Raw genomic sequence first — 144,179 nt, 5'->3', positions numbered from 1 at the left:
GCTTAGTTCTATAAATAGCCCCTGATCCGCGTGTAATGGACCGTTTCCCTACCAGTCCCTTCAGTGGCTGGAGCGATGGGCTTTTTCATCATCATTTTAATTTAGCCCGGCAAGCAGAACTGATAAAGTAACGCACCGTTAGGCTCGTTCCATGTTGCTAGACTACCGGGGTTACAGGGGGACATCGCAGCTTCCCTCAATTTAGGCGTCAGATCAAACACACTGAAAATGAAATATCCCACCATTTTGGATTTGAGAGCGGCGAAAGAGAGCACAGCAGTGCCTTTGTGAAGGGAAATCAAAGCAAGCAAGGATGCTGTTGTGGTTTTGTTTTTATTTTGCTCGTTTTTAGCTTGCCTTTTCTGGCTGCTTTTTTTTCCTGTTTGACACGGAAAACATACCACGGCTAGTAACGGTGGTTCGGAATCATCGAGTTCGATCACGACTCGTATGAGCCCTCACACTGGGATCTAACACCTTCACGGAACAGAAAGGGAAGGCTGCCTTTGGTAAATATACAGAGTGAAGTATTGAGGATGCCAAAGATCCTAATTACGCGTGCTAAACCAGCTAACGTTCGACTATTAGAGCTGATTATCGCCTCGTCCTTACCTTCCACAAGACATTATTCTGGACCCTAAGCATTGTGCCGCTACAAAGCTGTAGAAAACTCAGATTTGTTCTTTCTGTGTACCACACGGAAATCGATTCATTTTGAACGCGAACTTGAAATAAGGGTTCAGCTCAAAGAGAGCGCAGGTCTTGAACAATGGGTCTGTCCTTCCACCCGTTTCCTATATTGTATTTGACATTCTCAGTAATTACGCACCCGAGATTTATGTGTCATTTCTTCTCAAACCACTGACCGATTTAAGGACGAGCTCCGTTCCTTTCTGTTTGAAAGCCACCGCCTGAAAAGAGCCCTGCGGCTGCCACACCCCCAGCCCCGTCTCCGCACGCATCCGCTTCGAAAAGATAACGCGTTTTGAAGAGGTCTCGGAGCATCACGGCGTGCAAAGCACGGGCAGATTGCCCCCCGCGCCCGGAGTTGCGGGCTGCACCTCTCGCTCCCACCCCGGCCGTTAACACCGCCGCTGGCACTGATTCTGCTACCGCCTGCTGCCGTCGGTGGAAGGACTCGACGTGGCAGAACTGCCCCGGATAAGGCGAACGGCTGAGTTCTCGGCAGCCCGCCGCGGCTCCCCCGCAGGCAGGTGGGCTTTCAGCAGCAGTGGTGGAGGCCCAGCCCGTAGCCGCAGCCCGTAGGATCGCCGCCGAGCCCCTCGCACGCTGCCTCCTGCCCAGCCTCGTTGTGAAACCACGCAGGATCTGTGGGCACTCCGGGGACCGAGGGGCTCCCTCGCCGGATCGGTCCCTGCCTTCAAAAGCTCGGTCCTTTTTGGTGTTCATCCATGCAAATACCTCCCAGCGGGGCACCTGCGGCATGCAGCTGGGGAGCGCTGCGCTCCCTCTCGCTGCGGGAGAGGTATTCCTGCCGAACGGCGTGCGCTGCTGCCTGCTGGGTCTCTCCTACTCCGGTCTCTTTTTTGGTTTGTTCGTTTCTTTCCACGCGGGGTACGGATGGCACGTCTTTCGGCACCCCCGCCCTCCGAGCGGCCCCTGCGGAGCTGCCCCCGCCGCCCGCCCCGAGCCCGACGGGGCCTGCCGAGCACGTCGCTCCTGCTGCTGCTCTCCCGCCGAGCGTCGCCGCCAGGAGCCCTGCGGAAAGAAGAGCGGCCAAACGAAGCACAACGAAGCCGCGGGACCTGGGGTGCAGGCGGTCACTCCGGAATTCAGTCCGGATCCGTCGCACCTAATTCGGTGTCAGCTGCGCGGCCCGATGAGCAGGCGAACAGCACTTGCTGGTGCAGGAGCCCGTGATCCGCTGCACGGGTCGTTGAAAGCAGTAACAAAACTGCATACAAATAAAGCTCCTCGGTCCCGCACTCCTAATTTCTGCAAGAAGAGAGATTCACTTAAATAGCTTGTCTCACAGAGCTCACGTCCCTCAAAGCATCGTAGAAGGAAACTGATGAGCGGAGCATGAAGAGGCAAAACGGCAGAAGCGCGCTGGACACAGCCACGAGAGGGGGCTGCGCTCCGGGGCTTCCTTCTCGGGGGCTGCCCCGAGCCTGTCGGGCCGGCCCAGCGGCTCGGGTCGCTTCCTTGTCCCGCCACCGCGCTGGGGGGGCCCGGCCGGGCCGCGGGAGCCGTCGGAGCTGCGAGGAGCCCGGGGCGTGCGGCCGGCGAGGAGCGGCGTCGGGGGGCGCGGACGGGCGAAGTGACAGCGCTGGCTTTCCCCGCTCCAACGTCTTCCTCTCTGGCGGCTGACCCCAGTCGCGAAGAGACCTGCTTTCAGTCGCTACTCGTTCAAAGCGAAACAGAGCAAGGAAACCTCCGGGGAGCGCGGTGCCCCCTCCGAGCGGTGCGGTGCCACCGCCTGCCCCGAACCCGGGAGCGCTCGGCGCAGCCGGGGAGGTCCCAAAGCCGCTGTCTTCGCTGCTGAGGGAAAGGCCGGCACGGTGCGTGTTTTAACGGGCTTGGATTCCGCGGGACAGATCCCGAGAAGCCGGTGGCACAGCTCCGTCCGGTTGCAGCCGGCTGGCCCCGCGTGGCTCCCGGGCCGGTGGCTCCGTCCCTGCTGTCACGCCGGCCGGTGGCGGCGGCCCCGGGCGCCCGAGCTGCGTGTCCGGAGAGAGCAGGGACCCCGGGGAGGATTGGGGTCGGTGTCGAAGCGCTTTCTCGGGCGGAAGATCCACGTCTCCTGGACACGTGCCGGTGCGGACATCATTCCCACTGGCACCGGGGAGGGGGCTTGGTGAGTGCTACCCGTGTCCCTAAGCCCTGGCGGGGGATGCTCCAGGACGGCTGCTCGCTCTCGTGTCTTTTGTGCGTGAGAGCACCGCGAGGAGAAGCAAAAGTGGCCCTGATTTTAATCATACATCATTGCCCCTGTCTGCTGGGTCCATAAACTTCGCCTGCAGGCTGAAATAGCATTGACTCATCCTGAACTCTCTTCCAGTGGCTGGTTACTGAAGTGGAATCTGTCTGATCGACTTAATAAGAATGTACCACTGCACTAAATGACAAAAATTTGTTTTTTGCATGGCTGGGTTTTTGCAGTTGATGGCGTTTTCAGCTCTCCCTCCTGGAGGCAAATAAACCCCATAAATACTCTTATTCCTGACCTCATTAGTTAGATCCAGAGCAAACACGGCTTCAAACTGGTGTCTAGAGAGCTGCTTTAGGTATTTCTAAACATGTTGGGAAGTGAGAAAACTCTGACCTGTGCACCTTGCAATAACAATGTAGGGTTCCTGCAAAGGACCAACAGTCTGGAAGACAAGGGCCGGATCGTGAGCTCCCTGAAGGAAAGGCAGTCCTCCAAGAGCCTGCTGGCGTGTGAGAACAGCGAGAAGGAGTCCAGGTTCCGGCGCACCGAGACAGACTTCTCCAATTTGTATGCTAGAGGTAAACGCTCTTTGCAGCTTCTGCGTGCTCCAGCCCTGTCACGTCCCCTAGCAGTCTGCCCTCGCCTCCCCTGCGAGTGCAGCCACCTTCAGACCGTGCTTTTGCTTGGCTGCTTTTGAAGGAAGCTGTGACCGTGTTTGCTAAGGGCCGCACTGGCGATGTTTAAAAGTTTCCTGAAATGCACGTTTATGTACCTTGGGCTGATCTGCAGCTCAGCTCCAGCTGTTCCTCCGGGGTCACTCCAGAGCCAGCTCCCAGGAGGAGAGCAATTTCGTATTTTATTTCCTCCTCAACAGATCAGCAATGAAACGGTCTGTGATTGCTAGCTACGGGGAGGGTGGGGAAGAGAAATCAATCTCTTTTTATTATTATTATTATTTATTTATTTGTTTGTTTTCGGGGGAGGAAGCGGGCCAGGTGAAGGGCGGCTGCGGGGCTTTTGGCTCCCGGGGCTGAGCGCCCCGCCGTTCCCGCAGGTGACCCGGGCTCGCCCTTCCCCACCGGGAGAGGGGCCCCGGGGCAGCGGCCGGTTTCGCTGTGCCCCGTCCCTCCCTGGCCAGGCTGAGCCGGGGCCGCAGCGTCCAGGTCCCGGGAGGGCTGCGGGCGGCCGGGGCTGCTTCATCTCCGCCTCTCGCTCCCAAAGCAGGCGCTGACGGCTGGTTTGCCCCGCAGATTTGCTGCCCGCCAAGAACGGCGAGGAGCAGACCATGCAGTTCCTGCTGGAGGTCGTGGACATCCTCCTCAACTACGTGAGGAAGACGTTTGACAGATCCACCAAAGTGCTGGACTTTCATCACCCGCACCAGCTCCTGGAGGGCATGGAGGGCTTCAACCTGGAGCTCTCGGACAACCCCGAGTCCCTGGAGCAGATCCTGGTGGACTGCCGGGACACGCTCAAGTACGGGGTGAGGACAGGTGGGTTCTCGCACTGCTCCGGAGAGCCTCTCGTGAGGAGAGCGGGCCCCGGGGGCTCAGCGCGAGCCGTGCGCCGCCCGCCCCTGGCGGCAGGGCTCGGTGCTGTTTGCAGAGCCCAGAAACAAGTTTTTAAGACGTAATCTCTTTCACTTGATGAAATGCGAGCTGTCTGTATCTCCGGGGAGCAATATCATTAGGTAAATGAGGGCATAAATGACACCGAATTTGCAGTTTTTCTTCTTTATGTTCGCCAGACGTTTAATGAAAAGAGACTGAAATCCTAGGAATCATCAATAAAGGACCCTGTGGATTTCAGCCCATTACACCGGGGCCCCGCCTATTCAGGCCCTTCCCAATCAGCCGGCGGTGGCCGCCTACAGCCTCTTCCCTTATCGCGGAGCTGTAGCCCGCTCCTCAGAGCCAGGGCCGCTTCGTGTCGGGCTCAGCGAGGGGCTTCGCCGGCGACAGCCCCTCACCGCCGTGTGGGGCCGCCATGGCGGGAAGGCTGCCAGAGGGAGGCCGTTGCGGGGTGTGCGGGGGGTCCGATATATTCGACGGCGCCTGGCCGCGTTTGGATTCCGTGCCCCTAGCGAAGGGGCGAGTATTTGGCTGCCGAGGCCGGCCGGGCAAAGCTCGCCTTAACGGCAGCGGGGCCGCAGCCCGGCCCGCTCCGTGAGGGCGGCGAAATGGCGGCTGAGCTGAGGAGCCGTCAGGGCCCCAGCCGCAGCGAGGCCGTGGGCGATGTCTGGGCCTCCTCGCCCCCCGAGCCGAGGGACGCTGCTGGGTTGGAATGGAAGCTTTAGGGACAGCCCTGGGGTTGTGCTGAGCCGCTCTCAATTGTCTTTCAGGTCATCCGCGCTTTTTCAATCAGCTCTCCACAGGACTGGACATCATTGGCTTGGCTGGGGAGTGGTTGACATCGACTGCTAACACAAACATGTAAGCAGTGTCTTGCCAGCTTCTGTGCCTCGTGCTGTGGTTAAAGGGGTTGTCATCTGTCACGGTAGACGTGCATCGTTATAGATGTGTAGTTATCAGCTTTAAATGCTGACTGCTGTATCTTCAATAAAAGTGTCACCCATGACAGTAATACAGACCAAATAGTTACATGAAGCTGAACAGTTTCATATTTCTGATAAATACAATGCAAATATCCCAGAGCGTGTGGTGAGTAAAATAAGCTGATTCTAATATAATATTAACATTCTGATTCTAATAGAGAGGTTTTATCTTCTCTTGGACTAGTCTTTATCTTTTCCATACTTTTTTTTAAAAGATTTGTCTTTAAACTGAGTAATTCTGCATTTAATAACAGTAGAATACAACATAAGCACAACTCTTGCATTTTCTCCTGTTGACTTCAGAGGTAAGACTTGGGCCGCCACCTTTTCCTGTGCATGTGCTGGTAAAGAAGTTGCTTCTGGGTGACTTCAAAAGGGTTAAAAATGTAACACTGGAAATTAGTTTGATAGTAATGAAGGAATTACCCACTCTAAGATTTGTTAAAGTCGTGTATAAATAAAGTGCTAAAAAGTAAAAATTTACTTCTACAACCTATCAGTGAGAAAACTTCCTATTTTATTTTTTTTACATCAAAAGGAATGAAACCTTCAAAAAAGTAAGTGCAAGGTGTTGCTCTGATTTTTTTTCAACAGTGTCATTTGTGAAGAAAACTTTCTGATGGTTTTTATTTCTGCATTGATTTGTATATATTCCAAAATGTGCTGGGACTCTAAATATTTGGCAGGTAACTGCCTTCTGTTTTAGCCCTGTATTGGATGTGTTTTAACTGTAAAGCTACCTCTAGTCTGGGTAGTTTGTTGCTAATTGGCAGAACACAGGAAATGTATCTGCAGAACTGAAAATGAACAGTTTTCCCTGGTCCATCCATGAATAAATGGTTCATTAAGTATAGCTGATCACTAGCAGCTCTGTGTAGATTAGGAGCTGTGCCTGTTTTGTGACATTAGCAGTAAAGAAAATTGCATAAGGTGCTCCAGCCAAAACCAACCCGCTCTTTACAATTATCATCTTTCCAATTAGTTTTGTTTGCTAAAAATTGCTGTAAGAGATTCAGATCTAAGAGCTGACTAGAGGAAAAAAAAAACACAACAAACAAACAGTAGCAACATACATTTTAATTGTAAAACTGCTAGTACAGGGTTTTTTTTTTTTCATTCCTAGGACCATAAATAAAAGCTAAAACAATTCTGATGACATTTCTAAAATAAAACCTTGATTAAATGTTTTTGTCACATAGGAACAACATACTTTAAAGTGTCACTTTTTTGCAGACCTCATTTTCTTTGACTGACTTAGTTATCCCAGCTTAGCTATCTTTCGTAATCAATGAAATTGCACAAGGATAACAAGGCAAATCAGAATTCAGCTCTGTGGCAGACTTTGATAATCTTATGAAATGTTACCATCATTATTAAAAACATCATGCTTAGTTCTGTAAGAGTAACTCTTTTATGAGGTTCCTTTTGTCTTATTTTGGTTTTAAAAGTATGTTTTTAAATAGCTAGTTCTGTAAAGCTAGTTTCTGATCCATTTGTACTTTAAACATGAAGCTATCTTGAAAACACTTTTCTGCAAGTGTTAAAATTGAATCTGTTTGTTTGATGTTTATCAAATGGAAAATGGTTTGCTGAAAAGAGAGCAACATACCAAGGTCAACATGATTTGCTTTAAAGTAACACAGTAATTGCAAGTATAGTTGAAGCAAGATGTTTGTAAAATACAATTTAAAGAACTGACAAGGTTATTAACAATAGCCATACTGATTCTTCAAGCTCTGGGGAACATATCACTTGTTCTGAGTGGTGTTCCAGCATGGAAGAGCAGGTTCTGACCTTTATCTGGAAACCGTTCTAACCTATTTCAGTTACACAACCGTGTAACGTGACAGTAACACTGGATTGTGGTAGGGTATGTCTTCAATTTGCCGTTTTTCATTTCCCCCTATAAACACTACTTAAATTTTTAGTGTACAGTTAGAAGAATACATATTTTCTTTCTCAAATGGATTTTGAAAAAACATCTGTATTTTCTAAAAAAAGTTATATTCTCGTTAGGAAGCGTTCCTTAAATGTCACTGTGAAGATGTCATATTAAATTAAACATAATAAGCTTCCCACATTGACTCGGAAATAATGTATCAACATGCTATTCATAGCTCAGTCACTGAACATAAGGCTTTCTGGGTGGAATTTCAGGAGCTGCTATTACTCACTCAGCTCTAGGGATCTGTAGTATGGGGAGCTCGCTCACCACACGGCAGCCACCTGAGGTTAGAGAGCAATAATGCTGTCTGGAAGTTCGCTTTATGCCACCTGTTAGTCGAGATGAGAGAACTATGTTGATAGTATTGGATTTATGCGTTTGTGCATAAATATGCATATTTATGAAAAAGTAACATATAAAATAATCTAAAATGCTTTATATTTGTGCTCAGAATGCTTTTTTTAAATATTGGGAAATGAGAACAGGGAGAGAATGGTTTGTCCTAATAAAAATGCTTCTGCCTTTAGGTGAGGGCAGAATTAAGCCAGCGCTACGCACTACCAAGCTAAAACCATTATTTTATTCTGTTAGAGAAGACCTGAGACTCATGACTGTTTTAGTTAATTCATAGAAATGTCTGTACAGGTTGTAACTGTATGAAAAAAATCTAGTCAGTATTTTTTTTTTTCAGGAGAATGGTTCTAAAGTAGGACAGTTCCTTATGAGCCAAACACATTTTCTGCATTTTAGCAAAATTTTCAAAATCATTGAAGTTTAAAACAAGTTGGACTGACCTTGAGCAAGTTATTATTTTCAAAATCTTAGCCACCTTCTCGTATAACTGCTGTGGTCTTGTCATTTATAATCATCCACAGTTGGTTTTTGACTTCTTTGTAAGCCTTTGGAGACTCAGAAAATAATTACATAATAAAATAAATAAATTCTATTTTACTTGCTTCTCAGTATAATTTAAATCTCCCGTGTGATCATTTAGTATTTTGAATACAAAAAAAAAAAAGCTTAATATTTTATACTTTCTGTACAAGCCATTGAGTCTTCCAGGAAGTATTTAGGGATCAGTGTGCAAGATCTCAAAATAAAAATAAAAATGCATTTAAACTGCTGGAAGAAAATCACATTGACTTAAGTATGTCCTGTATTAGGCTACACTAGTTTATACACTGCTGAGCTCTTTTTGGCTTCAGTTGGACATTCAGCCTAAATAAAGGTTGGAATATGTCTTAGACTTGCAGTATGTAAAAAAAAAAACACAAACCAAAATGAGCTGTCATGCTTTTGCTACTGAGGAGATTGCAGACACCAACTAGTTTGTTAATTTTGTGTTTCTGTAATTATTGGCAGCACCCAAATTCCAGATCCGCGTTCAGCTATTTCTGACAGTTCTGATGATGATCAAAGCAAAATAAGCAGTATTTTTGCTTCTCAAAATAGCAATGATAATAATTAGAAAAAAAATATGAAAGTTAGTATTTTAAACTCAGCAGTGTATATATAAATAAAAGACAAGCTTTCAGGCATAGCATGTCTCCTCAAGGTTTGCCATACTTATTATCAGTGTCATTTGAGTATTAAAGAAACAACGTACATATTCGTAAAATTGTACAAGTGGAAGGCATAAATGATCAGTCAGATCCAGTGTTAGGGTGTCGTATTCTTAAAGATTCTGTTAAAAATCACAGATTAATTGTTTAGTTCCTTTCTGCTTCTGCCTGCACCTGCCCCCCCCAACTCTTCTTTTTTTTGGTATACACAGCAAGCAGTTTATTTACAGCAGTAGCAATTTATCCAAAAAAGGGTTGTATGGCTGTCACTTTCCATCCACAGAGCTGTCTGTGACATCATGGCATACCAGACTATGCCGTGTGTTTTGCCCTCATTAAATGGGTACAACAGTTGACTGCTGTCTTGTTTTTTTTGTAATTGTTAATTAGAAAATCATCATTTTTAATTACTCTTGACAGTTATTGATCACATGGTATTGTAGAAATAAGTTGTCCTTGGAGATCATCAACGGAATAAATCCACATAATTAATTGTATTTAGACTTTAAAGCCCTAGCTCAATACTTCTAATTATGGCTGTGGTTAGCTCAGTGAAGTTCACAGTTTTCATAAGGAATTGGCACTTTGGGAGACAAATGTGTGACAGCACAGCAGTCCCCGGCACACTGATGATAAACATTAGGTCTCATGTTGGTTATAATAGAAAAGTTATTGATACTGCAGGTCTTTATTGACCAATATTTCACATATTGTCTTCCTGAGGATTTTTGCTTGTGTAAAGTTTGCTATATCAGATGCTTCAGATTCCTAAATTTTTTTTCTATGAATTGAGTATTTTCACGTTTCTAGTTTTCAATTTAGACTGGGAATTGATTGTGTGTTTTGGAATCTATATTTAATTTTGTTTATTTTGTTTGCTTTATCCATGTAGGTTTACATATGAAATTGCCCCTGTTTTTGTTCTCATGGAACAAATAACTCTTCGAAAGATGAGAGAGATTATTGGATGGTCGAATAAAGATGGTGACGGAATATTCTCACCTGGTGGGTTTTTCTCTTTTGTTTTTGTTGATTTGACTAAAGCTTCAAATGTTCAAATAAACAGAAGCCGTGTCTGAATGTCCACATTCTGCTTGAAATATCTTCAAGACAAAATGACACGTCAGTTTTAGAAGTATGAATTTCCCACCTGAAGTACATGCTTTGTTCAAACATCCCACGAAAAAAGGTTGAAAAAAATGATTTTTTATCTTTGGGTATGTCTGTCTATGATGGCTGACATTTTTAAAGCTTAATTATGAGCTCTGGCACATAATTAGGCATTTAGACACCCCTTCTCATGTCATTTCTGGAGGTGCTGACCTGCAGAACCACAACTTCTTCTGACCAGTTGTTCTTGAGAGTCTTAAGAAAAGGGACTGTATGTTACTTTCTGGGGCATAATTTTCCCAGAAATCCAACTGGATTCTCAAAAGTATCATTCTGAAGACCAAGCCAAAGCATCTTCCCATGAAGGCAGTATAAAAGCCATTAACAGTGTCAGAAAAGACTGGGAAACCATGTGGAAGCAGGGGCACCCAGCAGAACTCCAGATTTCTGGGTTTGTTGTTCAAGGGAAGCCATCCTGTTTCAGAGGATGAAGGGCAAATTCCAGCTCCTTTTAGAATAGCCTACGTAAAATCCAGGAATGCACTCTTGCTTGGTCTCTAGTCCCACCTGCAAGAAAAATACAGATTTTGCCCAGTGTTCTAGTTGATTAAGAAATAGTATAGGAAGAAATTTCCCAAAACTTTATGGGTAAGGTTCTTCTTACTAAATCTTATCTGCATTGTTCAACTGAGCTAGTTGTCCTGTGCTCGTTTTAGAAGAAAAGAAAGGGAAATTGATATTTTCTTTCAATTCACATTCTTCAAAAATAAGTATCGAAATATTCTAGCTGAGTCACAGTCTGCAAAGTGACTCTTTCCTTTAACTGACTAGAAAGGAAGCTTAGGATAACTACCTGAGCTGTAGAAACCTACCTGTTAGCATCTAGTTCTATATCTTCAATGAGACAGGATAAATCTATCCAGTATGTGACATTTCTTCAGACACAAAGAATTCAATAACTTCCTGTTTTTCATGCTAACAAGAAGCTGTCATGCAAAAGCAATGAAATGAAAACTGACCTTTTTAGGAATGTGTTTCAAAATATTAGCAATTGAAAGAGATGATAGATTATCAGTATGGCTTTATAGAGCATCTGTCCCTATGCTGTTTAGACAGATGACTACATATTTTGGAGATTTGGTTTTTCATAGTTCACTGTCACTTTCACTGATAATACAAGTGAGTCTTGTATGTCTTTGGTCTAATACGATTTTTTTTCTCATTATCACTGTTTTAGTCTTCATTCATTTATTTGTTCATTCACAGGAGGAGCTATTTCCAACATGTACAGCATAATGGCTGCACGCTACAAATATTTCCCTGAAGTCAAAACCAAAGGCATGGCCGCAGTCCCTAAACTGGTTCTCTTTACCTCAGAACATGTGAGCTCAATACTCTGTTAACTTACTGATGTATATTGTGAAGACATTTCATTATTAAATAACTACTCCATTAAATGTGCGTGGTTTCCTTCAGAGTCACTACTCAATAAAGAAAGCTGGAGCTGCACTTGGATTTGGAACAGACAACGTGATCTTGATAAAATGCAATGAAAGGTAGGATGGATGCTAATGTTTTGATATATTAAATGTGTTCATCTGTTAAATTCCTTTTATTGTACTTAAGGACTGGTTCAATACAGTGTGTCAAGTTGCTAATAGCCTGTTGAGAAAATCCTATTAAATTATTTCAACTGTAGCTAGTATTTCTCTATGCACTCTTTAATTTTCTTTGTCTTTCTGTTTCTACAATAATTACAGAGGCAAAATAATACCAGCTGATTTGGAAGCAAAAATTTTGGAAGCGAAACAAAAGGTTTGCGTTTTAAAAAAAATAGTGCTTAAATATTTAGCTTAGTAAAATGTGTTACCTCTTCCTTTGAAGGCTGAGGATTAACATTAAACAAACATATTATAATAATATAAATGTTATAATAACATTTTTCATCTGTTTAATTATACACTTCTATATTGCTTAGGGAATTATCTTGCCATGGTTTCCATTTACTATTAAAAGTCTCTCGCTCTCTCGATCACACTTTTGACCCACATCTGTATTTTATGAATTTTTAAAATAATTTTCTGTGTGGAAATAATATGGAAAAATACTAAAACACGAAACTGAAACTACTTTTATCCAAACTTTAAAGTTTAGTTAAAAACATCAAAAATTCTGTTAGACGTTAGTCCTAAAAATTCCCTTAGATTCCATGTGTGAAGCTGCAGGGTCAGTGACTATACCTAGTAAGTTTAATTTTTTGAAGCATTTATTATTATTTCTTGAATCAGCACAACGAAAAATCCATTAATTTTATATAAAAACACCAAAGTTAGAGGTATCAAGATTTTTCTTGATTTTTTATTTTCTTTATACTTGGAATTGCAGTTCACATTTATTTAACCTAACTCAAAATTGTCTCATTTTGATCTTATAGTTCTACATTTAATACTTCTGTTTCAGATGGCTTTGTTCTGCTCTATTCTGTTTGTCAGTAGATAAAGATTAAAGGAATAACTTCAAGCTTTCAAATCACAATTTACACATTTAATTATTTTTCCTTTATATTTCTATAAAAGTCTCAGCTGTAGTTGACTATTGCTAGTGTGCTACTTTAAATCTCCTCACCAGAAAGAATTAGAGAAAATAATATTCTCTACCTTCTGAGTAGTTAATTTTGTGGACTTGAAGTGCAATAAAAACAGACAGTTTGTTCCTACTTTGCAGTCAGTTTTTCAGTTTCTGTTGGTGCTTGTGTGTGCTTTTCATGTGGGAAGAAAAACATTTTCAGACAGGAAAGTGGGGTAGCAACATTTCTAAAATGGTTTTCATGTTTTTTGTTTGTTTTTGTTTATCTGAAAGAGGCTGGATTTTATCGTTAATACTGTTATTTTTATTGTAGGGATACATTCCTCTCTTTGTAAATGCAACCGCAGGCACAACAGTATACGGAGCCTTTGATCCAATACAGGAGATTGCAGATATATGTGAAAAATATAACCTCTGGCTCCATGTAGATGTAAGTACCTTACTCACATGCTGTTATTAAGGCAATAGAGGATTTTAGTTTACACATTTTGTCTTGAATTAAAATATTTATTATTATATCCTGAGTAAATTAAAATATGTTAGGCTTTTCAAAACAACAACTCTTCTCTTTTTATTCCTATCTCTTCCAGGCTGCTTGGGGAGGTGGACTCTTAATGTCCCGAAAGCATCGTCATAAATTGAATGGAATAGAAAGGTACTTCATGCTCCTTATTAGTAATCTTGTTATTTAAGTAATTTTGTAAGGTACATGACACTTCACAGATTCATGAAAAGACTCAGACTCAGGAGTCCCATATATACTCTTTGGCATAGATGTTTCCACATCCAGTGATGATAAGACTGTAGTTTGTAGAGGATGCTGTATTCGTAGTACCATGGGCATGTTTATCTCTAGACTTTCCCTGAAACTACTCTATCATAAAAGGCTGCCCATCTGAATAAAAATCAGAACAGTAACGAAGAACCAGAAACATAAGGTCTTTCCCATCACTGCAGGTATCAACTTCCAGGGAATCAAAAAAGGATTCGAAACAAACTCTACCCATGTACTCTCAAATTAGCACAAAATTTCTTCCTTGAGCCAGCTGTGCTGCATGTGGGCACTGTATAAAGGTATAAAATAAGAGCACTGAACAAAGTTCTTCATTAGATAGACTTTCCCAGTGGTGGTCATTTCATACTGTAGGTAAGATTAAGTACAGGATAAAAAACGATGTATGGAAAGACTGGTAGGAAAAGCACATGGACCCTTCTGGCACAAAGTGGGATGTTGTAGTAAGAGAACTCCAAAACAGCAGAACAGTATAAGCCTCTGCCCAGTGCAATTTGCCAGTCACTCATGTTATGGCAACATGTCTAATATGAAGTTAGTATTATAAAACAATTTCCTTAAGCTACACTGGTTTAGTCGAAGTAGTTTGGCACACCTCTTCTGATGTGAGGTAAACCCAAAGGTGCTAACTCAGGCAGTCAGCTTAGTTAATTAGCAAATATTGAAAACAGCAGGCCACGAAGCATGATATTATTTCTTTTCTATCAGCTTGTACTATCTTCAAACGTGGGGTGGGGCTCACATGTACCATGTAATTGACTGTCACAGGCCCCAGCTGGGGTCTGTTGCTCACACTCAGGCAGACTTGGACTGCCCAGAGACATGGACATAGGAGGACTGGCATGCTGCAACGGGTACATAGCTTGGATTGTTTGCAGGAGGATAGCCTCTGGCTGTTTGGCTGTGCAGAATAGAGAATGATGTTTTCATGTTAAAATAAACCAAATGCTTCTTTTGAATGCTACTTGAAATTGCCTTTCTTTGGAACCCTGAAAATTAAATGAATGTGCAAATCTGAAACCATAGCACTCTCAGAAGGAAACAAGCTGTTATATAAAGTTCCCGTTTCTTGACTACTCCATCTGAACTGTTATTGAAGTTTTTAAAAAGATACTTGACTCCTAGGTCCGATCTCTAAAGAGACACCAGCTGAGCTATTAACCCACTGGTCTGCACTGCCTAAGAAGACTTAGAGGGAGGGTGAGCTCCCCAGGTGCAGCCCAGGCTGCCCTGTTCTTTTGGCCAAGGTGTGCTACTATCTAACCTAGCGCAGATGAAAATTGGAATTGTATCTGGGGTATTTGTGGAATCAGTTGTCCTCAGACTTGGGTGAAGGAGTTGTGTTGAAGAGGAAATGTGGAACAGAGGAACTGTGGTTTCGTCTGTGTCCTCTGTGAGACAGGGATGGGAGAGGAGGAAATCTCTTTGAACTTTCTTTAAACCAGATTGTGTTAACATCTGTATAGTCTGTGAAATGTCATTATATGGTTTCCTCTTCTGGAACATGCAGTGAATCAAGAGGACATTTGGTAATTAATAACTTGGGGTGTAGAGGTCAGTGGACATACAATGGTGATACATTTATTTTAGCATCATCGTTAAACTGTCTAGGACGATATATTAAAATACAGAGCATCTTATCTGTTTGACAAGTAAATTAGGTTATCTTATGCATCCACTTGTGCTTACACATAAGGAGTTTTAACCTTTACGTGCAGAATGATAGGATTGTAAAGTTTTATAGCCTTTTAACAGTCCATAGACTTGACAAGGTAGTATAGAAAAGGCCTCTTATGGCTCTACCTGGAGCAGCAGATAAGCATTAGAAGTATATTTTGCTTTGCTTTAAACCTTTCCAGCAGCTGTTCGGCAAAGAACTGTATTTTCCCAGTGCTTCATATTATTTCCTTAATTCTTTGCTTCATCCCCTTGTTAGTACCTTGAATCAAAAATAACCTGTCAGACCATTTCTGGTAGGTTTGTTAGTGCTATTTCTAGAATTGGACATGTCTGGGGATGAAGTTATTATTTCAGCTAATCAGCATAGTCTGACATTAATTATCTGGTATTAATAATAATAGAAACTAAGCAGAAGTTTGATATTAAAGAGTTAATGTGCATAAAATTCCTTTCCTGGATGATACAGCTGGGAAAGGAGACATCTGAGATAGTAATGATCTCCTTAATGAAATAAGCTGGTCAAAATCTCCATACATTTCCAGCTAAAAGCAGAAAACTAAAGTGACTACTCAAGGTTGAGTTTCTGTTTTCCAGACCTAGCTGAATGTATTTTTTATTTGTTTGTTTGTTTTGTTTGTAGAGCCAATTCAGTCACTTGGAATCCACACAAGATGATGGGAGTATTGTTGCAATGTTCCGCCATTCTGGTCCGGGAGAAGGTCTGCTTTATATTTAGTGATTATGCAGTTTAAAAAAAAACTGTAACTATCAAACCCTAATTCTCAAAAGAATAGGGCAAAATCCATTTAATTTCAAAACTTCTTTTGGAAGGGATAATCATGTGGATTTATATTGTGTTTAGGAAATTTTTGTTTGTTTTTCTTTTTGTCAAAGCTGTTGACAATATGGGTCAGATACTCAGCTGTTGGATCTTTGCATATTTTAAGAACAACACTACAGCCATGCTGGTCCATTTCATCTGAGCATCTGCCCCTTTGTTCCCATGATATACTGAACATACAGCCTTGGTTTTAGTAATTGGTCACTGTCTAAACTGCTTACTTGAAAAGCAAGTGTTTTACCTTCCACGGTAATTTAAAAGTTTCTCAATTTTGTCAAAAGCAAGCCATCCTGCTTTATTTATTTTTAAAAACACATAATCCATATGTGTAAATACATACTATGTATTTTTAGGGCTTCCTTCTAGATTCTCTGTTGCCATCAATGCAAGACTTGTCTTATTTCTCTTGTTATAAGTATTTTCTTTAGGTAATAAAAAAAAAAGTCATGCCATCTGTGGATAGGACTACTTTTTTATATATTTTTTTGCTATTTTCTAACATGTCGTTTGCTACTAGAAGATGTTTGTTGAGGAAGTGGTGCCAGTCTGTAGAGCAGAGATGTAGGTATTGTAGGGTTCAGTCCTAGATCAGCCATTTGTTTTCCAGGTGACCCATCTCTAAACTGAACACTTCCCATGAAGTGTTATACTTGCCTTTATAAAGCACTTTGAGATCTATTGGAGGGAAGCACTAGCCATTATTTAGTGGCATGCATGCTTATCATGCAAATTGTTGCAGGATTTTGGCAAAATTATTCTCTGTGGAGGAATTTTGATGCGTGTTTTTGTGTTCATCAGCTACAACTGTGGTCTTTGACATTCTTAAAAAGACCACTAATATGTTCTAAAGAAGATGCAGACCGCTTTAGAAATGTTGCATATATAAACTCTGTAACATACAGGAATTTTCTCCTTTGTGTTTCCTTCAGAGATCCTTACTTGTAGCCCGTAGATCTCTATTGGTCTGTAGATCATCGTTTTAAAGGCTGTAATGCACTCCTTCTCATTGTTTGCTTATTTTAAAATATTTCTAAGCAAAAAACATCCAGTTTAGATCATCTGTGTTTATAGTTATCACTAATGCTAAGTATCATTAAGCTGGAAAATATATGAAGTTGGAGCCTTTGATTTTTTTTCTAAATTTTCTGTAGCTATATGCAACACTGAGAAACCACAACTTTATTCTAGTGTATAATTTAATACATCTAATGTTTTAAGTCTTAAAAACACAGCTTTACAATGTGAAGTGGACCAAATTAGTATTGGAAATTAAGAATCCAAATGCATGTGAGGACGTTTTTTCAGTTGTGGATGTCTGGGTGTGTAAAACCATATGACTCCTCAGGAACTGCTAAGGGAACCACCCTAGGTTATAAAATTGCATCTGTGGCTCAGGTTTACAAAAGAAGGTCAGTATTTCATTATTTGGTCCTTTAAAGAACAATTCTTCTGTACATATTCGATATACAGTCTGTGTATTATTAATGCATACAGATTCAAACTTACGCCATATGTTTCATATATGTACATGCTTTTCATTACAGGGTATACTTCAAGGCTGCAATCAGATGTGTGCAGGATATCTCTTCCAGCAAGACAAACAGTATGATGTATCCTATGACACAGGAGATAAGGCAATACAGTGTGGTCGACATGTGGACATTTTCAAATTCTGGTTGATGTGGAAGGCAAAGGTAAATAATAAAATCAGAGTTCAAATATCAGAAATTATTTATTTAATTTATAAGATTCATGTAATGGAAGGCTTTTTTAACACTTCCATAATCACAATTTCTAAACACACAGGTATCTGAGAATTGAGTAAAAAAAGAACCATTCAACTTGTAGGACAACATTAGCCATCAATAAATTTGGCTGGAAATAATAAGAAAGTTTTAAGTCACTTGATCAGTGTAGTTCAGAAATAGTCCTGTAGCATAATAATGATAATTTTGATTTTCTTTTACTTCTTCATTCATATAAAGAAGTATAAGAAAAAAAGTGTTGTTTTTTTTCCTATTTTATTTATTATCAATGCTCATCTACTTTTTCTGGGATTATGATATTTCAAAAAATCAGATACTACAGAAGACCAGTAGGTAGACAATGACTTTAAGCAAACAGGCTTTTGTCTTCTGACTTTTTAAAATGCAAAGTTCTAGCAAACAGTTTAGATGAATAAATTACTTCCCAGATCTTACCCTTTCAGTTGAGTTTATGTTCCATGTTCATGGTCTTTCAACAAGAACTGGGATGCCAAGACACAGTATTTTTATATTTGAAAACTGAAAAAAATACTCTATTTAAAATATCAGAAGTCTTTGTTTTTATCATCATAAATTTTCGTAAAAACAAAACAAAAGGAAATAGTGATTACAATTAGGACATATTTAGCCGCTTCTGTAGTGATTGATTAACTTTACTTTTAAATTACAAGAGATAATTCTGCTAAATGATTCATCTGAAGCCATTTAAGATTGAAGCCTGTCTGCAAAGTTGATTACATCAGGGGATGAAATATTACTATATGATTAATACTTACTTTGTTTTTAAAACAGGGTACGGTAGGATTTGAAAATCAGATCAACAAATGCCTGGAACTGGCAGAATATCTCTATACTAAAATCAAAAATAGAGAAGAATTTGAAATGGTTTTTGAAGGAGAGGTAAGTTTTCTTTCATTTAGCCTATGTGTAGGAGCCAAATGTCCATATGGAATTCTGAAAACAGTCTTCACACCTCTCATAGTTCAACCCAGTTACGCAGAACTGCGCTTATCTTCCAAAGAATTACATGACTATTGACATCTTGGAAGATTTTTTGGCCAATTACATGTGGGTTTATATCATAGATGTCAGCTTTATCTCCTCTCTCTCTCCTCTCCAGAGGTCTTTTGAGTTTAGGGCATGAAGGCTACCTTAAACCAATCTGTTCGTTCTGAGATTCCAGGTGCTGCCATGTATATAACTGCAAATCTGGTTTTGCTGTGTTCTGTGTAAACTCCTGGTATTGTATAAACTCCTGGTTCATAGAATAGCATATCCATTATCTCTTCATTTACTACGAAAAGGAAAATGGGGTTGACCTTGTAGGGAATTTGAAAAGCAGTTCCCCTTAAAACTGCATGAAGGTAGAAGACATAGACACTTAGCACTGTAAAATGTTGCAAATGGGATGATGTATAGGGAATCTAAGATAGTAGATGCAAAAAGCAGTACTGTATTTATTTTTTGGCATCCAAGTCTATGCTATAATATGCTAGCCCATAGAGTGTCTGATTGATCTGTATTATTTTGTTTATTGATGTATGTGTTTGGTCATTCTTTTTGCAGCCAGAGCATACAAACGTATGTTTTTGGTATATTCCACCAAGTCTCAGGGGCATGCCAGACTGCGATGAGAGACGAGAAAAGTTACACCGGGTGAGACTTACGTTTAATGCAAAAATATACTCTGCTATTTCAACCCAAAGTATTCTGTTAATTCAAAATAATACATTCATGTCTTGACACGTGTTCCAGATTCTGGGACATCAGTTTTCTAATTGCTTGTTACGACCTTGATATTTATTCACCTTTGTCTCCTATTGGGGCTGAAGTCACATTTTCCCTATAGAACAACTCAGTTATTCATTGTTTTCTGTTACTTCTGTGGTCCATAAAGCATATAACAGTTTTTAAAAAGTAGCTAGGCACAAAAAAGGTCCCCATCCAGTTTGAACCTGTTTGAACACCGTATCAGCAAGAGAAATGAAAGGGTAGTTATTTGAAACGGACAGGTAAAGGACATGGAAACCTGTAAGTCTTTTCTCAAGTTTTTATTTTGTTTTTAAATGTGCTTGATTAGTAATGGGTGATTTTGTAATATTTAACTAATTACTGCATTTCAGTGAAAATGAATACCTTCTGAAAGACTATGGGATTTTTTTTTTTAAGAAATGACAGAGGGAAATGAAGGCATGGAAGAGGCACCACCAGAAGAATTTCTCTGTTACTTAGGACTTGAGGGAAGTGAAAGACATTGATTTTGTAATAGCATTTTCATCAGATAGAAGTGGAATGAAATAAATTAAGCAGACAAAAGAATGATTTTATAGTTGTAAAAATGAATTGCATTTTTTTTATGTGTGGAAAGGAAGAAGAATGGGCCAAATTGGGAGGTTTTGTAGATACTGTTTTGTCTGCAACACGCTGGGAAAGAGGACGGGAGAGAACAAAAATTCCTGGATCAACCCAGTGATATGTTAGATAAAGAAATTGCCAAAAGTGAGAGAAAAACGGAAGATAGATAAGATTGGGAATAAGGATGAAATGTTTGACTTGACCATGTTAAATGTTAAAGAACGTTATAAAGCATCCTACAAAATAGTTGAGAACCAGAAATCTGACCTTGGCTGGCAGACAGTAGGGCAGGAGACAGAACTGAACAGCAAAACTGCCCTACTCAATCCCAAATATTAAGACTGTTGGAACAGTATTCCTTATAAATTAAAGCGAGGAAGTCAGACTGAGGTAAATGTGCAGTACTGCAAGAATACTGGAAGGTTTCCATGGCTTATGCTAGCAGAAAATATTCTTTATGACAGAGATCTTGTTGAAAAATTTCCACCATCCCCCTTATTGCCCTGCTAGCAAATTGGCCCTGAGAACAAATATATTTTCATGGGAAGTATCCAGGACCCTCAAAAAGCTGGTTCCGGAGTATTTTGGGGGGGGTGGAAGGGGGTTGCGGAATAAAATTCCTTGTGACAAAATCATCCATACCTCTTTTTTTCCAAACACTGTAGCAGAACTGTGCACTTCCGGTACCTGTCATTCAAATATTCATTGTTCAGGCTATAAGAATAGAAATTAATTAATCAGCATATAGAAATGATATGTACGTTAGATATATAAAAATATTACAGACTGAATACACTAGGATGCTAGTGTCTATCTCGTAATCAAAAAAGATTTCTTAAAAGGTGGACATTATTGTTGTCGGTTTTCCTTTAAGTATCCAATCCTAAACACACATGTAGTTTCTCAAGCTTTTGCTCTTGTATTGCTTTTTTGATCTGCCCACTTAGTTCTTTTTTGTTTTTCCCAAATTAAGAAAGGTTGTGGTATACAAAGAAAAGATATAAAAAATTTTCAATCTCTCTCTCATTTTAATTTCTAAAGGTGGCACCGAAAATCAAAGCACTGATGATGGAGTCGGGTACTACCATGGTTGGATATCAGCCACAGGGTGATAAAGTCAACTTCTTCCGAATGGTCATCTCAAACCCAGCAGCAACGAAGTCTGACATAGACTTCCTCATTGAGGAAATAGAGAGACTGGGGCAGGAGCTGTAGTGCAATGGTCGAGTTATTTATTTCTCTAATTCACTGTTTTCCAGTACTGGCTATTTTTTTAACCCAGTTCTGCAGAACATGTTTTAAGGAAAATTCCGTTTCTGTAAGCTCCAATCTCCTAAGACATCGTTAAACAGCAGCAACAAGGTATAGGCTACTAAAACATACGTGTATTGGTAGATCATTTTACTGAGGGAAAATGTATTATCTTGAAGTTGAAGTACTGTTGACTCTCACATTGGTCTTGTTTATTGTAGTCAGCAGGAAATTAGTAAGTACTAAAATAGAAAATTAAGAACTCTGCACAGTACATATGTACAGTATAAATATATATATAATTATATATATACATATATATACATATATATATATATATAAAGTGGTTATAAACTTAGACCTAAGCCACAGCATGTTTTCCACTTTAAGAGAATTAAGTTTTCCTTCAACAACTAATGACGTGGATAATGTGCTACAGATTTTTTGCCAGGTAAAAATAGACATATAGAAACATTTCTAAAATGTAGATTCTTAGGAGCTAAAGAAAACATATAACAGTATTAAATCTTATTGTTGGTGCTTCTCTTACATACAAAACAGCAATCTCTAACAGCACCTTTGAGTAAAATAGTTGTATTTCCCCTTTAGTGTCACATCAGGGGATAATAGTAGCAGAGTCATTGTAACAGGTATATTATTGCTGTATTTTTAGAGGTTAATTTGTGTAGATTGTGTATATTATTGTTAATTGACTTTGTGTAAAAGGATTTAAATGTAATAGTTTTACAGCAAGATAACTGTTGAATTGTAGGTATATGAAATATTTGCTTATTTATATGCAGAGATTTACCATGCTGAAGAGTTGTCTTGTATTTTCTTCCATTTGTAATGTATCCTATTTATATATTATTGAAGTTCTAAATAATGTTTATGGTATTTTAGTGTATTCGTGAGCCAAAGAAAAAATACAAAAATATTAGTTGACACTTTCATTTAAATCCTAGTGCCCTTAAAATAATAATTTACAGATAATTTTACTGATTAGAAAGAATTCTAACATTGTATATAGGTTGTCAAATAATGAAATCCCCTTAATCTATTAGAATTTTCATTTTTATTTATTGTAATGTCAGAATGTCTGTTCAGTGTTCTGAATGCTTTTCTAGTGAATATGGGTTGCTAACCAAGGCCCCTGGTCTTGAGCTGTATTTCAGGACTGATCTGTATGACCATTCTAACTAAATTCTTTGGGAAGATTCCTGAAGGTCTATAGCATATATATGAGAGTCTTAACCATCACCGTTCTTTTAGTGAAATTAAATTCACTATGTGGTTGGAGCACATAAAATAAATAGAAACAAAATTCATCTTAGAATTTTTAAATACAGCTGGCTTGTTGCAACAATTTAAAAGTATAGACACCAGAGTCGCCTGCAGCTTGTTCAGTTTTAATCATTAGATAATCAATACTGCAAAGTGGAAAACTCCATACTGGAAGCAGAATAGTGGAACAAAATGAAAATTCAATAGTTCTCTGTCTACAGAATTACTGTCATGGTGATAAATGGAATATGCTGATTTCAAACCTCTTCATACATGACTCTATGTCTATTACCCATGCAAGTCAATAATTAGTTGTGTTTTCTTTTTCTTTTTTTTCTTCTCCAAATCAGTAATAAAATCTAATTACTTTAGAAATATTCAGTGAAATGCAGTCACACTATGCCATATTCACAGTTTCTGTGACCCTCTTCAGTTCTGTGGAAGGACAGACAGCTACAGACAGCAGATACTTCCATCCTGCAGGGTCCCACAGGTTGTCTTCTGAGGATGCTGTCTCATATCTTCGGCTGGGTCAGAACAGGTAGAAAGAAGAATCTGTGAAATAGTAAATGTCACGTCATATAGCACAGCCTTTCCAACTTTTTGTAGGACTATTGTTCATCCCTTTTCCATAACATTCTGCAAAACCTTTTCTTGATATCATCCAAGTTAAATCTAAAATGATTATAAATTTGTCACTGTCTTCTAAGTTTATGGTTATGACCTTCAAAAGATTATATACATCATTATGTTTAAGCCTTGAAACCCCTACTAATCCCAGCAGTACAGTATTTCTTTAGTAGGTTCTTTTCATCAAGATAGTGCAGTTGGTATCTTGCTTTTTTAATCTTAAACCATAACCTTCCTTAATTATAAGCCTGATATCTTACCATGCCTTCACTAGTTAACATTTTTTGATGTAAACTGCTATGCTGTAAGACTTGAGGCCTGCCCCACAGAAGCAGTGTGAATATTGACTTCAGTACCAAGTTCCACAATAAGCTATATAAGCTATTCATCAAAACCTGAGGGCCTCTCACTTAAGCTGTTTTTTAGGATTATAGAATGAAGTTTGTTTTGAAGGGAGAGCATTGTCACATTTCAGTTCAAAGGCTTCTGCCTGAGATCTGGTCTCTGTCACAATTTTACTTTATTCAAAGTCCAGCTACAGAAGGATGAGTCCTTAGTTCTTCTGGTTTATGAGAAACAGTATGAACTAGGATAATCAATGCAAATGTATTTAACTACTGACCTTACTTCACTAGGATATTTTGTGTCTTCCACACCAGCAGCACCATAGTCATTGTGATTTCTTCTACCAGTTCCTAGGTGAGAATTTCTAACTTCCTGCACCTCCTTTGTCAGGTTATTTCATCAACAGTATTACAAAACTGGAAGATCACAATTTACCCTTAATCCTCTAACCTTAACATTTTAACCTCATGGATCTTGTATCCAGATCATCATCTTGATATGGTAGTAACAATCTATGGTATTTGAAATTTTATATCCCCTAAAAGCATATAAACTACGTAAAAAGAATTATCTGATATAACTGACTGCAAAACTGCAGGAAATACTGTAATATGGTTTACTGGCATTCATATGGCAAGGCTTGGACAGTCTGTTGATCTAGTCAGAAATAGATCTAGATCTCCTCAGCATGTGTATCGTGTTTTGCTCACTAGAATTTCAGCTTCCTTATTTAGTGGAGTATCTTGCTTTTTGGAGGTAAGAAGCATCAGAGGTTTTAGCTGTTGCCATTGATGGTTTTTATACAGAGAGAAATAATAGAGCTCCTCCTGCTTGCCTGAGAAATGAGAAAGTTATCACAGAGGTACTTTCTCTAAAGATTGGAGGTTTAAATCCATCTTCCTACACTCTGAATTTTATCTTGCCTTTCTGCAGTGTTGTCTTGACACAGGTGATACCTACAGGTTGTTTTGTTTTTAGTTTAGTTTTGTGGTTGGTTTTTTTTGTTTGTTTGTTTATTTGTTTGTTTTTGGTGTGTGTGAAGCTTTTAATTCTAATATCAGCTCCAGAGTGCTTGTACCGGCTTCCATATGCACAGGGCTCATATTAGTTTCTGACCTGGTTAGCTGGTTTTAACAGAGCAATTATGGTCATCAGTAAGAAAACTCATCTGTGTTTTCTTATCAGGTAATTTTCATCTTGGTAATATGTTACAGCTTCTCAAACAAAAGCTTTCCTGGAATATTCCTGTTTTTTAATCCATACGCTATTAACCATGAGAGATCAGGAAGTATGGATATACAGAAGTGTTGACTAATTCAAAGCATTACAATTCCAGGTGAGTAACTTTGCTTTTCTGAGGTTTAAAATATAGCAATTTTGTGTTTAAAATCACACTGACAATCACTGTAATTTGGCCGGGTGAGTTCAGATCAAATAAATAATAGGCAAGGTTTTAGCTGAACATGTAGCTGCAGAGCTTATTAACTGAAGCAATTTTTATAGAAAAGACTGATCATTAGATGAAAATCAACAGCAGCTGTTGATTTTGAATGAGAAGAATTCTGGTTGTATTACTAAAGGTACTTTTCTGGAGAAGATAGATTATACCATTCATTGCAGACAGAAAGAATCAGGGGCCTTGAGAGTAGCCCAGGATTTTAAAATAATTGAACGATGATTCATAATCTGTTTTTTGAATGGTGACAAATATGAAGAGATTTTTTAAACAGAATCTCTGTTTTGTGGTTAAAGAAATGTCGAAGTTATAAAGAAGATATGCAATGCAGTTTTAATTTTTCAATAAAAGTTGATCTTAAAACTGTCTTATTTGTCTCATATAATTTTTGTGAGCTCTTTTGTTTCCTTAAGAATATGAGACAAAAGCCATACAATATCCTTCACATCAAAAAAAAAAGGCAAATTCTAAGGCCACTGTTTAGTTTTAATTGTGAATTGAATGTCATCTTATACCAACACAGACCGAGGAAGATCTCCAAGCTCTGAACATTGATCTTTGAAGAGGGTGGTTGAGATATTAGTAATGTGTAAAAATGCTTTAAAAAAAAAAATCTGTCTATATGGTGTTTTGTGTGGTTTCTGAAATTCTCATCCAACTTACTCATACAGAGGATCCAGGAAAGTGAAAAAAGAAGTTCGGAATGGGTTAAAAAAATGAGATCAAACTGTTCTGGTAAAAATGATGCTATTTAATCTGTGAATATATTTATAAAATTTATATTCTTGTAATGCAGGTCTTACTTTCAGGAAGACTTGAATACGCAGTTAATTTTGCTTTACCATGCCACTGTTTGATCTCGGTGTTTATTTACTAAGCATATTTAAATCTGCACACAGTCAGAACTATGATGTTTTTATGCACTTTTCTGTACAAGGACTTTTCTGTACAAAATAACAACAACAACAAAAAAGAATGGGACTAGGATTAAAAGTGTTTTGAAAGGTATTATGTTTCAGCAGTTAAGTGCTTGTCTGACAAGAAAGATACAGGGATGCCCCCACAAGAGGAGACCCCACAGCGCCCCATGGCGACAACCCTGTGATATCAGTGCTATGGGATACTGAGTGACTGATTGCAAGTGTTGAAATTTTGCATAGCAAAAAATCTGTGATTATTCTTATCACAGTTAGTCAGGCAGTGCAATTAGAACTGTCTTTCTTTGGATGAGGGTTCAGCCACTTTTGTAGTAAGCATTACAATGTGCAGTCTTTTACAGTAGAAATGTTTCCTTGAAATACAAGGATTGGCAACTTTACATTTGTGAGTCAAGTAAATATGTTGTGTAAGAATAATTTTGGAAAGGTGTACAAGGGAAGCCTAATCTTACTATCACAGAACTCCACAGAAGAACTGTTGCTGATTGCATGAATCAGTCTTACCCATTCCTGGAACTGAAAGACCATTTCAACAGAATGGGACCCTATGTTTGAGGTAGAAAATATACTGAAATTCTTATATTCTCTTAAATAAAAAAACGGGGATGGGGGATATGCATAATGCAATTGACATCAAACAAATCCAGTGTGTTTTATAGAGTCATATGTTTTAAAATACACCAGAAACTGAGTTTGAGCAGAAAGTAGTTGAAAGGTAAAGTCTGTAAGAATGCATAACTTCAGGGAAATATTGTTTTGTTTAATTTTTCCTAGTCAGACTTAAATGAAGCATAGTAATTACAAGCTACAAGTCTTTTCCTGTGTAAATATAGTATGAACTAATGATTTTGTGGCAAAAAGTGAATTACATAATATATGTGTATCAATTTATATATGCATGATACATACATGATATATGTATCATGTATAACATGAAAAAGGTAATTTAAAAAAAATGGTTTCTAGACCATATTTTGGGGTAACCTGCCATTCTACTGTGGGAGTCAAAATATTTTAATTCTTTGTATACTAAATATATTGGAAAATAAGAATAAATTTTGAATTCATAGAAGCATAAAAAGATTTTTTTTCATGATATAGACAAACTGTGATTAATTACTGCCATGTGCATTTGTGCACTATCCATAGAAATGTCATTGATTTTTAATAACATGTAACACAGGTTTGATTTAGATTACTTTAGGGTAAGATGAGCATCATGCAGGTGGGATGAGATTTATTAAGAACTGTTTTTTTCCAAGTTAAAAAATTTTATGCAGCAAAAAAAAAGGGCATGAGAAAGTTGCTGCAAAGAAAGTATGCTGCAAAGAAATTTTTTAAGTCCAGTCTCTAAGCGTAGCATGTAGATAAAATAATGTAATGCACTAAAATAAAATAATGGAAGATGAATTTATCTTTTGTGAGTATTAAGGAGATTTCTGCTTATGCAAAGATTGTTTAATCAATAAAATGTTAGGATACGAATGAGATTTGGTAGTTAGTACAGCTCACTGATGTCAATAGAATCATATCTCCCTAAATTTCTTCTTTAGTGTTTTATAATTTGCAGATTGCGACAGTTATGCTTAGGGTGATAACAGATGAATCTGGAGTACTTCATCACGAACTGGAACTAAGCTAGTGAAGAGGAAATGAGAAGATGAAGTATCAACAGAAAGCAAAGTCTAAAAGGATGGCTGCTCAACATGGAAGGATTGGGGTTTCACTGGACCATTTGGGAGAATTGGACTTCTAAACAAAGCAGAATTAAATTTATGATTAGAATAAAAGATAAGCTGAAATTTTTAAGTAGACCGGTGAAGAAAGATAAACTTTCTGGTTCTCTGTTTTAATAGATTTATCTACCAAGGAAAAGTGGAACGTCATTTAGTAACGTTGATAATAGAAAAATTAGAAGATAAGATATTGCATAACTTGATTTGTTTCTGCTGTTTATTAGGTAATCTGTTCAGCATCTGAATATAATTCTTTTAGGTTGGATAAGTATACTTTATATGTGTATTTGTGAGTGTATTTATATTCCTTGATATAGGACACGTGCATGTACATAGTATGTATCAGGAAAAAAAAAAAAGTATTGCATGATGTTGACCATTTTGTGGAACATCTGCAAAGATTCTTTAAGTATAACATTAAACTAGTATATCATGAAGGAGGTAGTAAATTTTTTTCCCTTACCTTTGAAAATGTGTGTGTGTATGTTTATGTGTATATGAATGATTAAATCTCTGTCATTAATTTCTTAAATTATATGCTTTTTAACAGGATACTGTTCCTAGTTAATCTGAGAATGGTTTGTTTGATCCAGGAATTACTGTGTGAAAAATTTTGGCTTTTTTCTATATAGAAAGCAGTTGTCCCACGGCAATGTGAGCGAAAATATGTAACAGTATTACAGGTGATAGGAAGTGGAGAAAAACTAAGTTGAATGTTTCAAGAAAGCCTAGAAATGGACAGTAAAAGCAAAATCAACAAATGTAAGTGCAATTACTTTAACTTAGACCTACAGGCCTTTTATCTGTGACCACAACATAAACTGATTTCAAATCCTATCCACTGAAAGTGTGATAAAAGCAATTGTTTGGATAATCCTGGCATATAAAGGAAACATACTGTCCTTTAAAATAAGGAAAGCTTGAATATTATCTTTGAGCTGGACAAGTACAAGGTATATTAAAAGCAACATGAGATAGGCAGAAGACAATTCTCACTCAGGGTCATGTTGGTCAGTTCTTATTAAGTATTCTAAAGATTGCACATATAAATTATGATCGCTGTTCAATATATTGCTTTATTAATTAGTACTTTTCCTGGTCCCCAGCAAAAAAGGCCATTAATCTCAGTTAAGCTTCTTGCTTTACATTTGGGAAATCTGCCTGCAGGGTAAGACTGACATTTGTGGGAATAGGGCCAGACTGACCACTAGATTGTATAAAATGAACTCTTTCTTTCCATTACTTTGACTTTTTCATGATTCCCTGTTGCAATGTCTGGCCATGAGCATTCTTTAAAGAAAAGGACCTAAGTGACTGTGTCTGTTTCAGCTAATGCACTTTTCTGCTACACACATAGTGCTGCCAGTTCACTAGAAAAGAGTCAGGTTTAGTTTCCCTGTTCTAAATGCCCTGTATCAGTGAATTGACTTTTTTGTTGCTGTTATTACTTAGACGTCGTGAAACATTCTGTAGGTTAATTACCAACTCTGCTGTGTTACAGTATAATGCAATGCATATTCTCTTGTCTTCCAAAGGACATCAGGTCTTCTTTTTTTGCAAGATATAACGAGAAGTCAGATTGCTAATTTGTGACCTGGCTCCCTAGCAGTGAGAATTGTAATTGCCATCAGACAGCTCCCTCTGCTTTCCTAAGTGAGTACACACAGACTCTGATTGCAGCATTAGAGCTAGTGTTGCAGTTGAAAGAAAACACAACATTTCTTCCTTTTGAATGTATCAACATCACTTATAAGAGAGCAATCAGGCCAGTTATTTCTACAAGTCTCCTTCCCCAAAAATCTAATTTTTATTTATTTATTCCCAGAAATTCTGTGTCTGTAATGTAAATAATTACACTTTGCTATTGTTGAAAAACTTCGGAACATACACTGATTTCCTATATATAATAGTTCTATAATTGTACAAATACTGGTATACTGGAAGAAGTCCAGGGTGTCTGAGGAATTTGGTGGCTTCCTTTCACCCTGTAGTTCCATCCAGAGCTATTTCCAGTAAGCTGACAAAGTCATCAAAAGAAGAAACTGAGATCACTGGGTTGTGCCATAGAGACCTGGGTAGTTAAGAAAATGTAGATGACTCGAACTTACAACAGGAATGCCTCTTGCCGTCTCATCTTTTAACAAAAACAATTAATTAAAAAAGCTTCAGTGAACAAATAGCTTCTGCCTGGGACCTTCTCCTCACATTAGGGTTTATAAAGTACGCTACTAATTCATCTATTTAAGCGAGCATAATTCATGTACAAGTATACATCTGTAGGCTTGCAACATCAGGTAAAGGTAAATATCCATCCACTTTTCACAGCATTGCACGTTGCAGATCCTTCCACTGAATGGAAGAAGAGATCCTTACAAGTGCATGTATTTGTGTGCACGCACGTGTATGCACACCTGTGAGTGAGTGCAAGAAAGGTTTCTCTGTCAGGCTACCAAACCAGACTCGTATCTATGTTTGAATGGAAGAGTAGATGGGGTGGTTCTCCTGTTGTGAGAAAGCAAAACCAGCTCAGACACCCTGACCTTGGTGGGTGTCTCAGGTACAAATAAAAGGGGAAAGAGAGATAACGTGATCTGTGGTGATATACCAAAGAGTCATATAGTCCCAAGCTGAGGACAACAGTCACACAGGGCTTTATTTTGCTATATTTTTCAACATAGTAAAATTGCCCAGTAGACAAACGCAAGCATACAGCGCGTTTGAGACTGAATAATTTGCAAAGTAGTAAAGCATTAGAAGAAGCCAATAAATTACTTGATAACAGAATCTACACTCTAAGTGATGCTCACTACTTATAGTTTGAAATAAATACCGGTTTAAAGTATGTAGTTTTGTTAGAGTACATTGAGTGTACGTGAATAATTACCTGTCACTAATTATTTATGTACGTAATTTTATATGCACAGGATTTTTCTAGCAGTAATATTTTCCATTACATCCATAGGTACTAGAAACACTTTTTAAATTTTTACCATCCACATCGCTCAGCAAAGGGGAACAGAGGAATTGTTTAGAAAGGTAAAGCTTTCTTTTACCCATGTTAATTTATGTTCAACTATTTTAAATCATGTTCATCTGCTGATAGTGTGTATGCCTATCAAATTATGTGTTTGTTTCCTAGCCTAAATAATGCAAGTTTTGTAACTGAAATCATTTGAAATGGCAAAAGGCAATGCAAAACAGTGGAAAACACATGAATAACTGTTGTAATGACTTACAGAAGCAAGTGATGTGAGCTAACAGATTACTAGCTTCTCTCTTCTTGCTTTGTATCCAATGTGCTCTCTGAAATGCAGATTCAACAATCTGGGCAGCTGTTGGTCAGTTAAAATAAACAGTACCAAGGATTCAGAAAAATTGGGGCCCATTTCCTATCACTCTATAACCAAGCTTTTATGCCTGTTTGTGAATGGGATGCGAGATGTGGTAGGTTCTCTTCCACCAAAACCAACTCACACTTCCACTCTCTGTCTCTCACACACACGTTTATAATTCAATTACTGTTTGAAAAGACTTTATAGCAAGATATGTTGAACCTTCTCATGGAGGACTGTGTGTATATATACATGTATGTCTCTATATCTGACTTTTAGCTAATAACTGGATTAGATATTCAATAAAAAGTAAACTACAAAATAGATCTAAAATACGCATATATAAAATATATAAACTGTTAGAAAGTACTTAGCAGTCATTTGATTTTGCTTTCTTTAGTAATATGCTACAAATTACTTTTTAACTACCTTATAAACTGAAGGTATTTATCATGCAATTCATATTTATCCGTGCTTTACAAGCCACAATGTAATTGTAACTAGTACTATGAGGTCTGTTTAATTTGTAGGTCTCTGGACTCAGTAATGTCTTAGAAGATACAGCAGTTGAATTGCTTTTAGCTGGTTCAGTAATCGTTGCAGTTGTTTTGCATTTGACTGTAATTGCTGGGATTTAGTGGGGTTGCTTTATAAAACAAACAGGAAACCATCAACAAATGACAATGTTAACAGTTTATGCAGTTAGGTTGTAATCTGTTGATGGCTGTCTAACAGATTAAGACCTGACAGCATAAGTAAGAAGATAATATAGAATTTAAACAAAAAAACCAGTAAATTCACCCTCGTGTAATTCTGTTGTATTTTAGTGAAATTAAATGAAGAAAAACTAGGGCCAAATTTAATGGACTAGGACCAGGTGTACTGCTATGGTTCCATGAGGAATGTGGTCACAGTAGGAGAAATAGACTGGTATGAGGGAGAATGAGCTGAGGGTGACCACAGGAGATGCTCTGCATCCTGCATCCCTATAGCTTCAGGTTCATATTTCATGGCTAAACGTCCAAGAGCTTTAACCTGCCAATCTTTGCTGCTGTGATACAGCTGCACAGAATGGTAGGAGAATGGACATTTTAAAGTCTGAGCAAAAGACAGTAGCCAATTTTATTAGAGAGGGTGCAAGGAGTCAAAACAAGATAAACAAGAAATGAACTAGGAATCTCCCACAAATCTTACAATGCATTTTTAACAGACAAAATTTGCTTATACAAAATGGAGATTTGCAATGGAAGTAGTACCTCTGCCTTTGTTATTTTAATATGAAAAAATACTTTTCTGTAAAGTTTGCATACAACCCCCACTAAGCAGATTTTGTGTTTCCCACTGGGCTCTCAGTAGTCATTAAAGAGAAGCAATAACTGGAGGGAAGGGCAGAAGGTGGAAAATAGCACACAGGCGGCTGGGTGAGGACAGAGCTCACATCAAGACCTGAATCTGAGAATTGCTCCCAGGCAGGCTGTGACTGCCAGCCTGTGACTTCTTCAGCTCCTGCTGGATCAGGGCCTTAGCCTGCAATTTCAGACTCTTGCATTACTCCTTGTTCCTTTTCTAAACAGTTCTGTGGCTTCCCTTGAAACCAGTGGGTAAACTGCCATGTCCCCTTTTGTTTCCTGGCCACAGTAATTTCCTCCACACTTCTGTTTGCTAAACTGATGTTGACTGCATTTTTCCCCTTCATGCTGACTTAAGTAGGAAAAATCCCAAATGATTATGTCTTTCATTTTCTTCAAGTTGCTTTGCTGTGTCCTTCTTGGAAGTTTCTCAGCCCAGACCCCTGTTCCAGCAGTGCCTGAGCTTAGGGTAACATCCTAGCTTGTGATGGGATCTAAAAGCCGTGTGGAAAATCCCTTAGGGCACTGGCCCTGAGACCAAATCAAGGCAAGACACTCAAAGAAATACACTAGGTAGGTGATGTCTGTGTTCCTGAAAACAGCTGTAAGGTCTTCCAGAAACATCTTTGAAAGTCCTGGTTAATGCTTTGTTCATCAGTTACAACACGACAAAATGCTACCCCTACAAGTAGGAAGGAAGAAGCCCTCTAATGGTTAAGATGCAATCATTATTGAATTATCCTCACAATGTGTTGTACTTAAAAGCTAGTCACTGCATTCAGAGAAGTACGCTGGTCCCTGCAGGACTCAAACACCTTAGCTCTAATGGTGATCTACCTCGAACAGCAAGAGAAGAGCCAGTGACTGAAGGAACAAAGGGGGTGGCACTAGTCTTCCAGCTGGTACATTACACTAAGTCACCAATTCAGTTGATTACGTTGAAACCTGCAAATCTCATCTCAAAGTAAACAAAACACATTCCATCACATTCTTCTGGGACCCAGCTGGACTCACCAGCTCCCATCTCCCATACTTTGTGTTTGCTGAGAAAAGCATTTGAGCAGGTGGTATTAGCAAGGACCGTTGAATCCTTCTTGTCAGCAGCATGGAAAAGCATTATTTTTCTGTGTCATTTGGCTTTCACTGTGGTGAATTCAGATGACAAACTGCTCATTTGATGCTTAAGCTCAACACGTGTGTGACAGCCTCTGCTGCTGCCTTTAGGACACTGCAGGACGTAGAGTGAGCTCTGTCTGTCTGCAGTGAAATGGAAAACCCACATGAAATAAATGCCTGTGCAGGGATATTGCATCTTATCATGAGTTATACTTTAATTTAGTTTAACATACTTAGATAGCAGTGGAAGTAAGTTCTGACATATTAACTCTTTCTAAAACTCATTGGTTTTGCTAATTCCTTCAGGAAGTCCTGTAGCATTTCCTCTTTGGAAACAGTGCCAAGAGTGCTCAGGTAGCCTAGCCAGTGAAGGAAGAATTCACCTCAACTTCAGCCTTTCGCCACTTTCATTAGTACATGTGAGAGAGCGCAAAGTCAACCTTCTGAGGAAAAAGGCAGGATAGTGCATTGGGATGACACTGCTTTATGGCTAGGCTCATAGGATCTGATTATATCCCAATACTTCTCTTTTTTCCTAACCATTTTTTTTATTGTTATTGTTTCCTCCAGTGGCAATTCTTAAAAAGAAGGATCCTCTGGCTGGCTTTAATAACTTTACCTGAAGCATATGCTATCAAGTAGCATTTTTACTAGGATTTTAAGGTAATGATCTGAGAAATGTTAGCATAGAAGATTGCCACTCCCAGGGCACATATTGTATTATGTTACCAGTTTGTCTGATAGCATTCAAACTTCCAAATCTAATTTCCAAATAAATAAAGTAAGTTCACGAGGTCCCAGCAGAGGCATCCTGCTGTCTCAGTGATGTGATAAATAACAGTGAAAACTTAGTAGATCCTACTCTTGCTTAATGCCTCCCCCTCCCCACCCCCCACCCCCCCAAAAAAAAAAAAAAGACTTTCATGTGGAAGATAAAAGAATCCTTTCCCTTAAGGCCTGAAAGAAAAAAAGTTATCAGCTGCTGTGGCAGAAGAAAATAAATCACAAAAGACTTCTCAGGGCAAGAAAAGATAAAGGAGAAGAAGAAGTTAAGATTTTTATTTTTATTTTTCTGAAGGGAGCTTAACGATAGCTTAAGAAATACATGGTTGTGGAAGCTTTCATAGAACATGTCAGGCATGAAAATAACTCAAAACATAACGAAGACTAAAAAGATCCTTTCCTGAGGCTAAGGCAGATTGCTTTCTCTGAGCTAGCAATGTATTGTTTCAAGCATGGCTGGAAAGAGGCTAATGGTGTTTAGTTTGTAGCTGTCCAAAAGATGGAGGAATGTGGCCTTCTGTGACTAATGAAAGCTCGTAGGAGGGTTGTCAGAGAGCTGGAGCTCCATAAGCAGGGAAGAGGAGTATTGTGAACAGCACGTGTAGCCTATGTAGTCAAATCATCCCAGTGTCACTGTCGTAGTGTGCTATTTGTCCTGCATAACCCAAATTCTCTGTGATAACATTTGTTTTATTCCTTCTTTCTGTAAAGAGGGACCTTCTAGGTCCTACATATTTCTTCTCTCGTACTATTTGCCTGTCCCAGGCACAACAAAGTGGCAGAAGCCCAGCAGTAGCAATCTGTGGGATATGAGAGCATTTATATAAGTTGCTGTTGTGGATGATACCAGTTTCTAAAGGACACTTTTCTGTATTCAGGCAAACAGATGAAAACGTCAGGGTTTCCCAGAGAGGCAACTTTCCCGTAATTGTGCCTCGATACATATGCCATTCGTGTTTCTTATGGCTTTTAGAGCTGCTCTTGTGATCTGAGAGCCAAGTCTGTGAAGACCAAATCTATAAAATGAAATACTGGGGATGAAACCATCACAGGGTTGTCTTTTGTTCCTGATACTGAATAATTATATTTGACACTCCTGGTCAAGTCTGTCAAGCCAAGTGCAATTTCTTTTCTTAATGTTTAGCATGTTTGCAATAACTCTTTAAGGCCTATAGAAAAGGTCTGGACTTTCTGCCAAGAAGGGCCTTGTGTTCAACCTTTGTGGCAGGTACAATAAATGGAGCAACATTCAAGATGGGACAGTAAAAGATTTAATACAAGGTCCATTTTTAATTTGAGACCTCTTTAGCATAAGCCTTTCTCCTGTACTGCTTTCTTCGAGTAGAGTCTTCATCAATAGATGTTCCTAACATCTCTCAGCAGAACCTAGCAATTAGATAATACAGTCAAGATGTACGTTTGTGTTTCTGTTCTGCTGCTGTTTTGTCTCAATGCATAAACCTTGAGCTGGGAAACTCAGAAGTAGGGGTTTTGTTTGTTTGTTTTTGTGCATACCTAAGCTTGTCATTTCTGTTTCATTCTCAACTCTCAATAAGGGTTGTTAGAAGCAAAGTGTGGCAGACTTCTTCATTTAAAATAAAAGAATTTAGAGCCTTTTATAGAACCATAACTGGAATAGTACATACCACTGTAGAAAGTACTGGACAACCAAGACGTACTCTAGAAGGGATTCTAGTGAGCAAAAACACTTCTTTTGTTTGGTTTATTATGTTTAACAAAACAGGATTTAACATGTTCTTGGTAAACAAAAAGGATTGCAGCAGCAAATCTTTGACTATCACCCAAGTCTCTTATTGTAAGCTATTTCTAAAACTCCTAATTTTTGGCTAACCACTTGGGTTGAAAATGACTGACAAATAGCACATGTAAGTATCATGTAATGAAGTGGTTTAAAATTACTTAATTTATCCTCCATTATAATCCCTCCTTACACAACATCTCTAGCTACAGTACCTCTAAAGCCAGCTGCTATCTGCAGCTGAATAGTAGCAGGCCTATTAAGCCTCTTAAATACTTGCATTCTAATTCCTAAATTGGGTGGCCAGAACCTTAGTCTGAGCAATTTGCTTCTATAATTAAGATTCTATCAATGTTTCTATTATAAACCCTCTTTTCAGCCCAATATAATTTAAAGAGACTTCTTTTCTGTTTTAACAGTGAAGCAAACCCATTGTCCATGATTTCATGTACACTGTGTTATTTCCTAGGTAATAATCAAGCGAATCTTTGAGACATTCTGACATTTTCCATTAACTCTGTGCCCTCTCTTTACAATTCACCAATGCATCTTTTATTGTGAGTATACATATTTCAAGATTATTCTTCTCTATTATGCCTGTTCTTAATCATACACTCCTTAAAAATGCTTACTGTTGTCCTTTGGGACAGAAATCGGGATCTGATTTGGTTATATGAAATGGGAAAACAAACCAGAGTAAGGATTACAAGTTTAGAGGAATAACTTCTGGAGGCAGAGGACTGAGGGCATTCATTTCACTGAGCCCATTCCAAGACTGAAGCACACATTTTCAAATATTTGTGGAAGCAGAAGATGTCAATTTGGGGATTTCATCTACTGCCTTCTAGTCTTAAGTGAAACCACTGTGTCCACAGGAAACAAGTAGAGGTTGTCAGACTATAAAAAGCTATTCTGTCAGAAACTGACTACTATAATACATTAATTGTCAAACCCATGCCCCTTCCAAATTTGTCTGAAAACTACTTGTCATTGTCCAACTCAAAGAAAACAACTAGGGCTTCAGTAGCTTTGGGAAAAAAAGCAGAGTTAACCCATATTACAGCCAATCACTTCTACTAGCAAAGTAATTAAAGTTTTAGTTAATTTCCTGTGGTTTATTAATAGCACCTCCACAAATTAGTTCTGCTGAGTTTCTGATTTCTGAAATGAAAGTCTCAATTCTGGACTCAATTCAGTTGAGGAAGAAGGCTGTAGATTACCTTTACAATCCCTCTCCCTCTGATCTGTTGATGGCATCTGCAGTCCTCAGTGCAAATTACAGCAGCCAGAGGAGCTGTTCCTGATAATAACCAGAGCATGACAACACTGACTACATGTCTAATATGTCCTCATGCCAGGAGCTCTGGGGGAAAAGCAGAGAGCAATTCTGCCAGCTATCTGCCACCCTACAGTGTGCTGTCAGATCCTGCTGACACTGTGGCTCTTTCCTGCCACTGACATAAGGAAGCTGCTGCATGTCACAGCATTTGCAAGTTTGAGTTTTCAGCTAAGTTTTTTTAGGTCCAGCTCTTTCTCTGGGGGGGACAAGTCTTTCCTAATTATCTCACACAAGCTGCTTCTCCTCCCTTGTGCAATGATGTAATTCAGCAATAATACGATGAAAATTGTTGGATTTTTTGTAGTGGTAAAAAATGTCAAGAGGTCAAGACTTGGCTTTCTGAGTTCAGAGAGGTCTTCTTGTGCCTTGCTGAGCACAAGGGAGAGCAAGCCCTGCAGCATCGTCCCTGGGAAGACTGCATCTGAGAGCAACCTGTCCAGCTAGCGCCTTCCTTGTTTGCATTTCATTCTCTTTTCAGCTGCATAGCAACTAACGACCATAAAAACAGCTCTAAAAAGCCCCACATTACTCCTGCATTTAATTAACTTTTAGAGCATCAGACCATAGTATTTAATCACAGCCTGCCTAGTTGTAAGGGGTTATTTGGTCTGAGGCTCACTAACACTTGGCTTCCATTCAAAGGGATTCAATGCTACTTCTCTTTACATTTCACACATGGTCTGCTCTTTTCACAGCTGTCTCCAGTAGCAGGTCAAGCACAGGTTCTTCAGCCTCACAACTCTCACATTTGCACAAATGCTGACCATCCCTAGCTTACTTTTTTATTAGCTAACCTCAGTCCCAAAACTCCTACAGCTCCTGAACTAAAGCAGTGAGTATGTGTATGTGGGTACTAGTGCAGCCTAATGGATGGGTTTAAGGCTTCTCTGTGTCAGCAGGCTTTTAGCAGCCATTTGCGCAGCCTAGAGCTACTTTTCCATAGAGCTGAAGGGTCTGTGCTTTATGCCCTCTAGTAATGTGAAATTCTAAGCCAGGTGGATGCCTTCCAAGTGGCCATGGTTTGTTCCCTGCACTCTTGCAAAGGAGATCAAATCTCCTTGAGCACTGCTAACAGATGAGTTGTTTTTAGACATACATCAGACTGTTTATGGCTCCTTCCAACCCCAGTCCTGCTACGCTGTGACCGGACTCAACAAGCAGATATGCTGACCTGCAGCTCCTTGCGCTGGGCAATATGTTTACGGCAGGAATGAATGAGGTTGATTAAGGGATAAAAGATGTTATGACCAAGAACTTTCTTGTGTCCCATCCTTTTCTCAGTCACTGGACACTGCAGCTCTGTTTCTGCCTAAAACTGTCTCCTCTTAGTGTTTGATTACTGGGACAATCCCTTTTATTACCTTATCCACTGGAGATGCAGGCCTCCCCATAACTCTGGCAATATTCACTTAATTTAGTTTTAAAGGCACACAGTAATTAAAATGATTTACCGATTCTTAATAACGCTTCAAAAGCTATTGTTCTGGTGTATTTGTGTATGTTTCACTTTGAGGACATTTCTGCAATAAATCATCGTTTACTGCTTGTCTTAGCCCCTGGATGCTTTGGGTCAAACCTGTTGGTTAGTGCTTTTTTATTTCAGTAGCTCTCTTCCTGCTGCACATGCACTGGTTTCTCCATCCATCTTTATTCCTGTTTGCCCAGCACCAACAATACAGAAGGGATTAAGGAGGGAAAGTAAGCTGCTTTTCTTCAGCCACTGTATTTCCTGCTCTGCAGAGGGATGCTGGCCTGTGCTGAAAGCATTTGAAATACATCCTCTCCAAAGGTCAGCGTGGCTGTTTCATCTGTTGGGAACTGGATTTTAGCCAAGAGCCTTAGCTGACAGTTTCAAGAAGGCCACTTCAACATCCGTCTCATGCAGACAATTGTATGCAGTCTCCAGACTAATAATTCATCATTTGCACATATGTGTTTCTTCTCCTTCATTATTTTACTAGCATATTAGAAGGGCCGTGATTTATTTGTTAATTCATTATTACTCTTATCAAATGATGACATGTTGTTATCCAGGAAGATGCACTTGCTATCTCACAACTAATTATGCCAATTAAGTTTTCATGATTCCACCACAAAGCACAGCTCATTAACTTTAATTACTTTTGAAATGCAGCTGCTGAGTTACATACAGAAAGGAACAGGTAGGTTATATTGTTAGTTAATTTCTGCAGATGAAGTTTGTTGTCATTAGGTCTTAAGTGATACTTTTGGCCAATTTTGTTCCATATTTCCCATGTAAGTTTTGTGTCTTTTCACTTAAGAGGGTTTTAAATGTTCTTTTTCTTCACAGACTAGCCTTTCACTATAGAATGCTGGACCAAGACCAAAGATACTTCATCAGATAAATCTGATGTTTCAGTTCAGCCTTTAATGGGAGTCAGTGGACATTGACAAAGAACATCCTTCTTCACCAGAGCGGAACCAGCCCAAAAGGAGTGACAGCATTTTGATGGAAACCTGAGATGCTGTGGTAAGGCTAATAATGTTCCTACAAAAAAGCATCTCAGGGCTTGCAGTAATGCATGTGGCTTACATCTCCAGAGAGGTGCCAGGTTAGTATTTCTCTGAAGGGGTGCACCACGTGCAGGCATGAGACGTTTACAGATCTCCTGGGGAAGAAGGAAACAGAATTTATTTGTGTCTGTGAGAATAAGACAAACTGACAACAAAAGCAGCAGCACCGACCAGCTCTCAGAGGACATAGTGTCCAAGCAGACTCACAGTCACAAAATCTCTGTTGTTTCCCCACTAGCCCTGAGGTTTTACCCATGACGCTGTGCCTGTTGTAACTGTGTAGTTTCTGAACTGATACAGCTCAGTGTATTTTTACACAGTTTGGTGCATCTGTGCTCAGTACCCCAGGAGAACTGGTCTAGACGGGACCGGCTGAAGCAAACCAAAAAGCTGATGTGCCATTTGCCTAGCTGCGAAGGGGTGGAGGTGTTGAGAACCACTGATGTTTAAAACCAGCACATGAAATATCAGCAAAATCAAAGTCTAAAATAACGTGATAAGCCCACAGGTTGAACACCCTGAATGATCAGTGTCAGAGCCAGCAGTTTGGGGCCTGGCTGGATCCAGAGCTCCTTTCAGGTTGCTCTGTGAAGATCACCTCATTACTCAGGCATGTCTGAGTTCCTCTGTGTGGTGAGGGCGTGACACGGTGAAATGTGTCCCCAGCCAGTCAGTGCTAGAGCCTGGCTGTGTCACTGATCCATCCTGGGCCAGAAGTGACAGAAGGATGCCATAATAAAAGCTGAGACAAAAGGGAATCAAAGCCTGGGCCTTTAGTGCGGAGAGATGCAGAAATCTACCATGTAACAAATAAAGTAACTGCAGAGATGGCAGGAGAGCCGAGGGAGAGAAAACGGGGAGCTAGGATGCCAGCGGGCATGGCCAGCCTCTGCTGAGTGTGAGGCAGCAGCTGTCAACTGTCTGGCCACAGAGACAGCAAAGGAGGGGCTGGCATGGCAGAGGCAGCCAACCGGGAGGGCAGCACCTGTCCAGCATCTGCCTCGCGGCCATGGAACACCTACAAGCAGTCCACAAAACTGATGGCACCTGCCTAGCAACATAAGGAGCTGCTCTCCCAGAAGAGCACAGAAGAATGACCATGGGTGGCAGTTTGACACCAGCTGTGGATCCTGTAGAAGGCTTTGGATAAAGGGAAGTGAACCAAAACTGCTGTGCCTGGATGTCTTGTGATGCTGTCCCTCATAAACTGCTAATAGCAAAGAAAGAAAAGAATATGGCTGGGAATTTCTTTCAGAATTGAAATGGCGTATGTATGGAAGCAGAAAATGTACTTCAGCTGGTAAAATTCTTGGCCTTGTTTGGGTGACTCTTCCTTTATCAACTCATGTAGGTGTTACAATGTGCTGCAGTAAGTTTCTTGTACCCTATGAAGACCACAGGATTTCTTGTCAGATAGAGTTTAGTTACGTGTTACTTGCTTTGCCTTTTTACTTTGTACTGCTGCCTTTGGTGATCCTAGAGGTGAATTCTTGTAATGAAGTGATTACATCAGGATCTTCAGGATACCCAGGATCTTCAGCGCCGTGTTCCGGCTCACCACACGCTGCTCTTTCGTGCATTACCGAACACGAGCGGCGGCCGCAGCGCTCCCTGAGCACCGCCCCGGGCTCTGAGGGCGGCGCAGGGCGCTGCCCCCCCCGCGCCGCCAGGGGGCGCCAGTGCCGGGCGGGCGGCGCGTGGCCCCTCGTGGCCACCGTCCGGCCCCGCCCCCTCGTCCTGCTGCTCCCGCTCCCGGCGGCGGCAGCAGGGGGCGCTGTGGCGCTGCCCCCCCCGTCCCGGCCTGCCCCGCGCCGCCGCGCCCCGCCCCTGCCGAGGCGGGCGGGAGGAGCGGGTGCCACGTCCGTGGGGGCCTGCCCTGCCCTGCCTGCCCTGCCCTGCCTGCCTGCACTGCCCTGCCTGCCTGCCGGCCCGCCCGCCGCCATGGGCGCCTCGCAGAGCGTCGACATCCCCGGCGGCGGCACCGAGGGCTACCACGTCCTGAGGGTGAGGGCCGCGGCGCGCGGTGGGAGGGGAGGGGAGGGGGCGGCCCCGCGGCCGTTAGGGCCCCGCGGCCTCTCCCCTGCCCGGGGGCTCCCGGCGGCACCGCGGGGCAGCAGCGGCCGGGGCCGGGGCCGGGGCCGGGGCTGGGCTCCCGCGGCCCGGGGGGCTCCCGGCGGGGCGGCGCTGCGGCCTGCGGGCGGCGCGCGAGGAGCGGCCGGCTCCGGGAGCGCCTCTGCGGGCCCTGGGGGGGCCTGGAGGCCAACGGCCGGTGCGAGGGCACCCTCACGGCACCCTCCGGGCGGGCGCTGCTGTGGAGGAGCTCGTTTGCGCCTGGTTTTACCGCGTCAGCTCCCCGACTCGGGCTGGCCCCGCGTGCCAGGGGTGTGAAGGAGCTGCAGAAGCGTGCCCGTGTGGATTAGTGCTTCTTTGACTTGGTGTGGCTGTTAGCGGTGAGCTACAGCTGTACGTAGGGGAAGAACAGAGGTCGTCTCTTAGGTGTTAAAATGTTGGGTGATGCTTTTGGAAAGCAAATGTTGATATTCTGATAACACCTATTCGTCTGGTAGAAAATTTCCCATGTAAGCTGAAGTCATGGGGGTCTTTGTTTCTCCTTTATAATGTTAGTAATATATAACAATCTATTTTGGATTTTCCTTTCCTCCACAAAATACCTTGTTTTAGGATGGCGGGTGAAAAAGGCATGTTGTGGAAGACACTCATTCTTTAGAATGAAATAGCGTAAATACCATCTTCTTACTTTCAGGGGCCATAAAATAAGTAAGTGGCTTGCAGTTAGAATGTCAGCTCTGTCAGATTCAGCAGTTCATGCGGTTTGGTCAAAGCTTGCTAGTAAACTGAGGTGCGTCTCTTCTGTGAAGCACAATCTGCTTCTTTATTATAATCCTACTTGAATCTGGCAACTTTGTTTTCATTTAGGCACCTTCTGGTTGTAATGGTTTTGCTGTGACTTGAGGTGGCAGTGTTTGATTACTGGTCTCTAACTATAATTGGTAGGTGCATGTTGAAGAAGTTGATTTGTGAGAGGACCGCCAGTTTTCCATTAAATACAGGAAAGGACCTGCAGGCTGTTGCAAGCAGACTGATGTTTCTGTTTTTCACTACTTTATCTTCCTGCTGAGTCTTCAGATGCCACGACAATGAACAATTATTCTTCCTGTTGATAGGCATCTTAAATTGTACCACGATCGCAGCCTAATAGGAGCAAGGCCGGTGCTTATACGTTGTTAGGTTTGTAGTTTCAAAGTTGAGAAAAGCTTTGAAGTTTCATAAAATTATAATTTGTAATGTTTAAATTGAAATGTATGTGAGCAGAATTTCCCAACTTAGTTTCCCCAAGCTGAGCTGTGCAGTTGGTGTTCTGTAGCAAGGTGCTCAGCTCCTGCTGCTGGAGGAGCTCTGCACAAATACTTGGCCTGTCTGTGTGGCCCAGCCTCTGGCAGCGCGTTGAGCAGTGGTCTTGCTGTCTTCTACTTTATACTCAAGCTCAAACGTGAGTTCTGAGCTCGGTATTTTACTCACGTAAATCAGACTGGCGGGCCTGGGAGCCACACAGAAGCTGCCCAGGCAGCTGCACGTCACGGGTTTCTGACAGCGAGCCTTCCAGACCGCACCGGCTGCCTCCCTGCGGGGCTGGTAGCAAGTGCCATTCCCGTCACTCCGAGCAGGACCAGAACAGAGAGCCAAGGGAATAATACAGACTTTTTAATCACTAATTTCTCACTTCTTTTCACTTTCCTTTAAAAGATTACTTGAGTCTTTTTGGCAGTTCCTGCGAATATGCAATGCAGCATTGCTTTCATTGTGGGCTTTTTTATCAGTGCACTTGTAACAGGAAATATGAACCCTCCAGGACTGAAGCGTTGTAGAAGGAAAGCAATTTCATCACACTCATCCCCGATGGGACAAGCTGCTGTGGATTGCGCTGTTGGGGTTCCTAGGCACTGAAATGTAGCTTTTTTTTTTTTTCTTAAGATGGAGATAAAGTTGCAGACTGTTTTGTTGCCATCACCCCTTCACGGGTACACCTAATGATCTGTCTGTCCTGTGTTTGAATCAGTTCTTTAGAACATGTTTTTATTCGGTATACACGATTCTGCTGTTAAGCTTTCATTTACTGGATTGTGTAATGTGCTGATAAATCTTGTGTTTAACCAGTGCCTCCCCAGCTGATAGCGTGCACTGTTACTTAGCTCTGGGGATTTTCACTATTGCTTCTTCTTACATTGGAAACACTTTTTAACATACAATTACGTGGTGGATTAGGGCGACTGTCTGCCTCTGTGTATTCTCAGTAGACACTTATGTCTGCTCTTCAAATCAGATTGAAGTGTAATTTTGAAAAACTTTACTGTCCAGCATTGCAAATGCAAAACTGCTATAGTTTGCCCACGCTCAATTTGACAATTTTTTCAAAAATAAACAATACAATAATTTTTATCTTCTAGAGGTCTGTATGTTGCTGTGTCATATGCTGTTCTCACAAAAAGATAAGTGAACCACCATGCCTGAAGTTTAGATTTCTAACTTTTGCTTCGGTTTGTTATAGTAGAGATGCAAGTATGTAGCCATGAAGAGGATTCTTCTTTTCTAAAGGGGGCTCGGTTTTTAAGTGCTCAGTGTGAATGCTCTGTGTTAAAAGTAAAACTTGGTGCTGTGCGGAGGGAATCTATTTTCTTGTAAAAAGCTTATAAAGCTTTTTCTCTTAAAAGCTGGTTGTTCATAAGGAAATTCAATACAGTTATACTGTGTAATGTGTTATAATAGCTGACAAATAAAATTGGTTATAAGCCCTAACAGAGGAATCGCTCACAGACTATATGTAATGAAGTTTTATTACCTATTACAGAACATGCAGAAGAACTACAAAAAAAAACTTTATTCAGCATTTTGTTGGTAATAAAGTAAATATTACTTAGGATTTCTTGTTTGGAAAAAAAAAAATGCTTTGAAGCTTTTGCTCCCTAGAAGTTGTGTATTTAGTGCTTGCAGCCAAGCTCTGAAAGGTTTAAGTGGACACTAGTGTAAGATGTGACTTTCAAAAGTGACGAGAGCCTTCATCTGCTTTTGAGAATCATGGTTTCCATGCCTAATTCCATGTGCTGTAGCATCGGAGGCTCAGGGCTTAAAATTGTGACCACTGTGTTGCTAAGCAGTCATACTGTAATGTGTGAAATAAATATATACTATGTAGTTACAAGGGATAGTGTTGAGAAGGGGTTTTAGCAAGAAGAAATACTATGTATTTACTGAAAAAGAAATCTTATTTGTTGTACAGATTATTATTAGTGTCTTGACCTTGAAACTTTTTCCTTGCTTAATTCTTGACAGTGAATTAAAAGTGAAGTAAGTAGCGTGTGTGATGTATGTGCTCAGCAGTCCTGCTGTCTGGGTGCTGCCTCCTCGGTGAGAAGCTGAGGGCCTGCAGCATTATATGAGGCTGGAAGGGCCATAAAGCCCTTTTCTACCTTCTGACTTTCGGCATTCCTGATATTTTCTTTGCTTGCTCTTACAAGCCTCTGGTGGCAGCAGTTCCACAGCTCCTCTTGGTAGTCTATTGCACTGCTTTTCTGTACTCACAGAAAGTCAGGGCATTTACCCACAGGTGGCTGTAACTTACACGGCTGCAGTAACAGCTGGCTTTTAGGGAATTAGGCTTCCTAAGCTGCTGTGGATGGTATCTTGCCTGCACTCGCATCTGTTGTAAGTGGCAATACTTGGTGTTTTTTTTTTCTCAGTCCTTACTCGATTATAAAGGCTGGTTACTGACCGACTTGGGAAATACAAGCAGAGAAGCACAAAGCGGGATTGCTCAGGAGGCCCAGAATTTATGTACCTATAAATGGAACCTTTATTTCCATCACTAGCAGCAAGGTTTCTGTGCCCTCGTGTTTCCTAAGACACCTAGTTACCCTTCATTGCTGTAGTTCGTGACCAGGGCTTGGAGCAGAAAGCTGTGCTGTGTGCGTGGCGCTGTGCAGCGGTGGTGGCAGATGGATGGCTGAAAACGCAATGGCGCAGCGTGGGAGCTGTGTGGGGTCACTGCTGGTGTCACGCAGGGCTGAGCGTGCTGCTTCTTCAAGGGGGAGAACTCTCACGTGGAACAAGTGCAGCACTTAGGGGTTTTGCTGGGACCGTCAGGCATGAAAATGCTTTTCCATCAGTGGCATCGGGCCCAAACAAGCTAGGGAAATATGAAACTTTGTGACTGAACCTGTACATCACAGGATGAGGACACGCGGTGACAGAAGGGGTAGAGGTACACATGTTTGTGTGATTTATGCAGTTATAAGAGCTTGATTACTTTCAGAGACAGCTTCCTGGCGGTTTCTGCAAGCACTTTTACAAACAGACCGTGTAAAGATGTTCAGGGTTCAGATGGATATGGGGGAAAGTGTTCAACATCTACAGATAATTTCTGCGAACTAATCATTCAGAACTTGGAAGCTCTCACTGTGCCTTCATCAGTTTTGGGCAGACTGTAAGTAATGTACTTAGAATACCAAATCCATACGTTTCATGTGTCAGTGAGCTTGACATTGATAGATGCTGAGTGTATGTAATTCTCATTTTTTGTAGGTTTTTCTAATTTTAAAAGATTACCTTACTGAATACTGGTCGCTGTTGGTTTAAAAGGTTCAGGATGTAATCTGTCATATGTGAGGTTGTGGTGGGAAGGATGTTGTGGCAGAGGGGTTGGGCTTTTTCTTCTTCTTTTAAGGAATGCATTTAGAAATGGAGGAAAATCTCTGAATGAAGAGCGGACCATGTCAGGGCTGCTTTTGCAGCTGTTTGCTGGCTGACATCTGGCTTTTCATGATTTCAAGGCCATGATGTGTATCTAGGTCTAACAATCTGGTATGTTATCTGAAGAAATGTATCGGGTTGCTGGGTTTACTCATTTTTCTTGATGAGGTTTAAGATGACATTTTCTGACTTCACGAGTTCTCCCAATAATTTCTGAAACCATCTGCTGATTTTGTTTAGGCGGAAAGCCTTCTTGTCAGGCATATTAGAAAATACAAAATGTGAGCATGAAATAGGTGGTGGAATGAGGGAGGGAGACCCTATAAAGCGTTTTTTTGTGCCCTCCCCAAACTGAGTAACAAACAGCACAAGCTCATCCTTCATTAGCTACTAGAAGAACCACATCTGAGGAAAGGATGTTTTGAATGACTTGAGTACAGGAGAAGCTTCAAGCCTGAGAATGCAATTATGGAACATGTCCATCGGAAACTGGAGTTCTTTACTGCTTTCATGAAACTGTTTGTTTAACCTTTCTTTGGTGGAAAAGCCTCGAGTACCTGACTTAGCAAGGTAATGCTCTCCGTATTTGAGCAGAATAATCACCCAGCCTCTCTGTAACATTTTTCATAAGCTACAGTTTCTGTTTGTGGACGCTGTTCTGAGGTTTTATGTTATTGGAAGTTTTAATACCTGAAGTTAAAGATGAGCTCTGGGTACAGTTCACTGAAGTCAAAGCAACACATCCTCAGTGTGCCCAGGAGTTTCTGTGCAATCGTGTCAGAGGGCCCGCCACATGGAGTGTAGCTTGTACTCTCACCCCTGACCCGGTGCGCAGCTCGCTCTCTTACCCCTAGTGACTTTTGGCAAGAGGTATCTCGAACCCACGGACTGGCCTCATAGCGTGGTGCAGTGCTTCTGGCTCGCTGGGCTGCGCTGGTGAGTGAGAGCTGTGGTCCCATGCAGTTAATAGCTGGCACCTGGGATAATACCTTTCATTTCCAAGGAGCATGCAGGTGTCTTGAAGAGACACTTCTGTAGACACACTTCAGGATCTTGTTGGAAATGTGGGTTTCTGTTATTTCTACCTCAGTTGTTTTTATTGCTTTGGCTGAGATAGTGTTGAATTTGTACTTGTTGGCTGCTTTATCAAATTTTGACAGCAATTAATGGAACTACTGATTCCAAATTATTTTTCGTTCATGTTTCGATTATGTGACACTGACATTCTAGGCTTCTGGCATCTGTTACAGAAGGCTATCCACAAGTAATCTGTGTTTTTTCAAAGCCCTGACATTGTGATTGTGTCAGGTGGAGATAAATAGTCTGACGCCAGTTTTAGTAGCAATCTAACTTCTTTCCATATTAGAATATTTTCTTTTAGATGACTCATCCTAAGAAAACTGAATTCCTGCAGAATCAGATTGGTATTGAACAAACTATCAGATTTGTGCCAGTTTTGTCAGATGGATTAACACGTAATGTAAGAAACCACACTGTTAGGGATGATGCTTTTTAGAGCATTTGGAAGATGAATGTAGGATGTAAAAGAAAGCCAGCAAGTAAAATGAATCAATTGACAAGTAAAGATAGATACACTTTGCTCCAAAGGCTGTAGGAAAAATCTGACAACCATGTTGGAGATTTTGTCTATACTGGCAATGCGTGTAACAGTGAAAAGCCAGCACTGGCAGAATATGTCTCTCAGTTGTTCCATTTGGAATTAAAAACATACTTTAAGATTCTGGGACAAATGCATATCCAACATTTAAGCCTGTCCTAGTGGGGTGGTTGAATTATTTGAGCTGCCATAGCTGCAACACTGCATCCTTCCCTTTTCTTGTGGCTTGCTGGTATGTTAATGAATCATAGGTTATACACATGCCCTCTATTTCTCAAGAATGTCAACAGGTGATGTTTAATCATGAGATAACAACCTCTGCTTATGCAGATTTAACTCTCCTTTTCCTCTAATAAGTGTAACATGAAAAACAGGGCCCAGTGTTGGTACTTGGGTAAAGATGCTGCTTTTTAACTAACTTTTTCAGAATTTGTTATGCTTGCCTATTGACCATAATGTCCTTTATTGAAATAAATGTCTGCAATTTAACTGCTACAGATGTTGAAGCAGTGCTTGTCCCAGTGGTTGTTTAGTGTTGTCCTTCCTCAATAAAATATAGTGATCTTTTTACACTTCCTAAGGGAGGTATTGTTTTGGTCCAAAAATTTATATCTGAACATGCTAAAAATGGTATGTACAAATATCAGTAGTTTCTAGAACTACACATAGCACGACCAGAAATATAATTCTAATCTATAAACCAGCATTGGTACGCTGTTGCTAAACTCTTGTTTCATTTTCTGTTAGGTACAAGAAAACTCACCAGGGCATAGGGCTGGATTGGAGCCATTCTTTGATTTTATTGTGTCTATTAATGGTTCGAGACTGGTAAGTGTGCTGCTATTTTATAATACTGACTGAATACAAGCAACATGTTGGGAATCTTATTTCTATAGATAAACAATTGTATTTATTTATATATATATATAATATTGATCCTTGGTCTAAAATTGGAATGCCTAATTACATCAGAAATCAATTTCCTTTACCTTATAATTGTATCAAAAATTGAGCTGGAGAGTAAGAGTGCAGACAGACATGCTCTCTGTGACCATTTCTGCCAGCAGAAGGTAATACTAGCTATTGACCCACCTCTAGCTGCTTGTGCGAGTGCCCCCTCCAGTTCAGTCTGTAAAACTGCTTGTGTGAGAACTTGTGAACTCATTTCAGTCAAAACAAGTTGGTTGAAAGAACTGTTGTCAAAGCTGTTAGTTGGGCAGGAATCATGTGAGAAAGTTTTCAAGTTGAGCTGTTGTGAGACAGCAAACCATCAGAGCAGTGGAAAAAAACAGCTGTGGGTAAACTCTTCCAGTGAAGCTGGTTCAAGAAAGACTCTGCAAAGCTGCAGGGCATATCTAAGAACATATGGAAAGAGCTCAGAGTGGGATGAAGTATCCTATCTCTCCTGTGGAAATATCTGCTCTACTTTAAGTGATTTTGTTCTCTGGAAGCATGACAAGTAGGCCCTGTAGTTAGTTCTCAAAACTTGCTGTTTCAAATCAGTTTTCTGGCATTCTCATAATACAGATTTACTTGCAGAGTTAAGAATTTGAATTGCACATTATGTCCTGCGTGGGTTTTGAGTAAACAGGTCCGTGTTTACATGGCCTAAGATTCCACTACCTGAGGACTGTTAAACTAATCAGAGCAACGTGTATGTCCATGTGGAAAATACAGTGCTGTATTAAATGCTAAGCTGGAGCCTGAAGTGGTGTAACTGAGTCTGTAACCAGGATGTCTGTGAGCAGTGCAACTTGGCTTTGGTCCCATGTGGGGCTGGTACGTGGCTTCACAATCTAGAGCTGGCTCATTCAGGGGTGCCTCAGTCCCTGTCCTCTGCTCCCTCTTGCCAGAGAGGCATTCCCAATGTCTTCTTGCAAACATGGCCTCAGATGCTGTTGATATACTGGTCCTTTAAAAAAAAAAAAAAACACAACAGAAAACACAAACATCTATGATAGTTCCAAAAATGCTGTTGCTCTATGTTTTGAGTAACCAAAAAACAAGTTACTGGAGCTAGTTAATATCAGTGCATAAATTCTATCATTAATTACTTGAATGTTATAGGAATTGAATGTTTCTGATGTGAACTTTGTTACAGGTACCAAGTTTATGAATGGGAAACAGGAATATCTCCATATTTAAATGTTAATTTCCCGTATATCATATCATATATAGGTTTAATTGAAGTGTTTTTACAATTGGAATATATGATCTATTACTGTGAAACCACAGTTTTTCTCTGGAGGTGTGTTATAGAATTGTGAAGGGACTGAAAGCTTGTTATGAAATACCTGTAGAGATATATTCTGATAATGCTTAGTGTTTATAGGAATTCTGACATGCAATAGTGATCCTATAGAACTGGATGCTCACTGTGTTCAACGCTAAATCAAGCTCTTATTTCAACATTAACAGAATAAAGACAATGACACTCTCAAGGACCTGTTGAAAGCAAACGTTGAAAAACCTGTAAAAATGCTAGTGTACAGTAGCAAAACGCTGGAACTAAGAGAAACATCAGTGACCCCCAGCAACATGTGGGGTGGACAGGGCCTGCTGGGGGTGAGCATTCGTTTCTGCAGCTTCGATGGAGCCAACGAAAATGTATGGCATGTATTGGTATGTACAGACTTCCAAGTATTTTTCTGACTGCAAAAATATGTTGCTTACTGTTAATGTTTTTCAGTCTTTTTACAGAAAAGTAACTTGCAAGGGGGTATGCAAGCTATGAGATGAAATTGGTCTGTTTTCTGTTGGCTTTGTTTTTTGAAAGGCTTTTGAAGTAGAATTATGTTATCAAATCTCTTATCAGTGCTGTTGCACAGTATTCTGAACTCCTTGTGATGGTGTCTAATGAGACTGTCACCTCACTGCTGTTTTACTAGTTCAGTTTACTAGTTTCACTAACTGGGTTGAAAACTTAACGAGTTTGTCTCACTCAAAACTTGTGTGAAATGCATATGTAACTGTTCTGCTGCACTCTGGCTGTTTCGTAATTTTCCATCTTAAAACCAGGAAGTGGAACCAAATTCTCCTGCTGCATTGGCTGGACTCAGACCTCACAGTGACTATATCATTGGAGCAGATACTGTTATGAATGAGGTATGTACATATACATAAGTTATATACATATATATATGTAAGTAACATCTTGATTTTTTTATTTTGTTAAACTAGAAAACAGCACCTAGGCGGTTTGAAACATCTTCTATTCTGTCTGTTCGCTGCTAATTGAAGTAACTTGATACAAAGAGGAAGGTGTTCTGGCATGTTGCCCCTGCATTGTGCTTAAATGCAATTCTGGAAATAAAAATTGCTCTTAAATATCATTACGAAGTCAGATGTAAACATTTTGTACTCTAATGTTAATATATCAAATAGCAGATTTAAGATCTGGGGTTGTCCCACATGTGTTCTAAGTTGTGCCAGCAAAGCACTTAAAGTTGTCCTTGTGATAAAACAGCAGCACCGCAACAACTGCACCGTGTAGGTTCTGTTACAGAAAGTTAGGACAAGGAAGATAATCATTCTCATATCAAGTGATAAAATAAGGACAAAAGAGCCCTCATTCGTTATTATCCTTTTGCAGTCTGAAGATCTCTTCTCCCTTATTGAAACACATGAAGCAAAGCCATTAAAACTGTATGTATACAACACAGACACAGATAACTGTCGGGAAGTGGTGATTACTCCAAATTCTGCCTGGGGTGGAGAAGGCAGGTAAGAAAAAATATGTCATGGGAGCTGGGGCAAAGTGGAACAACTTTCTTATTAGCACTAGCCTAAAAGCTGCTTCCTTAAGTTCTCTGCAAAACTGGGAAAAGACTGTTCTTATATCCAAGGTGTTTCTGCTATAGTAAATTACATACATACTTGAAATTCAGATTTAGTTACTAATTGGGGGGATATATTTGCAGAGGAAATTAGCTAGTTCAAAAATGCACGGAGTGCAGTGATTGCTTTCTGCATGAGACTTCAAATACACATTAGGCTGTAGTATATTCGTACAGTATCGCACTGTACCCAGAACAGGACTGCAAACAACAGGTGTGAGTTGAATGCAAAGGTATATTCCTGATACAGCTGCTTGGTTCAAATAACAATAAAACTTGTGCTAAATATTTATTGCTAAAAGCTACAGTTTCCTTTCTATTGTCTCATAACGATTACTTCTCCATAGAAAATGAGGCAATATTTAGCTTTTTCCTGTAAACGCAGATATTTGTATAGAACTTATCTTGAAACCTGTTGGCATCTTGGGTCTTTCATGCATTTGCTTGATGTGCAGTTTGTAGTATAAAGTTGCTTTACTGACTTCTAAATGTTCATGTTTTAAAAGCCTAGGATGTGGCATTGGCTATGGGTATTTGCATAGGATACCTACACGCCCATTTGAAGAGGGAAAGAAAATCTCTCTCCCAGGACAGTTGTCTAGTGCATCTCTCAGTCCCCTCAAAGATGGCTTTACAGAGGTAAGTTGTAGTCACTCCTTTAGCTTCGTAAAATGGATTATGATGTTATCTTGCTTTTCTGCTTTTACTGGTTCTTGTGAAAACAAACCCTAATGATGTAACTTTTTTTTTCTTTTGGAAAGGTTCAGCTGTCATCAGTTAATCCCTCGCCAGCATTACCCCCTGGGCCAGCAGGACTTGAACAGAGTCTCTCCGGACTTTCAATTAGTTCACCCTCAACTACTGTCAGTAATGTTCTCAGTACAGGTTAGTGTGGAAGTAACTAACTTCTGAAATGCATAGGTATATTGACGTGGTTTTTTTTTTTCGATTCACAGGTGTTTCCATGTATTTAATAAAAGGGAGAAGAGGGACTCTTCCCCCAAACTTCTCTCTTCCCAAAACTTTTCTTAACAACAAAGGCTGTAATAGTTATATTCTCTTTAACACAAGCATAACACAAGCACTGCTCACAAAAGATTTGGTAACTTCTATCAGAAATGTGTTATTTTAAATAATGATTTTCTTCGTCAGTGTTGTACAGTTATTTAAGGCATGTGTTCCCTTGAGGAAGGGAGGTGAAGTGTTGTATGCTTAAAATTAGTGTTGTTTTCCTGTATACTCCACCAGGTGTTCCAACAGTTCCATTATTACCACCACAAGTCAGTCAGTCCCTTACTTCTGTGCCACCAGTTAATCCAGCAACTACATTACCAGGTGAGTAGGTAACATTTAAAACACTTCTGAAACAAAGGAGAAAGTGAAGAGTGTTGTCTTTTTCCACCCCTCTTTTGGGGCTGCAGGATGTAGCTTCGTACAGCTTAGGCATTTCATATCAGAACAATTTTATACAACCTCTGCAATGTTAGGAGCTTTTCTTTTTTATAGACATGCTGTGCACATGGTTCTAGCACAGAGGACTGAGTTAGCAAGAAAGCTCATAATCACTTACCTTTCAGGCCCCCCTGCACAACAGATGTAGCATTCTGGATTTCTATGGAAGGTATTAGCTGTGCTTGCAACGCTTCTTGATTTGATACATCGCTACTTGCCATACTTCATAAATGGTATGGTGCAAAATACTCTGGCAAGTAGCTTCAGAGTTCCTGTTTGTCCTTTTCGTTCAGACATAAAGACCGAAAAAAGATTCGGGAAGGCATACGTTGCCTGTTCCTACATTCCTTTCACCTATTAAAAATTCAGTTTTAGGAGGCTCCTTTTTAATGCTCAGATTGATCATTCTTAGTATAAGCAGAGGGCTAACAGTATAGAACTATATGTTGCAGTTACTGTTTCTGAATTATTTAGCAACTAAACTCTGTATAATAAAAGCAAGAGTCTGCCTCCAAAGTACTGTATGTTATTTCCTGATACTAAGTGTTTTGAGCGCTAGTACTCCAGAAATATTTATAGTGGGTAAGATAAGTTTTGTATGGGATTTTGCCATGTAATTGATGCACTGGTACAGGACTCAGTCATGCACTTCCAAAACACTGAAGGAACTGTGTTTTGTTTTGTAGGCTATAAGAAATGTAGATAAAGGTTTTAAGTAATGCATGGAGGTATGGTCTGTAACATAGGAAATATTATGTAGGATAGCTAAGTGCCTGCATACAAGAGCAGGGAACTTTAATCTTGTACTGCATATCTAAAATAGTAAACCACTAAGGTTGGCTTCTGTTAATGTCTTCTCCTTTCCTGCATCCATAACCCTCTCCTCAAACAGCTGCAAATATGAATTTTTATTCCACCTTGTTCTTAGAACAGTACCATTGCCTTTTTGAAAGTTATTAGAATATTGCATTACAATTTCATGAGTATGGACATGCAAATTGTAAGCCTTAAATATATAGGAGGTTTAATATTTGAGTGAATTTGTGTGAAGTTCAGATTTTTTTCAGATTAAAAAAATCAAAGTTGCTTATAGCTGAACTGAAAGCTCTTTGACTCAGATGATGTCAGCCTCTGTGGCTAATAAATTCTCAGGTAGGTAAAGAAAGATGTTTTTTAATCAAAATTTGTGTACAGTTGCCTGTTTTTAGACTTTCTCCCTCCTCTCCCTGTTGCTACTGTAATATTAGCAATTTACCTCAGAATTAGACATCCTTGAACTAACCATAAAGTAGGAAGAAAGCCATTGTATCAGAAATGCAGCTCTTCTAAGACAGGAGAATCAGGAGGGGAAAGATGTTTTACAGCAAACACAATGATGAAGGGCCATGTGTTATGTTCATTGTATGTTTGTATTGTATTTTCAATCCTTCCTGACCTTGAAAGTTACTGTTTTGCCTTTTCTATATATTTTCGTTTAACTTCAATTATAAACTGAATAGAAAAGACTAAGAATAGTATTTCCGATCCTTCATACTGATTTTTTTTTCCTGTATTTCATATTATGATCTTCTGACATTCAAACTAGGAATGGAAGGCTTCTGGTACAGTGCTGCAGTGAAACAACTATTTTTGTTAAAAGCTGAACTTTGAAATTAAAAAATGTTTATTCCTTAAAATAAGATTCTGCTTTCCTCAGGAAAATGTGAAAGATCGGGTTTGTGTATTTACTAGTCCTATCTTCCTGCAGTTGGTAACTTTTTTCATTGTGTAACTTGAAGTTGAAAGTCAAGTGAATTTGCATTTTTATATGTAAAGATGATGATCAAGATGTAAAGCAATATGAAACAACTTCAAATAATTAATAAGATCCCAGAGATGGGAACAAAAAAAAGCTTGAAATTTTCAACTGTCATCTTTCCACTTTCCTCTCAGGTCTGATGCCATTACCAGCAGGGCTTCCCAACCTGACTGATCTGTCCAAACTTAATTTACCGGCACCACACATCGTTCCAGAAATCATACAGCCTGGTAAGTGCTTCTGCAAACTGAAACATGGTAATAGCAGGTCTCTCCTTGATGATCTTTGACACTCTAATTTAGAACCATCTGGTGGAGTCCTGAAGAGGATAAATTGAACGTTTGCCGGAGATGGGAGTTGACATTAGTGCCCAGGTGGGGTAGGCAAGGAATATGTTTTGAGATAAACTAATTCTGAACTTGTGTCTGTGTTTAGTTGTTTCATCTCATATTACCTGATTTATAACCCCAGGAGAGATTGTCCTGTGCCAAGAAAGAAAGTATGTAGTTTTATGGGTAGAAGAAAATATGAGGTGTTCCCTTGTTTGCTGGACAAGGAGATTGAAGAACCCTGATTGAATGCCAAAAGTACTGACTAATGCTAGATTTATAGTTTTGAATAAGATAAAACTGCTGAAGGTGCATATGGAGCAAGCAAAAAGAAATTGAAAGCTTACATGAAGTAAGGTTCTTGTTAATTTCTTGTTTCTGGCAGTTTAAGTGAAAGCCAGTAAAATCTAATCATCAGTATTAATGTCTTAAAGTCCTAGTCCTCTGCGGAGGTGGAAACAAACTTGAGTTTATCCTGATTCTTTGTCTCCGAAATCCAAAATGTATTGGGCTTTGAAACTCGTCTGCTGAATAAGTGCTGCAGGTATATCATGCTCACGCTCCTCTTGGAGAAGAGGTAGCCACTTGAAATTAAGTAGGGGATTAGAGAAGGGGAAGATTTTAAACTAAAACAGAATCTATCCAGATCTGTGATATGTAGCAGCTCACTGCCTTTTTTTTTTTAGGTTTGCCAACTCTTCCGTCTTTGCCACCTCTGAATCTAATGGGAATAACACCTCTATCAATGCCACCAAAATGTGTTCCCCTGCTTCCTTTGGTCACAGAGGTTTCTACAGTGCCTACAGATTTGCTTCCCTCCATGACTCAAGCCGGAAGCTTTTCCGTTGACCCTGGCACTACTGTAAATGTAGAACAGACCTCTACACTTACCTTGGATAGCACTACCCCAACTTCTAAGGCGACTATTGTTGACAAATCAAGTGAATCCTTGGCCGTTAATGAGAAAACATCTGGCACCACAGATACACAAGCTTCTGAATCATAACTCCAGATCACTGTTGGATTGGCTTGGTATTTATTTAGCCATGGGATACATATTTGAAGAGCAAACTATCATTAATTTCATACTAGTTTGTACTTAATCTTTAGGAATCCTGTAAATAATATGGAGGTATAATAAAAATAAAGGGGATTTATAAAGTGTGCTTGGTGGGTGGGGAGGAAGAGTACTGGTACTTAGCCAAAAAAAAAATAAAATAAAATTCAAGGTGGTAAATAGAATTCCACTGCCAAACTCGGAGGTATATGTTTTTAATATAGCCTGATAGCCTTAGTCTGCTAGGCCTCTCCTTGCTTATTATTAGCAACTTTTGCTTCTGATAGAAATGAAGCAGTTTTTGCGTGTGACATTTACATACCATAGTTCTTGTCTTTGCAAGTATCTTGTTACTACAGTGGGGATGAGAATGTTTAGTCTGAGTTGTAAATTTTAACAGTGCAAAACTTCCACCTAAAGGTATTTCTATTAAAGTTGCTGAGTGACCTGTTAACTGACATCTTGTTATTCAGCTTGTACACAAATCTTTATTTTGAGCTCTTGAGAGATGCTCAAGCCACGTTTTGTGACCGCTGCTGCGTTGTTTCACACGCCCACTGTAAAATGGCATTTGGAAGGGAATGCAGGAAATGTTAAATGTAGCACACAATTTGGCACTTCATGACTACTGTAAGACAAATTAATGGATTAAGCATACATACAGCAATAAATTCCTGGAATTTTATCCCATGTGACAAAATAGCACGTTTATTTGCTTAATGCTTAAATTCTTTTAACTGTTTTGAGCTTAACTCTCAAGCACAAATCAGTGGAAGGGCTCCTGTCCAGAGGAACAGATCTAAGAGGGGAATGCCAGACTTCTAGTGCAGGTGGGGTCAGTAGAAGTGGTTAGATCTGTTGTAGCAATGAGTCATGAAATCTGCCTGCAAATGTTTCAAACTTGTTTTTTTTAAATTGATGTTCAGGATGAAAATTATAGATAAACTGTAGACATATACCTGTATAACCTGGTATGTGTGCTGTACTCCAGGTGATAGAGCCTTAGCTCCAGGTGTCAGGTGCAGCTGATGTGGAAAACTTCTGTGCTGCTTCAGTCCTTCTATACTACTGGGATTTCATTTGTGTTTGTGTTTGCTACAAATATGTTCAAAGTATCATCAGCAAGCTGGAGACCAAGTCTGTCTCCACAGCCACAAAATCCCTTTCAGCAATGCAGTGTGCCTGCTCACTGTCTGGAAGGCGCATCTAATTGGTGATCGTAACATTTCAAAGAATTAGTTCAAGTGGAAGCCTTATCTAATACCTGTTGTCCTGTCTTATCTTTATCACTTAAGTATTTGTCTTTCTTTTGGCCCACTGCTGCATGTTTCCTCATCAGCTGTTATGCCTTTAAAGGTCTGTCCAATGCCCCAAAACCTTTACTTTTTCACACTGTGAGCAGTTTATTTTCTTAACTGCTTGGAGCCTCCTCTGCCTTGGTAAGTACAGGGCTCACTGTTTGTCAGAAATGTACTTTTTTATTTACTTTTGTAAATCCAGTGTCACATACCTCAGAATTAAACCTTGGAATGAGAATAAGGATATTCCCTCTTTTCTTTACTGTATACACAGAAAGTCTGTTAGTATGGAGCTTCATAAAGCCTTACAGGTCTAACAGTCCTTCCTGTAACTTTACAACCTTCCCCAGCTACAGTCCTCATCATTGTTATTTTCCTTCTTTAACCCAAGAGCAGTAGAAATAGAAGGTTTGTCATGTACCAAATTTAGAGCAATTGTTACCAAGATTGTAATTACTGATTGTAATCAGATGCCTTTTTTGTTATTGTTATAGGATGGCACAGTGTCCTTTAGAGTAATATCTGAGGTTAGCTGGTATGTTTCTATGCTTTCCAACTGCAAGCTGCAAACTTTCATAGTTGTGCAGTTCTCTCTAATAGCAGAAACAAATCAGAATGCTTAGTCTGAAGTCATGCGCTTCTGTTACTTAAAGCAATCAAGAAAAGACCTTAATATATCCAGCATCCTGATAGGTGTGAGTGGTGGAAGCAAGGCAGTGTGTAAGTGTAGTCATCAGCAGTTCTGCTAAAGACAACACAGCTTCAAACTTGGAGACGATTCAATGGTGCAGAATTTAAGCTCTCATCTCCCAGCTAAGAAGTCATTAAAAGTGAGAATCAAAACCAAAAACCTGTCACTTAGAATAGAAGTGAGGACCTGAACTCCTACTGTTGTACTCTGTCCTTGTGTTTTGATTTCCTTAGCTTGATTTAGGGAAATCATAGCTTAATCACTTCGTGGCAAGGGTCTTTAATGACTTTTTCCCCTTAAAAAGAGTAAGCAGGAAGAAAGACTTAAGATACACGAAGGGACTGACAGCTAGTCTAACCTTGTTTCCATGAGTTCATGCATTCAGCTGTTAATGAACAGTTATGAATAAGCACACCAGCGTTATTTTAAACATCAACATATGGAGTTCTTCCTGTGCTGACAGGAGACAAGAAGGTAGACATACCAAGAACATCTTAAGTCCTGCATATAATTAAGAATGATTAATGTGTATGTGACTTACTGGAAGATGGGAGTATTTTCCTGTTCCACAAAAGGCTGCAGTGGCGTTCAGTGGTTCAGATGTTTTTGTGGGTGCGGAGCATCTCTATGGCTCTGCTTGAGAAACCACAAGCACATGTCAAAGAGGTGCATTCTGCAGCTTGAGGCTCTGCTGCGGCTCCAGGAGACAGCTGCTGAGGCTACGAAGTCGAGATGCAAGTATGGATAAAGCATTAGTGATGATGAACGCTTCCTAGCTTTAGTGCGGCCATATAATGGGCTCTTTCTAACCCTGACGGCCATTTTTTTAAGCAACCCTGTCAAACATTAAACCTCACTGTCATGGTTGGAGCTCCAGTGTGTTGCCAGGAAATAGCTGTGCAGTGCCACGAGATGGCGTTCAATAGTTTATTTTTTGCTGAATTTGCAAGATTAGGCTTCATAATGATGGTGTTATCTTTTTTTCTTTCCCCTTTAGCAGCAGCAACTGTATTCAAATGGATGCCAGCTGGATGCTGTGTGATAGTACTTTGAGGAATTACAGATAACTGTAAAACCAACTGATTGAAGGCAGGAATGGGCTGAGCTTAAGCTATTTCTAAAATCCAGAATTTCGCTGGCAGCTTGTCAAGCTAACCAAGGGGCAGGATCAAAGTTTTGAAGAAAACAGATCCTTACAGGCAAGACTCATTTTAGATAGTGCAATGCTGAACGAGAAGCCTGGGTAATATCTGCAGCCTCTCTGTGATGTAAGTGCTGATTATGGAATTAAATTTAAGGGGGCAGGATAAGGATCACTGATGTTTGATCATGATGTCTTGTCTTCCTCAATTATACACCAGGCTTTGTCTGTACAAGTCAAATAAATGTTGACAATCCCTCCCTATCACGGAGGCCTCACTGGCATCAAGCTCAGTTTTGGTTCGCCAGTTGGAGCTGGGCACCTAGAATCTGTCTTGTTTTAGATTTGAATCCTGTAATGGGTGTAGGCAAAAAGTAGACCGCAAAATATTTATACATTTGTAATTGTTTATAGTTCGTAAGTAATCTGTGCTTTGTCATCCTGCTCTGTACATTCTTCAGAGCATTGCCAATGACTTATTATATATCTGTACAGCCCTGTGCTGGGCCTTCTAGTAAAAGCAAAAAATCTTTATGTGATTTGCCTACACTATCTGTGATGGAAACTTTTTTTTGCTGTAGTATGAGGAGCCAACACTCACCATAGTACTTTTTTTAAAGTGAATTAGTTAAGATGCAAGAATAACCTCAAAAAAACTGCTCACTTAATCAAACATAAAACTTCATTTACCATTAGTGCTTCTTCAACAGCTCTGCTCGCCCTATCACCTGCCCCAGACAAAGAGATAAAGCTCCATAAAAGTTAAAGCATAGATATTTTGTAACATGGCAAGTTGCTAAGAGATTTGCAGATAGGAGCAGTAAGCTTAGTAAGGAACAAATAACATCCTTTTCTAGAAGCCTCAACTCACGTTTATCCATAGGCCTTGTGAACACATTCAGTTGACAGTGTACAGCTAGCAAATCAGGATTTCACTCTGAGGGCCAACTGGTGTTTCTTAGGAACATCCTTTGCACGTTATTTCAGTTGTACGCTAATACCAAGGTGGTGTTTTTGTGATATACTTGGCACGAGCAACTGCATCAAGACTCGTAATTCAAAGGCCACAGCCCAGGCCCAGTCAGGACTGGCAGGTGGAGGCCTGTTCTGATCGAGAAAGGTTAAGGGGGGGGGGGGGGGGGTTCATGTTTTGTTACTTTACTCCTTGGCAAGAGTCCTCGTCATTGTTCTGCAGCAGGAGAGTACAGTCCCATCTCTGTCCGTTGGCCACACACCTGCCTCTTCCACTGCCCCTTCTTGCACCTGCAAAGGCAGAATTTTGCCCTGAGAAAAGGCTGCAAACATGATTATGCTGCAGTTACAAGCTGAGTACAGCCCTACCAAATAGTCAAGTTCTCAGCCTTGGAACTTTTATCCTACAGGATCAGAAGATAAGTTTTTTCCTTTGTTGTGCAATGTAGTATTACCTTCTCAGCACAGTTTTGTGTATTTGTTGGGCTCAGCTAATCCTTAAAAGCTGCATTCCAGTGTTGCTCAGCTCACCCACAAGAGAGCTTCAGAGAGACCACAGAGGTCAGGCTCACCTTGGGCAACCTATGGCAACAGTGAAAGCCACTTCTGCCAACAAAACAATCCATTTTAATAACAGTTCTCATGTCCAAGAGCTGTTTACTCTTTGCAGGCAAGTGGCTGCAAATTCATATACTTTGTTCATGGAATTTGCAGCTTACAGGTGGGCTATGAAACCCCAGCAGAAACTACGAAATGAAACATAAGTGGTGAACCTAAGCTTCAAAGCCTGCATTTGACATAGGCTTGCTGGTGAGGTGAAAAGATTATGAAGATAAATCAAGATTTCACTTCAAGGACCCTTTCTCCACTATTAGTCATCAGTAAAAGCAATGTAGAGCTACAGGCTTTACGTTTGACTGGGGTGTTGAAACTATTGGGGTCAGTAGGGGGTTGGCTTTTCTGGACTTTCTGGTGTGCTGCAAGGACACTTACAGCACTGCCTAGATCAAGCTCCTTGAAGATGTCTCTTCCCACTCATTGCAATCAAGCACCATCCTCTGCTGGCAGATTTCATGAACAAACAGCTCCTTTCACTGTTCTTGCTCATTAGATGAATGTTAGCCACAAATAACCAAGTATCTTAAACAAACACCACTACGTTCTCACCTGCTATTAGAGAAATAGCTTCAATTTCTCCATGCTGCAACGCGTGTGCTGTGTGTCGCACAGCTAGTTCAGTAGCTGAGATTAGCAGCGTCCACCCTGCTACCATCTCTACCTTATCCTTCAAGCTGACTTCTCAAGAAATTCCATTTTCTGAATGTTCAGAATAGTCATCTTTAAAAACAAACTGAGCGCTTCAGACCTCCCATCGTGGAATTTCTACACACCCATAGTATGGGCTTGAAGATGTGCACTGATAGGGACTGGCACGTACCATCAGGCAATGCTTACACAATTTAAAGAAAAGATCTGGGAAATCAAGCTAACAGAGGAATAGCACAGCTTGTTTAAGAAACATAAAAATTTGGAAGCAAATGTTGACATTTTTATAAACAGAGGCTCAATTTTAACAGTCAGTAGGCCCTAGTCAAGCTTAATCAACTATGTTAAAAGCTAGACTTGTAAGAAAAGATATGAGAAGTTATTTCACAACACTGTTTATGCCTGAAGGTGGGCTTGTGTTCACACGAAACAGAGAACAGAACAAATGAGGTCCCAGGCAGTGACACTGGTTTCCTAAGGCTCAAACGTCTGACATCAGGAGATGTTTTTGTACATATAAACGGTACTTGGATAAAATCCTGTTAGAAAACAACTACAACTGCTAAGAAAATAGAAACCAACTGGAAGCCTGTGTGTTGCCAAACAACATGCTGGGCACTCGAAATGGATGATGTTTTTAAAAAATAATATCTTTAATACCTTTTGTTTAAAGGTTACATTTTTATTTGAAATGTATTTCTTATCCATCTTACAAGTAACACCTGGTCAGAGAGAAGGGAAAAAAAAAAAGTCTCTGGGAAGTACCTGATTAATAATGAAAAGGAACACACTGTTCCCAACCCACTTCTTGACCATTTTCCTTCCTAGCAACAAAAAAGTAATAAAAATAACATCCTTCTGAATTGCATTGTGCTTCTGAATATTTTTAGCTTTAAACTACATGTCACAAAGGAGTAGCAAGACTTTGGGGAATTCGGGGTGAAATAGCTAGAACCTTGAAGAATTGAGCCAAATATTTTTGAAATGCTTCTTGGGAACTACCATATCTCACTCACACGGAGATGTACTAGCATGGCCTTACCTGGCAGGTTCGGATTGCTGGAGTTCAGTATAAGCGTGGTCTGCTCCAGGGTCTCACCAGCTAGCAGCAGTACTTGCTTCAGCCTTGGACAACTCATCACCATCTCCCGGTAAGTACATCAACAGCCTCTTCTGCAAAGGACTTGCTGCCTCAGTGGCTGCTGACATATCCTGTGCTACAGAGGTAATATTGTAGGGTAAGGCCTGAGGGCATCTCAGATTCTTGTCTTTTTCCACTCCCATTTTTTTTCTTTCCTTACTCACCCAAAGTCTGTGTTATTTCTGGGTGGTGCCATGCACTAGCACTCAGAAAGGGTAGCACAGGCTTGCTAAAAAAAAAAAGTTTTTTTTTTTTTTTTGCTTGTTTGTTTTGTGGTGTGTAGGAAGAGAGAGACACTAAAAGAGATCTATTAAAGGACAGGGAAGTCAGATGGCTGTCTTGTTAATCAACGCATTTGGGCAACCTACTTGGCTCCTCCACAGAGCAGAGGGGTCCTACTGTTGCCTCTTGCCTCAGACTCCTCAGTTGCTATCCTCCTAGGGAGAGCCAAGGCTTTCTGAACTTCTCAGGGCCCCAGCAGAAAGAAACAGACGCAGGCACCAACATCCACTGCCTGGTGGCCTGCACGCCCTGGTCACCCCCCCTGCAGAGCTCTGTGGCTGGGGTGGAAGCAGCGGGCTGGCCCAAGGGAGGGCCACGAGTCAGCTGATGGGAGAGAACCCACAGACACTGCTCTGCGCCCAACACCCGAGGCACCCCAAAGGCACACACAAGCGGTTTTCAAGTGGCAGGCTGCAATAGCAGCTTGCTTGCTCTCACACCTGTGTCGCCTGTTAGAGGAGAGACACCGTGCTCTCTTCACGGAGAACTCTCCAAAAGGATTAAGAGTAATAGAAAGCTGTTCTTATTGCGTACTGGGCTAAACGTGAGCAACCTCTGCTCCTGGCCATCACGCTGAGAACAGCCCAGGAGCGCACACAGTGCGGTTCAAGTACAAGGCCTTTGCTTCTAGCCCCAGGTCCTGTGCAAGGGGGAGTTTTGCTGCTTATCCAGCAGGTGTGCTTCACTAGAGAAGGGCGGTCAACAAGACCTGTATACAGCTCATTAAAAAAGGAAAAAAAAAAAAAGGAAAAAACAAACAAAACAAAACAAACAGTAAGAATGTGCTTTCTGAATTCAAACTGATTAGGCAACTAACAACTGATGCCCTCAGCTCCCTTCCGCAGCAGTCTGCGAGAGCTGTGCCTGTTGGGCCTTTCCAGACCCGCCCCCCAGCAGCCAGGGAGGCAGAGCCGGTGCTTGCCATTTCACCCACCTTTGGCAGGAAACAAAACAGCTGTTCAATCCTGACAGTGGGGCTCCCCAGCAGTTAAGCTACGATGGTTTTAAAAAATAATGTAATTGAAAATAATGTTTAGGGCAGTGGAAGGCAAAGCTAGATTTTAAAATTTGGTAAGACTTAAGTCACCAAAACTGAGAGCCATAGGGCTTTTCTTCATAGCCACAGCCAGACAGGAACTCTGCTTCACAGCTAAGTCAGAGAGAAACCTTCCTGGAAAAGGGCATCTTTTTAGCTGGGCTAAAAAAAGAGACAGGTGGTTGCAGCTCTGGGCTGCTCACAAGCCGAGCACCTGTACTGGCTGCTGCCTTCAGTTCTTCAGGTCACCAGTGGCATTTCTCATTGCTGTTCAGCCACAGGGCGGTGTTAACTGCTTGAGCATTCAGACCAGTAATGTGAAAAAGCAGCATGAGCAGACATGCCATTCTGTGAAATTTATAAGCAGATGAAGACATTTATTTTGAGGAGGAACAACTTCTGAAATGATCCGTTCTCCTAGAAAGCTGAAACCGGGCTGACAGACTATCAGCTATCAGCTAGGCAGTGATAAAGGGGGAGGACAGCTGCAAGTCCCACCTCCTAGAACAGCGGCACAGACCCAAGTGGTCCAAGAAGGCTGCCTTAAAAAGATGGAAGTGCATTTACTATGGGTGATGTGGTCAGCGTGGTCCCTTGAACCTAAGCAAAGGAAACTTTAGACCAAATACTTGTAATAATTCCTATGTCTCAGATTAATCTGCACAATCATCCTAGCAGGGAAGCGTTCAAATCCCCTTTCAAAAATGACAAAACAAAGTCTTGGGTTCAGCAACCCAAAGAACAAGTCTGTGCTGAATTACTGGAGCAAGATGAAAAACAATTGCTGTTTTGTGGGATTCAGCTCGCTCTGCCCTCTTCATATCCAACAGAGTCTGCTCACAGCCACTGCAGTGCTCCTCTTTGAACTGGTTTGGCTCAGTGGGTGGACAGGCATTTAGTTAGCAGTGGTCACTGTGGAGGAAGGAGGGGTTGGAGACTCCTTACTCCACAAGCAGTTGCTGAGAACAGATTCCAGCTGGCTGCAAGCACTCCCACCAGGATGTGAGGCACATCCAGTCTGCAGTGAATGGTGGTCCTGAGCACACTTGTCAGCAGGCAAACACAAGCACCCTGGCACTGAAATGTATGGAGACATAGTCATTAATGTGGCACCTCATAGGAAAGAGCTGATTTTGCTGCAGTTTGCAGCAACAGATGTAAAAGGACTACACCCTCCAAAAATTTGAGTGCATTTGAGGCAGTAAGACATAATAAAAAGGAGCCTGAAGCCAATCAAAGACACAACTGAAAAGCAAAGTGGGACGTCGGTAAAAATAGACTGCTCCAAGGGCTGATTTTATTGCTGCTCAAAAAACAACAGCTACCTGCAGCAGGAGGGAGCTGGACTTTTTTGTGGCCTAGACAAAGCCAGCAGAGGAATGGATGCAATAGGCAGAGCTCTAACAGAGGCTGCTGCTCTAGCTGCTGACTTGACACTAAGGCCAGGCAAGATCAGCATGATCTTCCACTCTAACCTGCTGCAGGATGCCAGCCACAAAATATCACCAGGAATTCCTGTGCAAGCTCCACATTTCTGGATGAGCTGGAGGATATTTCAAGGCAGAAACCTCAGTTGATGGTGGTGGATATTCACCTACCACTATTAAAAGTCTTCCCATATATGCCTCACTAGAAATAAGAGGTGATCCTTTCCTCTCCGTTATGGCCTTTGTAATACTGTGTGAAATGGCATTTTTTCAAGGCACACTGCATGAAGAGTGCCTTGCTTGACTGTTGGCCACACATTCACAGGTGTCTTTGCTGTCAGTTATTGATGCTATCAAGAAAGCTGCAACCCTTAAAAGGCTTCCAGCTGAATTTATGCTCCAGGCCAGGTACTTTCTCACTGCAGGGTAACTTTTACCATCAGGTTTCACTGGAACAAGATGGCTTTAAAACTAGGAAAAAATGAATGAGGAAATCAGTGATACCAATTATACACCAAATGAAGATAAGCCCCTCTGTCTCATTAGCACTGTTTAATTATGCTTGGATGTAAATTCTAAATATAGCTCATGAGAATTCACAAGGGCAAGCATTTGCTTCCACTGTTGTAATTCTCCCCGTATCTAACACTTCTTTCGCCTATAAGATCAACAGTTTTAAGGACCTGTCTGCTTGAGTCATAAATAAATAAGATGCTGACACTCCACCCCTTTCTCAGCAGTGGCAAATGTTGTTAGGCAACGTCTTATCTCTGATATTTGCACTGCAGTGAGCATCCAAAGGTCTCAGCTGACTTCTCAGCTTCCCGTGGCGGGTCTGTGCGAACACATGGAGAGGACCCTGCCTCAGCAGCCTGTGTTCTTAACGAGACAGAGGCAGTACATTGCCAACATGCACGAGTGTGTGTATTAATGCTGGTATATCCATCTAGCTAGACCTCTAAATGCAAAGCACCACATAACAATGGCATTTGGCCTGAGTTTGCAAGAGTTTGAAGTATTCCTCCCTGCTCTTAGTTGAGCATTTGACCCAGTCCGTCCCTCTTTGGGATTAACTTTAATCTCTTTATGAGTTCATCCATAGAAACCTGGCAACAAATATTTCTATTTACCTCAGTCCATTTACTAGTAGATTTCTGCAGGATGCTAGGTACCCCCCCCTAAATTTGGGTCTTCCAACAAGGGTACAACTGAGAAAGAGAGGCGAGCAAGTCCGCCACTACCCACAGAAAGTGCCCCCAGTGCCAATTCTCTTCTCACCCTAAGGAAGCCTGCTCTTAGACCGTGCACACTGTACCTGTCCAAAACATAAATGGGGGAATTCCTCTGGTCCAAGGGAGGTGGGGTTTAGAAAAGCATTTCTGCGCCAGCCAATGCTGAAAAGAGGGAATGGGGCAGGACAGCAGGGAAGAGAGAAACAAACACCTTTTTCTACTTCCACATCTAGTTAGAAATTCACAGCTTTAAGAAGCCCCATCGAGAAAGAAAGATAAAGATTTATAAAATATCGTCAGCATTTTTAAGAGCCCGGAGAGTGCAAACTTGCTGCCTAGCATGGCAGCAGTCTGCTAATTCTTTGTTGGTGGCTTATGACTTGGAAATACTACGCATTAGTCTAACCCTATATAAATCCTACAGATAGAGTGAGAATTTTACTGCCCGTGTAACTACAAGTTCGTTGCACTTAGGAAAACATCGTACATGTGCGTACTGGACTGGTACGCATCTGCCAGAACAAATGCAGTTGCTGAGTCACTGTGCACAAAGGCGCAGCCCTGGGTGTCCAAGGAGAGTAAATGTAGATGTGTTATTAGATGCTCGAATTCAGGCAAGCCCTACAGGAGTAATCGCTGTTGCACCCATGGGATATGGGATAATTACAACACTGGGTTCTTCCTGCATTAGTTCAGTCAGGAAACACTTTATAGGAGGGTGCATTTTTATTACTGCTGCTCTCTGGAGATAACTGTGCCGGAATGGCTCTGTGCACTTAAATGCTGGTAGCGCCTGGATCGCTGTGGTGGCTGCTGTGATCTTGGTTATTTCCTGGAAGTTTTGGTTCTTCGCAATCCCTCCGCAGACAGCGCAGACCAGCAGGGGCTGTGTGCTAACAGTTCGCTTACATGCTAAAAAAAGCACTGCTTTGGTCAAGTATTTGTGTGACCGCACAAAAGAAGCGCCAAACTAGGCAGCTACGTAAGGCACCTGCGGGCAGTGGCGTTGGTTCCCAGGGCGTTCCTACACCTCCTGCCCGCGGCTGTGCCTGCTGCTACTGACCCTGTCTGCTGCTTGCTGCCTGTCAGGTGAGAGGTAAGCTGTCCCCACTCCCTTGCACTCCTCTTAAAACAACTGGTTTGGGTCAGTGAATGAAGCTATTATGCCACCCGCGAGGGTAGGATTAATGGCTGGCGTGTGGAGGAAGTCTCTTTCTTCCAAGCCCTGGCTGAAATGTTTCCTCCCTGTCAAACCGAGCAGAGACCTACAGACAGCACTAAAAGCGGGCTCTAATCTCTGCAGTTTAGAGGGATGTAATGCAAACATGAAAGAGCATAACTGCTGGATACCACTCGTTGTCGTAATGAGAACATGCCCTTGGGGTTTATGACAAACAAATTCCAGTTGCTTTATTGCATTGTGTCTGAATTTCCCCCTGTCGCTTCAGCTGGATACAGCACACTGTGGGACCATGACTGGAGAAGGAAGTTATTTGTGCAACCACGGAGGGAAGGGAAGGGGACCGCAGGAGAAAATCGCCCCCAAGATGTCCACGCAGCGAAAACATTTGAGAACAGCCGCCTGGCAGCTGGCTACAAGGGCCGAGTCCTCCCAGCGGCACGATCCCAGCCTGGGCGCTGGCTGCTCACTGCTGGCTGCTGGCCGCTCACCCAGGCTGCCAGCAGCAGGGCTCAGGGGACACCGGCTGGGAGAGGGGCTCCTCCCGGGGATACCCGGCCACCTGAGGGGCCCCTCCTGGGGACACATGGCCACCTGAGCCCACCCCCAGGCAAGGCCCTCACCCCACCAGCCCGAGGGAACCCCATGGGGTAGTGGCACTGCCTGAGCTGGAAGTGCTTCTGTGAAGCACTCAGATAATTTTCACATTAAATATTTGTCTGGAGTCAAAAATACAAAAAAAATCTTTACAGGTAAAAGGCTATTGAGCTGCCTTAAAACACAACAGCCATGCTGTTAGGGTTACTATCTAGTACATTATAATAAGTGAAGAACTCTCTTGCATATCATATGTTGTAGCAGCTATCACTATGTCTTTCACCTTATTAGAATTAATTTAGAACTATAATCTCCTATCATTAACGCGCTTTTATCACCACAATATCCTATGAATAGCGTTAGAAATTGTAAGCAGTGACCATCACAAGGAAATGTCTAACTTGAAAATGATAAATGCAATACTTTAAAGGGCTTCTGAGTTGTGATTTTGTCATTTCAAATGATAAGAACGGCAGTCAGTAATAAGAATAAAGTCCAGAACAGAGATGAAGAGCTGAATTACGATATTTCCAGCCATTTTCAGTTACAAATCCATTCTGTGAATTTTGCTTCAAACTTTTAGGTATTAATCAACGACTTTTATAGAATCATCATTATGGTATCCGAACACCTAAAATTCCCAAGTTTCTTAATAAAAGTCTAGGGCTTAACACCAAGATGGAGGAGACAAAACTCAGAATGGTTACAGTTAAGTATAAAGTTCTTTTAAATGGTACTGTGAATCCCCAAACGGAAGTCGCACTTCAATCCTGCTTTGATCCTTATTTTAAGACTCCTGCTTCAAGTCGGAGGGATTATATAAACCATTAAATTTCTCTCCTCCTTTGTTCCACGACATTCCTCCCCGCTTTACACAAGCTATAAGAGAAACAGTTTTCTCCCAGTATTTGCTGAATCAATAGCTAGCCAAGCACAGCCAAATACTAGCAAATAATGATACAGGATGCCAATTTCTAAGAAAATCAGTGTCATTAGCATTTAAATCCTCTGCCTGCAGGAGGGAAGGCAGTCCTGGTCCAATATCCCAAAGGGACGAGCAATCCTGACTGCTCAGTCACAGCACCTGCCGCTCTGCTATTCCCATGCCCAAACTGTATGTCACAATCTCTAATTCTAGCAGGGGAAGGGTGCAGGCAGGTAAGATGCAAACAGGTGGGGAGCACCTGAGTGCAGCAGCTTGCTTAGGCACTTAAGGACACCAGGTGCTTCTCCTCTGCCTGGGCTGCTAGCACAGACCTGTGGTGCAAATCTCCAGTGGCACCTCCCAGTCTTTGGGGCGAGGTTTGGTTTGGCTGATGCTGATTTATGAGCCCAAAGCACTCGTACAGTTGTGATGGTCCAGGCACCATTGCTTTCCCCTTTGTGCTCTGGCCTTGCTTTCTGTATATCTGAACAAGGAACACCACGTGAAACTTTGCCGTTAGCTGTTACAGCAATTCACCTGGTAGCCACCCAGTACAAGGTGGCTGTCTGAACACATCCTGGGCACACAGCAGGTCATCTGAGTGCAGCTGAAGCGCCATTTCAGTCACACCACCTGTCTGGAGCCTCGCCTAGCTGATGCCTGGTGTTTTTCCCCAGTTTCAAACAGGAATAGCAGCTCATCTTGGCTTTTCTCTGTGCCCTGGCTGTACTGCTCCCTAGAACAACACTGGCAAAATCCCTTGCAACCTAAGCAATTGCTTGCAATAAAAGTGGGAAAAATATATGATGTGATTCACTGAATAAAAAATAAAATAATGATTAAAAAAACCCACAAAACAGAGGCCTTCACATCAGTGCCTGATGTTAACAGGGGACATCAAAGCACACCCCAAAACAGAAATGCTATCTCAGTGTAATTCAGCTGAATTTCTCACAGCGGTCTCTAAGCTCAGTGGTCTCTGAGCTAAGGAGAAAAAAATAATACTTTTTTATAGTTTTCACCATTAGGACCATGTTTTGTTTACCTTGCCACCTCTATCTTGATGTGTTAATTTTACCTGTAAATTAAGGCATTAATGTTAGGGGAAGAGGGTGAGATTCATTAGAAACAGAGGAATTGGGACAGGTAATAAAGGATGCGAGAATAATTCTTCTATTTTACGTAGTTGGGTTTTCTTAATTTTATGATATGACAATAACCTTTACAACATGCTGATTTGTTAGGCTGGAATGGGTTTAGGCTCAGTAATAAAACTGTCCTGACGTGTGACAGCTCTAAGAAGACAATTTATGAGATCAGACTCAGCATTGCATATCGCCTTATGTAACCCTACAAGCAACATGAGGATTTAATGGTATCATATAAACAGACACGAATCACCATTTAACCAATGGAATACGATGCGCTAAATTCATTATGGGCAAGTCCTTATGTACGGTTTGCCAATTAGTATGTTATTTACCTGGCTTTTCAATAGAAAGGCACGCAGGGAAGGTATTCCAGTGCTTGAATCAGCTCTGCCAGCTGCCACTGAGCCGCAGCTGTAAGCCTGAAAAGAACCATTTGTGCACTAGTTAGGATGATTATTTTTGTCAAGAAGAAAGTTTTCCATTATGCAAATGTACAAAGCTGTGCAATAACTCTTCATGTTGCTGTTTAGAGGGACAAACCTTGGAGAATTAAAGAAGCTGCAACTTCTTGCTAAGTCAGCCCCACGTATGTGATCATTTGGCAGGCCTGGTTCCTCTGTCATGCTCAGCCCAAGGGCAGATCGGATAGCCACTGGGTAGCATAGGGGAACACGTTTTATTTCTTTGCATCCTTTAAGTCGTTGTAATTCCCACTGTTTTTAGTGGTAACTGCTGTTCTAGCAATAAAGCCAAGCAAAGCTCTCCTGGATCTGCTCACGCATGCACAAAGCAGCACAGCTCTCGGTGCTCTGTCCAGCCAAGCTCTCACTAACACTAACAGGGGGTCAGTTCCCTTTTCCAGCTTTCCTTTCCAGGCCTCAGAAAGCATGTGCATGTCCCAGTAGATAAGATAGAAGAAGGTCTCTCATCTGTCTTCGTCTTGCATTGAGAACTCTTCTGGAAGAACTACTGGGATATGAATAGGAAAGGGCATTGGGAAATATATCCCTGGCTATTCAAACAGCATTTCTCAAGGCCCTGCACACATCTCACCTCTACTACAGTGATTCTTACAGGAATCTTTCCTATCCCTCCAGCTACTAACCACAGCATGTTTCAGGAATGCATCCTCAATAAGCCATGGAGTATGGCAGCATGGCAACACGCTGCAGCACTCCTGGGCACAGCACTAGCTTTCTCTGGCTTCTGTTTTTCATGTCTTGGCTTTATTATTTATTTATATATTTATTAAATCCATAAGCTCATTTACATATTTAAACACAACAGGATCTCAGCCTCTGCAAAGCTCCAGTTTCCACTGTTCCACTGCAGTTTGCAAACAATGTATAAATTTAGGTAAGAAGGAATTTGGTCAATAGGAAGCACATAGGGCTAGATTCTACCTGAGTACTACGATCTGTAACATCATCTTTGTACATACTATGCATAAAATACATAGAAGACACAGGCTTGCAGATATCTATGACACTTAGCTACTGAATCATCAAAAAAAAGCCCATATGCTTGTCCATACAGCTGATGTATTTACCACAAGCTATTGCCTATCAAAGAGCTGCTTACAATTGATTATTTTAACTACTGTCGTTTTCTGTTAGTGAAAAACATTTAGAACAGGCTGATTTGAGAGTGCATAAAGACTCCTTTTGTTCTGTCCTCAACTATAAATAGTTTAGCATTTGATCATCAAAAACGAACTATGACATTGATTCAGCAAGGTACTGACAGGCACTGCAGCACTGGACGTCTCTTCGAGCTATAGATGTTCCCAGATCTTACTGAAGTCCCTGGCTCTGCTGAGGACTCCCTTCTGGTCTCAGTGAGGGGAGCAATTATGCCACCCCTGCATTCATCAGTGCTGAAAGTAACAGGAAGACACAGCACCAGGCCACGTGCAAAACCGATCCGAGCCCTATGTACGAGCACTATTGTTTCCCAAGAGTAACAGCAAACACAAAGGTGATATATCCAGGGACTGCTGATGTTTTATGCTGAAAAGACATCTGCCAAACTACAGGAACAGCACTGGGCTCAGGGCTCAGGATGCGGGATTCTTTGCCTGGGAAATGCTTGTTTCAGTAGACTACAGAGCCATGTGCTGCTTAACATCGTGGCCCAGCTTCCGCACAAAGGCAGGCAAACATCTTCTTTCACTAGCTGACCTGCTGGTCTGATGGTAGCACATCCTCTGAGGCTACAGTAGATATTTTGATCTCCATCACTTTTTAGAAGAGAAATTCCTCATGTGTTTTAACAACGAACAGAAGACAGCCACAGATTTGCACAAATGGATTCTGAATTAAAACATCATGTAATTTCTTAATGATATCTAATTAGCTCTAGAAACACTAGATATAAAATAAGATTTCTAGGGAAAACCTTTTCCTTTCATTTATTCACAGAATTTTACTGGTTCGTGAAGCATAACACAATAAAAAGATCACAGGGTGACTCACTCCATTACTTACACCTTGAGAATAATAGAAAAAATTAATTTCTTCAACAGCAGGAGTTTTACTGACATTCTTTTAGGAGTTGAATATGTGACATAAATAATGGAAGAACCTCACTTGTTCAGAGGATAATAGTCTTAACTCCAGAGAACGCTCAAAAAACCTGCATTCAGTTCAAAGTGAAATACATGGGGACTGCACAGAAAGCAAGGCAGACATTCGATACAAATCCTTCATCATTTAACTCCATGGAAAAGTAGATCAAGGCAATTTGCTCACCCAAGTACAAGAGACAGGCTGACAGGAAAGGTTCACCTTCAGAAGTTACTCTACTAACATTCCTAATTAATAAAACTAAGAAAGTTGCAAGCCCCTCTTAGGTGAGCAAGTCTGAACTCAAAATCAGCACTCGGTTACAACATCCATGTTTCTGCCCCAAACAAAACGGGTTATTTTGGGTCATTTCTCTCACCCACAGCCAAGTAAGCAAGCACAGCACCTAACTTGGGTATTAAAAGGCCTTTAGGCTAGTGCAAAACAGCAACTTCCGCTCAGTGAAAAACAGCAACTTTGCTGAGGCAGGACAGACATCAGGCAATTAACAGAGCATTTCAGATTTTTTATAAACTGAATCCTGTTTTGGAGTAGATCTGTTTCCAGCCCCTCAGGTATCACTCTGAGGCACATACTACAACAAACACCTGAAAGCTGGGAACAGGCAGTCTGAAGTCTTTTTATGTTTGTATCCGTAACCATTCATTCCATTAAAACAGCAGCAAACAATTTATATGCTGCTTCTAATGGTACCTTAAGGTCACATTGTTGCTTAGGCTGAAATCTATCCTTTCAAGTAGACAAAATCTGTTACCAAACTAACTTTTGGCCTTGAAGTCTTACATACAAACCACAATAACCAGGACACCAAGAGAAAAAACTAATCATCTGCATATATATTAGCAGCATGGCAGGGAACTGTTTGTTCTTCACAGCATACAGAGGACAGAAACTAATAGGCCTAATAAGCAGCAAGAAAAAGGTTATTAAGAAAAGCTGGAGTTTCCTGGGTGGGGGGTACTCTCCACTGATGGCTATCTTTAAGAATTGGGTAGACAAATTTGTCAGGGCGTACCTCAGAGAGTTTTTCAGGTCCCTTGCCTGGTCTGTGCTGAGGCCTACACAGCCCTGCTGCCCGTGCCTCCTGGCCATCCCAGGCAGCAGGCGTGTGGTACAAGGCCTGTCGGCCATGTTAGACCCCCTTGGTCAATCTGTGGTGACAGGAACATGGCACTGCTGTGATACTGGCCTTCTGGGAACATTTGCAGTCAGTTTGCAGTCTTGACTTTCCTACCAACACAGCACAGTTGACTCCACAGCCAGCACATGGCTGTGGGGCAGGCCTCATGGGGGCTGTTTATGGCCCAAAGCCCACAGCAGGATAATGCTGGGACTACAAAAATGTGACATAGCCAGGCCTGGTGACTTAGCACAGACACGGTGGTCTGGCAGGCCTAACAGATAGTGGGACTGCAGTGGTGAAACTCCCTCAGTCCCACGTAGCCAGACACCACTTGTTTATGAAACCAGTCTCTCTCTTCTGACAGCAGTTGATACACAAATAAAGTATCTTTAAAAATACAACAGCAAGTGAGAGAACAAAGTGCTTTAGTCACTGAAATTGGAAGCCTCCAAATTTTGTGTCTGCTTCTTACACCCTGCCCAGACCTCCCCACCAGACTGGACCCCCAGGCACCATTTCCAACAAAATTACCTGTTTTTGGAGTAGACCAGCAAGTCCCAGGGCCCTCTGAGGAGAAATAAATATCCCAGAGACACCCACCATTTTGGTGGCTGCAGTTTCCCCCAGCAGCAGTTTGACAAAATGGCGGTGGCTGCCACCTGCCCTGGTGGGCATGGCAGGCCCTCTGCCATGGCAGGAGCACCTTTGGCCCCAGCAGAGCTGAAACTGGGAGCAGAGCTGGAGCAGCAGAGCCAATGAGGCCCGGTACACACCCCCCAGACATGATGTGCCATGTCCTGACTGGCTGAGAGAGCTGAACAGCCTGGGGAAGATAGGCGTGGCCTGCAAATGCACACAGGTGTGCCCACACCACCGTGCTCAGGGCCGCTCACAGGCCACAATAAGGGGAAAGGAAAGACTTCACGTAATTTAAATTGTACTCCTCAGCTTGTGGGCAGGGGAGACACAAGATGTAAAGCCCAGTGGCATTGATATGGGTTGGTTACAAACACCATTTCCTTCTTGCTCTCCTGCCTTAGATTTGTGTTTTCCCATAATCAGGAAGATGGCAAAGTAGGAACAGGATCTCCTGGGATGTCTTAAGACTCAAGGCATATTTTCCTTTTCCGGTTCTCAAACCACCACCTAGCCAGTCATCCGCTTGAGTTCCCAGCTTCCATGCAGGGTCCCAGCAGTGCCCTGCACCCCCCACCAAGCTGCATGGCACAGGCAGCGGCACTGTGCCTCACACACCCGTGACTCGCATACCGAGAGGGCTGATGGCTTTGTGGGCTTTTGAAAGCTTCTCTAATTATGCAGCAGTTTGCTCATAGCCGCGGTGTGTGTGGTCAATAGCACTTGGGCAGCTGGCCAGCAACACAACACCCTTCCCATCTTTTTGCTAGTGTTAAAAGCACTCTTCAGAAAATTCAAGTATTAACTAGCCTCTCGGAAAGCCAGGATAGACCAAGTTAAGGGTGAATAATGTTCCACAGTAAGATTTGAACAATTTCAGTACAAACACAAATAGAATAGTGCCAAAACATGTTTTTTTTTTTAAAGAAACAAGCCAACCATTATTAACTGTGGCTGCAATGACCTGTAGGACTATAATCATAGTTAAAAATGCAGAATTTCTCTTGCAGGCACTTCTGTTTCATACATAGGTGTTTATATGGTATAGCAATGTAGGCTTTTAGCATCTTTCAGTAAACGTAGAAATTTTGAAGTATTTGTGAGTGTAAAAGAAAATAAGCCTTTTACTTCCAAGGTTCAATAATTCAATAAAAACTGATGAAGTTTAACTTCATTCCTCATCTACCTGATGCTAAATCAGTGGTGTGTTTAGGAAATACAGCAATGGATGATGTGTCAGTAAATGTACATGAAATACAGACTAAATTACTAATAACATCGATTACCTAAAGTGGATCAGCATTTCTTGACAACCTGCGGTAATTCAGGCCTTTAGATTCGGCCTCAGGCGTACTTCTATCCCAAGCACAAATTGCCTAATCTTAGGCACTGAAGACTCTAACTTGGACATCTTCTTGTGACCACAGAGTGACTCCACGTGGGAATACAAAACTTTTATTGATGGTACTGTACACAAACACAACTGTGTTCATTGGAGGCAAGAATCTTGCAACTTTCTTTCAAAAGATGAGATGGTGACTCTTCTTTCATTTATTTCTATGTGGAAACTTACTAAAAACGGTGCTTAGATTTCAGAAGTATGTACTTGTCAAGCTGGAGTTTCATGTATTCAGCTACAACAGCCTATATTCCCAGATGCTAACAAGAAAAACAAGTCTGCATGTACAATGCATAATCTCCCCTATCTTTAGGTAGCTACACAATTTTTAGTTACTTAAGCAGTTCTCTAACATACTACTGAACTTCAATGTACTAGAGGTTACCACAATACATTCCAGTTAAATAAATATACAGTTAACACAATCCTACATTTTTTCCTTAGGCAAAATAGTCTTTAACTTCTGAGATTGACACATGCAGAGTAAGAATACTGAAATCTCACATAAGCATGCAGCTATAGAACATTTCTTGAACCCTGCACTTCGACAATGAAGCACAAGACTCCTTGGTTTCACCCTGTAGATGATGAAAAGGATACAGTCCCAGCACTCTGGTGTGATGTGAAGGCAGTAAATGTCATTGAGTCTAACTTTATTCTATGGTTAAAAAATTCTATAAAGACCTACTGAAATACTTGAAATTGTTTTTGTGAAGTCTAGTCAATGAAATAATGCCTTGGTTACTTCATTATGACAGATGCCTGAAGTTTTATGGAATTTTCCCCTTTCAGCCCCAACGTTCCTTGAATTATGCTATTATTAGCCCTTCGTAATTGAAGAGAGCTTGCTTTTAATAGCTAAATGTAGCTCAGTGATATGGTAAACTGATTTGCCCTGTGTTGAAATGCAAAAACATACAATGAAAACCTTGAAATTTCAACTGTCATTGTTTATTACTGTTTTGGCTACATTCTCTACAATTTCAGCAGCATCTTAAAGAGACAGTTAATGTTTCTTTATATACAACGAAAACAAAATGGCTTGCAACATCAGAAACAAGAGCAACAGTTTAACTGTACAATACTAAATGAAAACCTGTGGTAATACAGCCTCCTTTTTCTGAAACATGGACAAAATTACATATAGGTATTCAGCATCCAGAATGGGACAGTAAAAAGAATAGCAAATGGGAGAGAGATATGCTGTTCTGAAAAATAAATTTCTACCATACAAGGCAGTTAGAAAATGTTTCACATTTTAAAATATCTGTACAAGCCACAAGAAACATTTCCTTGTTGATAGGAACTTCCAGAAATAGAGAATAGCCATGAGCAACTTCTACATCTAGTATTGATGCGCTCTACAGGTTAAGAGCACAATAAACTGACTTAAAGAACTGTACTGTATATTGCCAACACAGATCTGTTTTACATGCCTTGATTGTTAACAAATTACCTACTCAATCTCTCTATAACGTACAGTTGACTTGCACCTTAAGGAGGTCATTTGATTCTTCTGCAAAAGTAAAAGCAACATCGTTTAGCAGCAATTAAAAGCGCTTTGAGGGAGACTTAAAAAAAATACAATATCCAATTAGAAAAAGCCATACTTTAAACATTTGTACAGGAATAAGTTGCTGAAATTTAACTGAAAATGTGACATCTGTACAACAATTTACAATAGAGCTAGAAGGGAATTTATCATTATTCCTGCATAGAACATTATACATGACCTGTTTGCATTTGGTTTCATACTGTTGCTTGCTTTTATCGGAGGCCTGGAAAAGTTTCACAAGTTTCAATACCACAGCAAGTACAGTATTTTTAGTAAACTGAGTCTATTTCAAAATTAGCAACCTATCTGAGAAATAAGTACCGGGAATTCCCTATCACCTTCCAATCAAAATTCTGTGAAAGAACACCACATTTTTGGAGGTACAAGCCTGAGCTGCCGAATAAAATACTATAATTTTATCTGAGGAATCTGATATAGAACATAGCTTTGACCTTCCTGCACTTCTTACTTTGGTTTCAAAAGACCAATGTCTTGGATACATGGCAGTTTAGTTTATAACCAGGCACGGATTTTTTTTCCTGCGTTTTTAAATTTGCTCATTACCTTCTTTTCTTTTTTAATTTAAATAATGAAAAACTACCCTTCCTGTTAGAACTTTCCAGTATCAACCAAATGTACTTTAAGTATTAAAAAGATTATTTACAATGTTCCCCAGAAAAAACTAAAAACCTTTTCTTCAGTCTTAAACACAGTATACCTGTTACTGTGCAACAGGCAGTGTCATCCTTCAATGTTTAAAGGTTATTCTCTGAAGGGTACATTTATTCACAGTCCATGATCCATTCCAATCATACAAATGACACTATGTAGGAGGACTTCAGTCTGAAAACACAGTTATCAAACTTGTCCTGCTTAAAAACACTCAAATGCTCCCAAGCTCAAGTCTGCATCTGGAAACTACACAAAGGTATCATGCCATTCCTCGACTGGAGAAATTTCAGTATGAAATAATGCTTGAAGTAGGTGGTGTAGGGGATGCTGCTAGCCCAGTCATATGCAAGTTTCCTGAAGAATTTGATCTCCTCATATGAGGGAGAAGATAAGGATCATTAGCCAGCTGATGGACATCAAATCTATCTTCTTTTCGGTATGCTAAGCAGCGTCTGATAAAGGCCTAGAAAAGGAATATAAAAAATTACCATTCCAAATAATTACATCTGCTTACAAGCAAAGAAACATGTCCTCCCAGATAAACTAGTTTTGAAAACAATCTTTTGTTCTTATATAATTCAGTTCAAAGACAGCCTAACATTTTACTACTGAATCCAATGAAAAACAGAGTACGTTGCAGCAGAAAAAAAAAAAATCTGCAAGCCTAATTGGCTTAAAATAATCACACTTCAAATATGTATTTCCATGTTCAGACAAAAAAAAAGTAGGAACTACATTTACAAGTAAAACGTTAGCAGCTCACACAGTGAGAATTCTGCATGTGTTATCCCTGAACAGCTTAGTAAAAGCTAAAAGCAAATGTCAGAGGATTGAAAAAGTACAAAGGAGCTCCACAGAACTTCTAAAATCATTTAGCAATGCAGTAGATGAAGAGTAGATGGAAGATGCAGGAAAAAACTTCAGTGTTTTAGCTTGCCCTTGGAAAAAGGCATTTTCGTGTGCCATGACTGAATACAGCAAAAATGTGAATTTTGACAATGGTTGTTGCCACATTCAATTTGTATTAAATAACCAATAGACTATTTATGAAATCAGTACCTAGCTGGAACTTCTCTGCCAGAAAACACCCAATTCTATATTTTAAACCAGATGAATTGAAAAAAAATCTTCTAGATTCAAGACTGCTCTTGAGACAATATACTATCCTTCATGTAGGTCCATACAATGTCTGTCAATTATTTTACAATGAAAGTTTCTGTCAAGTCTCACATCTAGTACACACAGAACATTCAGTCACTTGGGAACTTGGGCTTCAACATTTAATGATAGAAAATCCTTTTTATTGCTACAGAACTGATTAGCACATCATTACTTAATTTAGAACTTAATTGAAAAGAATTACGTATCTTTTCTCGATAAATCTGTTCAGTTGTTTGTTCTTCGCTCCAATTAAAAACTGAAGATTAAAGGAAAACTCATCTCTAATACACGTTCCAAAGAATCCTGCTAGAATTTACTTCAAGCACTTCCATATCCAGCATGAATAAGTTAAAAAATAAAAATCATACACATCTTAATATATATTCACACATTCTTGGACATTATGGATTTTAATCAAATGCTTTGTAATTAATCCCTATCAAATGAGCTGTTAACAATTACTTGCAAGGTTCTCAGGTTAACATTTTGTTTCTAAAATTTTTGTAGAATACTAAACACTTCAGTGGCACTTCAGGTATTACTGTAATGCAAAGCAGAACACTGCACAAAATAGGAAAAAGTGACAAGGATCAAAGGACAGTCTGAAAACTCAGTGCCATTTCAGATTCCATACTTATTTAATATCCATATTTTCCAAATGGAAATTTCAGTTTAAAAGTTGTTCTTTTCCAACTACGAGGCCTATAAATCTGAGAGACAATTTAGATTCTGCACAGTCATCATGAACAGTCCAAATTTACAAGTCGGTCTGAAATTGTTTTATAGTATTTCCACCAGAGATTAAATATTTCCCTCTCTTTTACAGCTATCATGACAGCGTTAATAAACTTTCATACTTCCATTGTTCTCCACTCTTACTCTTTTTTCAAACAAACAGAACATGCAACACAAAGGATGTAAAAGAAGTCATTAATTCTATATCAGAACCATGCTGAATTGTCTACTTTCTCCTGACATCCTCTACAAAAACACTACTAATCACAAAAAATGCAGAGTTAAAAGACAGAGATATAAGCCACTAGAATGTAATGGTATCAGTTATACAATGCTTGTCTGTCAACTGTGTTGTAAGGGACATGAGGTGAAAAAACAACTTCCCAAAAGTGAAACGAATCAAAAAAAAAAATCAAAACAAAACAAAACGAAAAACCCACTAAAACAAACAAACACACACACACACACAGGAAAAACTAGTTCAAACCAATTTTCAAAATCCTAACATCAACTCAAACTTCTTCTAGAAAATATATTCAACATAAACATACCACAATTTTTAATAATAGGTTTATGTACTGAAATGACCTATTTTCTTGGGAAACCTACCTCATCTAGAACTGTGTTTTCTTTTGGTTTGAGAAGCTGCATTGTCTTAACATCCCTAAATTCTTTGCAGCTTGTGGCCCAAACCAAAGTATGTATATTAGTATTCTATTAATCTGGCTTTTTTTTCTTTTTTTTCTTCCCCTCCCAATGAGAGAATCACTTTTGCATATGTCCACTAGTTTTTTAGAAATCAGGACAGTTTTACAAACAAATAACTCATATATAATGCTTTATTCCGTATTCACAGAATTGGATTTGTTATAGATACTCACGGTAGCTGTTTTGGAAAACACATTAATCCGTTCTTTTAATGGTTAGTCTGTACATATGAGTTTGATACTACAGATTTTTTAAAATAAAAATATTACCAAATACAGGAAACATTGCCATCCATACTGTTAAGGCTGATCAACTATTTATTTAATTAGTCTTCTTTCTCAAATTGTCATTGAAATATTTTAATTGCAAGAATTTGTGTTTCTAAACTCAGATTTAAGTTAATACACACATACTATGACCTTTCAAGGGGAAGAATGTTGGCAGGCACACTCTCCAGGTATTCAGTAGTCAAATAGTTCTTTAAGCCAATAAGTGAATGTTCATTCTCCCCAGCCTATTTCAGAAAGAGCTTTCTACTGTTTGCAGAAGTATTTCTTAAGAACTTTTAGAGAGACAGTTAAGGTCCTCTGCAAAAAAGCAAAGCAGGTGATTTTAGAGAATGTCTACTTCACAAGAAAAAAATGGATTGTAAGGTCTCGCATTCAAGACAAAATTTTAAGAATTCCTAAAATAAGTTTGATGAAATTAAAACATGAAAATATTAGTTCTCCATTACAGTTTCCTACATATTTAGTTACTACGTCCCGGAGCATTCTTTACTTAAGAGCAATGTTATAGCTGAATCCTCAAAAATAAGTGACTATGGTTTTAACCATTACCCTGCAACTGTATGAAACCTTACCTTGGCTTCATTGCTTACAACAGGTTTGACAGGGAACTGAACTTCTGTGGCTTTTAATATTGTATTTTCTTGTAAGATATCTTGCTGTGATTGATTATGGCCAAATGGCTGAAAAATAAGCACAGGATTTTCTGCATGAGTTATCCAACTATTTTGATTTCATAAATATTTATACCATAGTAAGTTGTTACAGTGGTAATATAAATTTCTAACCATTTCTGAAATTAAAACAAAAAGTTCCAGTCAAAATTTTCTACATTTCTTGCAATGTCAATGCACACCAGCTAGAACTACAAGTCATTTTCTATATAGATTCATATCTTTATAACTGTTGTTCAAAGTCTACTGTAAACAAGCATTTACACTAAAGCTTTAAGATTTTCAAGCAATATTTTCCTTACCTTTCTACCATAAAGACACTGGAAAAAGATTACTCCAACTGACCATACATCAACCTTATTAGAAATCTTTGGTGGCTCTTTGCCAACTACAAAACACTCTGGAGGCAAGTACCTGAAAAACAAAATATGTGCCTAGATGTCAGCAAGTACATGTATGCAATCACTAGAACTTGTTCAAATACCAGATTCTACAAATGCTTCATATACCACCTCTGATTTTTTGACAACTGTACCTCATGATCTTCATTCCAACACTTCACACACCCTTCAGAACTGTCACTACCATTTTTTGCATTCAAATAGAGGGCCTATTCTTTACCTAAACCACTAATCATCATTTGTTTTTCAAGTATTGGGATCATAGGTTAAATATATACCTTCTTCCTCTTTCAGCACGAGAAAAATACGAAAGCTGTAAGGGCATTTTACAGCAAGGCCTGGTTAGGAATCAAAGCTAACATACATATGGCATCAAAGATACTTTACCTAAGTTTTCAGTAAGAATGATGACATTAATCAGAGAGGTATGTGGTAGACAAAGGTCACTGATATTTCCATTCCTACAATCTGCATGAAGCCATATTTAAAAAGCTGAAAGTTGAGTAAGTTCCTATGCCATCTCTGAATTAGGAAAGAACTAGTGAAATGGATTCTCCTTTAAAAAAAACAAGTAAATCTTCCAAATTATCAAGATGAGGGCAGTTAAGTATTAATGACTGTAACATTCAAAATTTAAAAATGTTTAAAAACCTATTAGAGCAATTACAGACCAGACATTCTTTCATCAATGGCATGTAAGTTTTTAGAAAAAATCTTGAAGAAATGTTTGTGAAAATGAAAATAAACAGAAAGACGAGACAAGAATGCAACATGAATATGAATTTCACACAACATCACAAAATCTATTCTGGAATACTAGTGTGCAATTCTGATTATAACATTAAAAAACGATGGTCTTGAATTGATTCAAGTGCAGAGAAAAACTACTGAGATGATCTGAAGAATGGAAAGCCTCCAATTCAGAGAAAAACCAAAGAATATACAAACACAATAGAGCAATTACTTTATCAGGAAGGGAAACAACTTATTTCAGAGGAGAACGCTGTTGGTGCAGGAACAAACAAGTATAAACTGGCTACAAGTAAACACAGGCTGTAAATTAGAAGATTAGGTTTCTAATGATCATAGAACTGAGGTTACAGAACAGATTTCAAATCAGATTACTGGGGACAAAACACTAAACTCAATACAAATGACTAAGTTTACAGAATATATTATGTGACCTGACTACTTGGAAGGAGAGGTGACTGGACCCAATGACTGAAAAAATCTTTCCCAGTACTATGCTACTGAATTTGTGTGATTGGCTTTACACATACAGATTCCCACCTTTAACTCACTCAAAACTTTCCCTAATGAAGATTTTGGGCTCAGAAAAACTGTGAATTAGAAATACAGAGATTCATCACAAATCTATAATGCTCAAAGACCATTTTTGATCCCCCAGTTCACAACACTGCCAGTGCATATGTTATTTTAGATGAAATCCAACAGACAAAATTTTTTGAATTGTGTTCCTACAATTAAATACTTAATGTTAAAGTAGCTGGAATATTAAGGAAAGTAGCAAAACAGTATAACACTTCCAAAATGCTTTAACTTGAATAATTGTCTTTTCACAGCATGTACGCATTTTAGTTACTGCATGAGCGTGCATGTTTTTTTCCTAAAAATTCTGAAGGAAAAGAGAAAAAAATGTTATGTACAACTTCCAAATATGGGAAAATTCAATATTAAACAGGAACGACACTGGCTTCTCCATTTAGAGTTACGTTTCAGCTTCAGACTGTATTCTTGCTACAGGCAGAAATGAGGAGAAAAAGAGCAAATGAATTCACAAAAGTAATAACGTGGTCTATGTAGGCTTTCTACTCGAGTCACGCTGACAAAACTACCATGCACCCAGGCCCAAAGAGCTACTGTGCCAAAAAAGAAGGTGCATCTTTAGAAAGCTAATTCAAAAAACAGTTTTTCTGTAAGCAACAAAATGCTTTTTGTCATTCCTAGTCTCTAGGCAGCTCCAAAATTTCAGGTTTTGGGATAAGCATGTGGGTACACAGAAAACAAATCGCAGCTGCTGAGCTCTCATTAACCTTTAGGATGAAAGAGTAAATGCTCTTTTGTTCTAAGGACATTACCTTCTGGTAATCCCTGCTCTAAGATTTCCAAGGACTAAGCACCCCCACTTAATCATCACAGCTCTGTCAAACGTCTTCAACCACCTGCAGCCAAAGATTAAACACCTGCTTCTTCTGGGAAACCATATTTACAAATCACAGAGATCTTCTCCACATTGTGTATATACTTTTATCTTACTTCACTTTATGGCATCATTCTGTCATATTTGAGAATATCAAGATCCACTGTACTCCGTAAGAATCTTTGTCACCAATGTTAGTATTTTTAATCCTAGCTATATATAGGAATTAGATATGAAATCATTTCTTAAGTCTGAACAATGACCCAGAGTCTGAACAATAAAATCAAACCAGGCATTACCAATAAGTTCCTGCTCCCTGGGAAGTTAAATCCATTCCATCCACACCATAGCTATCATCATCCATTATTTTAGACAGACCAAAATCAGTAATTTTTATTTCTCCACACGCTGTTCCATCTACAAGAAGGATATTACCTAAACAGAGGGGAAAAAAAAAGTTGTTTCACTATTTTTTAAGAAGCTCAAAAAAAGCTATCAGAATGCCCAATTTTCAAAACTACGCTCAATTCTCAGGAGCATTCAACTTAATGAGGGGTCAGTAACAACTTTACATCATCCTTATATCCTCAGGTCTAGAGTGACTTGACTATGACACATTTTAGTGCAGTCTCAGGAACTCTCTAGGTTATCATCATCATCTGAAATGGCTCCCTCAACTGGGAGCTAGCTGGACAGTGAGGAAACAGCAAAGTGTAGCAGTATACTTGTCATAATGAAGTTTCATAATTTTCTGTCCAAAACAAATTCTACCCTACACAATTCAAGGTTTGCATAATTTTGACACAAAATAGTGCCAAGACATTACTGCGGTAATGTGCTAAGAATCTAACTCCATGTGTTAGAGCTGTACAGCAATTTCTTGATACAAAAGTTATTTGATGAGGTTCCTCTAAAAAGAGAACAAAAAATAAGTAGACTAAGAATACATTTGGTACAATGACATAATATGAAATCTATTATTCCATAATATAAATCTATATGAACAATTTAGTACACAGTAGCAAGCAAACAGCCTGGCACCCAACGTTAAAAAAAAAAAAGGTTCTGTAAAGTCCTAGTTTGAAATGCTTATCCTCAGCTGCAAAAAGTGATTGATTACTTGTTTTAATCCTTTTACAGGCTAAGAAATATATAAGGGAAAAATTATTTACAAATCAGCATTCCACCATGATCAGACAGGATTAAGCCAATTAATGATCTTATCTGCTTACACTGTTAAATGCTAATGTATGTATCTATGTGGTCTACAAATTTTTCCTACAAAGTGAAATCAAAATAATACAAAGGAGAAAAGTTATGATGAACATTTTTCTAAAGAAAAGACATCTGATTTTTACAATAAAATCAGAAAGAGAAATATCCATTTTTCAGTTGATTAAAATAAACCTGATACACGGAAGATAATTCTGGTATTTTCAATTATGAATTACAAATAAAATAAGGATAAAAAAAAAAAAGGTGCTGACATTTTCAATTTTATCATTCCTCATTTACCTGGTTTAAGATCATAGTGTATAATAGGGGGCTTGATCTCATTGAGATACCGTAGTGCATTTACTATTTGCATTACAATGGACCTAGCTTCCTTCTCTGACATCAATTTATGTTGCTTGAGATAGAAATCCAAGTCATTGCCTTCACAGTATTCTAACACCGTGCAAAACCTAGGGCAGAATTTAGAGAGACAAAATTAAATGATGTATCTAACTATAAGATCAGAGATATGACAACCTCGTTTGATATGGACAAGCTTAACAACGGCTACCTGAATATTAAACTATATGAGTGAAATTGTTAGTAAAACACATGGCATAACCATTAGCTTATGAAACTTGACATCAATCAGAACATTCATATTCACCAAAAAAGAAAATGCATCCCTACTGAAGAGAGATAAAGTTTAAAAAATTAAACAAAACAAACAGAAAATCCCTACCAACCAAACTCACGCTTATTTATGCAGACATATTTCTCTGTAGAAAAGATATATTCATTATCCCTTAAGATGTGACACAAAATTTCATGCCCAGTGACCATGGGCCACACTTAAGCTACTAAGGCTCCTGATGGTATTTAGTCTTAGAAACTTAAGCTACAGCATTTCCGTGCTGCCCTTCAGCAGCCCTTGCTCTGCCCAAAAACATTACAACACTGTATATTCCCTTTCATCCTCAGAACACCTTGTAGGGTTTGCTAGTCAGGTGTTACAAAACGGCATTTACATCACTTTATAGAAGGTCTGCAATATTTATCCAATACAAAATTCTGAAACTAGTGGTTTTTGTTTGTTGTTTTTGTTTAAGTCGTCCTAAGAAAACCCTACACGTTTTGTCTGAAAGCAAGAACATATTCTTTTTGTTCAAATATTCTTCATTTCTGTTTATACATTACTAACAATCCTTGTCAAGTTTTAGAAAAAACTTATCATTTCATGTACATACGTATCTGTATCCAAGGAGAAGTAGTCATATAGTTTAACTATCCGGGGGTGATCCAGTTCTTTGTGTATTCTATACTCTCTGCAGGCATGTCTAAAAGAAGATGGATACATTAATCTTCCACAATCAATAAAACGCTATTCAATTTAACATACGAAGCGTAAGTCATTAATATTTACTTGTGGTAGTTTTCTTTCTTTTCATCTCTCCAGCTTTTGTTAAGCTGGTGGATCTTCACAGCAGCATATCTTTGTTCATAAAGATCAAAAGCCTAAAAAAGAAACCCACAAATATGGGAAAGTTATAACCAAAAATAACACCCAACAGAAAGGAAAAAAATTGTCACATAATTCCCATGTCTACTGTAATGCTACCTCCTTCCATGCATTAATCAAGGAGTTTGTTCAACCTCTGTTTAAAGAGTACACCACGTTAAAATCCTCCTGTTTGTTCAGATCCCTCACCATCCCTCTGCCCCAGTCCCCAAATTTAAATGTATAAAAATATATGACTCAAACATTAGATTTAGCAGACTAAACACACTCACCTTGTATACTTCACTGAAGCCACCTCGACCAAGTAAGTGGAGTAACAAATACCGTTCATTCAATGTGGGGTGATCTTTAAACCTTGAAAGAAAAAAAATAATTTAATTCTGTTTAAGGTACACAGTCATAGCCTAAAATTTAAGTCTCTTAGTATTACTTCTTAAGCAGCTCAAACAGAACTTTTCTTTCTACTAGTGATATCTAAAACGCCGAACAATATTTCACCATGTGCAACTTTATAGAACTATACAACACAGCCAATTTCAGAACCTGCTGACTACTCAGCAAACTGCTATCACAACATCATCATCAAATCACACAATTCTGACAAACTTTTGTAATTTTTTTCTTTTTGTGAGGATAAGAAAAACACCCTTAACCCACCCACTATAAACACTGTTCTCATGATGAGTCAACAGAGAAAATACTATTCTGCATTGTCTTTTTTTTTTCTTTTTTTTTTTTTTTTAATTTTTGAAACTAAACCGCTGCCTATCAACAACAGTAATCATTGTCGATGTCAGCAACAGTAATAACAGTAGGGTCTGTGTCCTCTCCATAGCATAAGTTCTGCTTCTAGGCTGTTTGAAAAATCAGAAGTGAGCACAGAATTTCAGTACATTTTCCACCCTTTCAATCTGTTCATTTATCCTTTACTAATAAACATGCCCAGAAACCCTCCAATGGTAATATTCCAAACACAGGTGAATATTGCTTTGCAACCCGAATCACTAGAGGGCTGCTGTTCTCTTCCCTATCATCCTACAGCATGTATCTTGCTGAAATCCCAAACCCTTCCTCTGCATAAAGGTTAATGAGATGGGAACCAAGGGCTCTCTGCTCGCTGTGCCAAATTTGTTAGATGTCAGCTTCTGTTTTCTGGAACAGATAAGGAAGATATACTTCCTTATATATATATGTGTGTATATATATATATAAATGGACTTTATATAAGGCTAAGAAGTTAGAAAATAACCAACAGCAGTACACAAGAAAACATATCGAAGGACTGAATATCTGCACATACTCTTATCAAAAGCAAGAAGCAAAAACGCTTCTAAATGCAAAATGATGCTGAAAGATACAGAAAAGGACCACACACTCTGCTAAAACGTGAAGACGGCAAAATAAATCCCTCCATACGATCAGTCATCCAGAGTCTGACTGCTCACATTTGCAACAAAGGGAAGCAGAAAAAAAAAAGAAGTGAAGGATTCAGAGAGATGATGATAACTGCTGGAACTCTTTGGGGGTTTGTTAGATGAAAACACATTTTTTATCAGCTTCCAAAATCCTAGTAAGCTGAGCTGGTGACTTGATTGTCTTTCTAAAAACAAATGGGATTTCCGAGTTTACACTTTTTGAAATACGGATTTTTAGTAAAGCTCTTCAGAGATAGAGAAACTAGGTAAATATTTAGGTAATATTAGGTAAGATTTTATGAATCCTAGTAGTAAATGACACAAACAAAACAAATGTTTGTAAGTCTCTTCACTCACAGTGACAGGTGACCTCGTAGGGTCATGGGCCTCACAAAGCCTGATAGGCTCTATCATTTCATCACATCTTCAGCACAATGATGAGATACCTATACTCATAAATCTAGAGCCAACTGCTAATTATACTGCACTGAAAACCTTAAGGAAGGTTTATGCATATTTGAATGTTAAAGTTTTGATTCTTTTTAAAAATCATAAATAATAAGCAACACATTCAGTACAGATTAAGTAAATTTAGAGGTATAATAATTATGAGACTGATGTTACGTGATCAGTAGCCCATTTCTTCAAACCACTCTTGAAGATTTTAAATTAATGTTTTCTTGGTCCTTCTATGACATCTATGCCTCTAGTAGGACCAGTCTTGAGAATCTTTCCACCTCCCCCCTCCACTGCTGCTTCTGCTAACCCTGTGTGGCTCTCCGTGACTCAGAACCAGCACCCCGCAGGCAGCCCCAGCATCTCACGGGCTCTCAACCCAGAAAGGGAAGCCCTAACCTGTACCCTCCACTTGTCCTGTTCTCCTAGTGTAGTTGTAACATACAAGTTTACCCATCTTTAAACTGGGCAATATAAAATTTCCTACGTTTTGTTGTTAGGCCTGTGGCCCCAAACAGGTAAGTTTGCAGAATACTTCGTGTTTGGGAGGCTTGAGGGGGGGCATGCACGCGTAGAGTGATGTGAAGGGAAGGCGGCCAGAACAAGAAAGAGGGCTCAGCCTCAGACCCCAGGTGGAAGTTGAAAACCCAGCAGGATTTGTGTCAGGACCCAAAGGCCACTTCACTTCAGAACCCTCTCTCTTATCAAGTGGTTGAGACCCAAGTAATATTAGGAGGGGCTGCAGACCTAAATGACTCCCCCATTACTTCTGTCTTCTGTATTATACTTGTAAGCTGCAGCCTGGCTACTTGGCAAATATTCAAGTCTAACTCTGCCGCCTCTCCCCCCCCAACCAAAATCCCCCAAAATACGAACACTAAGTAGAAAGCTTTTAATTTTGTATCACAAAGCATGCCAACATTGACTGGAAAAAGAAGTGAAGTTGCTTGTCCATGTCCTGTAACTGTTTTCAAGGGGGACTAATTTGGGCACGTTTTGTCCCTGCCCCTCCTACACAATGTGTACACAGACACACAACCTGATAATTTTTGCTGTGGTATTTATTCCTTCTTGTTGAATTATTATTTTTTTTTTAAACTTCTTATGCCAACATTGAGGATTAACAGTGGTTAGCATTTTAGCATTTAACATTCCAAATAACACGTTTATTTTCAAAAGAAAATATTCTGCCACCAAAGCGTAAGCAAGCATCAACACCCATTATTTTTCATAACCAAAACAATGACACAACATCAATTTAGCTATCAATTAGCACTATAGCCACATGGTAACAAATTTTTTCTGTATTCCCTGAGGGTATGGGGACCATTAAAATAGTAGAAAACAATTTCATGTCTTGTCGCTTTAATGTGCAGAAATCTTAGTGTATATATAAATCTATTGTGTCTAAAAAGTAGAAATTAAAGCCCTCAAGTCCTAAGGCTACTGTTTCATAAACATTTACTAGTGCAGAAAGAAACAAGCCCAGTCCTGCCATTTCCTTCCCCATGGCTGCTCATTCCACCCTTGCATTGCCCTCTCTCCTCATGGCAGCATAAGCATTTGTGCAATGGGGGGCAAAGAACTAGGCCAGGAGTTTGATTGATATGGTGTTAAAATTAATCCAGAAAAAGAAACCACGGGAGCTGGAAATTTAACTTGGATCAACCTCCAGCATCTGTTCCCTACAGAAATGCTATTGCTAGCATGTGAAAAGAAAAAGGGCAAGTGCATAAGGAAGTAGTAGATAGGCAGAACTGGTTTCTTTCAAGCAACAGTGCCAGCTTTAAGTGCTGGTGGAACTGTGGTGTTAATGTTTGTATTCTCCATCATGGAAAACACACCTACTTTATTAGTTATGTAATTACTTTGGAATCTACATAGTTAAAGCAAATTTTAAATGCCAATTCAATATTATGATAAATTACCATGCAAGCTGAAGTACAGAGTAACATTCAACTCAAAATACTTTGCATTTATCTTTTTACTGTCAGGTACCTGCGTAAAATGTAAGTTACAGTGCAATAAAACTGAAACTAATTTTAACTGCATCATAAAATCTCTGCTCTGACATCAAACCTCCCCACCATTTTCTTGCATTACTGTCAGCTAAGGGAATTGCACTAGGTTCCCTTACAGGATTTTTTTTTTTTTTTAACCTAGTAACATGGTCTTGAAAGTTTTAACTTTCTTGCATTATAATCTGTGTATGTATGTTATTTCCTGCATATTCAATAAAACCGTTAAAACTGGAAACCCTTCTATTTGGCAAAGTTTAAATGATTTTTTAAAAAAATATATACATAAACTAACAAAGAAAAATTTATGAACCTGCTTCTCTCTTATAGGTAAAATTTGATGTTAGCTCATTATATTAAAAGTAGACATGCAAAATTAAGACATTAAGTCTCTTACTGTGAATTATCTTCATTATTTATTCTTTTCAGTTCTCTTATGTGAAGATTTCTAACTCTTTCCAAACGTTCAAGTTCTGCTTGTATTTCAGCTTCCTCCTGCAAATGAAAAGAATGAAGTATAAAAGCTCATTTACTCCCCATTTGAAAAGGATATTTTTACCCCTGCATCAGTACTAGTGGTAATGGAGGAACATAACATTATAAAACCCTGCTGAACTAGAAGCACTGTTTTTCTCTTAAAGCCTGAAAAATTCAGAGAGATAAGGCAAAAGCCTGTTTCATGGAACTTTCTGTCCATGAACCCACAGGTAATGGGATGTTCATAGTTTTGTTCTGCACTGTAGGGATGCTATTCAAAATGAGAGGCAGCTGGGTTTTGTACCTCAGCCAAGGAGAGAAATTATCTGGGAAGCGGTCTGAAATTGATGTACAATGAAGAAAAAACTGAGATATGTGCAGTTACAGATTTTGTACAAACTGACAGATTAGGAAAAGATGTCTGAAATATTTTGAGGCTGAAGCACAAACCAAAAAAAAAGAATAAATCATTACAGCAAAAGTGCTCTAAAGGTGTTGATATAAAACACCAAAACCAAGCTAATTTCAAAAGAGTTTTTCATTTCTATCTTATTAAAATTACAAATGCAGAACATGTGTTGCCTAAAGTTTCAAATGCAATTTCTAAAGTATGTCACCTACATACACCTAGGACATTCCCTAATCCTGGCACTTAGAATTGTGTCATTTTTATGCTACATATCAGACAGCACTGAAATATCTATTCAGATTTTCAGATTCTCCCTGCCTCCAAAAATGTAAAGAATGCACAGTGCCTAATTTGTGTAAACCAGTGTATTTATACTTGAAGCAAAAAATGTATACTCATTGAAACACACTGTAGAAAGTGTTGCATTTATTTCAGAGTTAGTACCTATAGGACCTGAAAGTTTGAAAAAAAAAAAGTAGAGACAAAAATTAGTCTGTACATGAAAGCTATTAATTATGGAATTATTCTAGCTGAAAAGGAGAAAGAAGGCCTGGAATTTGATATGTTTTTTTGTTTGTTGTTTTTTTTTTTCCCCAGCAGTGCCAGTGGAAGCAGTGCCCCACATCATCTCTTGTTGTTTTGGCACAGCTATTTGTAAAGCCACATGGTGAACCAGACTGGAAAACTAATCAATCTCTTCTTTAAAAGTAAAAAAAAATAAAAAATAAAAAAGGTAAAAAAAATTGCAAGTCTTGCAAAAAACATATTTATTTTTTTAAAGAAGCTAGATCAGTTTTCTGACCCAATTTATATTGTAACTGCACATTCTGGCAGTGCTGGTGAAGGCAACAGGGCAACAAGTCATGGCACAAGGGAATAGAGGTATAAGTCAGCACAGGGGAGATAAAATACTTTAAAGATGGTATTTCCAAAAACTGTACATCATAAAACCATATCCTGAAACAACAACTGTATTTACATAACCTAGAACACACATTAATTAAATGAGTAAATTCAGGAACCCAGACCAGATGATTTCAGCTAATATCCCGAATCCCTTTTGTGATAAGCTAAGGAAAAAACAAACAAACAAAAAAAACCCACACCATCCTCAACCCAAACAGGACATTAGATGAAGCTCCATTCAGAAAAAGAAACTCAAATCCCTCATAATTTAAAATTTGGACTAAGTAACACTAATCTGCCAGCAAATCTAGGTGGATCATTTGTTTTCCTAACATGTACTGTCAAGTGTTTTTTTTGTTGTTGTTGTTTATACAATGTTAAACTCTTTCATATTTAGATTCATGCTTGCAGTTCTCCATTAAATATCCTGAAATGATATGCAGTTCCTCATAACCCATTAGTCTTCTATAAAGAATTCTAGCCCTTTTCCCCCCTCAAAAGGCCACACACTTATACACACACAATTGTCTATGTTCTTCCCAAAGGCTGACAAAAAAAAACACATCAGTTATGCCTCTTTTGGGCTTTTTTGTTCATATATTATGCAATTCAGTGGTTCTCAAAATGTGGTTCATAGGCCAATGTTAGTCCAAAGAGAACTGGCTGGTTGCATTGTTTCCAGCTGTTATTTAGGACACTCAGGCTGTGAATACCTTTAAGCAAGAATGAACCAGCTTAGCTGCCTCAGGTCACTGCTATATAAAAGGAAGTGAGAAAACAAGAGCCTCTCTCCAGGACCAAAGCTGCTAGTTGGAAAAGAATTTCCTGGGGAGCAGAAGGAAAAAGAGAACTGGTGGTGGCAGCATGTACAGGGCACCAAAAATAAGAGCACCAGGAAAGCATCTGGAGAGTGAAAAGGAAGAGGAGCAGACAGCAAAACAGCATATGCAGAAGGAAAGAATAAATGTAACCAGCAATGAAGCACTAGGGAATATATCCATGTAGAAAGATAAAAATATGTTTCTTAGTTAACAACAAAATCTGTATCACCCATAAGAATTAAAACGCAATAATGTATTTTTATTATTACTTTCAGATTTATTCAAACTTGGTTTGCTAAGAAATCATATTTATTTCCCCCTCTGGCATTCAGTCAAATTTTTTCTTATACAGAGCACCTTAGCATTGATGCTAAAGGTGAAAAACAAGTTGGGGATTAAACAGATTTGAAACAGTTTCTTTCATTAGTCACTTGAAATTTCGAACAGATTTCAAAAAATAGTTAAAGCATGGGAAAAAAATACAAAATTTCCTAACAGAATTTCATATGAAGCTGGTGCTATTTCTACAGCATTAACAGTGAAGGGCAAACTCGGCAGTCTACCTTGTAGGGCCAACAAGTCTGTATGCAAATTCCCTACCACAGATTCAAGTATTTTTTATTCTTTGATCAACAGTATCAGTGTTTTCACATGGTGGCCCAGCTCCGTTTAATCACAGTAGGATTTGTAACAGGTTATTTGTACAACTGAAGAGAACAGGCCAGAAACAGACTCTTGCAATGTTTCAAGGGGAAAAACACAATGACCTGTTTTGATGAAACATCTCAATAGCTACTGCTCAGCAGATAAAATATCTGTCTACTCAAACTGAATTATCTCTAGAGAATTTCATTTATATCTACATTTTAGTGGTACTTTCCTTTCACACTTGAGATATTTCTGCCTTCTTCAATAGTCACTCCTTTTCAAAGGCTATTCTTCAAAAGCCTTACTTGACTAAGCAATAGCTTGTTAATATCGTAACTACTTCATTACACAGATTTATTAGAATGGATTCAATAAAAAAGCACTGCTAGATTTTTTTCAGAAGTCAAGAACTGGAATAAAGTATCTGACAGTACATATCATTTAAGAGGCAGAGAGGAGGTTTTCCATAAAACTAGGAAAATTATTTTCTCTCTTACTACAGGTAATATGCTAACTGGTATCAACTGAAATGTATACTATAGATAATCAAAACATGGTATTTATTCAGAACTGCAATGTCCCATACATTGGACCTTTTTAAAGATTAAAAACAAATGTAAAAAGGCCACATACCAGATTTGGTTGACTCCGCATTCTCAACTCTAAAATGAAATCAGTAGTGGCAGTTACATCTCTCTTACAAGGATTCACTGTTATTCCTTTGTACTCCCAATGCTTATGGCAAGGAAGCCCTCTCCTTATTTTGACAGTACTAGTCTTCATGGTTCAGGGCTCGCCCCCAGAATGTTAAAAAACAGACCATATACATACCTTTTTGAGATGTCCTAATCGAAGTTTGAAAATTTCTTCCTGTTCGTGATACTCTGCTAGAGTCAAACTGAAAAAAAAATAAAAATCTTATTTACTATTCTTACTTAAATGCTACAGTAAACAGAGCATCTTATGCTAATTATTTACAACCATAATACCAAAAGGTACATTTTTGAGCCATTTGAACATCTTTGTTTGTAATTTCAGAGTGAAAACATACCTACAGAATGCGTTTGTTTGGTGTTCTGGAACATTAACTGCCTCTCCCAGTAGATTCTAGCTGTTCTCCCAGACAGCCTGTTAGATTACCTGGATGCATTCTAAATCATTTCACCACCCTAGTATTTCAGCTGATGCTTCACTGCTTGGTTCTCAACTCTAACACTTAATGCACCAAGAGATGGAGATACAGAAACTAACTGGATGAGATTTGTAACAGTAGATTTTTGATCCACAATTTAGAAAATGTAGTGCTAATCCACAGATTCCAAGTTCATTAACACTACATTTTGCATGAGACCATAAATTCAGTTTTGAATTGGCATACAACTCTTTATCTTGTTCTCTCTCCATCTTCCTTTCAGAGAAGATTCCTGGTTACAATTAATTTAAAGGTCCCTCACTGTCTGTGGGCTTTCTAGGAGAGGTCTGTTACCACCCAGAGGATCCAGACTGTTCATATGGACTAGTAACTAAGAAACATACAAACTGATGACGTGCAATATCCATCTCACTAACAACAAACATGCAAAACAGAACCTCTTACAAATCACCAAGAAAGAAAACAAAGACACTTCAAGTTCCAGAGAAGAAACCATATGTTTATGATGAAGGGGGACAAGAGATTGGGGTGGGGAAGAAAAAAGTATGGCTTCCACACAAATCCCTACAAATACAGGCACAAAACTGATGCTGGATGACATATGCATTTTACTTTGCCAAGATCTATTATTTGCATTATGCAAAGCTAAAGATAATAGCATAGTATGTTTTCACGAAGTCCACATTTTACTAGGTTGAATTATCAACTGTCCTGGGAAGATAAGTTATAAAAATGTATAGAAAACACTCCAAGTCAGGTGAAAAAAGCACCCATGACCATGTCCTGTCCATTTTAGAAAGAAGCCATCTTTTATTTTAAGAAGCATCACACCAAGTTACCCTGCATCTTTTTTTTCCCCACTGGAATGAAAAGCAGCCACGTATCCCAACCAAAAGAAATCTACAAACATGCTGAAGGCAATGGAGTGAGGAAATTCACCTCTCTTCAGGAAAGTCAGAAAATCTCTCAAAGCCATATTTTGGAACTGAATATTTATATTGTTTTCCTGACAAAATTTCCTCTGGGGAGAAGAGGAGGCATTACGGTAAATATGAAATGGAGTGTCTCAATAGCACAGGAAAGCTGGCAAGGCATTCCACATGTAGTCCAAATGACAGCAAGAAACCTAAGAAAACAACACACTAATTCCTGCTCTAATGATAGACCTATCAAAGACAGCACCAAGGCCAAGCTAGACAACTCACAGTAGCATCCCTGACATGTTTTCAATATTTCTACTTGAACAGCAAACTACTTGAACATGGAATAAACTCTCAATTAAAAAAAAAAAAAACAACAAAACATAAAGAATGAATGCCAATGTGAATGAGGTTGAGTATTATTTCTTTCCAGATTCCTACGTGAAGTATAAATTACAGGTCTGTGCACTTATTTCCAGCAATGCAGATCTTGTAAATTTTGTCTCTCTCAGGTAGAATAATCTTTAGGTGGCTTAGCAAAGCTGAATCACAAGTAAAACACACTGAAAATATAAAGTGTGTATCATGAAACTTTCCAGAATTTTCACTGAACACTGAGAGCACTAAAACCAAAGATCCCCTGAAAAAATAAATAAATAAAAACAGATTTCCTATATTGTGTTATTTTTTTTTATTTTTAATTAAACCTCAGCTCTCTAAGCAGAGTTATGACAAAGTGCTTGGACAGCTCTAACAAGTATTGCCTTCCAAAAAGTTTTTAAACAGCCCTCTTGAGCGCAGAGCACAAGTTAGAGGTCATATTGAAAACATTAAGATTCAAAGTCACTTTTTCCATGTGTCCATGCTATATCCCAATAAGTTACTGTTTTCTATTTTTCTATTTCCTTACAAATCTAATTGTATTAGAGACACAGCATGATTCACAGCAATTTGAAATTGTCATTACTGACCATAGCATCTTGTAGGAAGACATAAAACACTGAACTATACACAGAAATAGCTGCTTTGGATTTTGTTAGTTTACTTATGAAAAACAAGACTTTATTCCCTCATATTCAAAAATAAGTGTTTAAAAAAGCAGGAGTTAATTACTTTTTATCTTTCTATATACTTTGCCTATATATTGCTGAAATAGCGTATAACAAATAGTACAACAAAGACGGCATGCATGTTGTCTGTTTTCTGGCCGCAGGCCACCAACCAGCCCACTGCAGAGGCTGAAAACACCCAGACCGGAGAGTGCTTTCCACCACCTCCCACTTACATCTACCCTCTGCCTTCTGCAGGCCAGTGGCACACTGGAAGCCCCTTCTGACAGCAGAAGTCAACTACAAGATGCCGTCGCTTCCTGCAGAAGGGGCTACTCCTCCGCGACCCAAGAAATACAGGACTCATCAGGCACGGAGGACGGAAAGTTGAGGAGCACACGGGAGGGATGGAGGCCAGCAACGGGCTGCTGCCAGCCACTAAGCGCACTGAAGTTGGAAAATCAGGCTGGAGGCTGACGGGAGACGTGCTGAGGGAAGAGGGCAGCTGGTAGTAGGCTGAGTGAAGGAAACTGGTAATAGTTTAGTCCTGACCATGATTTAATTCAAAACTACTGTGCAATAAATGCTGTATTTTAACTGTCTGCAGCCAAATAAACCATTACATACATGCAATAAATTCCTGAAATTCCAAAATAGCACTGGATTTATTCTATGCTTGCAGTATAATTTGATGTGTAGGGGCATGGTATGCCATATTTATTTGTCACTGGAAGAAAGCAGGCAGCCTTCCTGGTCTGAGAGGTTTGGTACCATGATTTAAACATTTACTTTATTAGCAAAAATGAGCTTTCCAGTAGCTTAACAATGTTTTCGTAGGCTAATTTATAAGACTTTGACAAAGTATACACAAGTAGACCTAACCAACCTCTGCACTTCTTCCTCACAAGTTAGGACAAAACCTTTTTTCTGTGACCAAAACATTCTTACTTGTGGGTACCGACAACACACACAAATGGCTAAATGCTCCTTGGTTGTCATGACAATTAAGCCTGGCACATTTACAACAATCTTTCCTCCCACCTTTTCCCAGTTGAAAAATCATTCTGGATACACATTAACAGCAGAACGCTGACATGCCCCAAAACAGCAATTTGCACATCCAGTACAAGCTCTTGGTTACAATTTTTGAAGCGTTCCTTTTTTGGGTCAAAACTTATTCAAGTTCCTAGAATTTCTACAAAGATGGGCAGTGAACACTGACCGACTCAAGCCTTCCATGAGGTCTTTCTGCCATGTCCCACTTCCATTGTTCCCATGTCTGCCTTAGAAAGAGACTGCCTCAGGAAAAGAGCTGTTGTCACTTGTCCTGTAAAGCCCAGACACATTGTTGGCACTTCAATCTGAAGAAGTTTCTGAAAATATTTTTATTTGTTCCATACAGAACAGAATGCTCCCTCTAACTGATGCATTTGTTCAGCTACATTAACAAACTTTGCCAGCTCTCTCTGCTCTTCTTCTTCAAATTACGTACAGTGACAAGGACCCATGCAGACTCTCATGGACTAACTGGGTGAGCAGAAAAAGAGGCGACTGGGAATTAAGTACAACCAACACGGCTGAAGCTGGAGAGGAAGGACTACACCACCCACGCTACATAAAACGCTGCTTCTAGAATCAATTGCCCAGTAAAAAATAAGACCTACTTTCAAAAAGTTGGGACAGTGTTATCATCTCTGAAGTCACCAGGGATTTGGAATGGATTTTTTAAACAGATTTTTCCAGGACTATGAAGGCTACCCCTATTTCAAATACATTTTAATTCTTGAAATACATTTCAATTTATCACTTTCACGTAAGACTAATAAAGTTACTTCATTCGGTAGAAAGGTGATCTCTCAAAACTGAAGCTACTTTTTAGTTTTGGTTGGGGCCACAAAAAACAGAATGAATGTTGGAAAATCAAAACGGTGTTTAAATAACACGCAACACACAAGTCTTTACACAAAAATCACCTTTCACTCATGGTAATGACAGATGGCCACTTTGCACTGAAGTTACCCATACAAAAGACTTTGCTTTTACATTCTTGTCAGAGAACATAGTATATCCAGCTAAACTAAAACACTTTTGTTAAGAATGCCTTCAGGCAACACCTTAAATCAGTTTCAAAACAGTTAACTGCTGTTTTCAGAAAAGTCTTCAATAACATTGCTTGTTACAAAGCTATAGATCATTTTCTCTTGTCAATACCTGCAGCTGGAGACATCTTCTAAAGCAAACAGCATTAGGAAGGTAGAGACACTTGTTGCTAACAACAGTTAGCAAGACGTTTGTTTGTTTGAAAAAAATTTGCCTAATCACTTGCGTGTATGTTGTGCTGATTTACTACTGGTTTAGTTCATTAATCTCAGCAGCTCTGTATTTTCCCTAGCTTCATATAAACAGAACATCTTCCATTTGGCTATACTAATTAAGATCATTACTTTCAACGTAACACAGGAACAGTGATAAGCACAATGTAATAGGAGGGAATCACATATAGCAGATGACAAATTCACTCTAAAATGGAAGAGCAGAATTAGTAATTGTTTTATCAAGGTACACAAGGCATATTTAATTCTGTACTGAGAAGCAAAAAGGAATCAACACACAGCACTACTCTATAAAATCATAACAAATCATAAATACAAACATTTTTAACACCCTTTCAAGTAAAGGCCTAAGAGCATGATGTGGCTTAATGATTCTGTGATCTCAGGACATACTAAAAACCTTCTCAAAGGTTTGAAATAAAATCTGTAAGCTTATCATAAAGGCAAGCTATCTTGTATCTCGATTACATTATGTTCAAATTAGGATACTTCAAGGCAAAAGCAGTTTCAATAACAGTTTATTAGACACAAAAGGGCAATTCTGATTTTTCTCTTGGCAATTCTGCAACCAGCAAGCATTTTCATGTGCCGTTTAACACAACTGGTTAAGCCAAATTAAATGAAAATTTGATTTTTTTTTTTTTTTAGTAATTTGGAAATGATTTGAAACTGCGTAACACCAGAAGCTATTCAGAATTCTATTACCAGGAATTCACCTTGACCTACTTAATAATTAGGCCACGTCTTCTGTATTTTTTTCCCCAAAGTAAATATTTTATCATCTCCTAAAGTAGCATTAAGATTATGGAAATTTAACATGAAGGATAACATGGCCAAATGCACCTGTCTGGTATACAAATAAATAGTACCAAATAGTAATTGTTGGATTTTCAAAATTCATAAAAAAACAACAACCCACAACTTCTATGACAATGATAAATAGAAAAAGCAACACCGAGTTCCCTGCACAAATACAAGAAATGGGAACTACACACTTCCTACTACTACCATTTTGTCATTTATGTTTATTTCTATTTCCTAGTGAATACAATGTTATATAATGTCAAATCACGTAGAAAAAAAAATAGCTGTTACATATGGAAGGCATCTAAAACAAAAATCTGGTTTACATATTTGAAAATAAATTTTTATAATTATCAACTCCTGAAAGGCAACAAACTGTATGAACTTTCACTATTAATGTGGAACCTTAAAGGTGGTCTTCTACACAAGAAAACACGCCCCACGTACAATCTAGAGCATTAACATCAGCCCATCAACCATAAAAGTACTACTCTCTCACTGATGGGGTAAACGTTCAAAATGAAGATTCTTTTTTCCTGATCACTTTCAAACTAAGAATTGGTTAGAGCCACGCTGACTCAAATGTTCTGATAATATTGCTTGGATGCCCAGCCTAGTAATTCATAATCTCATTATCAACTGAAAAAAAGCCTTTACATTCTTTTACTATGAAATATACAGAGACTTGCATAAGAAGCATATATTGTATAAGAACACAATGATTATATACAGGCAAAGATAACATGCTAGTGAATTAGAAGTTCTGTAATTTTTCATTCCTTAAATGTTACTTTTAGTAACAAGAGATATTGCATTCAAACAAAAAGGTATTTTTAACAGGACAGTAATCTTTGGCATACTATTCAGAAGTATTAATTATGTTCTAAAAAGAAGTGTAGGCACTAAGTATTGCTAAAGAATCGATTTGACTGAACACTCTTCAGCTCTCTGCCAAAAAACACGAGTAGCACTAATCAAGATTTGCTTATATTGCCAGCCTTACTATTATATTTTGATATTTTTGTCACAGCCGAATGATTTCACAATTTGATCTTTAAGAATTATATATTATGCAAAATATGTGCAGCTGTCTTCGAACTGATGGTCAAAACATATGATTTTGTAGATGTAACCAAAGGAATTTAGAAGTTCCCTTCCTTCGAGGTATAAATTACCACCTCCAACAAGTGACAGGTGACATGCAATGATGTGCAACATCACTTAGCCTATTTCCGCAAAGAAAAATACTAACTTACTAGTCTTTTTAAACCTACTTATTTACTTTTTATTTAAACTGACTAAGAACATACACACCATCAGCTGCAGCCTCTCAGCATCACGGGCAGTAACTAGTTATCTGTAAAAAGCAACTTCTCAAAATACTCAATTAAATGTCAAGAACACATCTGCCTGTGCGCCCTGGATGGTACCACTTCTGTTTGGAGGAAAAAAAAATCACTTAAAAAATTGAAAATTCTTTGATAGCCCTCAATTTTTATGTGTAAATGACAAAAAATTTCAAGTGTCAATATGTGAAATAGATCAGTAACCATAACAGACAGCTGATCTCACGATCTGCATTCAGAAGTGGGAAAAGAGATTTTTTCCGTTTTTTTTTTTTCTGGACACATTTTCAAATACTAAAGGCAAAAAAAAAGCTTTTTCTGTCAGATAAAGACTGTTAAATAAAAAAAATGAAATGATCTCTAACGGAAGAAGAGGATCCTAAATCAATGTGGGCAAATAACAGTTCAACAGAAATCAGTAACATGGCATGAGTAAGAAATCAGAATAAGGACTCCTCTGGATTATGAAAAAAGAAGGAACATTGCATAAAACACAGAACAGGCCTTTCCCTGGTGACTACCAAAAATAAGTTGGGCAATTGTACGGCATCTTCATAGGCAGTGGTGCAAATTTCCCTAACATCAGCAAGTCCTCAGTAAGTATATAGCTGCTGAATATACCGAGTGTCTTTTTATGCTGTTATTTGAATGGAACTCACACAGACAATATCTGAGAATTTATGTAAAAGACTGATTGAAATGTTAAACTTACAGCTGTGGTAAATTGGGTCTAACAAAGGGATCGTTTTCTGCCCCATTCACAGCTTTATTTTTCCTCTGCTTGGGTTCAGAATTGGCAGATGGTGCCTGAGAATTATTTGTAGTTGGAGGCTTTCGCTTGGCCAGGAGCTTTCTTTGCCTTTCAATGTCTTCCCTTTGTTGATTCACCCATTCTTGCTGCCTGTAAACCCAAAAAAAAGCTTTATTAAAGTTCCATCATTTTGCATTTTTAAAGAACTATCTTTTAAACTGATTAAGTTAAAGATTTTTTAATAAAATTTACTGTACATTTGAAAGTATTTCTTAGGGTTTCTTAACTATGATTCTTTACTAGGTGGAAGATTTTTCCAGAAGTTTTGTCACAACTTAATTTTGAAGTAGTTTTTTTGTTTGAAGTGTTTTTTTTGTTGTTGCAGTTTGTTTATTTAAAAGTAATACACATTATTTCTGCACTGAAAAAAATGCATCTGAGCTGGAGGATACCTTGTTTTATAATGCCAAAAGAAAAGCAGCAGAGTCAATGGGAAGCAGCTGATTTTTATAGGCCAAACACTGAATTTGATCTGACCATGATAAATAAATCATCAGTTTGGGTGTATGACAATTACGGCTTTTATGCAAACCACATACACAGATTGTCTTTAAAAAAAAAAATCAACATCCTATGCAATCACATAATGCTAAGACTACACAATCCCCTTCAAAAATTAAAATCTTGGTGAGCTACTCAAATATATAAAGCCAAAGAGCGAATGAGACTCATCACCAATATACATCTTTTGATTCACTGCATAATTACTTTACCACCATCTCCAATTGTCTCCCAGGCTGCTCTTCCTTGGCCCCTTCTCTGCTGCAAGACCTGTTGCAGCAGCTCTCTTCCAGCTGGCTGCTTTCCTCCATCCACTTGGGCTAGACTATCTAAGGCTGCCAGATTTGTCCCTCATCTTTCATTGCAATGAGGAGCTCGTTGCCTGAAAAAGCTGCTACAACCATGCATGTGCAGAACACCTATGTGACCAATGAGAACTTCAGACTTCATCTGCCCCAATGATCCCCAGTAATACTTGGCTAGCTGCTTGAAAAAACACAGATTTAGTTTCACAGCTCTTTCTACTAGCTAAGCTGAACAATTACATTCTGCTCAATTAGTACATTCACATTTTTTTTGTAAAGACGGTTAAAATCAAGTGAATCCGAATCATTTTCCAAAGACATCCAGCCTTAGTGTTCTCTCAGCTGGTTAAGGGAGTCCTGTACTGTATTCTCAGTCTTCAAAAGGCAAAGCAAAATATAATGTATGAAAAGCTGCTCTAATCCTAGAATCCCAGTAATAAAAAAAATCCACTAGAGGGAACTAACAATTACTGAGAATTTTAAGAATATTGCATTGACTAACTTCACAAGATTTTGAAATGCAAAGCCATCTGTCCACTGTTCAGTAAATGAAGCACCATGACGAACTGTTGTAAAATGCCCCAGGCGTAATCTGTCTTGCATGCTCTTCTCTCTGCTTGCCAGCTTTTCTTGTGTGCTCTAAGAAAACAAAATATATTCATATTTAGTAATACTAAAGCATTCAAAAAGTCAGTAAAGTACTCAGCCTTTTTCCCCCAACAGATTTCTAAGGGAGGGGAAAAATTACAGTAGATGAAAAAAATCCTTTATTACTTTGCTCCTTTTATTCTCACTTCTGCAGAATTAATCTGCACTTTTCAGAATTGGTACTGATGATATTTATACACCAAAAAAAAAATGAGTTAGACTTAGTTTCCCTACAAAGTTTGTCTTCATAATTAATAAAACATTTTATTTGTAAATGCAGCAAAACTAACAGTGTCAGCATCATTTAAGTGTATAATTAAGATTATGCCTGTACATGTCTATTATATTAAACAAACCTGTTTAGATATTAGAAGTGTATCTACTTGAGTTGACCTGGAAACTCCCTTGACAGGATATCTGATTTATTACTTGTACCAAAGTGACTGGGTTCAAGAATCGCTAGGTAGGAACGCACTGTAGGTAGGTTTCGTCTTGGGCCTATGGCCCAATACCACATAGTGAGAAGTTGATGGAATTAAGGATTGTTGTGTTAACAGAGTTCCAGACTGAAGAGGAGGCCTGCATGGCCTTTGGAGAAAAACTGCCTATGTGATATTCTCAGTATGAAGTTGCTCACCTAGCAGCATAGACAATGCATCTTTTCCTTCTATTCCCCTCACGCTGGAAGTTAAAAAGGACTGAAATAATGTATTTATGATAAGCTAGCAAGGAAATTCCTCCTAAAAATCTACAAGATCAGTTTGCACCCTTGTATCTGACAACAGCATCTAGCAGCCAGTGTTAGGGAACAGACTCGGCTGTTTACCTTAAAAAGTTTATATCCTAATTTGCAATAAAATGATTTTCTATTCACTTTTTATTAGTTATTCTTTTAATAAGATCATTTTGAAGAAGAGGAAGGGAAACAAGGTATCCTTGTCTTTTACAGAAAAGTGCTGCTAGTTCAAATATAATTGGCATTACATTTGAAATAGACATTTCTTTCAAAGTATGAAGGCAGAAAATGGTGACACCTTCATGTCCTTACTTCCATTAATTCTGAGCTAAGAGAGCATTTATTATTTTATATCAAAAATTATCTCAGCTACTTATACGTCTCACAAAGATTATTTGTCTCTTCTCCACAACAGAGTAAGTTCAAAAAATGTTTTCACCCACTTACAATCTTAAATTTTATCCAGAAAATTAGTTGCATCCTGAATTCGTATCTTTTATGATGTGTTATACCTGAATTACTCATGATGGGGGGAAAAAGGTTTAAAAAGCAAATTTTTTCACAATCTGAAAAAGGCTCAACATTTTGTTTTGATATTCGGGCTTATAAAAGAATGCATACTTCCAGATAGAGACCATGCATACGAAGTTTTGGTCTCAGGGATTCATTTGAAAAAGTTACAGACAAAGTAAAAACTAAGGAATCACAATGGAGTTCTACAACACCCAGTTTTTATCACAAACACTGTAAAAACAGTAAACTTACCTTTTCAATTAGAAGCTTCTTGCTCATTGAAATACATTTGTTTAACCTTTCTTTGTATTTTTCAAGTAGCTTTTGTTGTTCATCTATTTGTCTTCTAAGATCACAGTTAGCCTAATATAAAAAAGTATTTAAACATAGTGTTTCATTATTTCTTTTATCAGCAGTCAGAGAAAACAAAGGTATCTACTTTCAACATATATATGTTCTTTCAAATGACTAAAGTAAGCACATACATAAATATTCAAAAGTATTCAGAAAATCTGATTTCTACATATTAGGATAGATCTGTGAAGGATGCTTTTCTTCCTATTTTAAAAATAGGAATGAACTTGAATGAAACTGCATTTAAGAACATTATTTCCTTTACACTGAGCCACACTCTGTAATACAGACCATTCAGCCTGTATTTATTTTCTTTATATAAAAGCACTGTGCTGATTGCTTTTCCAGTCCTCCAATATTAAACAGAAAATTTAATTTAATTTAGCTCCAGATCCTTTGTATACGGTTACTGAAATAACGCAAAATTCTAGTGTTTCATATGAAATTAAACTTTTATCATTGTGAATTTTCATTGTGAAAATATTCAACTGAGTAGAAAGCATACTAAGTTCCCTATATTCCTATTTTAATATATTAATCTTATTGCCTTAGAAAACCACATCAATGTCATTTTGTTTAAATGGACCTTTTTTTTTTCTTTTTTTTTCTCCTTTCCGGAGATTAGCTTTTTATGTCGCATACTGTCGGACTGTACTAAAACAGGCACCTAAGAAGCCTGTAAGTACAATTTTATAATGTTTGGTTTCATGGATAAATACATATTTGCACACATATAAATACTAAACAGACTGACTTGTGAATGGAGTACTTTTTGTTTCATTAGTATGCAGTTTAAATACATCATAATACGATGTATCACCTCTCCAACCCTACTTTCAGGAGCATAAGCATTAAGACTCCTGTATCTGTAAAGACATCTTAGACTACAGGATAGCCTAAGTTTCTTATGAAAGAGTTACTGTCTATAACAGCTTGTCACAATCACCTCCATTTTGAAACTGCAAACAGCTGCCCCACTGATGACTGCTGTTCACAAATAAGATGAAATCTATTATGTGAAATTATATTATATAACTTAAGGAATTAACTAAATGCTTGCTAAACAGCATCAACCTTTTTGTAACTTCAGACAGTCTACAAATGTATTTAATAATTAGTAAGCTGTAATACGGAAGCAGAAAAAAACCTTCTGCATTTATTTTATAGGCTTCTCAGGTTTTCAGAAAAAAATAATTTAAAAAAAAATATATTTTTTTAACCTTTTCATTTAGGGCAATGTTGAAAAACATCAATTATTCAAACATTTAAAATATTTGCTAAGAATTCACTGCTTGTTTTTGTTAATAAATATCTTTACCTAACGCTGTCTACAATGTCTAACACTGTAGATTTCTTTACCTAACACAAACAATATCTAATACTTACCCTGAGTAAGTCATCTATACGACCTTCTTTCTTTTCCAAGTCTTGATTTTTATTACTTTCTAGTGCAGCTAATTTCAACATTGTGAGATCAGTCTGAAAAGAACATTTTGAAAATATTTAACCGTTTTCTTTAACAATTACAGCATTATTTTTCTCATGTTGGTTATATTGAGAAATAAGCTACTTTAAAAACATTTAAGCAGGCCAGCACATATTATTTTCATGAATTTTGGAAGTGACGTGGAAGGTTCACATTCAAAACTACTTTCTCCCTTCATTAGGAAGACTGGAAGCAGTTGAGACAAAACCACTAACAGTGTGAAAAGATTTCATCACCAATTGACAAGTTATTGTTCACAAATAAGCATATAAAGCAGGGCAAGAACATAGATGTCAACTAATTACTTTAAGTCCTCTGTATTTGGTCAACAGGTGAAGTAGCCTTGTTCTAACTAACTTGTGAAAGATAGAACAAATCACATTAGAAATTGCAGAGGAGATAAAACAGGTGCTATTGGTTTTTAAATATCATGACAGGAACTATATCACATTTTGATTAACAGCTCATTTTTCTTTCTCAATACTTTATTTGAACAGTAATATGACAACAGCAGCTGCCACCTCAAATATTATCTGAAAGAAAAGCCTCCCCTTCTAAGATCATGCAACAGCTAGTAACTTCTATAAAAGTATACAAAGCACATTGTCATCTAACACTGGAAGCAGAACACAGAATACAAAACTAATCCGAAAGATTTAAACTATGAGCTGCTGAACTTGAAATCATTTAAGAGTTTTAAAACAGCTGAAAGACAAATAAATAAACATGATTTTTCTACAGTCTGAATTGATACAGGATAGCTCTACTCAAAAGTGCTTACCTGAGTAATTTTAAAGGATAACTGCTTTGGTTGTGTGATAGGGTGGTCCCCAAAAGCTAATGAAGTAGGAGAAGGACTATTCTGTCGAACCTGGAATGCATGAAAGCAAAGATTTTTAGATATAACTGTAATATTCAATTATGAACATAACCTTGTTTACAACTCATAGCAGGAAAATCATACCGAACAGAGAAATATGGTATCTTTATTACACAAGGTACCCTGCATCAAGAACTACCACTATGCTGTTATACATCACTCGTATTCCAGAAAGGATGCAATATATTCTCTGAGAAAACTAGGACTGTCACTCTTGGGAAACCGACTGAAAGATTTACGACAATACAAGATTGACATAAGGCAATGCTCATCTTACACAGACTTATTTTTCTTCTTGTAAGCGTTTGCAACACAAAATAATGAGAGTTATTTTCAGAGAGGTTATTTCCCATGGGAGAACCTGAAAGGGGAAGCTAGTGCTGATCAGAACACGAATTCTGTTACTGAAAATTTCCCCAAGCCCACTAGTTTGTATGAATGAGACAGTTTTCAAGCCGAATTCCACTATCTATATTATTCTCCATACTATTAGCAAGAATAAAAGGATGTCTGAAATTGAAAGTATGTGGAACAAAACCAGGGTCTGCCAACAGAAAAAATAAACCCTTTCTGTAATTGACAGAAGCTGTTTGGCCATTTAGGCATATGCATGTGATTCTAACACTAAAATTATGCATATGAGGGGAAAAAATAATTATTGTGACTAATGAAGAGAATTGTAAAAGGATACAGGTAAAGTATGTATCAATTATTTTAAAACTCATGATTTATCAAAAGCTCAGCATTCAAGTCCTGAGTCAGGGGTTCATGTTCCTTGTAATTAATGAAAATACTCTTTTTTGTTTGAGGCTTATGAGTAAGTGTCAGTAAAACATTTTAACATTTTTAGAACATTTCACATAATTACCTTGTATTTTATATTGCTTTAGAAAAAAAAAGTCTCACTGTTAAAAGTTTAGTTCTAGAAAATTTTAGTTTTAACATTTAACTTTTTTTTTTTTGCTGTTTAAAGAATGAATTCCTTCCTTTGAAAAAATTTCCTTTATATATAGTTTTTTTTTTCTAGTTATGCTACTTTTAGACCATGAAACTATCTCCAGCAGTCATGAAGTTCACAAACTTACAGAAGAAGGGGCGGAATGTGAATTCTGAGGAGATCGGATTGCAGGAGGTACACCTCGAACTGGACTAGAGCCGTTTCCACCTTGGTACTGAAGAGAAGATATGACCCTCAAATCAGTCAACCTTTTTAATTAAACTATATTATACAAACACTGAATGACACAGCTCATCTGTACAAAGAATTTGTAATCTAGATTGCATTACTTGTGTTACTGTAGCCTTTGGTCATCAAAATTGTGAAAGAAAATGGTTTTTGCCTTTTAACTCAGGCTGCACCACAAAACCACTACAGCTCTACTTCAAGGCTTAACACAAATTTACGTTTTAAAAAAAAAAAAGTGCATCATCTGAAGAAAAGCTAGACTTTATTATATCTAATATTTTCACACAGAACTTGAATTAGGGTAGGCTACTAAGTACAACGCAACGCTGTGCTGTCATTCTAGTTTGGTAATCCTCCTGACTTCACAAGTACCATCTAAAATTGCTTTCAACAAAAAAGTAACCTAACAAAAAAACTATAAAAATCTTACCTCAAAATAGTCACTAATTTTGTGACCACGTCCCCCAATACTCTTTCCTGAAACAAATACATGAGAATAAATATATTACTTATAGATATCTTACATTTTTACCTGTACAGTAGTTATTGCAAAGTTTAACACGTTAATTCATTTTCTTTGATGTGTTAATATGTGCTCTCCCCATGCAGATAATTAAGGGACTGGCCACAACAAACAGATTTGCATATTCCATTCATTGAGAAATCAGACATGAAGTCACACTTCAATTCCTAAACCTGATTTAGTACAGACTTAGCAGTGAGTCTAGACCTCTTCTTCATAACAGGAAACTCATCTCTCATTCTACAGATGAAACAGTTAGCACCAAGTCCCTCCCCTTTTCAAGCACTATCTCAAAGTTCACCCACATCCAAAATAGCAAATTAACCTATCAATACTATATGCTTCAGGTGAGTTGCCCAAATGTTCAGCCCAAGGATTTCCCTACGTGCCAGGAACAGCATGGGCATGGAAGATGACAAGTATTTCCATTCCTCACAGTATGATTAATAATCAGCTATGTCACAGCGTTCACTAGGGATATAGAGCAGAAAAAGAGAATAGAATTTCTTTTATCTTAATCAGTATCAAGACTTCAGGAGAACCAACTGGAATTCTTCGACATGAGTGACCCAACCCATACGTGACATGCCAGAGATGTCACCAAGGCTATATCCAATGGCATAAATACTCTTCTCTATTATGCTTTACGATAAAACTGAAAACTGGTTAGACTACCTGTTAGGAGGTATCTTGAACGTATACCACTGTTCAAAATTTTTTTCTTTACAGAAAGAATTTTTGCAATAAATTAGGAGATCATTAACCATAGGTCCAAAGTTATATCTCTGCCCTTTTTAAGCAAAGACTTTCAAGCTTTCCTATTGCTTCAGCCCTCAACACCTCTTACTAGTCCAACATGCCTCTGTATTGGCATTGCTACATAGTTTTTTGTCACTAACAGTCACCCTGAAGAAACAGAAACATTTGGCAACCCCCTCTGTGTCAAGACTTTTACCAGAAATATTTAGATAGAACCATTCAAAGACCTAGAATAGCATAGACCTAACTCCTCCAGTAGTTACCCATTTTGTGTACACATAACTGCTAGTTAGCCTGGTATTTACCTACCATGTAATTCTGCTAGATTTGTCTTCTTCATGCTTAATTCCTATATATCACTTTATCAAATTAAAATTTGCTCTCATCTAGATAAATCAGAAAGACTGCTTTTTTCTTTTTTGGTAGAGAAAGTCTATGTCATGTTACATAACTCTGCACTGATGAAATACATCAACTTATTTTGGCACAGCCAATTACATGTAGATTCACAGTGATTTTAACCCACTTTCTAATTACCTCCATGTTCTAAAAACTACTTTTATTCAACATTTATGGATTATTTTGCATGTTATGGAAGTCAAAATCCTAGGTATGCTGTATACGAGAGCTTGTTCCTCATTTTTCATTCTAATAGTTGAATTTGCTGTGCTTCAACTCTACGACTCCAATATTCTGCAGTTTCCTAGGACAGTTCCTTATGAATGTTGCAATTCAGACTACTCAGTTTCACTGCTGCTGCCAGTAAAATAGTAATTATTAGACATTATAATCACGTTGTCTATGCCAAAAAGTTATAAAATTTCTGTCATCTCTAATTTCAACTCCTACTGGTAGCAGGAAGGATGAGCTACTAGAACAATGGAAATAGGAAATCTCATTCAAGTTCTTTGAGCAAACCAGGTCTCTACGAAGTAACACTTACAAAGAAATTCATTTTAGTCAAACCACATAATTCTTCAACTAATAGTATGTTGCATCATGAAGCCCTCCAGATATGGAGCACATTGGTATGAATCTGAAATAGCATTTCTTAGCTTAGAAACAAAAAGAATCTAATGCAGATGTTATCATAACTAGTTCTTCTCCCCTTTTGATGAATTTGTGTCTTGAAATTAAATTTCCACCATTTCCTCCCCTCAAAAGTCACATTAGAGAGAGGAACAACAATAACCATGTTTTGTAAATACTGAATGGAAAGTTTGCTTCATCCTGAGTCATCTATCCCTCTACAGCACTATACTGTACACACAGTAAGGAGGAATAGAATTCAATCATTTTTAAATATACCTCAAAACCAAGCAATCACATATTATAATCAGTAAACCATTTTTCTCCTTATGTACTGAAGATAAATACAAACCACAAAGGTATTTTTGATGAAAATAACTGCTACAATTTTAAAACTACACAGAATGCCATCACAGCTGCAGCTTACAGGCAGAGCTGTGCACAATTCTTACAGGCTATTACCAACACAGCTCAAGTTTTACTTGCCTGCCCCTTCCAGTGGCAGATAAATTTTCAGTGGGGTGGGAAGATGCGTAGTTTACCATCCGAAAACCAAGACTCGTCTTACGCAAGCAAAAATGCAGAATTTTTAAGTCTAACACTAAAAATAGCATTATCATGCGATCAAATGTATGAAATAACCATATAATTCATTTACAGTTTAGTTTACCTTGGCTGCTTTCACTCTGAGTGTCTGCTTTTCTTTTCCTTCCTCTGGAAGGTTCTGACTGTTTCTTCTCTGGAGTCTACGAAGAACAAAAACAATGTGATCCAACAACAGCTCTATTCACTTATATCACTGCTATAGCATTGTGAGATAAGCTGAAATCTTACAGTACCCAATATCTTAAGACTAAATTTGCCATCAGTGATAAGATGCTTCATTCTTTTATGATACCAATATTTCATCATTTCACAAAGTTTCTGAATACTTTTGTACTTAAAGCATTATTTTCCAATACAGCGAATATCATCATAATTCATGTCTCAAACCTATCACTAAAAGCATTTCAAGTATGTTTCAGTTCCAAGAACTTCACATGGGTACCTTCAAACATAAGTTTTCTACAAAAATCCCAAAACGTATATTTTGGCGAAGAACCACTTGAGGTTGCCTGTGATCTATAGAAAATTATCAGTCTACAAGTGGAAAGTCAGGACAAGAAAGCTCTAACTTCCTCATCTATAGCATGTACTGTTTATAAGCATTAGCTTTTTGGATAGCTTTACAAGACTACCTTTGGAAGCTTTACAATCGTAACCATCGTATTAGCAGGCTACAAATTAAGTTCAAATTACATATATGTATTAAATATTATACAAAATAAAGTCTTCCAACTAAAATCTGTGAGCTTTACAATGCTATTGTACATTAGCCAACTGAGCAACACAGACTCCTGAAAATGGAGTTAGCTTATGATGACATGATTCTAAAAGCAGAAAGTGTACCTCAGAAATATTATTTTAATCATTTGCAATTGCTGTCAGATAAATAGTTGACATTAAGCTCTCTCTCCACGTAACCGGATTGAAACTATTTAGCCACGCACTTTCATCCTATTCGTATTTTCCAGCTTTTAATTTTGCAGTTATCCTTCTAATGTAGTTCGTTTTACCTACCATATCAAGCCAAAAAAAATTGTTTACAAGATAATTAACATTTATGCATTTAAAATTCTCCCTGAAGAAAATTAGTTTCCAACTGCAGCGAGTGATGTCTTCCATTTAAAAACCAGACATTCAAGCAGGTTTATAGTTTTAAAACTAAAACTCAAGTAATTCATAAATAAATGTCTATTCCCTCAAGCTCTTCTGATTTCTTTCAGTGTTTAATTTAACTTCCCAAACTAGGAAGCATTAGCACACTAATGAGGTTACCCAACAAGGTCATGATCATCCTTTTCTAAACACGATATTCACATGGCAATGTACAGTGTGCATCTATCACTAGCAAATGTTCTCCAAAATCCTTTCTAATGAATGGAATCATATAAATTACAAGAAACTGAAGTCTAATGGGGCTGAGGCGTATCCTCCCAGTAAACAATGACTCAAGCTGCTTTCAATTGCTTCAGAAGGATTTACCTATAGCCAAGATTCAGATTAAAATCCTGCTATTTCATAGGCAAGAAAATACTTTTGAAGTTACCTAAAGTTAGCTTTTGAAGCTATGCTAAAGTTACCCACAGCTTGGCACATTAGCAGAGCCTCGACCATCATGGCCTTGATCCTAGTTTGCTCCTCAATTCTAATGTGGTTCCCCTCAGTCTTTTCTTCATATTTATACTTTTACATCTTGGCTTTTTAACATTCTCTTTTATGAAATAAACATTTTTAAGCACCAACTCTCAACTAACCAACCTCCTTTAAAAAAAATTGGATAAGAATTTCTATATATTTTATGTATAGTTAAATATTTTCTACCATTATTGCAAAAACTGCTAACAATATAACTCAGGAAGTTATTTCTGTAGGAAAAAGTGTGTAATAAGATCAGATTTTTTTTTTGTCTCAACACTTATATCGCCAGTGTGCCTTCTTTTTTTAGCTGTTATTATTTTTCATTTGCACAATGAATGAGATGATAGTTTTGCATAAGTACTTTCTTTTAAATCTTACACCCCTCCAAAGCTTTACAGCTACAAACAAATAAATACAGCAGTGCTGTTTTTCTCAGCAGCACATTATGAATTCCAATTAGATCAAACCTTCAGTTACTTCTGAAATTACATTTATAATGAGGGTTCTGTATTATTGGGAACTGAAGCAACTGAAAAGCTACAAGCAAGCAGAGCAAAACATTTAAATAACTAATCAAACTGGACAAATCAAGCCACAGACAAGGCTTTCCTCCTTTAAATAATTCATTATCCACAGAAAACAGAAAATAGTAGTTATAATTAAAAGAATGTATTTGTAATCAAAACAAGGAGGAGTAATCCACTTTAACAAGGAATGGTGGGGAGCACCAAAAATACTGGAAAACTAACAGAAGCACTTGTTCACAATCTGAGCTAGTTAACTTAGGATTTATCTCAACTACAAACAGCTAATACACAGAGTTACAACACTAAATTAAGAACTATGCACCATACCAACAAAGCATTTAATAAAATAGTAACAATATATAAGTTTAAAAATAAACTGAAATACAGGTCTGGATATTAAGATTGAACAGCCAGTTAACATTTATTGCTCAGAATGCTGAACTGAATCGAGAATAAATTTTGGTTTCAAGTTATTTTGCAGTTCAAAGTTTACTTTGTAAAGTATCTCTACTAAAACTATTATCCAATTATGCTGTCCTTCTTGATGCCTCCATCAGTCAAAAAAAAAACAACCAAAAAACTATAATTCTTACAGTTGTATTTTCTGCAGTCCTTTGTGGAGAAAAAAAAAAAAAGAAAAATGAAAAATAGACACACCAGAAAAACAAAGAGGTGTTTGGGGGGTATCTGCCTTGTTCTGAAAACTAAGCGAGAATGATTTTTCTTTTTTTTTTTTTTGTTTATAACTTAGCAATGAAAGTACAGAATGATTACATGAATGTACCATCACTGTTTACTAAGAAGCTGCCATTCTTGCTACAAATTCATTTCAATGATTCTGAAATTTGCATTTCTACGTTTTTCTCTCAATAGCTGTTGTAATACAGCAGTTCTTTCTCAACATCAAGTGATGGTACTGCTTCCCATATGAGCAAGTCCTAGTATTTCCATACTACCTTCCACAACAGGAATTCTCTATTATGAAACCTTCATTGTCACACCATAAAAAGACACCTTGCTTCTGGTATTCAAGTGTACTTTACATAGGATTACGGCATATAAGAAACCAGATGTTATTTTAAGAACTGAACTTGAAAAACTTATTAAAGTATTTGGTATTACAATTAAAATTTAATTTAAGCAAATACAACTGACAACTTCTGAAAATGGGTCAAGAAACCATATTTCATTATTCAATGTCATTAAGACTGAGCTTTCAGAAAACACAAAAGAAATTTGGAATACTGAACTGCTCTGTGCAGAGACCATTTAACATTTACATTTTAATATTTTATTTTAATATTTACATTTTAGAATTCAAGTATTAGAATATATATAATGTGTATTGAGATATATAGTATATATTGGAATATACAGTATATATTCCTACCCAGAAGTATAGCTTGAGGTTAAAACACTGTGCAGAGACTGAAAAAGTGGATTGGACTATCAGATTTACATGACTTGGAAAAAAACATTTTGCCTCCGCATCCCATGTGTCCAGCTGTAAAATGATATTCTACTACACCAAATATTACAAATATATTTTCAAAGACTCAGCTAAACACTAGTCAAAGTTTATCTGTGCCGATGAAAAGCGTTACTACTGATTAGAAAAAAAGTTAGCAAAGTGTTTAAGCATTTTCAGCACCAAAAGCTGTAGTAGTTATCCTCATAGCATGAGTAGATAGGTAAACCAGAAGAAGCTAGTAAACAAAATCTAGTTTTGTGACTAAAAGCCAAAGAACAGTACTTTTTAGTAATGTATGCTTTCTCCTATCTAGATGTGTATTTTGTATTTTACTTTAAAAGCAAAGTGGAATATAAATTATGACTTGCAAGCATTAAAATTTCTAGTTAATAATAAATAAGCCCAGTATACTTACCTCTGATTCTTTATCACTTAAAGATCCCAAGCTTCCAAAACTGTGATTCGAACTTTCATTATTTGTTGAGGCCTACCAAGAGAAATATAATACCAAATATTACATACAGATCTATAAAACAGCTAATCCTTTATCATCACTCACAGTTATAAAAATTAACAGTAATAAAATTTCATGCTTATAAGGAAAAAATTATTAACTATAGAGTCCCTGTGATTTGCAAGGGGGATAAGAAATTTGATGGGTGTATGTTTTGACACGGTTCTTTATTTTAATTTCTTTTAAGCCAAGTAAAACAAAAAACGAGTAAAATATCAAAATTGTTTCAGTCTTGTTTGGAAGTAGCAAAACATTAAATGAAAAACCCTGTAAAATGATTCCAACAAATGGGCTTATACATCCAATATTGCTGGAAGTGTTGGAAGCTACTAAGAATTTAATTTTCAAAATAAATGATGTTTTAGTTTTCTCCAAGACAGGCACTAGGCTATTGTAGAGAGTTCCTTAACCCATTCAACAGCAAAAATACAACCTACTTACAATATCATTGTACATTTTTACAACAAAACATATCCCCTACTACAACAAGTTTAGGCTAGTGGAGAAAAAAAAAAAGAAAAACCTGAAATAGTTTCAAATTACAATATTTATTTAATTTTTTTCTAAGGCTGATTTATTCAGACATCTTTTGAACAAAGAATGACAACAAGGACATTCTATTGAAAGAGTCTATTCCATATTCACATACGAAAAACTGTTAACGTAAGTTGAGCTTTTTTTAATTTTAAAAAATGTTATAATGTTGGATTATTCTCTTCTTCCATAGAGGAAGGCAGAACAAATACGTTGAAGTATAACAACAACTATTCTGAAGGCACACACACAGCTTGCTTCAAAGCATTAAATTCCAGCACTGCATCAGCTTGCAGGACAGCATAGATCGGTGACATCTTCTGAATAACTAGATCACGTCTGCGTTAAGATTTCTAGAGAAACACAACTAAAAACACACAAAAAAAAAATGTGGTTTGTCCCCCTAAAACAGTCTCTAGTTTAAAAATGCCTATATGTAGTTGTTCTTTGTGATCTTTCAGTATCCGGTCATCAGGGTCAGATAATGACCCAAAATGGAGTAACCCTGTTTAGGCAACAGTATTGCAGAAAACAGTCTTGGAAATTGAAGTAAACTTGAATAGGATTTGTTATAAAGACCAATTTGTTTTGCAGATGTGTTAACTGAAGGGTAATATATGACATCTGGAAGGTAATTAAGCCATACTATTTAATGTTCATAAGGTTTTCACTGAAGTGTTGTATCTTGGTTTTAACATAAATGGACAGATTGCAAGAAGTGTACAATAAAAGTACATAAAATTGATATAAATGTCTGGAAAAGCTGAAGGAATAGGGCTTTGCTAATCTACATATATATCAGTCTAGAAACAAGTTTAATTTTGGAACCAGAGGTCACGCAAGACTCTGTGAGTCCATTTCAAGCAAAACAGTTAAGTAGTTGGCCATCTGCAAAAGAGACAGCTCCATTTAAATATTGGGAAAAACTTCCACCTCTGATCACAGGTACACTAGAACAAAACCATGAAAAAGCCTGAATAACTCCATTCTTTGGTGTTTTTAAGAACAATTCAATGTTCATATGGTCATAGATCATTTCAGGATAAACAATCCTATCCCAAACCAAAATAACCAACTAACAATGATTTTTCTGAGATCCTACTCCATCCCAGTACTTTTACAAGTAAATAGCATGGGCAATATAGAAGTGAGACACTATAATATATTAATTCAAAGACAGAAGATCTGAGTAACTGCTCTTAGAACTTACTTTAGCTCCAACACTGCAACTTCCAGTACTCCCAGTGCTGCCACTTACTACTCCTGTGAATCTTGCCTCTAACAGTTCTTGTCTTCTTGGGTCCAGGCTATGAAGCTCATCCATTGCTCCTAAAAATAAAATAAAATAAATCATTATATTCCCTAAAAAACTTGCTTGCAGTGAAGTATTTTACAAAAAAGCCAAAAATGTCACTGGTCTATGCAAAGATAGGATTTATGCCACCAACTTGTCAATGTTTCACCATCTGTTACTTAGTAACAAATTAACTCAATGAATTCTAGAAATTTTGGGTAAACTTCCATGTATCAGAATACCCTTGTCATTTTTGGTGAAAACTAAAATCTGTTAGAGGCGTGTAAGAGTCATGGAGCCTGCAGTGTGTGATACGCCAACTAGGTAACTATTTATAGCTATTAAAAAAAATAAAAAAAAAACTAGCAAAAGGAGCAAAATACTTTCCAGCATAAAACCTCCCAATTCAGCAATCCCCTTGATCGCTGTATCATTTAAATTGTTTAGGCTATCACAATATCAATGTCCAAGTCAAGTAAAAATCACAGGAATATGGGAAAAGGAGGACATAAACCATAGTCTGCAGCACGCACAAGGAAATGTGGTGTTATTTGGAAGGCAGACAACCAAGAAGCAGGATCAACAGTGTGGAAGGAGCCAGGAGTAAGCAAAGACCCTTGTACAGGTGGTGCCTCCTAGAGATGCTGCTAGGAGGAGGTAAAGCAGTGCTCCTGGCATCAGGAGGGGAAGGAAGATAGAGGGAAGTGGGGGAATAAAAGGAGCTTCTGATGAGCTCAGCCTACATGAGCATGTGTAGCATGAGCATGATGTGCAGCTTTCTAATTTGTATTTAAATCACTTACGACTGTTTAATCAGTCTTAAAGATCATCTAGACAAATAGCCTTCTGTATTTACACAAACTGTGTTCTTTGTTTTTGCCTTTTCAACTACTTGAACATTCAGTTTATCTTCAAATTGGAAACATTTCAGTTGCTTTATTTTAAATAAGTTCTTTAATGCCAAAGTCTTTATGAAGTATTTTAGTGACATATCCCTCTAGTACCTCACAAAATGTTGCAGCCTTATTTTTTTCAACTAAAATACAACTTACCAACTTTGTGCTTTTCAATCCCGCAGGACAACACGCATTGTCAGAAAAGTAGTTCAAAAAGGACTGAAAGTAATAACCATGTACATTCAAATGGCACTATTAAAAGAAGGTTTTGGCATTCTCTTTTCATGGAAACTACAAATTTCATAAATTCTACTGCTGCTAACAAGATAAACAAAACTCATAGTTTTAAAAATATACTCACAGACTTCTTGAACTAGCTTCATTCCTACCTCTGAAAGCCAATTCACCAACTCAAAGCTCAAGCACTTAATTGAGGCATATTTATAATGATGCTAAATGATAGACTGGCATTGCTACCAACTGCTGCCACTCAAACATCCACTATCTTCCAAAAAAACTAAACCAAAACAAACAAACCAAAAAACAACCCTCAAAGTTTACCTAAACGATCACAGTTTAAAAAACTACTAAAAAACTACTTTTCTTTATTTCTTGTAATCACTACAAGATTTTGCAAAGCTTCTTTTAGTCATTTTAAAAAACAAAAAATAACCAACACTACCCAGTTGCTGTGTATTTTGGTAGGGTGGAGGGTGGGTTCTTCTGCAGTAATTTGTCTTTCAGAACCCTACACAGCCTCTAGTATAAAAGTCCTAGTATAATGTCCTGTAAAGGACTTTTGTTTGCCAGAACTCTTCTGAGATGTCAAAATTTCTCTGATAACTTCTTTAGCAATTGGTTATGTCAGAAGTCAAAATCATAAACTCAGAGAAATTACAAATTTTTGCATGGCATTCAGTATCCTCAGTCATATCGTATTTCTACCTTACCAAAACAGAGACATAAGAAATCAGTGGATTCTCCACAGTAGTCTGAATTTTTCAAAACTAGTGACCAGAAAATAATTAAGTGCAACAACACCTGTACACCAGGCCGCAAATGCCCAAATATATGAATACTTACAAATATATGATAGTTTGACCAAACGTTTGCTCGCACCTCAGTATAAATGACATTTTAGGAGAAAGTTTAGCAGGAAGTTTCTGCTGTAAGTCTTAGCCTACTACAAACTGGATCTTTTGGGACACACGCATACTATGATCTCTACCTTGAGCACCGCTAGACTACAGAGCAGAGCTGCAGACTGGAACACAAAGGCCTGACAGATCAGACAAGTTTCTTTCCCACTAAATATGGAATCAAGTTCCAAGCCTCAATCTTTACCTTCGACTCCCTTATTACCCTGAATGGACGCTTGTTATCTGGCAATCAATTACAGCTTCCAGATGAAGAAAGATCAACAGCTTCACACATTGTCAGCCTTCTACAATGAAGATAAAGTTCATTATGCAGAAGCCAGATTCTTCTGAGAACAACCCTCAAGATTAGATTGAGGCCCCCTCCCCTGAATTCAAGGCTGGCACAAACCACCTTTCACTTAAGTGAAAGGCATACTGGTTTGGTCTGGTTTCTTCAGCAGACTTATATGCATATAGCTTTTAATTCCAAAACAAAATACTTCAGCAGGGAGACTTATCTATTGAAGAGAAGACGACAGTTCAACAATAGCCCAAATGTAAATCGAATTTCCTAATGTACTCCCCATAGACACTCAGGTATTATGGTAATACGCATGGCATGAGATTCATGTCCAACATTTTTTTTGGAACACTTCACATTAACATTGATTATATTACCACCACGTATTCTCTTCACTGACAGTAGCGTGCTTTAGATCTAACTAATATCCAGCTAAAAGAGAGTGGGGAAAAAAAAAAAAGAAATGGTACACATTTCAAATGGTAAGAAAAGCAGCCTGGAAAACTTTTTTTTTTTACATAGAAGTTCCAATAAAAGTACCAAACAATCTCTGAAACTAGAAACATCAAGATTTAGCATGGTAACTGCACTGCAATGTAATTCTTAAAGTCTTTAAGTAACTTTATTTCAATTTGGAATATCCTAGAATATATTTATCCCACTGTGTTGATGCTCTAATAATTTAACTTCTTAACAACTGAGCATGACACCGTGTCGTACACATGCACTGGCAGATAAAACGAAAGCTTTACAGATTTTTAAATTCTTGCAGTCTCATAAAAATGCTACACAACTGATTTTCTTGAAAATCTTACCAACATGAAGATGCATCTCATCTCTGTATCCACATGTACTTCCTTTTGAACTATGCTTTGGTCTTATTTGGGAAACAAAAACAAACAAAAGCAACAAAATATATACTCAGCTTCTTTCTTCTCTCTCGTCCTTCTGAAATTCTTGGCCTTCCTTACCGCAGAACCAGCCAGAAAGGACTTTTTCATTCTCCAGGAAAATAAGGTAATCAAGCTAACATTCTGCCTCCAAGAAAATGAAGTATTTGGTACAGTGACAACTAATAGTCACGTTGATCCAGTTCTCTTCTTCTAAATAGTAAAACTTTCTATTTATTACAGCTTATACTTTATTTATGGCTCAGCAATAAAGCAACTCAGAACAAGCAGTCAGTGAAGGAGCATGCCTTTAAATTATAACTCTAAGCATGTGAAAAAGCAAGGCAAATCAACATACAGTAAAAACATCACACTGTATGGACTGAATGCAAGTTTCCTAATTTTTAGGTCAGGAAAATATCTGTTCCATTTAAAATAGAACATTTAGGCTGTGGAATTGAGAAATGATTTAAAAAAAAAAAAAAGTTGACCTGTGCTGCTAAATCTTTCTTCGACAGCATGTTTTAGGGAATCACAGAAAACAGCATTGGAGACAGCCTTGAAAACTACTAATGTGTTAAGAAAACAAGTTGAGGTGCTAGTATGATGGCATCAAGCCAACCAGCAGTAATTTGAGAAGGGAGAATTGAATTCCAAGATAGCAGCACAAACACAGCCCACCCTCAGTAGAAGGCTTTGAAGTGCATCACCATCCAGGGTGAGCTACAACCCCAAGGCCACAGGCATTCAGTACTAGCGCCTCTGGAGTCAAAAAGGTCCCATCCAACCTAAACCAGCAGTCAATGGGACAGCAGAATACAATCTGAGATTTAAAACAGAAAAATCTCAAACTACACATACCTCCTAACAATAGTTACATATCCAAAATCTATAGGACATTATTTTGTAAGAGCTGCAAGCCTAGGGTCTTAGTAAACACTTAGTAAACACTTAACAAAAACAGCCACAGATCAGCCATGACAAAGCATAACCTGGAAATTTAGAAATCCATATAATTGCTGGCTTTCCAATCAAGAGGATTAACTTTTTTATAGGAGACCATAAATATTGGGTAGATTATACTATAACTTCCACAAAGGCGACTTGAAAAAGTAGAGTACTACATTCAAGCTACAATGAAGATTTTCAAGTCAAATGGTAGCAGTAGAAACAGTAGAATAGGGAAAAAAATACATCCTGATGTTCAAGTGAAACTAACCTTTTGAAAAGATTGCAAGTGATAGGAAATTCCTAATGAATACTTATCTAAACCCAGGGTCGGGAAAGAACAGAACCTACTTCATTGATCAAGAGTCATTTTAAATGTGTAGTGAAAACAACATTCCTCAGTCCCTGAGCTGGTAACATCAAAGCTCGCAATAGGGAAGAAGACCTACAATAACAGTTTTTCTTACTGAAGTTATCCTCTACCTCTGTTTACTAACAGACTTCTTACCACTGATAAAGTGCCTACGTGAACTTAAAACACTTAATATTCTTTTATTTCACAAAGCAATTCTCTTGAAATGAGAAGGACTGTGCTTTTAAAAGAGCAACCTAAATAATATACAAGATGTGACTTCAGTAAGACAACTCATCCCATACCTCAAGTTGTTTGGTATCATTCATGTCTGCTGATTTTTCCACATGGGTTCCAATGAGTAACAACCTGAACTAGATGATACCCTTACTGAATTACTTGTTTAAAATCCAGCAGCATAAAACCACGATTTTGCCTGAAAGTTACTGACTTTAAACAGTATTCTTAAAAGCACTGCTTTGCAACTGAAATGCAACTGAAATTCAAGTTAGTTTTTTGTCTCTTTTTCCTTTACAGATTTACAGTAAACTTCAAACAAACTTCAGACCTCTCTGTCGTTATAGCCTAGCCCTTCACCTAGCCAAAAGATTTTGAAACTACTCAGGTACTTTAAAATGGGGATAATGTTCAAAAGAATGCAGGCAAGTGAAATATAACTACTGCTTATGGGAGTTGTGGTTGTTGGGGGGGGGGGTAGGAGGTGTTTTAAGAAGGGAAGGAGAACAATTTATTTAGGAAAAATGCTGCATAATTAGCAGGCAGATAGATCAGACATAAAACCTGTAGGAAGTAAAAATATATAACTGAAAAACTTTGGCCTTAAACAACATAAATAGAGTAAATCTAACAAATAAGAAAATAATACTCCCTATAAACATCAGAAGATAGCTGTTTTTTTGTTTGTTTTTGACAAATGTAATTTGAAAATCCACTTCCAAAGTATTTTTATAAAGACTTTTGTCTGCTGGTTACAGTTGTATGACTGTTGGATGCAATCTTGTTAAAGTACAAAGTAAAAAAAAAAAAAAAAAACAAAACACGTTCTTCTGATGGGGAGAGAAAGCCCCTACAATTTCTGATTTCCCATGAACTAAAGAGTTGATAAGGAAGAGCAGTTGGTTAGGGTTACATGCATTCTTATGTTCAAAATTAATTCTCCTGGTGCTGTAAGATCAGGAAAATATTCTGTGTCCTTCCTCTCCAAACCCCAAGATGCAATCTATTTCTTTTTCAGAGTCTTTTTTGAAGTCTGTCCCCCCCCCCCCCAATGACCATAGATCATTTTTTTTTTTTGAATGCTATTTGGAGGTTGTTTATTTCACTTTTTCCAACAGCTCACCAGCCCAGAACTGCCGGATAGATAAGCCATTTTCTGCAAATCATTCTACAACAGAAATCAATTCTTTAACGCTAAAAAATTCTAATGATCTTTAGACTTCATCTATATGCTGCCAGTTTTTGGATTTCAATTGTCTGGCCAACAACCTGGAAAAGTGAATTAGAGAGAAATGTTCCTGAGTGAACCTCCACTAACGTCTTAAAGAAAGATTTATGAACAAACCACTTGGCCCAAATCCATCCAGATCAGCTAGGAGGCATTTGTGGGTAACAACCCAAGGATCTGTAATTCTTCCCACCTTTCAGCTAGGTACCGTATTCTAAGGATCCCTTGGCTGTTAATGTGTCTCATCAGACGGCTGTACGCAGCTGAGGCAGAGATGGATTTAAAAGTTGCTTATCAAAGCCTTCATTTTGGCTATGAACCAACAATACACACTCATGCATGTGGGCACATGCCACAAGGATGGAAACTCAGAACGGCTCACGCAAAGCTCAGGGAATGATTCATACAACAAAATGGACAATAACTCCCCAAGGGTCTATTCTGCTGTCAATGGGGCTGAACTGGTCACGTAACTATGTCCAAGGCAAGCCAGTGACAGACATCTCCTTTCTAAGTCCCTCTGGTTCTATCCCCTGCGAGTACTACCGAATTGCCCAAAAGCCATACATGACTCAAGAGCAACACACTGGCCTCCTGAAGCAACCGAAAGCTCTCATTTCTGAGTGACAGCATCTTGGCTACATACTGCATAAAAGCAATTGGTCTTTCCTTCAGCGCCATGGGCAACAAATCTATTGCACCAGTGTAAGCACAACATGTGCAGCACAGTACCTATTAAAGATAAGCACTAATGTAGGCAACAGAAATACTTATGCTGATGGGTTTGAAAGCTACCAAAGCTTTTTTGCAATATTCACTTGAAACAACAGCATGCCACATCTCATTCCAATCCTGTTCATTATTCAGAAGACAAGATTCAACATTTAATTTGACACAAGTCCTTACAATAGATAAGTTTTTAGCCAGACTTTTTTTATGCTACCTTTTCTTGCAGGAATTTGTCACAGAACATTTTTTTTTTCCACTTTGCCCCTGAAATTACTTTATCATTATTTTTGCATTTTTTTCCCCATCTTAACGATAGGAGTTGACAAGTATAGAATAATTTGTAAAGATAAGATACAACATAGAACATTCAACATTGCACCTACCCAACCATTTCCCAAGCTTCTAATACAACTCCACTTGCATCATGTACAGGAAGCGTTAGCATAGCAAATAATGCTATGAGCAACAGAACCACGACAAGGTCCTTCCTGAGTCTGTTGAATAAAGTTTAACTTAATGAACAAAAGGAAAAGGACAACTGAAATAACATACGGTGTACTACTAATATCTTGAAATCTTTTACCTTGGAATGGTCAGCCCAAAACAGCAGTAAGGAGGCTACCTTCTGAAAACAGGTATCACCATATTTTGCCCTCTCCTCTACAGTACTTAACTAGAGAAAAACTGAATTCAACAGATCAGTTCATGGGCATAGTAACAGAAATACCTGCTATGCCCAAAGAGCAGGACACTCCACTTGGACAAAGAACTCCCCGAGTCCAAGATCCTTCTCCATGTCCAGTAATATCTTCTAGACTTAAAAACAATATCGAGTTAGGGAAAAGCTGAGTGTACATCCTGTGTTGAAATCCCAAACTGTACGATCTTTCCCCATCTTGAACACCCTCCTGTATCAATCAAACAAAACAGGCACTATATAATAATATACTCCACAGAAAAGTATTATCAGTGAATAACAACCCTTTTGGATATGTCCTATTTTAAAAGACTTATTCTGAACTCATACAACTAAGAGCTTAAATAGTAAAACATCTGCTAAAAACAGATTTCCTGTGTTGTTGGCTACAGTACTGTATGCAGAAAGAGACTGACAAAGAACTCAGCACTCTGAACATCTACAAACTAGGTTGGTGATATCCTGAATATGTTCTTTACAGAGAATAATATCTATTATTTTGAAACTTGTTGCTATTTAATGTTGAGTGCTGTATTTTGCCATATTTTTTAAAATCCAGATTACTCACCTGCAATTGTTCTTTGGATTACTTTTGATTACCAAAAGTGATCAAAGAGCAGGTTCTGATTCGACAGGATGAGTGATGGCTTTTGAACACCACCAACTTCTACCATTTAATAGTGAACTGGCAGAGCCAGTGTATATCAAAGAAACAAGAAGGCTTAACACAGTATTCACTGACCATTTTCTACTGGTCACAGCTGATAACGGTGATAACTGAAAGCAAGTTAACTGACTAGTTCACTCCCGCTGTCCAAACTACTACTCTAAGCATTTAGCCCATTTAGAACAAATGCATGTGTTATGCAGTATCTGTACATCTTCAATAAAGCTCTTCTTTAATGACAACATCTGATTTGAACATCTGCTACAGTGACAGAATAATCAGAAGTACAAAGCACTCATTTAAAGTGCTTTTAATAAAGTTTTGTTCAAGACAACTGTTTGGGCTGGCAGCAGCTGGGTAGCCAACTAGCACATCCTCCTGGCATTTCTGGTCATCTCTCACCACTATAATAATCTGTGACTGCATGATCATGATACTACACTTTCTAAAGTCTCCTTTAAAGCCTTAAGCGATCATCTCTAGGTTCCAGGCAACTTCCTCTTGGAAATGGAAGACTTCACTGTAAGGTCAAAAGCAGTAACTTTCCTTTAATCTTTAGAGTTAATGACAACATTTTGGTTAAGGAAAAATATACATTGAAGATATTGTTTCCATGGCTGTATTCTATCAAGTTAGAGGAAAGACCAGAAGAAAATATGACAGCACCACTTAGGGTTTGTTGTTTTTGTTGTTCTTGTTGTTTAAGTCTTCTGGAGATGCTTGGTGAATCAAAAAGTTAAAAAGTCCACATACTGTCCCATAGGACAATAGAACAGTGTTGGTATATTGCACTATAGTATGTAAGTACACCAGTAAAGAAATAAACAATACACAGAGAAGTTTATGCATACTATTCCCCTATAAGTTAGGAAAAGCCTATTTGCATTTTACAGAAAGAGACTAAGGTTTTGGCCAAAGTTATGATAAGACATCTGTGGCAGAAACACTAAAAGACTATTTCTAGGTAGCACACATCTGCCTTGAACACAACATTATGTCAAGAGAAAGAAAAAACAATACTGCCTGGGCCAAACACATGCAGGTGACATGCTGTCTGCCCGTCTCTACCAGCTCCCTTCTCATCTCTGTGAAGTGGAATCTGCAGCAATTACTGCTACTCCCAGACAGCGCTATAAAGGGTATCCAGACAGAAAGACAGAAGCAGTATTTGCCCTCTTCAGCTTCATTCGCAGCAAAAAACAGATGCTCCCTGTCCCCTTTGGGGAACAGGCAGCAGGCAGGGAGAAGCAAGCTGCAAGTTTATGGGTCACTTGTTGGTAACACTGACTAACAGGTCACAGGATAACACGAGTTTTGTGATACACCAAAAAAGCGCATCACACTTTCAACAAAAGCTTGCTTCTTTCCATCCCCCTCTATTTCTATGCTGAAAAGCACTAAAAGCCCGGAGCAGTCATGAAGAAGAAACATCTACCTAGAGAAATTCTAGAAAGTACAGCACATTTCATTTGCTGCATTCAGTTATAAGGAAACAAACCAGGAGCCCTAAATGCTCGAGCCCACGAAATGGCTGTTCTGCAAGAATTTAAAATGGCACAGGCCTTTTGTACATATCAAAAATAAACAGCAGCTTCTGCTATCTAAGGAAGGAGTGGAAAGGAAGTTAAAAGCAGAGGTCACCTACCAAGCAGGAAGGGAGAGCAGTGCCCCTCCCTGCAGCGTTTTTCTGCTTCTCTCGCTCACTCCACAGAAAAAGTGAGCCATGAAGGAACAAACAAACCATCCACCTTTTCCCCAAATAAATTTGTCTGGAAGTTATCTATAGCGTGAAAAGGTGGCCATAAAAAACAATTTCATAGAATCTCGTACTTCCCAGTTTCAACACAAGTCAGCTGCTATTTGAAAGCTGTATCTGTGGCAATAGGAGTGTGTTTCAGTTGTTAATTCCCCAAACTTCCTAATCGCCTTACTTCCACAGCTCCTACTGCCACTTCTGCCCTTGTGATCTCCAAGACCTCTACGGTGCAGACACCCCACCTCCCCTCGCTGCTCCCACCTGCACCGCTCCAGGCAAGCCTCACGCTGCTAGTGAGAAATCAAACAACAAGTCCTTCCAACTACATTCATCTATTTCTTTCATAACAATGTGATCGACTAATTTCAACGCCCCATATACTTATGTAACAGGCTACAGTTTCACAGCAAACATGCAGAAAAGAAATTATCAAGCCTCTAAGATTAAAGAGGGACAGTCGACTCACCTCTGACTGTAACCACAAGCCTCATAAACCATTTTGGCTTTTCAAGAATGCTATTTTAAGAAAAATGGTCTTAACCTCACATCAACAGTGTTAATTTTTCCTTCTGAAATACCCGTACAGCACACAGCACATAAAACACTAGAAACTGAAACAAACAAAATTTACATCAAGAGTTTCCACAAGCTTGGTGAGAAAACAGCACGACACCAGGCAGCTCATGCAACGGTGGCTCCGTTCCCCTGTGCTGAGTAAGGCCACACCAACTGCGTGACTGATCGCTGTTTGTCTCTTGTAGGCACCCTGTCTAGAGGCTAGGTGGTGCTCAAAGAATCAGTCAACTAGATATCGTTCCTCTTTTTTTGTTGTTCTTTTCTTTTCCTTTCCTTTCTTTTCCTTTTAATTTACTCAATCAGCAGTCTCTAACTGACAAGAGAACCCAAGCTTTGCTGAATACACCAGGAAATTCACTTCCTCAATGCCCCTTGTAAGGAGGAGTGTCTCAGAACACAGCTCCAAATAAATAAATTACATACATACACCAATACATTACTGACTACACCTACGTTTTCCTAGGACCTTGCAGCATTGCTTCCATCCTACAGAGATGAAAAAAAAAAAATAAGACTAGTATGAAATCACACATGAATCAGTGAAAAATCAAGTTCAGAGCTAAAAGAAAAAATGTTTTAATTTCTAATTCAGCACCCACCCAGTTCACAGACAAAGAAACATCATATGTAATCATCTGTCAGAAATCTGGTTTTAGTCTTGCTCAGCATCATCATTAAAGAAATCTGCATTACAGCTGTTTCTCCTATCCAGTACTTTGCCTAATTTTAAACCAGCTTTCTTTTCTGCTATACTATCACTTTCATTCATTCAAGTTTTAGAACAAAGAAAGAAGGGATTCTCATTCTTTTCAGCACGGCCCTTTCCTGAGGACTGCCCATCTTGCACGTTGAATAAAGAACGGACCTCATGGAACAAAGCCTGTGATCACTTGGATTAAGTTTTGTAACATCAGTGCAGTTAAAGCCCTGAGAGCAACCAGGAATTAGAAAGAGCAGCTCTTAGTCTTCGATGTGGCAAATAAAACATACATATTCAAGACACTAGTAAAAACATGTGCAATTAACAACATCCACCATGTAGAAAGACCTGAAAACACAGCTGCACAGTACTTGTAGCACTACAGAACTAACCACACTTATTTTAAAGGATAATGTCATTACACTGGCTTCTGAGGACCACAGCAAACATAACTTAAGAACAAGTGTGACCCAAGCTCTCCTCCCCAGCCAACAAGAGAGAAAGCAGGAGTTCTCCTTCACACAGCTCAGGCAAGGGAGCACCATGAAGTTCCTCGGATGGCTGAAGTAAGCTTCCCAGAGCCTCCTGCTTACAGGTGATTTGACAGAGACAGACTAGTTTGTGCTACCAGGAGCAAATGGCTAGCAAATTGGGATGCATTTCACCCAGCATATGTTTAACCCTTCTGGTTCTACAACCCCAATGTTGGAGGTAACTAAACCCCAAGCTGATTGCATCAAGGATGCTTTAAAAACCAGAATGAATCCAGCATTAAGTCTGCAACGGACTGGGAGAGGAGGCAGGGCCATGTCAGGCGCAACCCTGCCAGCCCCAGCAGGCCAGTACCTGCATCCACAGGCACCGGGCACCCCTCACGCACCCGCTCCCTCCCCTGGCGATGCAGCCTCAGAGAGGAAAAGCCTGAGGACTGAAATTTAATGAGTGAAATTCACTAACCCATCAGGAGCGAGACAGTTTCGCTGGCAGTGTTCTTGGGAGGAGGGTGGGCAAGCCAGAGGCAGTCCTCGCTGTGCCACCCGGCACCCGCGTAGCGTACGCACCAGGGGCACCACTGTGCCAAAATGCACAGGCAAATTTCTGAGTGTGGGGAGCACGTGCTGACACAAGTGACTGAGTACACTGTGCAGGTCTGGGTATAACTTAAAATAAAAATAACACAACAGTTTAGTCTCTGATGACACTAATTTAAATCCTTAACAGCTATTCACACTACATATTCTGCTAGTCACTTGAATCACTAATTCAGTCTTAGCTTACTACTTTTACATAAGATAGTTTTCTGATTACAAGCTAACATTATTAGTTGTGCTAATGATTATTTATCAAATGGGAGAATTCCTACTAGAAACGTTTTACTTTTGTCAGGAACACTCTTCCACACACCTCCGCACAACTGGATGCAGAAACCAGTAGATTCAACAACTCAATGGATGTAACAAAAAGCAATCATAATGACCTGTCTTAACTTGAAGTCTAAAAAACCACAAGGAATTTCCATTATTAAAGACTGAAATGCTAAGAGGATCAGTTATTGCCAAAAAACCACAAACCTCCATTTGGACCTCTATCCGCTATGACCTTAGAAGTGTTTCATCTTCTGCTGGGCAGCACGCCGCAGGACGCTGGGGAGAAGCTCCTGGGAGGCCCTCCCCTTGCAGCCACTTGTCCCCGAGCGTCCCCTCGGGTTGTGCCCGAGCGCTGGGCGTGCTGGTGGTGCCGCTGCTGCAGCAGCCACCTCTTCCCTTTGCAAAACAAAGTCCTTCTGGCAAAACCAGCGCAGAGGCAGCTTCTGCTCCTCAGCCATCACGTTATGGGACAAACACGAAGGCCGAGCACGCGGTTGTCAGTTCGAAGAGGAAAATTAAAGTTCACAGAAGCTGAGAGGAAGCAGAGCAGGCTGATGGCACAGGAGGTCACGCTTGTGGCCAAGTGCTGGTAAGAAAGGGAAACCAGTGGTGGGAAGGCACAGCCTCAGGGACCCAGCTGGGGAAAGTGTGTCACTCCCCGCATAGAGAGTGGGACGCGGGTGCCCCAGCAGCATGCAGGCAGATCCTGCACCTTCTGGCAGAGTCCCTGGTATTGTTGCCTCACGCCCCACCTTCCTTCAGAACGACGGAACCGAAGGCGCAACAGTGATGATCACAACAACACAACAGCCGGCACAGTCCCCCTCTCCCTCTCTCTTTTTGGTATAAACAAATTAAGAACGGAGATTTAAGGAAAACACTGGGAAGGTGGTGTCAGATGCTGGCAGGGACCAGTGCCTGTTATTTGCACTTCTCTAGAACAGCAAAACAAGCAAAGGGCTCAGAGAACAGCACGCTGCGATTTAGTCAGGAGAACAAATCAGGTCAGCTTTCAATCACACGACACAAGGAAAAAAAAATCACTATTAAGGTCATTTACTGGAAACTGTTTTGTCATCACAGCTTCAATATTTCATTCCCAAATTAAGATATATGTTGCAAGGATAACAAATGGACAGAAAAATACAATAAATATAATACTAATGCAATATACAAACAGACAATATTTTTCTTTGAGCTTGACATGTTTTTATTCCTCTGTTTGAAAGTAAACAGCAATCTGTAAAAAAACTAAAACTCAAGTACGGCAGAACTAGTACTATTAATCTAGCAACCAAATCTTGTATTATCTGCAACACTCACCAGCAGGTTCAGCAAAATGATGTATTTGAAATCATGAAACAAGTTTTGAACAAGTACATAATAAGAGACAACATGATTTTAGAACATTTTTACTAAAAAGCGACTGAAGTTTCTGAGTAAGCTTGGTGTGTTTATGAGACTGCTATGGAGAATGGAGAGTCCTAACAGTAACAGGAATCCAAATGACCAAACAGCTCATGAAGACTTCACACACATATTTTGTGTACGCAAAAAAGCAAGTGTGTGCATGCATGATGCATAAAATTGACTGTTCCTTAATATTAACCACTTGGATGCTCTGGATGTGACAGCATGTATCAAGCAAGGGCCTGAAAAAAAGTATGAATGCAGAATACAAAATATCATCTGACAAGGTAGCAAAGATAATGGTATACTGGTGTTACCCATCTTAGGCATTATCAGCATCATAATCAGTTAATAATACCGTTTAATTAAAAAAAAGTAACGCAATCAGATTATACAAGTAGAGGTAAATCAAACACGATTTGATTTCAAACTCACAAAATAATATCCACGGAAAAAAAAAAGTGCTTTTTGCATTTAATTTAAAAATTCTAAACCCGCATCTTCAGGAATTACTTCTATTGGTACCCTATATTAATGCTAAAATACAAAAATCCAACTCCTCAAGGTGGCCTTCAAAATACTAAATACAAAGGTACTATTGTAACGATTACTCCACTTTATTCAAAGTTAAATTTTGTGGATAACTTGCAAGATAACTTTTTTAATATAGTTCAGTGCCATGAATAGACCTACTGAAACTAAAACTTAACACTAATAATCAAAAACTTTCTAAAATATCTACCAAAGACACACCAACCACTCCCCAGAATACACCCTGCTCAAGGAATAACTGACTTGCAAAAGAAACTAAAAAAAAAAAAAAGCAAAACCCTAGTGATCAGTACTAATCAACCCATTTCAATAAAATAATCCATAACCACCAACACCAAAACTAAACCCAAACAACGACTTTATGAAGATACGCACATTGCCTAGACCACCGCCATCATCACCATTATACTCTCACTACAGTACAGGCTCTCACCTCAGTGGTGAAGGGCACACACCAGGGGTAAAATGGCTGGAAAAAGAAAGTAGGACACTTTCCTGGATACACCTTAAAAAAGCAAAAGCACACAGAAGAAGAGATTCTTTCCTGAAAAAAATAATTAGACAAAATCTTGAGGAAAGCAAAGATCCATTTTAAAGCATTTTGATCTTACCTCTCCCATGAAATCTGAGTTTCTACTATCTACTGATCATCTACTTGTCCTAACCCACATCTCTTGTGAAAATACTGAGAAGACTATCCTTTTGCAGAGTTCGAATAAATACATATACTTAGCACAATCTCCTTGTTTTGAGCCTTCCAGAATGACCCACTTTGGTTTAAGCAGCATTGTTTTGATGCTCTCAACATGTTTTGCTGCGTGTTTTTTCTGTTTTTGTTCCTTTTATTGCACACATGAAGAAGGCTGAGCTGGTATTTCATCATGTTGAACTTCTCCCACTCCTTCCTGCATTTACCTTTCATGAAAGGCTAAAGCTCAGAGTTTGTTTGAATTTTCATTTGAAAAAATATATATATTTTTAAATAAACACAGAAGTGAGCAAAATTTAGGACAGAACAACTGAAATTCTTTTTCTGAAAACAAGACGGTAAAAAACAAGTATATGACTAGAAGATCAATGTGCACTGGTTATAAAGTTAATTTAAGGAATGTGCTAGCAATGACACCATGTTGTGTGACAAATGCATTACTCTATTTCCAACTGATTTAAGCACATTTTACACCACTTCATTTCCAATATATTTCCTCTTTAAAAACTGTATTTCACAACTTTTTCATGCACTACAGATACGCTTGGACTTTGTATGTTTTCTTATTCAATTAATTCTCAGTGACCAATGCACAGAAGGGATCGGATTATCAGAAGATCCAAGTCGAGATTTTATGGTCTTTGGGAATGATTTTAAACATGTCAATCACTACAGAACACAAGGTACTATAAATAAGCAATGAATCTCATTAATATATGTAGCATTTTGATACAATTATTCCAATGAAAAGTTATCCCGAAGAATGGACATCATACTGTAATACGCACAACGCTAAATGTGAAGGAAGAGGTTACTTGAAATGTATTTCTTCATTGGACAGCATATAATGTTGAACACTATCTTCGCAATACCGTATGTGAACTAAGACAAAACGTGATTATTTTCTACCAAGCTACAAATTCTAGTTCAAAGGACATCAAATGTAGGATTAGATGCCATCAAATAATTCTGCCATTCCTCTTCAGATAAGGCACAAAAGGAAGGCAAAAGAAAAGTATGAGGAACATTATGAAAGATAACAAAGAATTTTTACTTTGAAAGAATTTCAGAACTTCTGTAACATCTTTCTATACAACTTTTAATATAACTGTTAAAAACAGATCATTACCCATCAAGACTAGAAGTATTTGCTAATAAAGACCTCCAGCAACCAAAATAAAATTACACTTTCTAAACAACTGCTTTAGTTATAATTCTCTATAAATTAATTTTAAAAGACATGCTTCTACAAATGTTAAAGCATATTATTAATAACACGGGGATTTTGTTTTCAATTGCTTTATAATAAATACACAACTTATTAAAGGACGCTTCTTCTCCCATCACCTTCACTAGGAATAAACTAAGAAATAAAGACTGAAATTTCCCTGGGGACCCAAATAGCTACAAAAAGGGTATTTGGGCACAAAACCAACCAACCAACCAAAAAACAAACAAACAAAAAAAAACACCTGCAAACATTGGCTGAAACACAGCTGCAAAGTTTAGGACAAAACTGTGGAACCGATGGAAATGCAGTATTAACTACAAAGCACCATTTATCAAATGCAGGTATACAGTGCACAGGCCTATTCAGTCTAAGCTACAGGGGTGCAAGGAAGACATATTAGAAATCTTAATTGTGGCATCACCTGAGTCTGTCTCCCTACAAACAAGAGCTCCTAGCATTCAGTAGTGGAAGACGAAACAGGAAATGCCTCTGTTATTAAATCCAGGTGATCCCAAGAGCATCAGAAACTCACTGAGTGAAGTCCAGGACCATGATCTAAATTGTATTATTTCAGACATATACAAGTTAAAAACAAACAAACAAAAAGAAACTCTGAACATTTACCTATATGTTTGACATTACTTTCCAATTTGTTGCTCTTATACATATCATTCAAAACGTCTATGACTTACCAAAAAATAAATAAATCGTAAGCTACCAGAAGCCACAGCTGCAGGACACGGTGCTTGAAGCATCCACATACTATGAACTGAAGGTACAGGCACAAAACTAGGTAAGTATCTAAAAGGTTAGGCGTATGTTGTATCATACCATAGATCTCTCTAAAGGCATCAAGATTTCCTGCTGTTCCTCAAAAGACACATTTTGCTTCCTTTTCTCTTACAGGTATAGCTGTATTAGAAGTCCAAAGAAAGCGAATGCAGTACTTGCAAATCTCCAAGTAATTACAGTCAGGCTTCATTTCCTCTAAAAGGCACTCTGGAATTTCTTACCACCATCCCAATCTCTTAAACCCTGAAGTGCGGAGTGCTTTGTTCATAAGGACATTACAAAGCACAGTGGCCTTTAAGTTTCCACCCACTTAAAGCTGTGCAGATATGATGAGGCAAGAGCCATTTCTTAATGCTCCTGCTGCTACCTCTCAGCAAGTGCAGGCGGCCTGGGGGAATACCGACCATCTCCCTCGATGTTCAGTTTCATGTAAAAGCTCCCGTAAATGAAGTTCCCTATTCCAAAGCTACCAGATTCCCATCACAGTCTTGTAATCATCTAACCACCTAACTTTCACTCCAAATCTTTGGAGGATACTTGTCAGCCTTGGAGCCTCCCCAGCTAAAGCTAAGAAGGCCTTCGGAGTATAGGATGTATAACTTTTCTTATTTCTGTATTTTAAAAATACCCTCTGGTGTTAAACATTTCAGCTTAATTTTGAATGGTAATTTATGGCGAGGCTTCATGTTTATGACCTGTTAAATTCGCACAGGTGAAAAACACATTTGAAGAGCATGAACCTTACCACCATAATGGCGGCGGTACCACGCTGCCGGCAGGTGCCCACACGCAGCCTGGATGGGAGGGCCAAAGCCCTGAGCGACCTGGGCCTGCAGCCGCGCCTGCCATTTTCACCTGCTAGGCTCCTTCAGTTCAGCAGCTGGTTTGCTCAGAACCGAAAGAGCAACTGATGACTCGGGAAGCAGGAGAAGTCTTGGTTTTCTCTCCCAAACGAAGGAACGGCGACTGGGTTTGATCAGTTAACTCGAAATCTTGAAAGGCGCAGTGGCCAGAAACAACCGACTCATTTCACAAACTACAGACGATTCCACTTCTGTTTAATCTGCTTTAAACGCAAAACGCACTCAGATGTATTTGTTTCTTCTCATGTATCTAGCACAATTAGGATTCGTTTTATTTAGCTAATAAAGTTAGCTAAAAGCTATCTAAAGCATGGGGAATTATGTTTCTTAACACCAAGAATCTAAGCTGTGTAACCACTTAAGTAAACGCATATAGATGCGCCCCCCCGCCTAGCAAGAAGCGTGATCAAATTAGACCAATTAGAATCAACTTTTCTTTGGGAAAAATAATTAAGCACAAATGCAAATAAAATTAAAAACAATTATTTAATCAGTATTTCCTGCTCACTGATTTAAGCCATGATTAAAATTAGTAATATAATCACTGATTTCAGTCAATCCTTCCAGCGCAGACCCACCCCCAGCAGCCGCCCCCCGTCAGTCTCCAGCACGCCCAGCCCCAGCCGAGCCCTCCTGCCCTCGCTCCTGGGGCACAGTTTGGCTGCCCTCTTTTAAAGCTTGCAAGCACTCACGTTTTCACCACCTACCGCGTCCGCCCCGGGAAAGGCTGGTTGCCCCGATTTTCCTGCTGGCATCTTCTGAAGCTGTGCTCAGGAAGGAAAGAAAGGAGGAAGACCTCCAGCGAGAGGCTCCTTAGGAAGGAGGCAGAATCTGGGTTTCTACCCCAGACTGAGTACCTCAATACGGACTGAGTCAAGACCAAAGGACATGCAGGATCCAAAATACTGCATGATGCTCACTAGCCCTTCTCCAGCGCTGCAGAACTCAGTCCTTAAACACTGAACACAAATTGCAGTGCTCGTCCCTTGCTATCTTTAGCAAACATTAGAAGTTTTTCAGTTACAAGCCCACCCAAGAAAACAGACTGTATTTTGAAGGCCAGTTTCTGTTTAACGGCTACCCTTGAGTCACCATTGGGACCTCTGTGGAACTGCCCCACCAACACGCACATTCAAAACAGAAAAAAGTAATTAGTTTTCCTCCCCTACGCAACTTTAATTTCTACTTAGAGCAATCCAGCAACCCAAATTTCCCTCTTCGTCTTCCACAGCCAAAACACACCAAGCCAATGAAAAAGAAGCTCGTAAAGATTGTAAAGACAAAACTTTTTCCCTGGTATACTTTTAGGTTTTAGTGGAGCCACAGTTCAGGAAATATTCTACTTCATAAACTTATAGTATTTACTAAGTTCAACTCCGGCATTTACTTGTGTAAAAATTTCAGTGTGGGGACAATATTTTTAGTATTGGAGTAATCTGGATCAGGACCAAGTAGTACTTCAAAGCGCCACCTTAAGTCAAACACACACAAAGTAGAGACAACTATTTACGCCAGTCATGTCTCCATAATCTCCTTTCTTCAGGTAGCAAAACAGAGCACACTTTGACCATGATACAAATACATACAACAGTCTTTTCCAGGAGCACTTAGAACAGTATTTTGCAATCATTTAGAAGAAAATCCAAGGTAATGTCAACAATAACTGCATAACAAAATTATTACAAAGAAGCAAGCTTATTTCAGCTTGATAAAGAAAAATTTTACTTGCTGAAACAAAAATACAGAAAAAAATCAGAGAAATAATATGCTTGCTATTTGAATGGAGGTAATAACAAATAAACACCGCCTATCCTTAAAGATATTGATTCTCTCTCCATTTAAAATGGAATAGGTTAATGGGAAACTCCATTCTAGTTAAGTTAGAACAGAATTAAAACAAAACAATCACACAAACATTACTTTGCTCTATTCTCTGCAACACTTGCCTTTCAGAAAACCAGATTCAAACAAGCACCCATACTAAATAAGGTCTTCTTTTCCCACTTCTCACTTGGGCACGCTATAAAATCTCGTAAGAATTTGGCATCAGCTCACTGTAAGAAACACATCTGCAACAGAAACAGCAGTAATATCACAAGCTAGAATCTGTGCATACCAGTGGAACAACATTATGCCTTACACAACACCTGCTGTAGCCAGCCTAAATACGATTGATGTGTTTATGCCACGTAAATATATACCCATCACCTTCAACAGCAAATGCTCCCATTCTTCTTTATTCCCACATTTACTGGCCAAATCCATAAGATTCTCAAAGCTCTATATCTACAGTTAAATGGAAAGAAATGGCAATAAACAAACTTACTGAGAGCTTACTGGTTAAGAAAATAAAACAGTTGAGTTTTTACACTAAAATAAAAGCAAAACAACAAAAAACAACCCTGCAAGTTTTAATAAAATAAGGTAGGTTTCATGTACATGTACTAACACTATATGAAGCACTTGTGACACAAACCTGCACCTATGAACATTTGCTAAGCTGGAAACATGAAGAAGAAAAACCTGTACGTCTATGCTCAGATGGACAACTACCATCATATTTTAGGTAACAATGAATACAAATACTATACATTAATCAAATTAAGAAATAATTATCACCAAAGTTTGCTACACATACAACATTAGTCCTTCAAACAGTGCTTAATAAATGCTTAATAAATAATGAGTTTATTTACCCTGTTGTCATCATATGTTAACTTGGGCTCAAATTCTAAACGTGAACCTTCACGTTCCTGCCATGGCAATTCAGAGATGTATTGGGTGGTGTTCTGCTTTTAACAAAGCCTTCAGAGTCAGAAGCACACAAAACGACCTGCAAAGCACCATGCCTGACTACCAGTCACTGGGGCCCTGCCTTGGCCCCTGAAGAGGAACTACTCCAAGATATTCACACATCCCTCCCCAGACCTCTTCCCTCTGCCTTGTCATCCCCCATTTACAAAACAGCACTCTCCAACTCCCCAGTTTGGTCTCCTTATGGGCACTCTCCTTATAGGCAGCCACAAAGCAGTCAACAGTCAAGAAACTTATGTGGCACGAGATCTAGCTACATGATCACATATGTCATTTAAAATAACAAACAGTTATCGTAAATTCCCTATAGCCCATATTGTACAGCTCTTGAACAAGAGACCAAATATACCACATATAAGTTACTGGCATATAAAAGAATTGATAGAACTATGGGAATCTAGATACTGAATGGAAAGGGAAACACGAGATAGTTCTGGTATAGTAAAAGTGTATGGATAACATTGTACTTAAGTCCAGTTCAGTATTTTCATTTTGAAACCCTACAAAACTATCTAAAACCTAAGTCAAATCCACACAGCTATGCCATGATGCCCCTGTAAGTCAAGATATAAGAGAAGATAACATCTAATGAAGTATTGCTACAATACTGTAACACACTTCAGAAGAGATGAATTATTTTCTTTAATTTCACCCTATATTTACCAAGTAGTCCCTTTTCAATACTGACAAGGTACTGTATTTACAATTAAAAAAAAAAAAAAAGCTTTGGGTGATAGTTATGTATGTCAGAGGTTTGTTTGTTTGTTTCTGCTTTCTTGATATTAGTAGTTCAGAGAATGCTTTTGGGACTTCCTAAATTAGGGTGCTGGGGTTTTCTGTTCTCAATAAACCTTTAAAAGACGGTGAGAGCCATGCGGGCAGGCACCAAGCCCTCACAGCAGACAGCAGTAAGGCCAGGCAAACCATCGGCAAGGCCTGTGTTCCTGAGGTCAAGGAGTGGGGCCGGGTCCCGCAGATCCGACAGCAGGACCAGGACCAGGCCCCATGCCCAGCGCGAGTATGGCTCGGGGCTTGCCCAGGCCTACGGCCTCGCACACCGCTTCCGACATGCCGATGACCTCTGGCAGCACCGCAAGGGCTCACTGGTCCAGACCACGTGGGCACACAAACTCCTATGAACACACTATGTTTCAAACATTTTGAGCTCGTTAGTTTGGTCTGCCATGATTCTTGCATGCACACAAGCCAGTGTCTATGAACGCACTGACATGCCTCTATTTGATGGTCTACTGTTTTCATGCATGACACTTCCCTGTAAAATATATGTATATGAAGTAAGGCGTACTGCTAACATTCCGCCAGTTTTAACAGAAATTATAGATCCAAGCACTGCTGATAGCCTACACCAATTCTCAAGCATAACTACCTCTGCCACACAATCATCACAACACAGGAACGCTATGCAAATAAAGTACATTATAATACCAAGCACATACCAGGGCTGTCATTACTCTGTAACCCCTGAATCTGAACTACATGATGTAAACCATCGTGCCCAGGAAAATCCAACTGCATGAGTTGTGAGAAAAAAGTAAAAATCATCATCATCACCTTAAAAAATTAATTTCACAACACTGTTTTTCCATGCCTAAATAACACACTCAATAAACGCCAGTTTTCTTTAGAATAAATAACATATATAAATTATATATATATATATATATAAATATATACATATGTCATACTGCAATAATCATTTCAGGCTTGTATGCCAGACATCTGAAATACATTCAAAAATACCTCACATATGCACCTTATACGAATATTATATACGCACTTATTCATAACAAGCATTGCAACAGTGATGAAACCTACTCTCCATAAAGTTAAAATCAACTGCATATTCAGCTGGCGGTGGCTGCTTTTGAGAGCATCAGCTTTCGAGAGAACAGGAGCACAAAATGCCTGCCACTTTACTCAGCATCTTTAACATATACGGTAATCCCTCTCCAGGTACTTTCTAGAGCGTTTCATGTCAATCTACCTGGAGGAGCGTGTGCAAAAGTGACAGAGAGTGACACAAGTCTGACAACTACTGGCATGGAAAATGGAGAACCACGTCCTACATTACGCATTTTCAGGATAGCGGATCCCCGTTACCAAGTCCTTAAATTGCTTATCAACAACAACAACAAAAGCTACAGGAAGACTTGAAAAACAAAGACTCGCCATTCTCGCTATCATTTCTATTTAAAGTTAGCAAGTTTCCTGCTTAGGCAGCGACATTTTGCAGACGCTAGAAGAAAAGCTATATGGAATTCATTAAACCGGGGCAAATCGAGTAAAATTATACAACTGTTTAGTATGCAAGTATCTGTGTATAAAAGTTCTCCTCTGCCACCAGCCGACATTCAGCAAGTAGTTATTTTAGCTAAAAGCTCCGAGCCGTTCACCAGCTGTATAACTGCTACATCTTGTGGCAATCCATCTCAATGCACGGAGGAAAAAACAGACAATAAGCGAAACAGAATACATAGAAAGGGGACTTGTTTGCTCGTAACCTTCATACAGATATTCCCTGCAAACACCCACAACACCCCGCTCTGGCTGTCGGTGTAACACAAGAGGGGAGGAGCAGGGGAGGGAGGAGAAAAATATTATCATCTAAGACGTGATGGAGGAAAGGAGAAAGTTGCAGTCATTCCGTGGTGGCCGTAAGGTGCCCTGTCACCTCGGGCCGCAAAAGCAGCCGCTCCCGAGGGCGCCTTCGTGCTAGGGACAAACGCTGCGATTTCGGTCCCTCTCTCTGCCCCACCTCCATGCTGCCAAAAGTGCCCGACTCCTTCCATCCAGCAACAACGGCCGCATCCACCAGCACCTCCGGCGCGCCGCTGGAGCGGGAGGAGGAGGAGGAGGAGGGGAAGCCGCTGTCGGGGAGGACGCGGCGAGCGGCCGCCCGAGGAGAGCCGCCGCGGGAGCAGACGCGAGCGAGCGCCGGCCGCGGGAGGACGGCCGGGAGCGGAGCCGGCCGCAGGGGGAACGAGGAGGCGCCGCCGCGCCGAGGAGCAGCGGCGGCGGCGGGCGGGGGCGGCGCGGCCCCGCTCGCCCGAGGCTCCCCGCGGCGCCGCCGGGCCCAGGGCTGACCCCGCGCCGCCACCGCCGCCGCCGCCTCTCCCCGCCAGCCCGGGACCGGCCTCCGGCGGCGGCCGCCGGGCCCCTCCCCGAGGGCCGGGCCCCCCGCGCAGCCCCGCGGCGCGCCGGTTACCTTCCTTGGGCGGCCTGCCGGGCGGCGCGCCGTGGAGCTGGGAGGCCGCCGCCGCCGCGGAGCAGCCCTGCAGGCTCGGTGGGGACGTGGAGAGCCGGGACCAAGATGGCGGCCCCTCCAAACTTCCACTGCTACTTTGGACACTCATCAAGCTACTTTCCTGGAGCCCGGCAGCCGCCGGGGGCGGCGGGGGAGGCGGCGCGGCGGGGGGACACCCAGCGCCGCGCTCATGGCCGGGGGGCCGGCCCGACACCGGCGCGACGAGGCCGCCGGCGGGGCGAGGGCTCCGGAGGCAGGCGGGGCGCGGGAGGGACGGGGCGCGGGGCCGGCGCAACCTGCCCGCACCTCTGCACTGCGTCGCCGCCGCCGAGCAGCCGCCTGTGTGCGAGGCTAACCTTCCCCACCGCCGCCGCCGCCGCCGGGGAGGGGAGGGGAGGGCGCAGGCGGGGAGGGGTCATGCGCAAACACGAGCGCTGCCGAGCGAGCGCCGCGCTCCGCCGGCGCCCAGCCGAGCCGCGCCGAGCCCAGCCCAGCCCCAGCCGCCCAGCGAGCGGCGCCCCCCGCGCACGCACCTGCCCCGGCCCGGCCCCAGGCGGCCGCTCGGCCGCGGCCCCGCCGCCCCTGCCCCCGGCCGCCGCCCGTGCTGCGGCGCGCACCTCGGGCACTGCCCCGCCTGCGGCGCCGGGGCCGGGGCCGGCTCCCCCGAGGCCGCGCCGCTCATGGTGCCGGGGCGCGGAGGCGGGAGCCCGGCGCTCCTCGGCGCGGAGCGAGCACGCGGCGTTCGCGCCCGGGGAGCCGGCGGCAGCGGCGAGAAGCTCGGGCCGCGGGGAGGAGAAGGCGCCGCTCGCTCGGCGGCAGCAGCGGCCCCGGGCCGGCAGCACCCCGCCCGCCTCGGCGGGGCAGGCGCCGCGCATCGCCCCCGCCCGGCCCTGCCACCCGCACCCCTGCCCGCAGGTAGGCTGCGGTGCGGGCGGAGCTGCGCTGGAGCCCCGCGCTCACTTCTTCCTTCCCGAAAACTAGCGCTGTCTTTACCGCCGATGGGAGAGACGTGATAAAGTCAGGGCTGGAA

The 144,179-nt window shown here is 39.3% G+C and overlaps 3 protein-coding genes across 8 annotated transcripts in view; 2 read left to right on the top strand and 1 right to left on the bottom strand.

Moving 5' to 3' along the window:
* The window catches only part of GAD1 (glutamate decarboxylase 1), a 54,179-nt gene extending 5,030 nt beyond the window's left edge, over positions 1-49,149 (top strand). For 2 of the 4 annotated variants that reach the window (XM_080600981.1, XM_080600982.1), the window contains exons 4-19: positions 3,313-3,471; positions 4,144-4,386; positions 5,235-5,325; positions 9,847-9,959; positions 11,331-11,446; positions 11,541-11,620; positions 11,825-11,879; positions 12,964-13,080; positions 13,241-13,305; positions 15,764-15,842; positions 17,509-17,658; positions 18,523-18,630; positions 19,297-19,386; positions 21,127-30,761; positions 39,715-39,894; positions 49,069-49,149. In XM_080600981.1, coding sequence (XP_080457107.1) covers positions 3,313-3,471; positions 4,144-4,386; positions 5,235-5,325; positions 9,847-9,959; positions 11,331-11,446; positions 11,541-11,620; positions 11,825-11,879; positions 12,964-13,080; positions 13,241-13,305; positions 15,764-15,842; positions 17,509-17,658; positions 18,523-18,630; positions 19,297-19,386; positions 21,127-21,300 — 1,640 coding nt within the window. In that variant the 3' untranslated portion in view covers positions 21,301-30,761; positions 39,715-39,894; positions 49,069-49,149. The remainder of the gene's footprint in view (positions 1-3,312; positions 3,472-4,143; positions 4,387-5,234; positions 5,326-9,846; positions 9,960-11,330; positions 11,447-11,540; positions 11,621-11,824; positions 11,880-12,963; positions 13,081-13,240; positions 13,306-15,763; positions 15,843-17,508; positions 17,659-18,522; positions 18,631-19,296; positions 19,387-21,126; positions 30,762-39,714; positions 39,895-49,068) is intronic. The other 2 variants (XM_080600980.1, XM_080600979.1) reach the window with 2 other exon arrangements.
* Positions 41,735-57,493, top strand: GORASP2 (golgi reassembly stacking protein 2). Its single transcript, XM_080600972.1, has 10 exons — positions 41,735-41,942; positions 49,069-49,149; positions 50,740-50,943; positions 51,340-51,426; positions 51,914-52,044; positions 52,664-52,796; positions 52,919-53,042; positions 53,406-53,492; positions 55,542-55,637; positions 56,423-57,493. The coding sequence occupies exons 1-10, from the start codon at positions 41,880-41,882 to the stop codon at positions 56,740-56,742; spliced, it is 1,326 nt and encodes a 441-aa protein (XP_080457098.1). The 5' UTR covers positions 41,735-41,879; the 3' UTR covers positions 56,743-57,493.
* Positions 57,494-77,804: 20,311 nt separating this feature from the next.
* TLK1 (tousled like kinase 1) lies at positions 77,805-143,584 on the bottom strand. 3 transcript variants are annotated; one of them, XM_080600964.1, is made up of 21 exons: positions 143,456-143,584; positions 118,947-119,065; positions 117,104-117,175; positions 113,120-113,195; positions 110,569-110,615; positions 110,038-110,124; positions 108,854-108,943; positions 107,973-108,065; positions 106,485-106,595; positions 104,838-104,974; positions 103,431-103,619; positions 95,945-96,011; positions 92,250-92,347; positions 88,236-88,317; positions 87,868-87,959; positions 87,692-87,781; positions 86,745-86,914; positions 85,529-85,664; positions 82,970-83,081; positions 82,569-82,676; positions 77,805-79,565 (listed from the first exon to the last, which is right to left on the bottom strand). In XM_080600964.1, the coding sequence occupies exons 2-21, from the start codon at positions 119,058-119,060 to the stop codon at positions 79,389-79,391; spliced, it is 2,148 nt and encodes a 715-aa protein (XP_080457090.1). In that variant the 5' UTR covers positions 119,061-119,065; positions 143,456-143,584; the 3' UTR covers positions 77,805-79,388. The 3 variants fall into 3 exon arrangements, with proteins under 3 accessions (XP_080457090.1, XP_080457088.1, XP_080457089.1); XM_080600962.1 differs by having other exon boundaries at positions 143,111-143,529; XM_080600963.1 differs by lacking the exon at positions 143,456-143,584 and adding an exon at positions 121,271-126,259.
* Between the last annotated feature and the right edge of the window lie 595 nt (positions 143,585-144,179).

Source organism: Anser brachyrhynchus (assembly GCF_964034855.1).
Source record: "Anser brachyrhynchus genome assembly, chromosome: 7".
NCBI classification, from domain to species: Eukaryota; Metazoa; Chordata; class Aves; order Anseriformes; family Anatidae; genus Anser; species Anser brachyrhynchus.
This window is presented reverse-complemented; position numbering and strand designations above follow the sequence as displayed.

What these genes read in the sequence shown, in the direction of transcription:
- GORASP2 (XM_080600972.1), top strand. Translation starts at nt 41,880, where the DNA reads ATGGGCGCCTCGCAGAGCGTCGACATCCCCGGCGGCGGCACCGAGGGC. An exon ending in GCCTGGGGTGGAGAAGGCAG is followed by an intron (nt 52,045 to 52,663) that starts GTAAGAAAAAAT and finishes ATGTTTTAAAAG; the next exon opens with CCTAGGATGTGGCATTGGCT. An exon ending in TCAAAGATGGCTTTACAGAG is followed by an intron (nt 52,797 to 52,918) that starts GTAAGTTGTAGT and finishes TCTTTTGGAAAG; the next exon opens with GTTCAGCTGTCATCAGTTAA.
- TLK1 (XM_080600962.1), bottom strand. Translation starts at nt 143,258, where the DNA reads ATGAGTGTCCAAAGTAGCAGTGGAAGTTTGGAGGGGCCGCCATCTTGG. An exon ending in AAATTAGTGACTATTTTGAG is followed by an intron (nt 110,125 to 110,568) that starts GTAAGATTTTTA and finishes TCTTCTCTTCAG; the next exon opens with TACCAAGGTGGAAACGGCTC. An exon ending in GCATTTCAAAATCTTGTGAA is followed by an intron (nt 103,620 to 104,837) that starts GTTAGTCAATGC and finishes TTGGGTTTACAG; the next exon opens with GCAGCAAGAATGGGTGAATC.